A 144179-nucleotide genomic window follows, 5' to 3' on the forward strand; every position below is an offset into this window, starting at 1 on the left:
ATGTACAAAAAAGATTGTCTCCTGAATATAATCATAAATTCAGCAAAATAATGGAATTCACTCTAATGTTAATATACAAGCATCAGGGGGGCTCTAGGAAAAATAAAACAATAAAACCTAGTTCCACATTAATTATGCCATTTGACAAACTGAACACTGAGCTGCTTATGTCCAATAGCCCTTATATAGGCTAGATCACAGACATAGTCTGAGATGTTAAAATGCTGGAAACCCGTCTTCCTAGGAGGATTTTTGCCAATTAGTTTGGGACTAAAAAATCCTGCCAGGCATGAGGCTGCCCAGCAAGGTAGAGGATCAGAGACAGGAAAAAAAAAGAAATATTTTATAAGAGAGAGCCGAAAAATCAGCAACTCAGCTGGCAGCACAAAACTATGCTTGAAAGCAACTTTAGGATTTAGGAGCTTTCATAGTGGATTGCATAATAATTTTAGAGGTCTGTTTGGGGAGATTTGCTATATTTTTGGCATTAGATAATTGTGTAAAGATTATGTGATGTGCTTACTCATTATTATAGCCTACATGTAATGAAGAATTTTATCAATGCTCTGCATGTATTACAGAGCAATTGATGAGACCATGATGGGCCAATTTTATCCCTTAAAATGAAGGAAATATTCCTAGATATTTAAACATCTGTAAAAATTGCTTAGATGAATATTTATTTTCTAAGTACGTACTTGAAGATGAAACATACGAAAAGAGCTTTAATCAGTAAAAATAAACCCCAAATATAATATTTAAGTAACTAAGCAGATCTAACATATGAAAAGAACTAGGCATGAACTTTATCCTAATGGCCTGAGTTAGCCACATGAGTTCTACACTTGATCTGAGCAGAAAGGCCAAGAAGTGATGCTACATGATTCTAAAAGAAAAATAAAAAATAAAAAAGGAAAGAAAATATATTTTCTATTCACTCTTTTTCATCCCTTATTTCTAATTTTTTTATCCATGATTTTATCCCAAAATATCAGAAGCCCATGCTTGTTGGGTAAAGGATGGCATTCTAGCTACTCTTTGAAAGCCTGTAAGAGTTTGCTTGCTTTCTTGCTTTTATTGGGTCTTTTGTGTTATAATTTTTAAAAAGTTATTAAATGACAGGAGGAGTAAATGAATGACAAAGCTAGGAGAATATTTATGGACTCCTTTGTGGAGTCCATAAATTCACTCCACAATCCTAAATAGAGTATCCTGACTTGATCCTCTTTACAAATTACTTACCCAAACTCTATGTTCCTTCAGCTTGTATGATACCACACTCTTCTGTTTTCCCTATGTCTGTAGGGGACAAGGTGCAGATAACATCCTCACTATTCTCCAAAAACATTCATAATACTGCTGAAGACCCTGTGAACATGCAAATAGTTCCTATGGGGCCATTAGCAAACTGTAGAAAGGTGGCCGGTCACTGCAGACAAAACCAACAATGATCAAGCAATGATCAAGAAATTTCTAGGACAGAGATCCAGTTTATGAAATGAAGGCCCAGAATATTTAAGTTTGGGGGTATGTGTCAGTCAGGGAGCAAGCACAGAGACAATCAGTGGGAGATGTATATTAACATATTTATTTCAAAGAATGGCCTCACAGGATTGTGAGGCAATCCTGTGAGGGCTGGGTAAGCGAGTCCCAAACCCACGGGCCAGGCTATTGGGAAGGGCATGGAGCAGCCAGGTGTGGGCTGGGCTGGTGCTGCTGGCCATGGGCAGAATTCTTACTTCATCAGGGAAGCCTCGGCTCTGCTCTTAAGGCATGTCAAGTGACTGAATTGGCCCACACAGTTATCTGAGATAATCGCCCTTACTTAAGGCAACTAATATGGACTTTAATCACAACTGTAAAAATACCTTCACAGCAATACCTAGATTCATGTTAGTTAAACAACTGAGGACTGTAACCTCACCAAGTTAACACATGAAACTGACACACAGGTAGTTTTCAGAGGACTGTCTGGTATAGAAAAAGGATAACTTCAGAGTTAGTACAGTTTGGTCATTAGCTCAGCTTCATCTGTTATTATCTGTGGGATCCTGAGTAATTACAAAACCCTTCTGTGCTTCTTTATTTCTAAAATTTGACCTGTTCTTATAAATGAATTTTATCTTTACCAAAATGGAGGTAGTATTAGTCTGACATACTTCTTGGAATATAGTCAGAACTCGATGAGTATTAGCTCCTTATACCCTTAGAAATCACATCTTATGGTTAGTATAGTATGTTTCTAAACAATAGTGCTTTGTGTATTTTATACAAGTAAAAAACTAGTAGCAAGAGCAATGGTAAAGGTGGTAACATATATTGAAGTTTCTATGAGGTTGTTGTAGTGAGGCCTGGAATTGAGTGTTTTTTTAAATTAGTGAACAGTCTGACACCCTGCTGCATCATTTGTTTCAAACCTCAGCTTACTCATCTATAAAATGGGGAGATAGATATTTGCTCTACTTACTTTGTAGGATAAGTATGAAGAACAAATTAAAAGGTATATGAATGGACTCTGTAAACTACAAAAATATTATTATATTGGTCATTGATTCATATCCTCCCCGTATTGAGTGGCTATGCGAAAACATTTTCATCCTTCCTTAAGAGATTTAAAAGGTCATAGTGTTTTCTTCTTAAGACACAGAAAGTGAGGGGGAGCAAAACCTCTCAGCTCTTTATTATTATAAAAACTAATTTATTTGGGTTGAGAGAGAAAATATGTAATTACTAAGATATGGTGTTTGGCCAGGCTTTACAAAAATAATTTGAAAATAATTTATCTTAGGAGATGGTGCAGCTAAGCAAGTTTAGCATTCTACTATGACGTAGAACTTGGTCTGCACAGGTTATTATATTTTGCAGTTATCAGCAATTTACTTCTATGTTAATATAATTAAAAAACAGTCTCCCTGCACTTTATGAGAAGGAAATTTATACACACACACATGTGACATTTGTGCATGTGTAGATTCTCATTATTGACAGCTGGGTAGTAAATCATCTCAACACGTAGTGATGTCAGAGACAACCAGTTTTGTGCCCTCATGTACTCTGTGGGACAGGGACTCGGACACAGCATAGTGATGATGTCATCTCACTTCTCCATAATATTTGCAGTCTCGGCTGGGAGCTCCCATTGTGATCAATATAAAAGCTGCATCGCCTTTTATGATCTGGTTTCAGAAGTCACAAATTATAACTTGAGCTACATCTGTTCGTCAAAGAAATCACAATCTACTCAGATAGAAGGAAAAGGGATTTAGAATACAAATTGTAATGGGTCGAGTAGTTTTAATTTTTAAATTTAGTATCTAGTTCTATGATATGTTTCAAACCAGTTTTTGTGTGTGGGATGAGATATTGGTTGAGGTTCATTTTTTTTCACACAGGCATCCAATTTTTTCAGCTCCATCTGTTAAATGAATGATCATTTCCCACATTATTAAATATATATGTGTAAGATTTATGTAAGTATATAATACATTTATATTATACATACATACAGCCAATCCATGGGTTCTGTATCAACCATTTCAACCAACCATGGATCAAAAATATACAGAAATTAAATTGTTACTTGTTGGTAACATGTACTATATCTTTAATGGCTGCATCTATACTGAACATGTATAGACTTTTTTCTTGTCATTATTTCTAAACCATATAGTATAAAAACTATTTATGCAGTATTGTATTGTATTAGTATTGTAAATCATTTAGAGAGGATTTAACATATGCAGAGGATATGCATAGGGCACATGCAAATACTATGACATTTTATATAATGGACTTGAGCACTCACAGATTTTGGTATCCTTGGGGATCCTGAAACCACTTCCCCAAATATATCAATGGATGATTGTACATACATGTATACGAAGTTTCCTGCATAAATTAGACAATTGGTAAATATGGGAATATTTAAGATCATTGCTACTCTATATCATATAACCCAGAGAGTGAAAGGGAATAAATCAAACTTAGAGTCAGAATCTGGTATAGTTTCTCTCAGAATATATTCCTGGTGGCCTGGAAAACTAAGCAAATGTGCAAAGCTGTGCACACATTCAGGAGAGATTGGAGAGCATCTCAGTCATCTACTTCTCTCTGGCTGATTGTGCAACTTCGTATGCCCAAAAGTAAAAGCCAAGGCAGGCTGTAAACTGTTTAAGTCGGAAAGCATTTACCAGCTCACACACAAGTCTATTAACCATGGATCAAACTTAACTGCCTCAAGGAGTTTAAGGGCGTCCTCTTAAACCAGTTATTGGCTGACCACTAAGCTATGTTGATCTATGTGTAAAGCCTAAGCAGTCAGGCTTAAAAATAAACACACTAAAACATCACAAATGAGACAGGCTTTACTGTATTAATCCTGGTAAGTAAATAGACAACTAAACATACAACCCCCAAACAAGACAGCAATAGCAGAGGGATCAGACTCTAGAGTGCTACAATATAGTATCTAATAGGTCATTTTCAAAATAATTATGAGACAGGGAAAGAAATAGGAAAGAGTAAGTCATACACAGGAAAAAGGGAGGAAAACATCATTAAATAATTTAAAGAAAGTATGATAATAATGACTCATTGAATAGAAAATATCAATAAAGAGTGTAAATCTATGATAAGAACTAAATGAAAATTCAGAAAGTAGACACAATTATTGAAGTAAAACTCTCGGAAGAGAAGCTGAGAGCAGATTTGATCAGAAAAAAATCTTAAAATATGAAAATAAATCAATCGAAGGAAAGAAAGAAAAAAAGAGTCAATAAGAATGAATAGGCCCTCAGAGACCTGTGGTGTCCCATTAAGAATATCAGTATTTTTGTAAGTTTTCAGGAGGAAATGAGAGAGAGAAAAGTACACAAAAATATTTGAAGATCAAATAGTTGATGCTTCTCAAATTTGAGGAAAATATTAACTTACACATCTAAAAATTTCTGTGTGAGCAATGGGCCTGGGCGCTGGGGAGTCAGCTACAGGAGCCGGGACACTCAGTGGTGGTAGGTGAACAGTGTGGGGACCAGCGTGAGGATCAGCATGGGAGTAGGTGGAGATGGAGAACATCAAGATACCTGAAGGAGTCTGCACCACTGAAATTCACAGGTATTATAACACAGAAGTTCACACCATAAACCCAAGGTGTCAGAACACATCAATTTTAGAAGCTGAGGCGAACAAGAAGAGTCTCAAACAATGGGAAGACAAAGAAACAATCCCCAAATGAAAGAAAAAGCAGAAACTTCAGAAAGAATGTTAGATGAAATAGAGGCTAATCAACTATCAGATAGTGAATTCAAAGCACTGGTTATTACGAAGTTCAAAGAGCTCACAATGAGCTACCAGAAACCACAGGGGAGTTACAATTATCTCACCACAAACTATATCAACATGAAAAAGGAAATAGAAACTATCAGCAAGGGACAAGAGGAAATGAAGAATACAATTTCCGAATTGAAGAACACAGTAGAAAGTTTCAAAAGTAGAATAGATGAGGCAGAGGATCAGATTAGTGAGTTGGAGGACAAGGTAGAAAGCATCTCACAGAAAGAGCAAGAAAATGAAAAGAGGCTCAGAAAGAATGAAGAGGGATTAAGAGAAATGCAAGACAATATGAAACATAATAATATCCGAATAATAGGAATACCAGAAGGAGAAGAAGAAGAACAAGGAATAGAAAATGTATCTGAAAGAGCAATGAGAGAAAATTTCCCTAATTTGACGAGAGAAAAAGTCACACAAATTCAGGAATCACACAGAGTCCCAATCAAGAGGAATCCAAAGAGGCCCACTTCAAGACATATCATCATTAAAATGGAAAAATTCCAAGACAAAGAGAGAATCTTAAAGGCAGCAAGGGAGAAAAAAGAAGTAAAATACAAGGGAGCCCCAATAAGGTTAGCTATTGACTTCTCAATGAAAACACTCCAAGCAAGAAGAGAATGGCAAGAAATATTCCAAGTAATGAGAACCAGAGGCCAGCAACCAAGGCTACTTTACCCAGCAAGGCTCTCAATCAAGATAGAAAGCCAAATAAAGAGCTTCCAAGACAAAAGAAGCCTAAAAGAATACGCTTCTACCAAACCAGCTCTACAAGAAATACTAAAAGGACTGCTTTAAAGAAAGGAAGGGAAAGAGGGAGACAAAGAGGAACACAGGTACAAAAATGGCAATGAATAAGTACCTATCAATAATAACCTTAAACATAAATGGATTAAATGTTCCAATCAAAAGACAAAGAATAGCTCAATGAATAAGAAAGCATGATCCACACCTATGCTACCTACAAGAGACCCACCTCAGGGGGGTGGACAAAAGACCATCACAGACTAAAAGTGAAAGGCTGGAAACAAATTTTCCAAGCAAACAGACAAGAAAAACAAGCTGGGGTAGCAATTCTCATATTGAACAAAATAGACTTCAAAAAAAGGGCCATAAAGAGAGACCCAGAAGGTCACTTCATTATACTCAAGGGAAGAATCCACCAAGAAGAGATTAACATCATAAATAGATATGCACCAAACATAGGGGCACCCAAATATATCAAGAAAATCTTAGAGGATTTCAAGAAAGATATTGATAGCAACACAATTATAGTAGGGAATTTTAACACCCCACTGTCAAAAATGGACAGATCTTCCAAACAAAATATCAACAAAGATATTGAGGAATTAAACAACACCCTAGATGAAATGGACTTAACTGATATATATAGAGCCTTTCATCCCAAAGAAGCTAAATACACATTCTTTTCAAATGCACATGGAACATTTTCAAAGATAGACCACATGATAGGACACAAAATGAGCCTCAAAAAATTCAAGAAAATTGAAATCATACCAAGCATCTTCACTGACCACAAGGGACTGAAATTGGAAACCAACTTCAAAGAAAAAAACCCAAAGCACCCCAAATCATGGAGACTTAATGGTGTGCTATTAAACAATGAATGGGTCAAGAATGAAATTAGGGAAGAAATCAAAACGTTTCTGGAAACAAATGAAAATGATCTCACAACAACCCAAAACTTATGGGACACAGTGAAGGCAGTCCTGAGAGGGAAGTTTATAGCAATACAAGCCTACCTAAAGAAGATAGAAACATTTCAAACAAACAACCTAACCCTACGCCTGCAAGAACTCAAGGAACAACAACAAAGACAGCCCAGAGCAAGCAGAAGGAAGGAAATAACCAAGATTAGACCAGAACTAAATGACATAGAAACTAAAAGCACAATTCTAAGGATCAGTGAATCTGGGAATTGGTTCTTTGAAAAGATAAACAAAATAGACAAGCCTTTAAGTAGGCTCATCAAGAAAAGAAGAGAGAGGACACAAATAAACACAATCAGAAATGAAAGAGGAGAGATTACAACTGATACCACAGAAATAGAAGGGATTGTAAGAAAATACTATGAAGAACTGTATGCCAAGAAATTTGAGAACCTAGGGGAAATGGACACCTTTCTAGAAAAATACAATCTTCCAAAACTTAATGAAAAAGAAGCAGAAAATCTGAACACACCAATAACAGCAAAAGAAATCGGAGCAGTAATCTAAAAACTCCCATCACACAAAAGCCCTGGACCAGATGGTTTCACAGGAGAATTCTTCAAAGCATTTAAGGAAGAGCTAACCTCTATTCTCCACATACTATTCCAAAAAATCCAGAAGGATGGAAAACTCCCAAATTCTTTTTATGAAGCCAGCATCATCCTAATTCCAAAACCAGATAGAGACACAACAAAGAAAGAAAACTTCAGGCCAATATCGCTGATGAACATAGATGCTAAAATCCTCAACAAAATATTGGCAAATCTCATTCAACAATATATCAAAAAGATCATACACCAAGACCAAGTGGGATTCATCCCAGGGATGCAAGGATGGTTCAATATCCACAAATCAGTAAATGTAATACATCACATAAACAAAAGCAAAGACAAAAACCATGATCATATTAATAGATGCAGAAAAAGCTTTTGAGAAGGTACAACACCCATTTATGATAAAAGCACTCAGCAAAGTGGGAATACAGGGAGCATTCCTCAATATAACAAAGGCCATATATGAGAGACCTACAGCCAACATCATACTCAATGGGCAAAAACTAAAATCTTTTCCACTAAGATGAGGAACAAGACAAGGATGTCCACTTTTACCACTTCTATTCAATATAGTATTGGAAGTTTTAGCCACAGCGATCAGGCAAGAAAAGGAAATAAAACTCATCCAAATAGGAAAGGAGGAAGCAAAATTGTCACTGTTTGCAGATGACATGATAGTGTGCATGGAAAATCCTATAGACTCTACCCAAAAACTGCTCGAACCAATTAATGAATTTGGCAAAACAGTGGGTTACAAAGTCAATATCTGGAAATCAAAGGCATTTTTGTATACCAACAATGAATCAGCAGAAGCAGAAATCAAGGAAAAAATCCCATCGATATAGCAAAAACAAAAATAAAATATCTGGGAATAAACCTAACTAAAGAGGTAAAAAACCTGTATGCAGAAAACTACACAGCCCTGAAGAAAGAAATCAAGGGAGACACAAACAAATGGAAACATATACCTTGTTCATCGACTGGAAGAATTAACATCATCAAAATGTCCATACTACCCAAAGCAATTTACAGATTCAATGCAATACCTATTAAAGTACCAATGGCATATTTCACAGACATAGAACAAACACTTCAAAAATTTATATGGAACCATAAATGACCCTGAATAGCAGCTGCAATTTTGAGAAAGAAGAACAAAGTAGGAGGGATCACAATACCTGATATCAAACTGTATTACAAAGCCACTGTAATCAAAACAGCCTGGTACTGGCATAAAAACAGGCACATAGACCAATGGAACAGAACGGAGAGCCCAGAAATCAACCCAACTCTCTACAGTCAATTAACATTCGACAAAGGAGGCAGTAACATAAAATGGAGTAAAGATAGTCTCTTCAACAAATGGTGTTGGGAGAACTGGACAGTTACGTGCAAAAAAATGAAACTTGAGCACAGACTTACACCATACACCAAAATAAATTCAAGGTGGATAAGAGATTTAAATACAAGCCTTGAAACCATTAAAGTCCTGGAGGAGAACATTGGCAAGAAATTCTCAGATATTTCACACAGCAACATTTTTACTGATATGTCCCCTAGAGCAAGGAATATAAAGGAAATAATAAACAAATAGGATCTCATCAAAATAAAAAGTTTCTGCATGGCTAAAGAAAATAGTATTAAATTAAAAAGATAACCAACTGTATGGGAAAACATATTTGCCAGTGACACCTCAAACAAAGGTTTAATCTCCAAAATATACAAAGAACTTACACGACTCCACTCTAAGAAGACAACCAACCCAATTTAAAAAATGGGAAAAGGACTTGAACAGACACTTCCCCAAGGAGGACATACAGAACATCCAGAGACACATGAAGAGCTGCTCAATATCGCTAGCTATCAGAGAGATGCAAATTAAAACTACAATGAGATACCACTTTACACCAGTCAGGATGACTATCATAAACAAAGCAACCAACAACAAATGTTGGAGAGGTTGTGGGGAAAAGGGGACCTTAGTTCACTGTTGGTGGGATTGCAGACTGGTACAACCATTATGGAAAACAGTATGGAATTTTCTCAGAAAAATAAAAATCAACCTGCCTTTTGACCTAGCAATTCCACTGCTAGGATTATATCTTAAGAATCCCAAAACATCAATTTCAAAGAACCTATGCACCACAATGTTCATAGCAGCACAATTTACAATAGCCAAGAGCTGGAAGCAACCTAGGTGCCCATCAGTAAATGAATGGATCAAAAAATTGTGGTACATATACACCATGGAATTCTATGCAGCAGAGAGAAAGAAGGAACTACTACTCTTTGCAACAACATGGATGGAACTGGAAAGTATTATGCTAAGTGAAATAAGCCAGGTGTTGAAAGACAAATGCCATATGATCTCACCTTTAACAGGAAGCTGAACAACAAAACAGACAAGCAAGCAGAATAAAAACAAAGACACTGAAATAGAGAACAAGGGGACAGCGACCAGAGGGGAGAGGGGAGGGAATTTAAGGGGAAAAAGGGGAGAGATTTAGAGGAACAAGTATAAAGGACACAGGTACAATAACTAAGGGGGGTGGAAATGGGAGGGAGGTGGGGAGTACGGTGCAGGGTGGGCTGGGATGGGAGAAATAAACAGAAAACTGTACTTGAAAAATAACTAAATAAAAATTTTAAAAAATTTCTCTGTGATCCAAACAGGAACACACACTAAGATCCACACCTAAACACACCAAAATCCAATGTTGAATACCAAAGACAAGGGAAAAATCTTGAAAGCAAGAAAATCAACTCATCACATATGAAAAAACATTGAGATTGACAGTTAACTTCTCATCAGAAACCAAGGAGGCAGGGAGAAAGTGGTACGCCATATGTAAGGTCCTGGAATTCAGTATTCAGGAAAACTATTGTTCGAAATGCAAGTTAAGAAAAGACATTTCCACATAAACAGCCATAGAGATTCTGTTGCTAGTAGAACTACCTGCAGGAAAAACTCAAGGAAGTCTTTCAGTCTGAAAGAAAATGGTAACAATGTAACTTGAGTTTACAAAAAGTAGCATCGGTAAATGTAATTATGTAGGTAAATATAATATAAACATAATTTACCCCTTTTTAGCTGATTTTTAAAAACAATTGCACAAAACAACATAAAATAATATTGTTAGGTTTATTATACAAAGATATAATAACACAAAGGGAGGAAGCTAGCTATCACAGAGCAAAGTCTCTATGTTTTTAAATTAATATTAATCTGAGGTAGATTTTTCAAATTAATACACATTGTAATCCCTAGAGCAACTACTAAGAACATAACTTTAAAAAGTATAAAACCTGAAAAACCAAAGAGGAATTAAGTTGAACACTAGAGAATATCTATTATACACATATGAGAAGGAAGTAAAAAAGCAAAAGATGAAAAAGAAAACATTAGACATATACCAGAGAGACATAATATTCTCTTCCCCTTTCTTTTCCTATAACCCCTCCTCCCTCTCTCTCTCCCCTCTATCTTCCCTTTGCATCCTCTTTTTTCCATCCTCCCCACTTTCTTTTTGTTACTTAGTGCACTGGATAACATTTCCAGTACAATATTGTGCAGAATTAATATGATAAACTGACAGACATGAGCAGAGTAGGAACTATAAGCCAGGTACAGAAGGTTACCAAAGCAGAAAGCCCTCGGTGCTTAGCAATGGACAATTGTAAAGAAGGACCTTGCCCCAGGGTGACTTTTCCAGCTCTAGCATATCACTGGTCATGTGATTTAGACAACCTGACCTTTCATATCTCTGGTAATGTGGTTCGCACCCTCCCCTGACCTTTTGTCCCCTGGCATGTTACTAGTCATGTGTAGGCTCCGGGGGCCAGAGAAAAGCTTTAGATGACTCTCACAGAAGCCCTTGCATAGCCATTCCCTTAAGCATTAAGCACTCAGGACAGTGAGGTTCTGACCACATGAAAAAATCTTAGGAACAAAACCTTGGGTCTGTTGACCACAGAGGCAGAGTTTTGACCAAACAAGAGATGACATTTAGAGCTCAGTTGTGTTTCAGTTCCAGGCCCAGAAAAGCAACAAAACCAGTAATGTCAGGACCAGGTGCAATGACTAATGACCTCCTACCCTAGTGCCAACCAATCAGTAGAGACCACAACCCTGACCAAGTAGATATGCCTGGAAAGCTGATGAATATTCTGTTGAGATCCTCCCTGAGACCTCCCCTAAAATCCTTTGGAAACAAAATCCTTGAGACAAAGGACCCTATATACTCTGGTGCTCTCTCCCTCTCTCCCTTTTTCTCTCTGATGCCGTCTCCCTCGAGGCTCATATCTTTGCTCTCTTTCTCCTAAGCTCCAAGGGCCCTTCTTTTACCTCTGTGTTTCCTGAACCCACACAGCCCAGCTGGAACTCCCTTCTCCCTCTATGACTTTGTTTTTTCTTTTTTAAATGCATATTTCACTTTCTTTTTTATTGTGGTTCTATTACAGTTGCCCCATATTTTCCCATTGCTCCCCCCTGCCAGGCTCCCCCACCCCCCACTCCCACAGTCAATTCCCACCCTGTTGTTCATGCCCATGGGTCTTCTATACATGTTCCTTTCATTTGGATGAAAGGAATCAACTTTCATTTGAATTTGAGTTCCTTGGCTCTGAATTTTTTTCTTAGCCAAACTCATGTACCAAGCTCTAACATCTGGTGCCATTTGCTGTTAACAGAAGTAGTGAGAGAGAGAAGACATTTTTGTCGTAATTTTTATGTTATCAACAAAGCATTCAGTATTTTACCATGAAGTGTAATTCTAGCTGTGGATTTTTCATAATGGACATTTGTAAATAAGGTTGAAGTTTTATTACATTGCTAATTTTCTAGGAGTTTCTATCATCAACTAGTTTTAAATCTTGTGAAATGTTTTTTTCGTCTATTTTATTTTGCCAGTGTGGTTGTTTATATTGATTGACTTTCAAATGTTCTAAACTTGTCACCTGGGGACACACCTACTGGCTTGTAATACATTATCTTTTTTATAGACATTGTTAATTTTTGTGGATAATTTTTAGATCTGTGGTTAAGAGGGCTATTGGTCTATATTGCTCTTATCTTGTAAACTCTTTTGTCAAGTTTTGGTATCAGTAGTGATAAGAGTTTATGGTCAGAGATACGGAATTTGAGGACAAATGTCATTCTCCCAAATCCATGGAACTGTCCACAGTAGTTTGGGGTATTGGATGCATTTCAATGGACTTTGTTGATTAATTATAATGTATTTTGTTTAAGTAGATATAGTAAGTATTATAGTTTATATTTTGATTTCCTACACAAGCACTTATTTTGGCTCATTTAAGAATTAGTGGTAAAGATTTTATTTATTCATCTTTAGAGGTGAAGGGAAGGAGAGAGGGAGAGGAATATCAATGTATGGTTGCTTCTCATGCGTCCCCTGCTGGGAACTGGCCTGCAACCCAGGCATGTGCCCTGACTGGGAATAGAACTGCAATCTTCTGGTTTGCAGGCCCACACTCAATTCACTGAGCTACACCAGCCAGGTCAGAATCAGTGTTTTTATTTGGAAAGTCATGAGAAAGCACAGCTGTCATTTTCACAAGCTTTTTCATCTTAGGGACTGGGAATTATTCTAAAGTAAATTATTTTACTTACTATTTATTTTTGCCAAGTGATCCTGGTAAATTAAGAACCTGTCAAATATTAATTATAGTTTATTTTTAAAGGCCCTTTATTAGACATAAGTGTAAAAAGTATGGTTTCTGATTTATTTTTCTCATTTCACTGTCACTAATTTTCCTACTGTGTAAGGCATATAAAACTATAACTTAAAAAAATAGGGAGAAGCAATTCATAGAACAGACAGGTCTTAAAGATTATTCTATTAACATTAATTAATTTTGAGATGTCATATAAAACTTTGTTCATTTGACGTAGTTTAATATTAAGTGAAATGAAGTTTTAGTTCTTTAATAGGAAGACATTTCTAAACACCATTCTCACTAATGAGAATGAATCTTTTCAGATTGAAAACATTACTTGTTACACACTAATTTGTCATTCGTTTACAATTTGGGACAACTTCAATTCAGCTGCACCTGTGAGGTTGTCCAGCACACAGGGAATATGTGAGATGTCATCGACCCATACACACGAGCCAGCACACATATTCAGGTTTATTCCTAGTTCCCTTTGTTGCCACTACTTGATATGTGAATTACACCTCAGGGCAAAATAATGGCAGTTGGTATGACAGAAGGCACTTGGGTTACAGCGCACATCCTAGAATTATTTAACTTGCTGGATTGTAGATCAGTAAATTGGACTACTTAATTTCTCAACCAAAGACTAAAATCTAAACAGAAATTCTTGATGTGGTCTAGAGTCAGAGAAGTTCAAAGATGTTTTCAAGAGTTCTACTTCTCTATTGTATTAGTTTACATTGTTTGGGCTATTTTAAAAAATAGTTTCACAGATATCTTTGGGCCAGAGATTTGGTTGAATTACCTTAACCATCTGTTGATATTGTCCTAATATAACTACTTAAAATGTGAATTTTAGAAAATTTCATGTCTAGGAGAGTCAATTTTAAAAAATACTTGGTAATTAACTGGTGAATTGGCTAGACTTTTACAATTCAGGCCACATCAGTCTAGAGTAAGAATTCTTCATTATGATGTACAGATACTTAGATATGTAACAAAACAAGTATAAAAACATTATTTATAGAATCTAGGTGAGAGATATATAAATGTACATGTGCAGTTCTTTTGACTTCTCTGAATATTTAAATTTTTTCATAAAATAGAAAACAATTGGGTCTAATTTCTTGCAAATCCCCAAAATATTACAGCAACAAACTATTTACAAAACTTCATTTCTATGCATTTAATTCCTCTATAAATCTTACTTAAAAAGTAAAAATATATAATTCTCATGTCTAGTTTTTTCATTTTATTCTAATGAGTATATGGTGTCAGAAAATAATTCTTTTTACCATTACAAAAGAAAACATCCTTGTGTACACATTAACCACCATAAATATATAATTATTGGGTTGTTTTGAAAGAGGTATATACTTTGTATTACCAATTGTTACTTTATTAATAAGTAAGAAACACTCTGTATTACTCATAAATTAGTGATGTAAATGGTTCTCCCCCTTCTTTCTGTTTAGTTGTATATAGGATGACATTTTCGTTGAATCCTATATTTACATCCTTTTTTTAAATTTTCATTTTTTACCATATAGTATTTTAAGTTTAATCAAAAGTCAACTTAGAAAGGCCATTCTGCCTAAGAGATATTTTTCCATTAAGTATTATGACATATTGGTGGCCTCGAGGGATTCTTGGTTTTTGAAGGAATATTAACAGCTGGAAATTTGCATTTTAATGCAGTTCTCCTCAGCCACTCAAGCAATTTTATTTTTAAGACCTGTGACAGGTTTCAAAGTGATAGTTCTAAAGCAATATAGTAAGTAGAGATAACATAATTTTATTTCAAATAACTAAGTTTCTAATAGTTTTCTCTCTTTTTTTTTCTCCTTAAATTTTAGTTTAAGATGTCAGGAAAATCAACACCCAAATTTTATGTCTGCACTAAAACCAGACTTGATAATTGGAAAAGTGAAGAATTCTTTTTAAGCCTCTGCTTTCAGAAATTGAGGAAAAGGAAAATAGCACATCTAATTAGATTTCTCTGATTAGAAGTTAAAAACGAAGCTGATGAAGAGCAGCCCTTCATGACAGCAGTTTCAGTCTGTGGAGGGGGTTGTCTCCGGGGGAAGTGATTGCTGGGATGGGGTGGATGACACTGGGAAATGGGGACAGAGACCATCCTGCTCGATCCTGGCATTAAATACACACTCAGAATTGCTATTGAAATTAATTGAAGTCTTTGAGTCAGAATGAAGGGACTTATCGCTTAAAATGGTTGCCTTCGCAATTATGGATGGGTCTTTCTTCTAAAAATGACGAAGTGGCTACATACTTTAGGATGGTTGTAAGAGGACACACCAACTTCCATTTTTCATTTTCAGTCTCAAATTAAAATGTAATTTTTTCATCAAATCTGTACATCTGAAATGACAGGACAACTGTTCATTTGCTAATGACCTAATTCAGTCATCGTGAATCTATTTCCTGAACACATGGTAGTATATGCAAAGGCGTTCAGGGAGAATGGAAGACTAAAGAAGGAACACTAAGAAAAGGGCACTGAATTTCTAGCAAATGAATGTGTGCAATTCTTACAATATTAAGTTAGCATTATCACTATTTTTTTCTTAAAATTTATTTATCTTTAGAGGGGAAGGGAAGGAGAGAGGGAGAGAAATATCAATGTATGGTTGCCTCTTGTGCGTCCCCTGCTGGAAACTGGCCTGCAACCCAGGCATGTGCCCTGACTGGGAATCGAACCACGATCCTTTGGTTCCCAGGCTGCGCTCAATCCACTGAGCTACACCAGCCAGGGCACATTATCACTACTATAAATGTTTTTTTTCCATAAATTCCTACTTAGGAAATGTTGTCACCTTGTAAATCACAAAATTCTGATTCTGCAGTGTTTTTTAGGCTCGCCCATATTTAGACATTTTCTTTAGTGTTTAACTCAATTTCAAGACAGAAAAAATATATATAAACGAAGTTAGTCCTGGTAAACTAAGAGGTTTTCTTCTTCTGGTAACTTTGGTTTCTCTTAACTTTCATGAATGTTTTGTTTGCATTTCAACTGAAACCATATAATGTGGGTAGGAATAGATTTTATCCATGTTTTGAGTGGCTCCTACAGTATTGCTTTTGCAAGGTGATTTTTTAAAAAAGTACCAAAGAGCTAGAATTCTATTAAAAACACAAGATAACTGAAGTAGACTATTGTCTTCTGGATATAGAGTAATAATTACTTCCCAACATACTTCTAGTCAGAGTGAGTTTTGGGTTTAATTATATGACCATCTGGCTCTATCATCTGTATTTATTATTTACAGGATCTGGCAGTGATGACTATTGAAGATATAATTTTCATTAACACTGTTGAATATAAAATCCAAAACTTATGTATGTGTGACAAAATTTTTATTTGCTTATGGGATATTCATTTCCAATACTTGAGTTTTAGACCACCGCATAACCTATGGTGTTATGCATTGGACTGTGACTCAGTACCTTAACAGAATTTTGGTCGATTAGAAAAAGCATGTGTCTTATAATTATATATAACTAGGTTTATAATGTGTTTATATTCTTATAACACTCCATGATTATGGATAAGTAATTTCTGAACCTCAGTTTATTCATCTCTAAAACAGTAATTCTTCCTGCTCTTAAGAGGAAAATCAAGACAGAGGATTGAATAAGATAAAGAAAACATAACACTTTTTAATTTGGCAGAGAAAATGTGCTTAGTGCCCTGGCTGGTGTGGCTCAGTGGATTGAGTACTGGCCTGAGAACCAAAGGATCACTGGTTTGGTTCCCAGTCAGGGCACATTCCTGGGATGCAAGCCAGAGCCCCAGTAGGGGTGCGCAAAAGGCAACTGCATATTGATGTTTCTCTTCCTCTCTTTCTCTCTCCCTTCCCCTCTCTCTAAAACTAAATAAATAAAAATTTTAAGGAGAGATGTGCTTAGTAAATACTAGTTGTTCCTCTGCATCCAGGAAATATATCTTTATTTTTTCACAGTCCTTCAAAGACAAAGGACATTTGTATAGTACTGATTTACTTGTAAAAACACTTGGGTGAAAGGTCTGCATGTTTGGCCAGGAGGAGACAAACACTGTTAATTTCAAAGAAATTGAAGGGATAAGAAAAACCAGAACTCATAGCAGTGCTTTTCAATTTAAACTCCAGCAACTGCCCTGGCTTCCTCCTACCCCAAGTCAAAGCAAAATCTGCCCCATCAACCCATGGTTTTTGAGTGTCTTGATTTCACATTTCCCTTGTTTCTTTCCTTTCTGGTTGATCTTGGAGGGAACGGAGCCGGAAGTCTTGATAGTTCTGGTTCAGCCTGTAGTAAGGAAAGAAACTAGAATCAAACCATGGGGGCCACTTGTGTCAGGTGTTGGGATAGGTGCTGGACAAAATTAGTAAATGAAACAGACTCTAATGTTTTACATTTTACGGTTTTATTCTGTGAGAAGATATATTTTAAACAAATAAACATTTTTTTTCAGAGAAGTGGCATTAAATTGAGAATTGAGAGGTACATGAGTGCTAGTCAGGTAAAAAGGAATTTGGGTGGGGTTTGAGCAGGTGGTATGGCAGGACATTGTAGGTGAAGAGCAAATGTAGGCATGAAGACAGTGGAGGGGAAGACCATGGCTTAGTCTAGAATTAGAACGAGAGCCACTTTTGTTATAACACGAAAAATACACATAGCCAAAGAGACGTGAACATCACTAGCTTTTTCACTATTGTACTCACCAGTGCCTAGACTAGCACCTGATCCCAGAAGTATTTATTGAACAAATGAATTCATAGTTAGTGGCCTTCTAACAGATGGCAGACTCTTTAGCAAGCTTCTGTTTCAGGTTTTACTATTTGATTCCAAGGTCTACATTCTTGAAGTATTTAAAGATAGTCTTTGAGTTATGTTTAAGCAGATATTTTGCTTGGTATTCATTTCTCTTTGGGTATATGGATGTGCGTATGTGTGTATATACTTCTTCTGAAAACCTGGAGAATTTTGTCCCTTAGTATTAGTGTTAGGACAAGCATATAATTCATCTGATTATGTTTATAAGTTCCAATATATTTCAGAGTCCCATATAGCTTTTAAAAAACATGTTTAAGTCCTAGGTCTGATATATACAATAGACAAAAAGATGACTTTCTCCCCTTGGGTAGTAGTGAGGAGAACGTTAAGTAGGTATCAGGTAGAGCCAAGTCTGGTCTTTACTTTGCCCGTGATAGTTATGTAAGCCTTGGAAAATTAATTAACCATTTCTATGGTTCAGCTTTCTTACCTATGAAATAAGTCTAAACACAATAAATATTCATGAAAGTTTGAATGAATTTAATTTGAGACATGTCAAAAATTGCCAGTTAAGAAGGCCACTGAGAAGTCATAGCAAGGCAGGTGTGTAGGAAGTGACTACACAGTCCTCTTCCAATCCAGAGGGCACCCGTGTGGTTTCCATGTACATACTAAACTAGATATTAATAACACATGTTGCTATAGGTACAAGTAATGTGACAATAGAGATAGGAGAAAAATGACAAGGCCTCAGAAAATAAAATAGTCTGGGGATGCATGAAGTAGAAAGGGAAAATATCTTAGGTTTCTCCATAGGCTCCAAGGACAGCTGTGTATAATAATTAATTACATTTAACAAACACTCTACCTATTCAATGAGAGTTTTAAAAATCTAAAAATATAAAATCTTTGTGCCTGACAGAAGTTCTCAGCTTAGTGGGAGAAAGAAATATTGAAGGAATCTTATTAAAAAAATAAGAAATTTTCTTAGGATGTTAAGAGATTTTTAGGTTCATACCAAACAAGGAAAAGAATAAAATGCTTCATCTTACTTAGAGAGGTCTGAGAAGGCTTTTGGAGCAGGTGACATTTGTGCCAGATTAGATGTGTCCTATTTTGAGAGACTGCTGAGAGATCATCTGTGATATATCTGACAAACTACTTCTCCATTGTGATTGGTTTATCCAGCTAAGCTACTTAGGTATGGCCCAAGTTTTTCCTCAGTCTTCACATATCCTTTTGAATCCTTTCAATCTATAAAATCTTATGGGGGTAATAAAGCATTTACAAAACAGGATTGGAATCTTTGGACTAAAATGCATTTATAAGAGCAAAATATGCCATAACAATCTTATTTTTTTGTTTCTTATATTCTCATTACTTTCTTTTCAATGACCTCAACCAACTTATTATTGAGAAATAATTTGCTGTCAATGTGAAGATCAAAAAGAAATCTCTGTCATAATATTCTAGTTTTTTTCTCTAAATTTTTAGGTTAAAAAGTAAGATGAAATAGAGTTGGCATCAAAGAACTAGCCCATTTGCAAATTGATATAAAAGCACTAGACCTGATTGCAGAAGCAATGTCATTTTAAGTGTCAAAACCCTTTCTATGAAATGAGCCTTTGTAACAAATGAACACTGGTTCATTATTTAACAGCAGTACCAAGTTAGCAGATTAATAGAAAGGAATGGAGGAGAACTTGAGACATTGGATAGTGTAAGTCACGCTGGAAGTAAAAGGGAAAAAATACCCTGAAATTTATAACATTGTACCTTGTGAGCCAAGAACTATCAAACCCACATCCTAGGTATGTGCCCTAACCAGGAATCAAACCCACAACCTTTTAGTTACAGGACCAACTGAGCCACAGTGGCCAGGGCTCAGAGGTATTATTAACCAGATAGTTTCATACTGGTTCTAGGTACCACTTAGTGAAAATAAGGATCGTTGAAGTTCCACTTTATATATACCTATGGAATCGATGCGCATTTACAGTTTAAATTTATACGTTAAGGATTTTTCTATGTATAAAATGCTTTTACACCTTTGATTTCCATTTTAACTTCCAACAATCTTGTAGCATAATACCTAGACTGACTTTTTAGACAAGGACCCTGACTCTTAGAAAGAGCAAAATACTTCCATGTAATACCGTGCCAAAGGTATGTGTCAGACATACATATATGTAGGGAGTGGCTGTCATAACCACAGTGGTGAAAATAGACAATGTCCATGTTCTTATGGAGTTTATATTTGAATGTGTTTTTATGGTGCAGAAAGAAAAGAACTCAACTGAGTAAACAGGTAATTCGCTGTAGTGGTAAATGCTATGGGAGGGAGGTGGTGTAAGCATAATTAAGTGGTCAGGGAAGTCTTCTCTCAGCAAGTGACATTTGAACCTGGAAATGTACAATGAAAAAGAGAGCCAAGATCAGAACAGAAATGTTCCAGGTGGAAGTTTGTATGGGGAGACACAGCAGCATTCTTTTCATGCCAAGTAGATTGTGACATAGAGAAAAGGCTTTGTTTGAGTTCCCCATAACGCATAGCTATTTTCGAATGTTTGGGGTAAGCACCGCCTTTTAAAAATATGTTTGTCCAGTTATTTCCTATACACATGCTGTTTAGTATTCAAGAATGTCCTTGCAACTGTGACAAAAATTCTAATGGTAAGTTTAGGTCCAGGCTGTGCTTTCTTTCTTTAAAAAAAATCTTATATTCTCTGGCAGCTGTAATATACCATGAATATTAAATTAAAATCAATTGCACACTTACTTATCCTACTCTAGGGATAAAAAGCGTAAGCTAACCGAGAATTAACTTCCACTTTAAAAACATGACTTCATTTCAAAAGCTTAGGGTACTGTCTGAGAAAGTTTGATGTTCTCCTGTCTCTTCATTAGAATTCTTATGTGACTGGTTTGGGTAGAAACAGGTGGGAACAGTATTGAAATGTACATCAAACAATATGAGATCAACTCAGATTTTTTCCCTGGGAACCTTAGTACCTCCAGATTATATCATAGATAGGAATCAGATCTTCTCCAGACATCTGTGTCCCCTCCCACTGAGTAAGAAACCATGTTCTTAACTAGGGAGAATCTTAATACTCTGCTAGTAATACTCTTCAAGGGCTGACTGCTACAAAGAGGGAAGGTACACTTACGGAGTTCCAGAGGAACCACAACTATAAGCAAGTACGATCCAAGCTATGGCTATTGTTGGGGCCCAGGAGCTTGGGCTGACCACGGGGAGCCTTCCCTTGGTCATTTAAAGACAGAGGAATGCATCCCAGGATATTTACAATACTGATAAAATATTACTTATAATGATATATCCGTGATTGTGTGGAAGGTTGGGAAGAAAGGGAAACTATAATATATGCCTTAGGCAAAGACCAACTGAAAAACAAGAACATCTTATCAAGACTAAAGAATATGGGGCAGAGTTAATTCACAACACAAAGTGACTGGCTATACATGATTTTGTAGGTCAGACTGGATATTTATGGATCTTTGAGATCAAGATATAAATTATTACCAAAGGTATGATACTCAAGTCTGTAGGATGATTGGTATTATTTAGAAAGAACATATGAAAATAGGAAGGAATTGATAAACTATGTGCTGACTAGTTCTAACATTTAAAGACAAGGTAAAGGAGATGAATCTGAGTGTAAAGGGTGAAAAAAATCAGATGTAAAAAAAGACTAGGATATTTTTCTGTTATGGAAGCCAAGGGGAACTGTGTTTCAAAGAGTTATGAGGTCAATTATGTTTCATCATGCTGAGAGATAAGAAGAATGAGAACAGAAAAGCCTCATTTAGGTTTAGCATCCAATAGGTTTAGCTAAATAGAACTTATTGGTGATCTTGCCTAAAACAGTTCAGGTATATCAGCTATGAGAAAGAAACTGTATTGGAGTAGGTTTACGTGACAGGCTATATATTCCAGGATCTTCTTTAGGTAGTTGAAATGTGAACCTGAAATGGATATGTATTGACAGCAGTTGGCCTGGAAACACAGGAGTTGATGAATGTTTTGTTTGAAAGACAGTACGGATTTCAGAATGGGTCAAATCCATTACAGAAAGAAAAATGTAGGAGACAGGAGCGAGAGTCCAGGTGGAAGACTCCCCTTTAATTTGAGGAGAAGCACGTGCACCTAACTGGACTAAAGGAAAATATGGATAGAGAAGCTAGAAGAGAAATGGCAGGGAGTTGATAAGTTTCCATTCTCTGAAATAGTTAAGAGAGAGGTAGAAAGCTGTTAACTACAGGGAGATGTTTCAGATGCAGCACTAAAACCATCAGAATTCTATTCCATTGGCTTCTTCCTATGGCTTCTTCTGAGTCTTATGCCACACCCCCATTCACTGACTGTATTTAGAGAATGTAGTGATTCCAAGAGGGCTACTCTAAACTAGAGTCCCTTTTTTTCCCCTACTCATTTCTATGGAATGTAAAGGCTCTCGAGGCATCATAAATTTAGCCAGTTATAAAAATGGGATGGAAAGAGCCCTACCACATATTGAATACCATGTGTAGGTTGGCCATTTCCACTTGAGTCCTCTAACTTTCTGGGAAGGAAGGCTTTTAATTTAGCAATTTGAGACATTAAGAAACTAAAAGTCATACAGTCAGGAGAAGAAAGTTACTCCTCTTTTCCTTTAGGAGAAGGGTGATGATGTGAATCAACCCAAAATGGTTTATTCTGCTAAGTTTCAGCAAATTGCATAATATTTCATAGCTCTGGAAACTTGAAGTGTCTCTGTTAGATTTGTTTAAAACATTTTTGTTGCCAAATAATTTAAACATGCCTCCATGCAGAGGATTGTGCTCACATCTAGAATTTTCTATTGTTATACATGTCTCTTCGTTACAAAATAAATTCAGTTAAGGTACATTTAAACATCTAAGCACTAACAAGCATAAATGAATAGTAGGTGGATTGACAGATGAGTCATGTTGCTGTATCAATATTCAGAGACTAATATTTAAAATCAATCATTTCCCAAATTATTAAGAAAAAAATGACCAAATCTCTGCTCTTTCCCTAAATACTTATAACTATATTTCAATACCCCCTTTAAATGATTGAACAGTCTATAGAAATAATTATTTTGAATAGTATTTTTATACATGGAGCCTAATTGTGTTGCCTAGTATTTAATAAACAAGAATTTAATATTGGTTGGTTGAATAAGTGAACAAATGGAAAGAAATGCAGTGCCACAGTACCTATTATTACTAAATAATACCCCTGACCTCTCTGGAAGTGATGCTCAGTTAGTGAGAAGTGTAATTTTAAAGATTAGTTTCATCCATCCTGACTCAGTCTTTGATTATGACTCCATAATTTATTCAATTTTTGTAGCACTTAAGAACAAAATAAAGTTACTGTGGTTACATCTTAGTCCAAATTGATAAAGAGGCTTCCACAATAATCACAGGGATGTTTATAAATGAGCCTACCATTTTTAATCTTTTACTTCAAGTCAAGGCTAAATGACTCATAGCACTTTCGAGTATGTGAAATTTTCACTATAACACATTTATTTAACAATCAGTATTATACCCATTCCTCTCAAGAAAAGAATATTTTACACTGACCATTCTTGTGAATGGAGTCATCAGCATCATTCAATCCACCTGGAAGCCTGAACAGCCGTCCCATTAAGCTGATGGGTTTGCTATTGGCAGGTACATAGGACAGGTTCTCCCAGGGCTCTGGTGACTCTTCCATGCATTCCGTTGAACTCCTTTGTGCTGGTAATAGGATAGAGGACTCAAAATGGATTTCTTGTTGCTTCTCATTTATTTCTTTTAGGTTCTGGAGTGCTGATAAATTCAATGACAGTGCCACTCCTTACTGTTTTTTAGGTTAATTTATTTTCTGCTATTTTATTATAAATGCATGACAAGAAATATAGTAATCACTGCTAGTAAATTAACAACTGGATGAATAGACTAACCACATTTGTTATTTTCTGTTAATGTTGGTTGTTTCTTGTTTGTCAAAGTACATTAAAAACATTATATTATGTGAATGCTAAAATTAACATATTTTAATACACATACCTATTTTTGTCTTCCATCCCAGATTGAAATCCATTACTAAGATTAATATTTTATTCCTTTTGTGCTTGTAATTGAATTCTTCATCAGCATAGATACTAACTACATATCTGAGAAAATTAAAATTCCACCAAACAGAAGAGGGTTTCTTCTCCTCTTCATTAAGTTACTTGTCACGCTCAAATACTATATTTTGCTTTGGTGTTATTTTCAATTGTTTTTAACACAGGAACACTTACCATGCTATTGAATTATTATAACTGAATTAAAAGTGAAACCCTAAGATTTCTTTACTTTGGTAACTTCTTGCCAGGAACTACTTTTTTCATTGCCATATTTTCAGCCTTGCTACCTTCTCTGGTAACAGGTAACCTGGCAGAGGATTCTGTCACCAAGGAGTATTTTTTCCTTAATATCCCTTGAAGCTCACATCAGATTTCTATTTAGGAATTACCAGGACAACATGTATTCTAATTATGCTCTATCAGCTGAAGTAAAACTTACTATATTTCTACATATTTTCAGGGAATGCTGGTATATCCTTTCCTTGTGTGAAGAGATCGGACCGAATGAAAATCAGGTAGCAACACTAGACTAAACATTAGTTTCTTTTCTAAGATGCTTACAAAACCTAAATTGTTCCAAGAGATTTTTTTAAAGGCAGTTCTATTTCTTCATCAGAGAAGAATAACATTTTGCTTTTATTCTGTAATTTATTATAAGTTTACACACACAAATAAAGTAGGACAGTAAATTTCTGTGCACACCATTTTCAGAAATTCAATGAATGTCCTGACATCGTAGAAATGGTTAACCTAAGTGAATTAATGACTGGGTTCATGAAGAACTAGAAAGTTACCTGATGGTCCTTATGCCTGAAAAAGCCCTTGGTGTTTTGCCAGCCTTTTTCCTCTTCTCAACTGGCATAACACCTGGTGAGGAAGTCTGAGAGTTAAGCAGTATCACATTTATACATACTTTGTGCCTACCCTAAAAAACCTTGCCCATTTTTTAGAGAAGAGAATGGAAAGATATTATATTAGTATTAGCCCAAGCTAGACTCCAGTTACTATCTATAAATAGAGAAGAGCTATCAACATATTAATTAGAATCATATTTGCGTTTCTTTTGTCATAAAAAATCTGTGTTCTAATGCATATCTCCCTGTTATATTACTCTCTTTACTGCCTCTGAGTGAAGAATAGTTGGCTTGAAATTGACATGAGTGTGTGAATAATACTGGCTTACATTAGGTGGAAGGGACCGATTTTGGTCAATATTTTATAGCATGACAATTCTCCAACATGATAGGGTTGCAGTCCAATTATTAGAGAGTTATGCTTTACAATATAGCCATTAATAAAAGAAACAGCAATGATAAAATTACCTTATAGCTTTTTCATGTATTTGGACATTAACATGTTTGTTCTTTATCCCAGAAAATGACATGCAGATACATCGATGTATAAAATACATGTGTGTACCCACAAAGAGAAAAGTCTTACAAATGTACAGGTCAGTGCTTGACTGTGCTGAGAATATCTTACAACATAAGTAAATTTTATAATAAAAAAATAAGGCATAGAACGAGCAGAGCTGGTAATTGGAAAGGTGATGTAAGCCCACCATTGGTGGGGGGCAACAGGAACAAGTGCTCAGGAATGGAAGAGTAATGAAGACGGCAAAGAGGCTGGGAACTGAAACATCCTGAGATGTTTTTTTGAATGGTTATATCCAGACAGCACTAAAAATCTAGAACTAGACTTTCGTAGTTTTTAATGATGAAACTTTTGGAAAACTTTTGAAATACTATTGTAGATAAAAGTCCTCAGACATCAGTAAAAATAATGAGTAATGGGTTGTAGTACAATGGCTAATCTCTCTCATGCTATATGTAGCTGAACATGCCTGTCTATGCTGAGCTTGTTGGAAATAAAACACTAGCATAGATGGGCCATGCTTTTATCTGGTCTGTATGTATTTAATAATTACACACTCATAATTTTCCAATAAAAATATGTCCTTTCACAGCAATTATTTAACAATTACAAATTTGGGCCATTTGATCATGAATTAAGGAAACATGGCTGAGTTACTTTATAATATTAAAAGAAAGAATGTCACTGGTCTGATTTTTTAATCCTCTAAGGGAGGAGGAAACCCTTGAGTTTAGCATAACATCCAGCACATAAATACTTGTTGAACTGAAATATTCAGCAGAAAAGCAAGGCTGATTTGATGGTGAAACTTAGCTCCCAGCTGGGATCAGAATCCATCATTTTGAGGAAAATCCTTTCTGTTATAACAAATGTTAAGATGGGTTTGCTTATTCAGCAGAGTACACAGTGTTAACTGTTTTGCTTCAATACACTTACTCTTATTAAAGCTCCAATTATTGTGGAGAGCCCTTTTTTGATTAATGTTGCTATTTCTATTTGATGGGTTTTCCTCAAGGTTATTACTGTTTTGTGGAACATAATGCAGTTTAAGCTTGTTAGATCAATCAATTCCCATATCAGATAGTCATAAACATTTACAAATATCTTTTAATCTAAAAGTTAAATGATAATGTATTTCAGAGGTCTTTAGTATAACTCATACTAACCAGCCATCCATATATCTGAAATGGTTTATTTTTTATAAAAACATTTGAATATGAAAAGTGATATAGCAGCTTATAGGAGGTTAAAAAATTACTTGGTGGATGGATTAGTATATTATTGAATTATATTATGTGAGGCCTTTCATGATTTGGGGGGAAATAAAAGGTACTGAGTAGGAAACATCCTCAAAACATTATTATTTTGTGGTACGATAAATATAATACATGACTTTAGTGTTCAGAAATAAGTAGGAACACAATCAAACACAGACAACTGAAGGTCATTAGCAATCTGTACTTATTTGTGCAGCTAGTGCTTCTTGGAACCTGAAGAGGGACTGATATTTGGTGAGGTACATTTTGGGGTCCAAGCAGCTATATTTTTCAGATGGATGATTTTATTTCGCTCATGGCTGAGGAAGATGTCAGAAATCCAAAGGGGAGCTGTGAGCACTATCAATACTGGCTTGTACAAATCAGTATAAATACTCTGTAATTAATGCAGAAATTGACTGATAGAAACAAAAATGTAGCCAGATATGAATGATCAACTACCCCTGCATAGAAACTTTGTCAGTATATGTAGTACTTCTTGTATCATATTAATCAAATGAGTCAGATTGTCAATAAATAAAGCATTACCATATTTCACAAAGGAGATAAAAGATGGATCTAAGATTTTACATCCTCCAGAAAGGAAAAACAAGACAAAAGTTTAATATGCTTTCTGGGTGCAGCACCCTCTGTTGACTTGGGAAAATCAGTGTCATTATCACTTTCTGTCAGTGTCCCATGGTTTAATTGGTAGTATATGTTAGATAGCAAAGAAAAAGAGTCTCTTCTGGAAGAGCCACATGAATTGATAGAACAATGTTCATGTTGATTTTAAGTATGACTGGCTATTTCCTCACACAATGGTGATTTTGAAAATATCAAGGCTGAACAATACAGATGAACTCAGTGGGGGTTCAATAGTGATTGTAGTAGGATCAATCAGAACTCCATGATTTTTTGTTCATAATACACAAAATAATACTCTTCAAAGAACTGGATATACAATTCTATATAGCTGGACTGGGGTGAGGAGAATCCTGGAGCTGCATAGCTGATAATTAAGCCTTTGTGTGCAATGAAAGGAAGTGCCATCGTCTGAACAAAATTAACTCTTTATTCTCATATTGTCAACTGATAGAAAATATAGCAAAGCAGTAGCATATTAAAGTAACTTTCTTCTTTTTTCTTAAATATTTTCTAGTTTGTGCTATTGCTGTTGTTCCGGTTTTCCCCCTGTGCCCCCCCACCTGGCCTGCCTCCCTCTCCCACAGTCGGTCCCCTCCCCATTGTCACTGTCCATGGGCCCTTCACACTTCTCCTTCGACTGAAGTCCCCACCTTCTAGTTTCTTAAATTCTTATACCACTTGAAATATTTATAGCACTCACCTTGAGATAATTTACATGAAATAAGGATAATGTAATGAAATATAAGGAGATGTAGGCCACATGAAATGTAGGTATTATTAGTTTATTACTAATTAATCGTATATGTATATAGGGATGCACATACCGGTATTATACATACTGCTTTTTACATTTGTGAATATATATGTATGTATATACATAAGTATATATAGACAACATCTAAAGCAGTTATAAGTGATTAGAAATTGTTTTGAAATAATTTTGTACTTATAATTATTTCTAACATAAAGTGCTGTTTTAAATAGAAACTTACAATTTAATATATATGACACACATATATCACATATATTTGAATTTGATCACTTTCACACATCAGAATGTCTGATTCATCCCAGGTATTCTTGTAGCAGTCAGGGCTTGGGCCTGAATCTAGGCCAAAGTACCATTAATCTAAATGCACCATTAGCTTGTTGGACTGTGATTACAAATGATTTTAAATCTTTTTTCAAATTATTTGGGGAAACAATCATTCTTGCATCTCTCTCCTGCATCATTAATTTTTTTCAAAGTGATTATTCACATTAGTAATGAAATATGATATCTCCTGCTATAAACAATAACAACCACAGCAAACATCTTTAGATTGTACGTTTTTCTTTTACTTGCTATTCCAATACAGTACTTCCTGTTTTTTTCAAAAGTTCTCTAATAATTTATCTATATTGGTGATCTTCAGTTCTTTTCTGCCTATCTTAAATCGGAAGGTACAGAAAATAAGTAGCATAGACGGTAGATAGAAAATAGATGGGGGGGAGGGTAAGAATAGTAGGGGAAATATAGAATCTAAAGAACTTGAGACACGACACGTGGTCATAAACTAAAGGGGGAAATGGTGGGGGAGGGGTGTGCATGGTGGAGGGGAGTGAAGGGGGAAATAGAACAACTGTAATAGCATAATCAATAAAATATATTTAAAAAACTCTGTACATATCTTCCCTTCTCTCAAAACCATTATGGAAATTACTACTGCCAAGGCCACAGGGACTCACACTGTGAAGTGGGATGGCTTATTCTCAGCTCGTACCTTGCTTGACCTATCAGTTTCTTCGCTTGGATTTTCATGCGCTTTCTGTCCTCCTGTCTTGTTGTCACCTTTTTTTCAGACTCCATTGCTAAAGTCTTCCTTTCTGTTCAATCCCTAAATGTTGGAGGACCCAGAACTCAATCATGGCACCTCTTTTCTTACAACCACCCTCTACTTCTTTTAGATTTGTGTCTTTAAATACCATTGTATCACTAAAAATGAAATTAGGATACAGAACCATATAGTAATTTGAAGAGTGAAAGTTTAATATAAATGAGTATGTAGAACAGAGGATTGCCTACTGAGGGGAAAGGAAAATTCTAGACAATACAGGAATGCAAACGTGAGCAGTAAACACTATCCCCAGGGCTAAGACAGAAACTAATATGGAAAATAATTTCTTTCCCCCAAGGATGAGGTCCCAATATTCTTGCAGAGGTTATATATTGCTTCTTGGCCTTTTGGCTAAGACCAAGTGTTGTTGAAGAGGGCGTGGGCACGCCACCGGGGTGGTGGAAAAGCCACTGAGATACTTCGCCAGGGAACTCTCTGGGAAGCTGTCTGTGGGGACAGTGTTCTGGAAAGCTAACTTCTGGGGTCCCAGAGAAAGCTGCCCATGGGAAGGTGTTGCATATTCCCGATTGTCTCACTGCAGAAGCCTGCCAAGAGCAGCACATTTCCAGGAAATAGAATTCCTTCTCCTTTATTGTCCCTCCAGAATCTGCTACTTAGTAAGTGTTTCCTGATTCTAGCTGGCAAGGGGCAAGTATGCTAGTGTCACAAGCAGAATACATAGATATAGCTGTGAAGGGCAGGAGGTAATAGAGAATGCACTTTTTTTGGATGCCGTGTATTGTACTGTGTGTTTCTGGCCAGGCTCCATGTCAAATAAACCATACTCATAAATAAACTGGTGTTTTAAGTGGAGAAACAACTATTTAGTGCATCTTTTAAAATTTTAATTTACTTTTATTTCTCTAACTCTGACACTGACCCTAATGTATCTTTAATAATGAAAAAATAGGACTCTATTATAGGTATAAATCTACCATGCTCATTATACTGATTATAAAAAGTGATTAAATACTATTGTTACAAAGTATACATAAAGAACATAAAGTTAATATTGTTTCACATATAATGATTTAATTTAAGGCTTATTATAATTTTGTTCACCTTTATTTAGAATAACTTTCTATAGCCTAGTTTAGATGCCATAGATCTTTTTTTAAAGTCACGACAATTAAAATCATTATCCCTTTTCCTTCCTGATATGTTTCTTCAGAGGAAGCCAAGGGATTCCACCCACCCCACTGACCACAACACAAAAATTCATTGTAGCACACACAAAAATTGTAGTCAGTGCTGATGATGTTTCTGCCACTATGAGTAATTTAAGAAAATAAGATCTAAAGTATCACTTAGCTATATTATCTTCTACCTCCTGTAGGTGTGTCTATTCATGAGCAATGCTGCAAAAACCCCAGAATTTGGTTAAATTGCTCCTAGTTTTGACTGAGTCAGTACAATGGGAGCGTTTCACACACCATTGGAAAGCCAGGGAAAGTATTTTCAGATCATTATTGCAAACTGAAGGACGGCTCCCAGGATTGCTTGCTTGGCATTAATATTATCTTCTCTGAGAAGGCTCCAGTGACCAGCTTATTATCAACCTTCCCAGAGAACACGTGGTCAACCACCCTTCTGTGTTAACACAACACTGTGTGTAGTCCTCTGTAGACACTTTCCATCTTATATAATAATTGTAGCACGGTCTCTGGCTTATAGCTACATAAAATTTTTCATTGAATATGTGAATGTGAATCTATCTATGAATCAATGGGCATGTTAGCATAGAAACCAATTTTCTTTCTATATTTTTAAATGTCTTACTAGTACACCTTAAAGTGTTCAGATTTAAGTAACTTTCAGTATTATGAAATAAAATTAACTAGGCAGTTTTGATTTTTTAGTCTATCCTTTATGTCAAACAAAACACAAAATCTAAATAATGACTAAAGATTTTGTGTATTTTTGCTATTCATGCTTAATAAAGATGAGTGCTTGCAGTTTGAAGAATATAAGTCCATTGTTCAGCCAGTGTTCTGAGAAAAAATGCTGACCCCAGAGTGAGTTCTCGATGACCAACCTTCACATGTGCCGCACTGGTCACAAGTGTGTGTCTTGTGCAGCCTTGTGTGTGTTTCCATGTGTGTCACCCAACAACCCATCATGTCCAGTCCATCTCTACCCCTCTATGGCCTGTCATGCTGACTGATACAGGAGAAATGGTTAAACACCGATTTAACTCATTCAAAACATGGTTTATTTGGAGTTTTTGTTCTAGATGTAGAAAAGTAGCTTTTTAAAAAAAGATTTTATTTATTCATTTTTAGAGAAAAAGAAAAGGAGGGAGAAAGAGAGAAACATCCAATGTGTAAGAGATACATCAATTGTTTGCCTCTCACATGCCTCCAACTGGGAGTTTGGCCCTCAACCCAGGCATCTGCCCTGACTGGGAATCAAACAGGTGACCTTTTGGTTTGCAGGCCGGCATTCAATCCATTGAGCCACACCAACCAGGGCAACAAGTAGCTTTTAATCAGGCTATTTCATCTAAAGGTAATAATTATAATCTCTGGTAAAAATATTAAAATAACAATGTGAAGACATTAAAAAGTAACTAAAGCAAGCAGAAACTAGAGCATATACAACCTTTGGAGTAAGGAAAGGCCATTGGGTGAGATGCATGCTGATGTGGCTTTCTGTCAGAGACATTTCTAGTGTTATGCACGTGGAAAGCTAGAACTTAAGGAAAAAACTGGATATAGCAGAGTACGAAATTCAGGGATGCAAAGGAACCTATCAATTAAGAGAGAAACTTAGGAAAAGAAAGAATTCACAGAAGGGGATGCCCAATAGCTGTAATATCCTCTTCTCAAATCCTACACACATCCAGTGGGGACATCAAAACTCCAAGGAAAAACAAGAGCTGAACTCTTAAAAGTTGAACAAGAATTTGACTATCTTCCCATTGCAAGGTAGACAGAATCTGCAGTTTGAATTCTCCTATGTATGAGGTATTTGGTAATAAATACTGTGGGTTTTGCATTGAAACCCAAGAATACCCACACTTTAAGATTAGTGATTAAATTTTATGACTAAAAAGATTGCTCCAGAATAAGACAAAAACTAAAACAGATGTCTTCTATAAAATTATAAAGACAAGATGCATCATTAATTGCACTGGTTGCCAGAAGGAAAATCTATACACTTCAGGGAAAGAGAAGAACCCCAAGCCCCTATAATATTTGATTTACAATCTAGTACCCAATATACAACTTGAAACAAACAAATGTTCCATGCGAAGACATAGGAAAGAACGACTCATGGTTTAGGGAACAAGTAGACAAAGAGTCAGATTAAAAGGTGACCCAAATGTTGGAATTAGTATGCAGAACTTTTGAAACACTATTGTATTCATTAACTAACATATCACTTATGGCTTTTTTTGTGCTCTATCATCTATCTATGTGATAAGGACTTAATGAAAGGATAGTTATAATGAGTAAATATATGGGTCATGTGAGAAGAATAGAAACTATAAACATGGATACTTTAAAATTAAAAACTGCAATTTTTGAAATAGAGAATGTAATAGTTAGACCTAGTAGTGAATTTAAGATTACAAAGAATGGGTCAGTGAATATAAAGACAGATTGATATATATTATCCAATATGGAGACAAATGAATGAAATTAAAAATAATAACAGTATCCCAGTGACCTATGTGATGGTACCAAGATATTTAAAATATGTTTAATTGGACTCCCAGGGAGATATAGGGGAGGAAATTAGACGCAGAAGTTGTAGAAGAATTAGTGTTTAAAATTTTCTAAATTTTGATGAAAATCATTAAAATATAGATCCAAGTCTATTAGCAAAGAGCAAGCATGATAAATACAAAGAATAATGCACCTAGTTTATGATTATATATATATATTCAGCAAAAATGATCTTCAAAACAAAAGGTAAAATAATTATTTCAGATAGAAAAAAAGCTAAGACAACATTTTATCAGCAGATGTACAATGTGTGAAATGCTGAAAGAAGTTCTTTAGGCTAAAGGGAAATGAGTGCAGATAAAAATTTCAATTTACCAAAAGGTATGAGGGCACCATAATTGGTAAATATATGAATGAAGATGAGATGTTTTCTTTTTTTACCTTTGCTTGACCACTTTAAAAGACAACAGATTATTTAACAAAAAATGATGACTTTTTATGTTTAAAATATGTGCATAGTTAAACTATATCACTCAGTATCACAAAGAATGGATTTAAGTTGCATAAATAAAATTGCATTGCTTCAAAGTTCTTATATTTTGTGTGAAATGATACAATAATAACTCTCAGTAGCTATGATAATTTGAAAATGTACACTTAACTCTTAGCTCTAAATAATACAAAGAGGTATGAAGTAAAAACTAATAGAGCATATGCTGCCTAAGACACCCATCTCAGAACAAAAGACCTACACAGACTGAAAGTAAGGGCTGGAAAAAATATTCCAAGCAAATGGACAGGAAAACAAAGCCGGGGTAGTAGTACTCATACTGGACAAAATACACTTCAAAACAAAGGCCATAAAGAGAGACACAGAAGGACACTTCATAGTACTCAAGGGAAGACTCCATCAAGAAGACATAAACATTATAAACATACGTGCACCCAACATAGGAGCACCTAAATATATAAGGAAAATCTTGGAGGACTTCAAGAAAGATACAGACAGTAACACACTTATACTAGGGATTTTAACACCCCACTGTCAAAAGTGAACAGATCTTCCAAACAAAATATCAACAAGGATATTGTGGCATTGAACAGTACCCTAGATCAAATGAACTTAACTTATATATCTAGAACCTTTTATCCCCAAAAAGCAAAATACACATTCTTTTCTAATAGAGCAATTTAAATAGAGTATTAAAAGGTTCTCAATTAACCCAAAGGGAAGCAAGATAAGAGAAAGAAAAAAAAAGATGGTATAAGTAGTAGAAAAATAACAAAATGGTGAACTGAGCATCGCAACATTCATAACTGCATGAAATGTCAATGGACTGAATAATTAGAGATTGTAAGGCCAGATTTGAAGTTAGCAAACTATAGTCTATGGGCCAGCCACCCATTTTGATAAATCAAGCTTTATTGCAATACTATTATGACTGTCAACTTACATATTGTCAATGGCTGTTTATGTTTCATAATAGCAGAATTGAGTTTTTGTAACACATGACTTAAAAAATTTAAGTATTAGGTAGGTGGCCTTTTAAGAATATGTTTGCCAACCATGGACTAGATAAAATACTGTTTGACTATTTTTTTTATAAATTTGGACATATACCTACCTCATGTATTTGAGTTATATACTCAAGAGCAGTAAAAACGTATATTCAGAAGTATTACTTAATGGTAGCCTTAAACTGCAAACACATCATATATCTACCAACTAGACAATGGAGAGGCAAACTTATTATATTCATAGAGTGAAATGCTACTCACTGATGCAAAGAGTGAGGCAACCACATGGGTGAATCTAAGAAACTTTGTGTTGAGTATAAAACCAGAGAGGGGAAAAGTACGTACATACTGAATAAGTCCATCTATATGAAGTTTAACAGGATGCAAAATTAATTTCTGTTTAATGAAATTAGAATAGTGGTCATCTACTTTTTTGGCAATTTGGACAACTCTCTGCTGTTTATGGAAATACTTAGGTATTTTGATTGTGTGGTTGTATAGTGTATATTATACACATATCAAAACTCAGACAGTTCTGTAATTATGATCTATGTACTGAGCACAATTATATAAAAGAACCATTAAATATACTTTTTGTCTGTAAATTGCAAAAAACTCTCACAAAGACAAAAAGCCAGTGGGGAAATATTTTATCCCTGAAATTTGAAATCCATACTACTTTTGACCATGTACTTTTTTGGGTTCAGTGCAATGTTAATTTTTTTTGAGTACTGGTATAAAAGGAGTTGATAAATTTCCCTTTAGCCAATTACCTAAATGATGGTTTTTATTTAATTTTAGAAAGTATTTTTCTGTTAATAGTTTCATTTACTGACTTCAAAATAATATAAATTAAATGAGAAAGGATAGCATATCCTACTTATCTGCTGGCCAGTTGCACTGAATCCAGCTTTTGTTGTTTTGACATTCAATCCATACAAACTGCTAAGCCTTTAGAAGAGCCTTTTAGGATATACATTGATTTCATTACCAAGCATGTATTTGATCTTTGTTTCTGAATTTTCTCAACAGCCTTGCAAAGTGTTATTTAAATTTTAAACATTTGTGAGTAAATTGTAGGATGCTATGAACTTTATAGAATTTAATTACATCTATCATAAAGAGCTGCTAATAAAGCTTATAACATAAAATTATAATAATGTTATACTATGAAAAAATAATAATTACTCTTGGAGAGTTGGGGATGATTTGAAACAAAACACTGAGTAGAGTGAAAAATCTCTAACAGTACCCATGACTGAGAAAGAGAAAAAGAGATCATTTATTTGAATGTAAGGACTTAAGGTAACTTCTTTGTATTAAGGACTACCCAAAAGCTAGAATAGAAGAAAAAACCTGCCATATAAAATAAATGACAATGCCTTGAAAGTGGTACTTGTACAACTTCTGGATTGTGTTTAAAAAGACTTGTATCCAATTTAAACTATACTTCCATTTCTACCAGAGCTAGTGATTTTGAGTAACCACGGACCACTTGTACAAAAGTGGGAATACGCCAATGTTTATTTCCCTACTTCACCTTAGCATTGCACTGCTGATCATATACTCTAGCCCCAGTTCTAAGACAAACACATCGGGAAAGAAGCAGGGCTGGCAGGTGGGGAAATGTGGACCTGGCATGTTTCTTGCATCACTGGCTCCATGTATACATTTGCTGTTCTCCCTTAAGATCACATGCAGCTCTACACTATAAAAAGAAAAGCAACCTACTGTTTAAAATGCATTTAGAGACTACCAAGATCACAGCTGAAGTGTGAATTTATTTTAGTTGGTTTGAGTTTCAATCTAAATGCTTTTACTTTACTGTGTAAAATCTCTCTCTTGCTGTTTTGAAAATTGCACCTGTACAGAGAAAGGTCTCATTTAATTCAATATTACTTTACTTTTATATATAGTGTTTCTTTAAAATCATGTTCCACAGGCTAAGTTAAAATAATACTGCTTCAAAGTGAAAATTAAAAAAGATAAAGTCAGGGAGAAGAAAAGCTGGTGTCCAGCAAAATGGTGAAACATGAAGATTAATAATTTTATTATCCTTGTCCACATGATCATATACTTGGAGGAATTTTTCTTATTGTTGTACCAGTACAGGAAGAGCCATAACTAAAGACATATCTGCAGTGTCGGTACAGAATGTTTCCTCTGTTCTTTCCCCTAAAGTTTCAGGCCCCTTTTCTGGAGTTGCCATATTTAGCAAAAAAATATATATATATACATAATATCAAGTAAAATTTGAATTTCAGATATGCACTGGATGCTTTGTTTATATAAATAATTCCCATGCAACATCTAAGACATAGTCATCCTTAAAAGCATATTTATTTATTTTAACCTGATGTCCTATGTTTTATGGCATCCTACCTTTTTCACACACTCAAGAGAAAACCATGGGAGCTATTTTTGCAGATGAAGGGCTAGAAGAGACACTAATGTAAAGCTTTGCTTAAGACCCTGATCTTTAAATATAATTCATGGAATCATTATGATTTTATAAAGGGGCAATAAATACACATTAGAGAGCAATGGTGGCTTTACATTCTAGAACTTTTTCTGCATGACAAATTCTTTAGAGGGAGGTTGCAATAACATCCATGTATGTGCATATTTGCCTTTGTCTCCCAAGATTCTAGGTACTTCCAGGATACAGAGCTCTCTGGTGTGGGCTGCAGTCTCATTGTGCCGATAGTGCTTTCATTCTGCGGCTCCAAAACTCCTCATCCAACCACACACTCCAGTCCCCAGAACCTTTATAACCATAGAACTCCAACTATTTGCCTGTTCATGAAACACAGTTATATCACTGACAACAATATTGTTTTCGTCTTATAAATATACTTGTTCAGATATTTTTAATAAAAGAAGTACCATTGCCAATACATTTCACTGGATAAAAAAAAAAAAAACCTCTTCTCTTTAGCCACTCATCAGACTAAAATTGATGATAAGGTATCATAGTTTTTCAGGCTGATGATAGTTTCAGCTTTCATATGGGGTGATTAATTCAATAAAGAATGTACTTCCCTAACAAGTAGGCTTATCATCCAGGACAGATTTACCCATCCTATTAAGGGATTAATGGTACTGTGAATATATCAGGAACTCAAAATGCAGACCTTTCTGTAGAATATTTTATCTACTCTTGATAAATCCTACTTAATTCTACCATATACCATACACTTTATTTACCTTACAACAGGATTTTCTCCCTAAATATATTACATTTCATCTTGTGAATTTATTTACCATTGAGAAAGATCAAAATGATGTGTATGGTAATGACATTTAGAAAAACTGACATTTTCGGAAACCTGGTGTCAGTTCACAGATAGCTGTGGGAAAGAAAAGCTCTGAACCCCGCTGAATACAATTAATACAATGAGAAGCTTATAATTAAGAATAAGAGAGTGAATACATGTGTAATCATCCTTAATATGGGTGTGTGGCAAGCAGGCTTTTCAGGATTCATTAAAGAATTTCACTGATACTCTGTAATAGGATGTGAATAATAGGATTAATATAGCTATGGGCAGTGTTAGGCCAGCTGGCAATAGATCAATCCAGAGAGCAGAGCATATTAAAAGGATTATAGATTAGCAATTAGATCGCTTCACAAAAAAGAATAGTTCCTTGAGCATCTCTAAAGGTTAACAGAGATAGAATGTCAATTTCTTCAGTTTATAATCCAGTAGTGCCTGAAGATGAGAAAAGAGATGGGACTTAGGCTATGATCCGGACTGACATAATCAAACAAAATGATCTTTTAGCATCAACATCTGGATTTCAAAGGGAAGAGATTTTAGTATAAGGTGAAAGGAACCCTTGTGATATATTAATGAGGTAGTCTGAAGGATGAAGGTCTAGGTGTTAGAATCTGAGAGACACATCATGGTCAGTTATTCAGATCTTATATTCAGCATTAAGCTTCCAAGCATTTGTGAGATCCCGTGATATATGTAAGATAATTCTCAATATATGTGGATAAAAATCAACACTGCATTATGACTACCACATTCTATTGGAATTTCAGCTTGACACATACTTTGAATTTATCAATAGCATATAGCTATCTGAGTTTCTCTCTGTTTTATTGTCTACTACTGATATATTTCCAAGTGGCAGTATTATATTGCTTTTGATTATGCCATTAAAAAGTCTGGGTAAGAACCTGTTCATCTTTAAGATTTGATTTTTGATGATTTCCAAGTTCATGACTAAGGAATTTGCACCAGTGAGCTACTGTAACTAAACTGTTTCCAGGAAACAATTTTTTGAATACTTTCATAAAATGCTATAGAAGCACTACTATCCAGGATTATAGAGTGTATGCCACTTTTATCTGGCTTAAAAATCAGTGTGAAAACCTGGTAAATATGCTGCTGTGTTGCATTAAACAAGAGTGTGTGGAATGGATCTCATGTCTCTGGCATGAACATGACCCCACTGTTCTGACTTCCAGTTCCTCTGAAGTCTTTGACCTTCTTGATTAGATAATTTGCTGCTGTAAAGAGAAAGGTTTAGTGTTTAAGAGCCAAGTTTATGTGGTGGTGCTTTCTTCATATGTAAGTTTCTCTATGGCCTTCAGGGTTCTACTCATTGATTTCAACTGGAATTGAGCTTGTGAATTTCCATGCACAGTTGACTCACATATTTAGGTGCATAGTCATCATGTCTGATTTACTACATGTAATTGATAAAGGAATACAGCCTATAGGTAAGTGAGACAGGGCAATATAAACACTTGTAGTCTTAGAGTCCTAGTTCAAGTTCATTGACCAATTAAATATATATATATATAATTTATATATATATTTAAGTTACTGATGTATATATATATTGAGTCAACCTTTGTCTAAATTGGCATATTTTGTTTTGATGTTCAGTGATGCTAACCACAAATCTTATGTTAGGCAATTATCTGAGAATCTGAAATTATTCAAGAATTATCTGCTTATTTTGAAAGGCTAGATTTTCAGACTTCTGTGGAATCTTGGTAAAAGGACTTTTACCAAAAATATGCTTGGCTTTCCCAAAAAAGAAGAGGGACTGTGGGCTTGTTTGACATAAAAGGTTCAGAACTCATTCCCATGTGCATGCTGTTAGCTACCTTCCACCCAGGAAGTTTTCTGACAGCTTATTTTTTTATAAACATTAAAATGGGGCTCTATAATGCTACAAAACAGTAAGTAAATGAATGAATAAAGAGAACAAATATCAATATAGGGAGGGGCAAAAGTAGGTTTACAGTTGTTCATATAGGAAATAATACAATAATTAATAAATAGTATTGCAAGAATAAATTCTGTTTTGCATACTCAAAAGTAAACCTACTTTTGTTCCACCCTGTAAATTTGTAACCATTTATTGTATCACTCAAATGGTTGGGTATTTTAGAGTTTGGAAACTGTCATAGAAATGGTGTGGCTTAAATAATAGTCATCTTTGCAGATGTGGAATTTACATTTCGGAGCCCAGAAGATACCTAAAGACTCAGCTGGTCATGTTCCAGGGTGGCTGGGAGTGAGGGAGGAGGCTGCTGACGTGACAGTGAGGAGAGCAAGGCCCCATATGCACTGGTGCAAACTTTGAAAGTCAGAGGATCAAATGGCAATCATGGGTTTGCTGTTAAGCTGTTATTTTCAGCTGGACAAAGGTTTTTTTGTGTGTGTGTAAAACCATAAGACGGGGTAATCTGGTCTGTATTTATGCTACAGAACAGGGCTTGTCATGTATGATCTTACTGTTTTTAGGAAGGGTTTATAAAATAAAAAAATCTCATTTTCCTTATTTCCTTTTTTAATTACTAGAAACTTTTAGGATAATTTTCTCACTTTGTATTTTCTTATCTTTTTTAGGTGTACTTTTCCTTGGTTAATTTTCTAGTAGGTTTTTATATGAATAACATTGATTTCATAGAGATTTTCAGGTTTAGTTAGAGTGTAACTACACTTAATATTCTTTGGTTGTTTTTTAATAATTCGCTTTACTGTTTTTTTTTTATAATTTCTTATTTGACAAATTTATAACTTACCTGGTTTCATTTTAGCTTCAATTTTTTGACATTAAATTTATGATTGATTTCTTGTAATGAATGCACTTAAAATTTTTGGTTATGATTACTTCAAATATAGTTGAACATTTTAATTATTATATTTCTTTGTAATTTTATGTTTTATTCTAGATTTTATCTTTAAATTATTTTTATTTAGAGTAGCCTTTAAAATATCAGTAGTTGTTTTTTTGTTCATATTCTGAAGTTTAGTGTGTTGTTTTATTGTATTATGATAGGAGAATATAGACTACATAATTATATTAATTTGACTTCTAGGTTTTTCTTTAATAAGTTTATGGATTGTTAACAATAAGAGCTTAATTATTTTTACCTTTCACACTTGACTATCAGTTTTGTTATCAGCTTAAAAATGCCAGTTAAAAGGTAGTTTTTATCTTATGTCAATGAGCATAATAGAAAAGAAGTTCCAGGGAAATGACTTAAAAATCACCAAAATTTCTGCTTATCTACTCTTACTGGAGCATCATGTTTCTCAAGGAGAAGCTTCATAATTCAGATGTATAGTGAACTGCTTTAGTTAGCATCAGAAGCAAGGAGAGGGAAGTCCTGGCCATGGGAGAGCACACAAAGGCACTGTGGATGGAGAGCCCCTAGGAAAGGAAGGGTCTAATAAAACCCCAGGGTTCTGGCCTGGGTGACTCTGTGAATGTTGGTGCTCCTTACCAAGGTGCAAATATAGACACAATGGGAGAATGAAGACATCGGGTCCACAATTAGCCACACAAACATGCAATCATACCATTATTTGTACTTTTCAAAGGAAGTTTAGTATAACATCCAATTTTCTCCTCATAGCAAAATAGAGCAAGAAATAAGGCAGTTGATATGTCCATTTTACAGATGGGGAGACTGATTAAATTCAGTGTTTTGCTGAAGGTCACAGAGTAACTTAGAAGTTGATCCAGGAATCAAATTCTGGCCCTTAATTTACAAGATCAATGGTTTTTCTGCTATGCTGCTAGAAATCCACATTTTAACTTTTTAACATTCCCTTATGCAAATGAATTGTATACATTATTTTGAAATGAATTAGATGCTTATTCATAGCTTTTAACATGTATTCACATCTCTTTCTATCTAAAAAGGGTTGAGTTACTGATGTAATATTAATTACATAACTTCTTTTTATAGATCCCTAATGTGTTAAAAATTCCTCATTTTCAACTCCAGGAAATACTATAAATGATGGCACAAAGCAAAAAAAAATTTGAAGTTTTTACATCATGAGAGTGATGGAGAAAAGTTATTTCTAAAGGCAAGAATTTATCTTAACTGGTGAAATGAAATCCATTCCTTTCATTACAAATAGCTTATATCTGTGGTCTCCTAACTCCCCCTAGCCATGAACTTCAAAGCCCTCCCAGAGTGGTCCTGAAACAGGTTTCTTATTTTTCATTTGAACTTCTTAATTGATCTTTTCCAGTAGGTACTATTCATGCTTTGGAACCAGAAGGAAATGCAAATCTGAATTTTAGCTGAATTAGACAAACAAAAGCCAGGAGCTGGAGTGAGATTTGCCATTCAGTCTAGCCGTTCTCTAACTAACCCTGGAAAACTTTCTGTGCTCCATCTTCTTTACAATAAACCAGTTTGGGTTAGTCTCTTGTGCTTGCTGAGAAGTTTAAACTTTAAAAAATGGATGTATTTGTGAAAAATACAGTAGCAATTTAATCTGGAACATTAAAAAATAGGTAGTGGGCTGCCATACAGGACACATAAATTTCATTCTATCTAGTCCATCTATACGTATGATTTCAAGAAAATACATACTTGTGATAGAGCCCAATTTATAATAGCAGTTTATGTTTACTTTTATTTACCCGAGGAACAATACACAAGAGCTAGGATTGTGAAGAGGGCAGAAAGTGGCACAGGGTAAAATTAGTCACTAATCTGAGATACGAGGATGAATGTGTTTTTAAAAAATGGCTACAGTAAACATTCCTGGTCCTCCATATTCTCCCAGGACCTTGTCAAACCACAAAAGGAATGGAGTCCATTTTCCCTCCTTTCGGGACTAGGTGGGGCTGTGTGACTGCCTTGATGAACAGAATGTCGTGAAAGTAATTCTACATAGAACATTTGAAGGTTATGTCATACAAGCAGGACTGAGCTTTCTGGCTTTCTCAGGAATTAAGGCTGTCTGCAAAAATCAGTATTCCCGAAGCTGAATGCTAGAAAGACCATGCAGAGATAAAGTGAAATGCCTGAAGACCTGCAGCTGTTCAAGCCCCCACCTATCTGAGTCTTCCCACATCACCTGCCAGGTGTATAAGTGAGCAGCCTCCATATGATTCCACCCTTGGTTTTCAAGCTGTTCCGGCTGGCACCGAGTAGAACACAGACAAGCTGTCCCTGCTAAGCTCTGCTCAAACCACAGAGTTGCGTGGAAGCCAGATATTCTTACCATTTAAGCCGCTACATTTTGGAATGGTTTGTTACTCAGAATTTGATAACAAAAAAAGATGTTATGTACACTTTGATACCATGTTAAGTTACATGGTATCAATATTTTCCATCCTTGATTATTTAGGAAATAACATCAGCTTATGTATTTTTTACACACTTTTATTCTTCATATGCCTTCTTTAGCTCCTCTGTTGAATATCGCATCCCTATTAATGCTATACTGGGAACGTGAAAAATAACAGTACCACCAGGTGGTTTTGGAGTTTTTAAAAAAGCAATAGTTGGGAAGCAGATGTGGGAAAAACTTTTTGCAATAGTAGGATAAAGTAAGTTATAGGAAGGACTTTACTGTGATTTTCCATGGGAGTCAGTATTACTTCAGGCAACAGACAGTAGCTACATTAGAATCTTCCCAGAATCTTCTGAGGTTCGTTAAATTTATTGTGCCGACATTTGTCAATAAAATTACATAGGGTTCAAGTTACAATTCTTTAATACGTCATTGTGAGTTCACCGCATTAAGTAAAGTCTTTTGTCGCCTATCTGACCCCCTTTACCCTTCTCATTCTCTCTCCCCCTGGTAACCCGCATGCTGTGGTCTGCGTCCGTGAGTTTCGGTTTGTTTTGTTCACTTGTTTTTTTTTTTAGTTATAGATCACACATATGAATGAAACCACATGGTTGTTGACTTTTTCCATCTGACTTATTTTGCTTAGCATGATATTCTCAAGATGCATCCATGTTTTTTGCAAATGGCAGTATTTCGTCTTGTCTTATGGCTGAGTAGTATGCCATTGTGTATATGTATCACATTTTCTTTACCTAATCATCTATCAAAAGGACACTTTGGTTGTTCCCATGTCTTGGCCACCATGAATAATGCTGCAGTGACCATAGGGATACATATATCATTACAAATAAATTTTTTAAAAATGAGGCAATATTCAGAAGAGGGATTGCTGGGTCATATGGTAACTCTGTTTGTCATTTTTTGAGGAACCTCCATGCTATTTTCCAGAGTGGCTCTACCAGTTTACATTCCCACCAGCAGTGAATGAGGGTTCCTTTATTTCCAGTGTCTCCTCACTTGGACCACAATGTGTCATTTTACTTAATTAAATTGGAGACATAATTCAACTGAACAATTCTCCATGTCTCGAAGAAGTCTTAAACACAAGCCCATGCAATGAGAGGATGGGATTATACTATAACAATAACGTGCAACCAGTGAATCAGGCTTGATACCCAGCCTGGACACCACTAAAGCCCACTAAGCCAGAGTAATGCTTTTTGATGCTGGATCTAATGGGACAAAGGCTCTGCATTTTTCAGCTTTCTCCTTCCAAGATGTAGCAGTTTTTAAGGGGATGAAGGCAGCTGCCTTCAGACTTCAATAGCTCTTTCCATATCTTGGCTAGTGATAAAGGATTGGGCTTCAGAACACAGGTTCATTGCTTTAAAATCAAAGCCCTGATTTTATCCCTGTTAGGGAAATTTGATTGTTTTATAATTATAGTTATCAGGTACTTCCACCAACTTTGTTGTACATTTCTGGGTTGTCTCTGTGGTTTTTCTCTGTTTCTCTCTCTCTGTGTCTCTGTCTCTTTCTGACACACACACACACACACACACACACACACACACCTATTTCTTGATGCCTTGGATAAGGCATAGGTATTGGTAATATTTATAGTAATATACAACTACTCCAGAGCAAGAGTATAAGGAAAAAGGTTGGTTGAGAACGGAGATAAAATTCAATGCCCTCAAGTAAGATTGTAGCCTGAAAGGAAAAAAAATATCTATGATATTATATAATTAAGTACTAGTTTTTTATTCTACAGAACCACTAAGTCACTAAGAAATGCCTTGTTTAGAGATAACATAATATTGACATTTTATTTCTAAGGCCTAAATGATGCCTAGTGCAAATTTCCTAGAAAAAAATACAAATGGCCATTAAATATATGAAAAAACCACTCAATCTTATTAAAAAGAAGAATAGAAAAGATACTACAAGTTATGATTTTTCTACTTCTCAAATTGGCTGATGTAAAAACCTGGTAAGCAAGTGGAGAAAGGGGCGCGCTCATGCCTGGTGCTGGTGAGCATATAAACTGATATATTCATGAAGAGCCCATTCGTTTTCTGCAACTGCTATAACAAAGCAGTGAACGCCTGGGGCCTTTGAACAACAGAAATTCATATCTTGCAATTCTGGGTGCCCGAAGTCCAAAGTCAAGGTTTTGGCAGGACCATGCTCTTTCCTGCTTCTGGCAGTTCCTTGGCATGACCAGACAACTGCAGTAGCACCACTCCAGTCTTCCCATGGCTGTGTGTGTGTGTGTGTGTGTGTATGTCTGTTTCCAAGTTTTTCCCTCTTTTAAAAAAGACACTTTAGACTGGGAACCCAATCTATCCCGGCATGACGTCATCTGAATTCAATAAAACCATGGTGAACCTATTATCAAAAAGGTCACATCCTGAGGTACTGGGGGTACTGAATGTGGGGGAGAGGATAACAATTTAACCCGCACCAGAAATCGATTTACAAATATTGTTAATATTTAAATTTTACATGGCCAGTAAATCAGTGCTGGGAATTTATTCTATAGATATGTTCAGATGTGTGGAAATGCAATAAACATGACTGGAGAGTAAAGAAGAGCTATTCATAGAAATATTGCCAACTTATATATTATGTATAAAAGGCAAGATGTTCCATAGTTGTAGGGCATTTTACTATTTGTGTGAGTATGCATTGTGTGTATACACATACATACACCTATGAAAGTATGTCCACATTTTACAGCTTCTCCTATGAAAAGTGTGGCTATTCACCATTCCTTCAACCTGAGCTGCCTTTGTGACACACTTTGATTAATAGCATGCAGCTGAATTGACTTTGTAAGAACTCCAGGTATAGGGTTCAAAGACTGTATCTTCTGCTCTTGCCCTGTGGCTGTCCCGAGACTACCATATAAAGAAGCCAGGCTTGGATCTTCTGGGGTGAGAGACCATAGAGACAAAGTCCAGCTGCACAGCCAGCACCAACTGTCAGAAGTGGAGCGAGGTCATAGTGGACTTTTCAGCCTCATTTGAGCTCCCGATGACTGCAGTATATGAGTGATCCCCAAAGACAGCAGCCCACATTACCAAAATGCAGAGTCACGATTAAAGAAGAGGGTTGTTATTTCAAGCTACTAACTTTTGGATGTTGCATACCACGGTAATAGGTAACCGATGCACACAAATATATGAGTAGATATGCATGAATGCATCTGTGCATATGCACAACCATACATATACACACACTCCCACTATATGTTTGTAAATAAGTATACTATTCTGGATGCAGGTGCAGGACATACATAACAGGGGCTGCCCCCAGAAAAGGAAAAAGCTGTCCAGGGGACAGGGGGAAGAGTGAGGCCACCTACCATATTTTGTCATATATAACGTGCACCCTTGTTTCTTGTGTGCCTTTTACACAGGATTATTATACCCATGGTATGTTATCATTATACATGTATAATGCTCATCCTCATTTCTCTCTCAAATATTTGGGCAAGAAGTGCACATTATACATGGTGAAACACAGTATGTTATTTGTTTTAACATGTACAATTTTTAACTCTTAAATCTTGTGTCATGTGGGTATATTATCTATTGAAAAATAAAATAAAATTAAAAACTCAGTACTACATTAATATCAAGCAATAGCATATATTGGCAGGCTATTCGTTGATTCTGGTACAATACGTACCTCTTATAAGAAAAAGGGAGCTTGCAGAGGCAGTATTGGAGAGTGAGTACTGTGGAATGGCTCTGCGGTAGAGATAGTAGGATTAGTTTCTGAAGTCTTTTAATCCCCCAAATTCACACAATATTATCAGAGAGTAAGTCAGAAGTGTGGCTCATTAATTAGGACCCAAGCAGTTTCTACAGAACTCATTGATATTTTGAGCATGAACTGATAATCAAAGTGGATGGAAAAAATGTGAAAACATCTTCTACAGTCATTTAGCAGTCCTCTTCAAAAAAAAAAGGCAACCCAAAATAAAAGCCACAAATTCAAAACAATAAAAGCCAAACTTTTAGTTTGTTACTTTTCTATATTGTTTATTAGATTAATACACATGTACATTTTGGCACAGAATGAACAATTTCACACAAAAAGCACAAAGTGTGAGCTTGAGTATGTGTGTTTCTCTCAGACTGTTCTAGTTATAAAATTATTAATTAAAAATGTATCAAAGACTTTCTTTGTGAGATACTGCCTGATAAGGGCTGGAAAAAATAGAAAGTACCACCTTTGGAAAAATTCGAATTACTAGCAATTAATGGAAGAGTAATGGAGAATAATTCCAAGTGCAGCAAGTGAAATATATCTGTATAAGTCAGTTAATTAGGTAAGTTCTATTTGGAATGACACAAGTGAATATTTAAAATTCTCTAAAATCTTCTTTATGGAGGAAAACTTAACAACACACACATAGAGACACAAGCACACAGCACCTTAGTTTTGTTATAAAAATAGTGAATTGTTACCTAAGAGCATGTTTTTTCCAGGTAGGCATGCTTCATTTGAAATTCTGTGCTTAATAGTCATAGATCTATAAATAGTGCCAGTCAATGAGAAACATAATTTTAACAAATCACAGGAATTTTATTGCTATATTTTTTGTGTTACAAACCTCACACAATTGAAATTATAATTATAAAAAGGAACATAGTAAAGTAAAAAATAATGAAACTGTAAAACTAATGGCTTAAGTACCTACTATGTTCCTACATATTTTGTATTCATTATCTTTCAACCTCAAGCCTACCATCCCTCCAATTGCTTTGATCCTTGCCTTTACTGACTTCAGTAATTACTGATATTTCTCCTGCAAGAATATACCACAAATTAATTTCTTCCTTTCCATTTCTATTGCTTCCACCCCCGTCTGGGTCAATGAGTCTACCATAGCTTCTAACTCCTTGTTTCTCTGTGTCTTCCCTGCCATTGATTCTCCATATAGCTGCAAGCTGATTAATTATAAATAATTAAAATGCTTTAATGACTAATCATAATCCTTAGAATAATATACAAGCTCCTCATACAGTTCTGCATGATCTGATTCTTCTCCTTGCACGTCATCTGAACCCACTCTCTCTCAGTGCCTGAACTACATATACCCCTGTATTTTTGTATTTTCCTAAAGTGTCTTCTCCAAACATAAAGCCTGTGTTAGTGCTCTTTGCTTGGCTTACAAAGACACATCCATTATTCTTTGGGTTTCAGTTCCTGAACTCTGCTTGAAAGACCCCATAATGGATGGTTCTTCATCAAGCACAAAATGTAAATATTCAACAAATAGTACCCCACCTCTGTATTATTCTCTCTCAGTTACCAGTGGGCAATCTCCACAGCACTGCTTATAATTGCACTTATTTTTCCATTTGTTTATTGTTTATATTTTTCTTTTTTGTTTCTTGTTATTCATAGGATTTTTTAATAGTAAGATAGGGCCTAAGAGTCTCTCACCTAAAAATCCCAAAAGGCGTTTCTTAATTAAATTTATTGGGGTGACATTGGTTAAGCAGGTTTCAAGTATACAAGTCTATGATACATGATCTGCATTGTGCATTGTGGGCTCACCACCCACAGTCAGATTTTCCCAGGTCACCCTGTATTTGACCCTCTTTACTGTTTCCTACATCCCCACCCCCTTTCTTTTGGTAACTACCATACTGTTGTCTGTATCTATGAGTTTTTGTTTGTTTTCTTGTTTGTTTATTTGCTGCTTACAGTTTTATATCCCATATATGAGTGAAATAATATGGTTCTTAACTTTTTCTGTCTGGCTTATTTTGCTCCTGAAGAAATACTAAAAGTATATACCAAAAAAAAGAAGTATTAAGGTAATAAAACCAGAATACAGAGTGATATCAAAATTAAATTAAATGAAAGTACTATATTCATGTAGTAGTAATCTATTACACTTAAAGTATTTAACTTAGAAGGGTACAGATTGTAATCTGTAAGATGAATGATCTGAGGATCTTATGTGCAACATGATGACTATAGTTGATAACACTGTCTTGTATAACTGAAATTTGTGAAGACAACTTATTAAATGTTCTCATACATAAAAAGCATATGTGAAGTAATGGTTGTGTTAACTACATGGAGGAATCTTTTTATAATGTATACATATATCAAATTACTACAATGTACATTTTGAACATTTTTTAGCTTTGTCAATTAATTATACCTGAAGTTGAAATTTTAAAAAAGGGGAAAGGTAATGATTTCTTTGAAAACCCAGATTGAATGGACAATTTCCCCGGGAAAAAAAGCTTCCTTTTCATAACATTAAACCAAATAAAATGGAAGAGTATGCTTTTAATTGGTAAAATGTATTTAATCATAGCCAGTTAATCACAACTTTTAGAGGCATTTCAAAAAAATAAGAAACAAGACAAAGGTGCCTGTTTTCACTCTTTTCATTCAGTGTTGTAACAAAGGTCCTGGTCAAAGCAGTTACAGAAAGATGAGAGAGTGGTGAGTAGGGAGATGGAGAAGGAGAGGAAGAGAAGGGGCAAGACAGTTGATTCTTGTGGACATGATAATGTGTACGTAGAAAATTAATAAGAATCTACACATACAATTAGAATAAGATAATTAAGAAATTGTGAAGTGCAATAGGAATAACACAAAATATTTCATCACTAGCACTTTTAACAAGAAAGCACAGAAAAATATATTCAAGTAATCATAAAACTAATATGATTTATAAAAATAATTTTTCATGATGTGCAAAACATCAGTGAAAGAAGGTTAAAATCCTACTGAAGGATTTGTAAGACAATATAAATCAAAACTCAGTAATGGGAAGGCTCAGTTTTACAAAGAGGTCATTTTTCCCAACTTATACTAAATTTTCACTACAATTCCACCAAAACCCAATATGATTTTGGTATAAAACTTGATTACTTGAAATTAAAGTTTATATAGAATAGTAAATATCTAAGAAGAATTAAGATCGTAACCAAAATAAGGAATGAGAAAGGGAAAGAGGTGTTGTGTGTTGCACCCATTTAGTTATCAAGACATACACTCTAGTGGATAATACAGTACATACTGATGAAGGAATGAAGAAATAGACCTTTGGAAAAGAAAAGATATTCCCAAGGGAGACCCGATTCTGGATGCATCTTAGAATACAATGAGAGAAACCCAGGTCAGTAGAAAAGCAATTACCTGTTCAACAAATAGTGTCAGGATAATTGGCTTTTCACCATAATGTAATATAAAGTACACTTTTTTGGCATTTAAACATCTTTGAAACCACAGTGTGTCCCAAAGGCAATGGTACCTTATAATTGTCACCTATCAGTTGTCACCTAAGATGACAGTTGTCATCTAAACACAGGAATGTGCTTTTTAAAATTTCTACTCATGTTTCCACCAATCCTCAAGTAATGCAAATCAAGGCAGGAAAAATTGGCTTATCCCTTGGAGTAGATGAAAATGTAACGAGTGTCTAGAATGACTAGTTTGAATAGAACTATTATTAAAACATCAGACGTTACCAGCCATTTCTTCTTTTCTTTGAAGAGAAGCTGCTTAACTTCTAGCAAGGTGTGATTCAGTCAAAGGAAGAAACAAAACCGAGGGTCTAGTCAAAAAGTAAAATGAATTGAAATTTGTAGAAAAGGCTTCAGCTGATTGAAAGGAAATCCCAGATATGATGTGTCACACACTTTTAAGGAAAGATGTAACACAATGCTAAGTGTTGGCAAGAAGCCAGGGAGGGGGTAAAATGCTCTTAAACAACTGTTAGTAATAAAAATAGTTCAAATTCTTTAGAGGACGTATGAGGAATATTTGATAAAAGCGTAAATGCACACATGCAGTAACTAAAAGTCCTTTTTCCTTTTTCTAGTTACATGCTTCACTTGTAACTTAAAGTGAGGTCCTTGGACCAGCAGCAGCATCACCTGGGGGTTTGTTAGAAATGCAGCCTCTCAGACTCACCCCTGAACTTGAATCAGAACCTGAAGTGTAGCAAGATCCCCTGGTAACTCCTATTAAGATTAACATTTATGATGCATTGCTCTAGAGCAGGGGTGTTAAACTCATTTTCACCGAGGCCCCATCAGCCTTGCAGTTGCCTTCAAAGGGACGAACATAATTTCAGGACTCTGGATAAAGGTAACTGCTCCCAAACAGTTAAGTGATAGCTCAGCGCTGCTGCCAGGTAGAAACGAGGTGCCAGGCCGGATAAAACAAGGTGAAGGGCGGGATTCAGCCCGTGGGCCTTGTGTTTGCCACCTGTGATTTAGAGAATCTCTCACATACCTTTCAAGGACATAATGTATTTAAAATGTTCATTATCCTTTTTTTTAATTATTTAATCATTGTTCAAGTACAGTTTTCTGTTTTTTACTCCCATCCCAGCCCACTCCCCCAGTGCTCCCCACCTCCCTCCCATTTCCACCCCCCTTAGTTGTTGTCCATGTGTCCTTTATACTAGTTCCTGTAAAATGTTCATTTATTCTTAAAGAGACAAATAGAAAAACAACACAATTGTCATTTTGTCAGAAAACAGAGGAATGAAATGAGGTGTGTGATGAAATTTATAGCAGTTAAGTACGTCAACTACATCTGTTGTTGCAGCATAAATGGATTATAATATTGAATGAAGCATGAAGTTAGAAGACAATAAGTATTGTAAAACAATATTTATATAAATTAATACAATAAAGCACTGTGTATACCATATATAGGTAGAAGTATATAGATAGAAAATATACATTCAAATATGTGTCCATGAATTTATGTCTGGGACAGAAACCTGAATGAGAAACTGAGGAACTTCAGTGATATCACTGATGTGTTTATTTCTTAATTATAAGTAAATATTGAGAGATGTCACCATTATTTTCATTTGTTTATTACTAGGAATAGTATTGTTATGTTTTTCATTTTCCTAAATATACTTTTAGCTAAAAAATAAAATAAAAATTAGAAAAGGAACATAAGAGAACTCACATAAAAAGAAATATGAAAACTTCTAAGCATATTTTAAAAAGTACTGTCTTCTTAGTTAAATAGATATTTAATAATGAAATAGTTTTTCAAAAAATATTGTTAACTCTTTCAGCAAAAAAGAACACTGTTGATAGTTTCTAGTACATAAAAAGACTCTTACATGCTGTTTGTGGCAATGTAAAGTTAAATGTTAAGTTTAGTTTATATATATCAAGATTTTGTGATGTGCAAACCTCATAGACTTAGCAACCACTTCCAGGGATTCAGTGTTGGGAAGCCAACACTTGTGCATAAAGATTGTGTTCACTAATGTTGATTACAACATTGTTAATAATAAGAAAAACTAGAATAAAAGTGATTGGTATACATCATAGGGGATTCTTTAAAATATGGTAGGTATACCCATTCTATGAAAGGTAAAAAGTGGTAAAAAATATTGGAGACTTTAATTTTTACTTTATGAGATTGTTTTGTTCAATGAGAATAGTTTTATTGCTTTTGTGGTTAGAAAAATTTCCATTTGTTAAATATTAAAGTTCTTTTCATTCATTTCTGCTCATGTAATATAAAGAATATTTTCATAATACACTACTTTAAGTCAGTGCCTCATTCCCTCATTTCTTCTCAGGTGAGTGATCACAGAATAGCTCACTGTTGTTGTCACAGAAAAGCACCATGAAAAAAGAAAGATGTTTTATTTAATGTTTATTCGATTCTGAGAATGTAGTTAATTAACAATCCTACTATTTGTAATTCTTCTCCACTCAATATAAAATGTGTAACAGTATTATGGATCCTGCTAGTTCTTCATTGTTGACAGCGAGGGAAATAAGACCTTGGCCAAGGCACAGAGTTTCAAGTGGGTCATGCACTTTGGTATTGTTTTATGAGAAATACAGTCGTCGTCTTAAGGAATTCAACAGATTAATCATTTTTAGCCATTAACATGAAATTTTATGATTTATTTAACTTTTGAATACTCATTAATGGTTAGGCATTATGATTTATTTAAATTGATAAAATTTCATTAGATTTTAAAATTTAACATTAATCAAATTAAATCTAAGTCATCAAATCTAGTGTTATCAGAGAAGGATCTTACAGTGTAAGGAAGATGAGGAATGAGTACTTTCCAGAATATATTTACATATATTTTACAAAAAGAGTACCAACTATAATCATTAATTCTTTCATGCAAGGGTACTTGAAATGATCAATTTCTAGAATACAGAAGCTGGGTTTTCAGTTTTTAAGTTTATCTGCCACTGTCCTAAAATTTTGTAGTCAAGCACTTAATTATCTTACTGATGGCTGCTAAATTTAGGTAAGGTGTAATATACATATCTCCACATGTACATTGGGATACAAAATTGCCTTTTAAAAAGTATGGTGTTATGATATGATCATATTTATCTATGTTGTGTGTGGTCACTGCATTATTTTGTGCTCCTTAAATACAGCATACCTGCAGGTTGTTTATGGACTGGATTCTTTTCTTTTACAGGGTAGAGAACAAAATGAAATAGTATGATTTCTTTCCCATGTTATTCTAGTTTCCTGACAAGTTTCAGGCTCTTAGCAATGACGATTCCATGTAATAAATATAATTTTAGTGAGTTTATCTCTTTTATTCTGTAGTCACTGACCTGGCCACAAAAACACAATTTCATAGAGCATTTTCTTAGACAGTACTTCAAGAAATGTCATTACAGCACTAGAGAATTGGCATTTTCTGTGCTGAGATGTCATTCCTAATAATATTGTGTCTGAGGAAGTGAAGCTGGGAGAAATAGCTAGTGGGGTGGTGAAGGACAGGTTTGCCTCATGTGTAAATAACAGTGTTTTATGGGGTGATAATCTCACCAGCAGGACTTCTCTCCTCTTCATTAGGATATTCCACAGGGCAGGGTGAGGCTGTCAAGGACCCCAATGGGACCTAATGATCAAAAACTTCCTGTTCTGTCCCCCACTTTAAAGTCATTCATGAGTGTACTCTTGCACTCTCCATTGCTGAGATGGGGTTGTGATGGAACACCTCACCTCTGTCCTTGCTGCTAAGTACTGTGATTTGTGCTTCTGTAATTCAACAGAAGACTATTTAAGGGGCTATGGTTAAGATTTTAAGGGGGTTGGTAATGGTGGAAGTGTCAGGGCCTATAACTCAGGGGGAGATTCAGTAACTTATATTATGGTTACAACTGCCAAGTGCTCTGGAAACAGAAAAGAATTAATGAGTTTAAGATTTCTCTAGGTAGAATTGTCAAAAGGACAGCATCTATACCCCTTTGGAATCACATTGCATAGAACCCGCAATAGCACCACATGGGTAATCCCCTAACAATTTCTGAAGAGAAGGAACGGCATATTGAGAATTTATTATAAAATATAGCAGCACAATTTACAATAGCCAAGTGCTGGAAGCAACCTAAGTGCCTATCAGTAAAGGAATGGATCAAAAAACTACGGTACATTTACACAATGGCACACTACAGAGCAGAGAGAAAGAAGGAGCTCCTACCCTTTGGGACAGCATGGATAGAACTGGAGAGCATTGTGCTAAGTGAAATAAGCCAGGCAGTGAAGGACAGATACCATATGATCTCACCTTTAACTGAAACCTACTCAGCAAAACAAACAAACAAGCAAAATATAACCAGAGACATTGAAATTAAGAACAAACTGGCAGTAACCAGAGGACAGGTAGAAAGGGATAATGGTGGGGAGTGGGGAAGGGTTTTCAGGAACTACTATACAGTACACATGAACAAAAGCAAGGGGGTGGTGAAAGCAGGGGAGGGAGGTGGGATGCTTGGGGTGGGGTGTAGTGGTGGAGGGTAAATGCAGACAACTGTACTTGAACAACAATAAAATAGTTTTTAAAAAAGAGAATATACCATAAAAGAATGATTCACTCTAGACCAAAAGGCAGGGACCTGCATCAAGAAAGGCAGCTTTCACAAAGTGACCAAAATGTGTAATTTCAGTGAACTTAGGGGTAGATAGCAAAATATGCCCACTACATAGTTATTTCTATAGTTCTCATTAGAAATAATGTCAGAGTTATATAAAAGGTTTTTGCTAAGGTAAAGGAGACTCCCCCCAAAAAACACTTTTATGTCTCTTTCCACCTCTTATAATTCAGATTTTTTAATCTCCTCCTTAGATAAGTAAAGTTACTTCATATCTTTTATTTGGAAACAAGCATGATCATTCCAAAAGCCCTCCCTGCCTTTTTTTCAGATAAAGAAATTAAGAAGGCTAGTTAAATTTGTTTTTTAAGTAGCAGATTGTGGACATAATTCACTTTCATTTTCTGTTCTTTGTTAACACTGTTATGTGGCCCCTCATTTTTTCTATTATAACTACCTAGAAATCAAATTAAACTTAAACAAGGCTTGTTTTCTAGTTTAAAATAGCTGAAAACTCCAGAGGCAGTATGCTAGGCAGTTAGAAATTACTACTAGGGTAATATTCAATTCTGCTTTCCTGCCACCCACATCCCCTGCCCCATTGTTTCTGGCTGTGTTCGAAACCTACCTACAGAGACCATAGGTTGTGCTCTACCTGGAAGTCCCACTACACAAGAGTCCTAAATGCTCTGTAATTGGATTGGCCTTAATGGGCCTGAACTATTTACCTTTTCTGCTTAAACAGCAGAGTAGGTGTTGGTCCAGGAGCACACACCCTGTGTCCGTGTATCTTTACTTAAAAACATCCTGGCATTGCTCTGTACTTAATTCTACTACTCCTTAGTATCTGCTTCAAGATTAACTTTTCCATCAAAGCTTTTTGCTTACCCTTAGTCCATTTAAATGAATTCTTATAGATTTATGGGTTATATGTTACTTAATCTCGAAGTCATACCAGAGCTTAGACCACATTAAATGGGTGGCAATTGTCCTGTCTCACCGAACTCTTCTACGAATTTATCAGTGATGACGATGATGCTAGCTAACATTTATTGAGCAATATCTGACAGCCAGTTTAAATTTTTTGCATGTATGAACATATTTAATTCACATAAAAATTTTATGAGATGTCAAAAATCAGTATTTTACAAATGAAGAAATTGAAGCAGTAAGGGGTGAGCTACTTCCAAAGTTCATGAAGTTAGTGCCAGAGCCAAATTTTCATAACCATCATATTGTATTTACTGAAAGATATGGTTCTTTAGTACGGCTGCCGTCCAATGGTTGCTTACCCAACAGGTGAAACTCAGGAAAGAAAAATAACTTAAAATAACTTTAGAGCCATTTTAGAATGAAGTGGGACAAGAAGACATAGGACAAAGACGATAAGGAGGAAGCGTAGACAAGACAATAAGGAGGAAGCGTAGGGTTGATATGTTTCCTGTCTTCAAGTATTATCCAAGCTTCCAAATAAGACAGGAATAAACTTATCTTGAATAGCTCCCCCAAGACTAGAATTAAAAGCATTATTCATATCCACCTAAATTTGAAAAAGCTATTTCTACCTGTCAGACCAGTCTAAAAATAATTTCCAAGAACCTTTTATGAGAGAGCACATTTCTCATACCTGAAAGTTTCTCCATGATAGTTTGGTTGACATCTTCCGGTAAAAATTTGTTGAGGGGATTCAGGTATCAAAAACTAGTTAAAAGACACATGTTTTAAGGGCCTAACTATTCCATGAACTCTCAGAAGAGTGTTCCTGCTGAGAGTGTCGGGACTAGGAGGTAATAAAATGCCACTGATATATAGGGATGGAAAGCAGAGAAATGAAATAGGAAAATAGAAAGTAAGAAGGGAAATGGGGGTGGGCGGCAATGCCTAGGAGATGAGTGCACATGTAAAGCCTGTCCCTTAGGTCTGTGCCCAGTGAGGCCCCACTGGGCAGAGGAGCCCAGGCAGAGAGCTGAGTCACCAGATGGCCTTTCCTCTGACCTTTCAAATGTTCACACGTCTCATGGTGGTTTAGGGCTGGCTTTAGCTTGGTTGGTATTTTTTTTCCTCTGAGACAGCTTTTTTCCTTTTTAGTTAGGAAATAAGAACTCTGTTGTGGAGAAAAAGCTATTAAAATAAGTGTTGTATATAAAATGGAGACACTTTTTAAATCATATTTCAAAGGATTTTAAGAAAAAGACAAGAAAATCAATAAATACATAGATTCCTTTACACTTTAAAAAAGACAATTCTTTCCTTTCTAAAGTCTGGTTCTGGCTGTTCCTGCTGTGAAATTGGTCCATAACACCCAGATTTAATGGAAATTTACTTGGCAAAAAATAAAATAGTAAACAGAATAGTGAAGAGTTCATCTGTTTCTTCCCCTTTCATACCTTTGACAAGTGATAATACTTGCAATGTAAACCATGCAATATTTATTTATTTGTTATTTCTTTTGTGAGAGGAAGCATAGAGTCAAGTCCTCTTCATTTATCATAATACCCAATAATATTTTGCAGATTTTTGTCTATGACAAAACAATTGTCTATGACACTGGAACTTCTTTCTCAATGTTTCTCTGACTAACAAACCATAAAATAAAGGCTGTAACATGAAATATTTTGTCAAAGAGAAGATCACAATGATAATAAAATTCCAGGCAATTAGTGAGGATAGAACTCCATTTTAGATGCTTCGATGGGTTACTCTCAAAAGAAATCCACTTTGAATATAAAGAATATTCTTTGCTTGAGGGAATTTTCTCCAAACCAAATCTCTTTCGAATCTACTCTCTTCACTAAATATAAAAGAGATAACTCTGCCTCTTGTAATTACTCTCTGAAACAAACTTTTGTCTTCATTTATCCACATCTTCATTTTTTGGTTCTTGCTGGGAATATTAGGACCTGTTATCCCTCCCCTTCCCTAAGACTTATAGCCAGATTTAATTACATGTTTTTATTTTGAGATATAGTGGCTTTACATTTATTGGTAAGACATAAGGTAGAGAGATCCCATGTATGGTTTACTCTGTTTGCTCCAATAGCAGCATTTTGCAAAACTCTAATATAATAACCAATTCATGTATTGACATGAATGGAATGGAGGTACAAAAGCTTTTCCTTACCACAGCAGTCCCTTGTGGTGTCATTTCTGGCCCCATCCCCTTTATCTTGCCCCAGCCCATTCCTTAATCAATTCTCCATTTCCATAATTTTGTCATTTCAAGAATCTTCAATAAATGGAGTCATATAGCATTTTAGCCTCTCATGTTTCCATAACAAAATATAATAGATTGGGTAGATCAAACAACACAAATTTATTTTCTCACCATTCTGGAAACTGGGAAGCCCAGTAACAAGGTGTTGGACAGGTCGGTTCCTGGTGAGAGTCTCTTCTTGGAGGAGAAGACACCTTCTGTGTCCTCATGCTATGGAGAGAGAGTGAAAGCAAGGTCTCTGGTGTCTCTTAAAAGGTCACTATTCCTATTACGAAATCTCCAACATCATGACCTCATTTAACTCTAATCGCCTCTAAAGCACCCTATGCAAACATCATTCAGTAGGAATTGTGAGCTTCAACACATGGATTTTGGATGGACATTAACATTCAGTCTATAATATATAATATAAAAGTTTAGGGATATTCTGTATTCATTTGTCATAATTTTCTGATTCATTCACATGTGTATCAACAGTTTGTGCATTTTTCTTGCTGAGTAGTATTCTTTGGGATGAATGTACCACAGTTTAATCATTTGCCTGTGTGTTAATATTTTATTTGTTTATATGAATGTAACTTTTATTTCCTCTGGAATAAATGCCCAGGAGTGCAATTGCTGGGTAATATGGAATGCATGTTTAGTTTCTAAAGAAACTGTCAAATTGTCTTCCAGAGTAGCTCTACCTTTTCAGATTCACACAGTGATTTTTCCATTCTGTAACTGGAGTTTTTTAAATTGTTGAATTATGGGATTTATATATTCCCTATCCTCATCTTTGTTGAATATGTAAGCTACAAATATTGTCTACCAGTTTGTAGCTTGTATGTCTTTATTTTCTTTTTTTGTTTCTTTTTAAAAAATTTTATTTAGTTATTTTTCAAGTAGAGTTTTTTTAAAATTTTATTTAGTTATTTTTCAAGTACAGTTTTTTTGTCTATTTCTCCCATCCCAGCCTCCCCCACCCCTTGCTCCCCACCTGGGAAAACATATTTGCCAATGATACCTCAAAGGTTTAATCTCCAAAATATACAAAGAACTTACACGACTCCACTCTAAGAAGACACCCAACCCAATTAAAAAATGGGAAAAGGACTTGAACAGACACTTCTCCAAGGAGGACATACAGAACATCCAGAGACACATGAAGAGATGCTCAATATTGTTAGCTATCAGAGAGATGCAAATTAAAACCACAATGAGATACCACTTTACACCGGTCAGGATGGCTATCATAAACAAAGCAACAAACAACATATGTCTTTATCTTCTTAACAGGAACTTTTATCTTTATCTTTTTAACAGGAACTTAGCAAAGAAAAGGTTGATAATATTTTCTTTTTAAATTTACATCTTTGTCATATTTTTCCCACACGAATTAGTCCCCTTACATCCCTGCCCCTCCTTTCAGCAATCACCACAGTGTTAAAACAACTATGGGCATTATACAATGAAATTCTATTCGACTGAAAAAAGAAAAAAATTTTACCCTTTGCAACAGTATGGATGGACCTAGAGAACATTATACTACTTGAAATAAGCCAATCAGAGAAAGACAAATACCATATGATCTTCACTCATATGTGGAATCTAACAAACAAAGAGAACAGAGACATACCCACAGAGCACAGATTACAGCTAGTAGGGAAGGTAAGGGGATGGTGGGACTGAACAAGAAGGAGAAAGAACTTGTGGACTTGGAAAAAGGCTGATAATATTACTGATGTCTGATTTATCAAATATTTGTTTTATTGATCATGCCCTTAGTGTTAGAGCTAAGAATTCTTTGCCTAGCTCTAAATCCCCAAGATTTTTCTGTATGTTTTTTTCTTAAAGTTTTATAGTTCACATTTTACATCTGGACCTGTGATCCATTTTGAGTTATATTTGTATAATATGGGTCTTAAATTGAGATTTGTTTGTTTATTTGTTTACTTATTGTCTAGGGATACCCCACTGCTCCATCACCTTTTGTTGAAAAGGCCCTTCCATTTAATTGTGTAGCCTATTTTTTTCCAATCAGAAAGAGAATTCCAAATTAAGCACAGAATTTAGTTTCCCATCCCAAACTTATTTTATGTTTTTTGGGGGTCTTTTTGGTCAAATCCTCCCAAACTCTATATGCCATCATATGCCTTTATAATAAGACAGACGTACATACAAATTGTTGACAATTCTTTTATTTTTCTAATAAGTTACCTAAGTTATCACTTGTATTATTAACAGGGGCATAACAACTTTCCCCTTTATACTTGCATGTCTTTCATATTCTAAAAGAACCATAATCATTTACGCAGCTCAAATGGGGTCATCTGGGCTCTTTTAAGCCAATTGGCAAATGATTAGTTTATTAATAGTATTTTATTTTACTGCCAAACAATGGCATTGGCCTGACCTATGAAGCCTATGCCCTGTTACATAGACTTTTTGCAAGTTTCGATCCTTGTTGGATCCATAGTGGTTTTTACAAGACGGTGGCCTTCTTCAGTGGTCACTTAGTTAACAGAGCTCCATGAAGACATCCCGAGACTGAAGGCCCGACCTTAAACTCTTCCAGTTAATATACAAATCACCTAAGTATGTTCAAGGTAAACAGGAGAGTAATAAATCAGCCCTGGTTAGGGCACCTGCTACTGAGAGTTCTCAGAGACACTTTCTCCCCTACCCACTCAACTGTATCCTAATCTGAATTTACCCAAACAGTTGGTGAATTATCTTTTAAATTCCCAAAACACAAAGGTTAAAGGGACTTATCTAAGAAAAAGAAGTTAAAGAAACATGAACAGTGAAAGGACAACAAGCTCACAGTTATTAACAACCACACCTAAAACGAAAGCAAACTAAAAGGACAGCTAGATCAGGAGTGGAAACATAGAAATGAAGATCTCAAGGAGGGTTAGCAACAGGGGAGTGGGAGGAGGAGATGGGGGGAGAAGGTACAGAAAATAAGTAGCATAGACAGTAGATAGAAAATAGATGGGGGGCAAGAATAGCATGGGAAATATAGAACCTAAAGGACTTGAGACACATGGACATAAACTAAAGGGGGGTAATGGTGGGGATGGGGGGGCAGGGTGGAGGGGAATGAAGGGGGGGAATAGAACAACTGTAACAGCATAATCAATTTTAAAAAATAAATAAATAAATAATAATTAAAAAAAAACAAAAAAAACCACAAAGGTCTTCTGAACTCCTTTTCTAGAGAATTGAGCTTCTTACTCTCAATCTGATCTTCCAAGAAAGGTTACTCTCACGGATACCAACATGATTTACTTCAAATCCACCAAGTGAAATTCATGGCCCTGCTCTCATCAAATAAAAAGGGAACGAGGAGGATGGGGAGACTGGAAGAGATAAGCAAAAGGACATATCTACACACATGCATGGCTCATGCCGCGGGGGGTGGAGGAGAGGCTTCGTGGAAGGGTGGTGAAGGGGGAATATAGGAGACGTTTATAATAGTGCCCACAATAAAAGTTAAATTAAAAAGAGAAAAATGAATCTTTGACAAATCCATCAAATGAAAGCCATTTCAGTCTCTGAGAAAGGGTAAAATAAATATGGTTTCCATATTTATTTGACCTTATGATCAGTTTTCAGAATATTTCTTGAGGCTTGTGTATTCTTAATGCCTGTATAATATATATTTTTTTTCTAAAGCTTAAGTTAAAAAAAGAGTGGTGAATGAAAACACAATTTCTAAAGCAAAGAAATGTAGAGTTAGGAAGGTTAAAATGACCCTCTAAGGGTCGTATCAAAAGTTCAGGTCTATTTGCAATTTATCTTTAAATTGTGTTACAAACAGAGACCTGCAAAATAACAACTATATTCTCAGGATTGTTATACCAGTCAAAAGCGTTAAGGAGCTCTGTACATTTATGTTCTCTTATATTTCATGTCCAAAATTTTTTATTTGAAGAATAGTGAAAGAATAAAGAAAATACAAACCTGTGTTTTGTAAATATACAATATATACAGTCTGGTCCCCGAGGTTTGTCTTATCTGCAAGGTCACTTGCTTGCTTTGAGTTATCTAGGCTTCCTTCCTCTTCTCAGTGGCTGAAATGAATGTCCGTGAAGAAACCCAATAATTTTGGTACCGAAAAGAGTAATGTATTGTTCTAAGGATAGAAAAGTTATAAGGATAAAAGGCTTCGTTTTTTTTTTTTTTTATGGCAGATATCTGAGGTGGCCTTTAGTGGAGGCAAAAAAAAAAGCCTTTGCTCCATAGAATGGGAAGTTAATGTCATAATAGTGTTACCAACTTTTTGAGTTGTTCCTTTTTCAAAGTCACATCTTAAAAAAAAAACAACAGAAGGGTAGAGCAAAACTATTTTTGGGGTGAAAATATATTCATTTTCTAGTCTAAATTTCTGGCTGTTATCTGTGTAATTACTGGTTTGACTTAACATCAATATACAGGAAATTCTTTAAAACGTTTTTTTTTAGTTAAATTGTGACAGCTGCTTTGATTTTGACAGACACCCAGTGAAGTGTTTCCGATGCAGTATGACAGTGCCAGCCATGACATTAATTGCATCTTTTGTTGGAAAATGCCACATGTAACATTTCAAACAGAATCTATTTCAAACAGAATCCAAACACCAGGATAAGTATTCATTTATTTCACTTGGCAATAGGACTCGGAAATATTAGCCTTCATTTCGTCTTTTTCAGTTTCATAATTGACTATTTCAACCATATTCACTGATCACAATTGCCAGCACGATCAGTTAACTAGACAGTCTAATCAAGGATGTCTCTTATCAACAGCATATTGTATCCCAGCCACTTAAAAAGATGTTAAAGTTATAAATTGTGTTTTATTTTAAGGGTAAAATTAATTTTACAAATCAGCAAGTCAGTATCATTTTTCCTAGAAAGTTGTAAAATCTGAAACATAACTTCAGGTTTAGAAACATGGATATGAATGTATATGTGAAGGTATAGAAAAGAATGTAAATGAATTGCTTCAATTGAAAGTAGAGTTTCTTGCATTCTCTGTTGCCTCTTATTTTTCGATAAAAATATTTTACTTAGCATGAGATGCAATAGTGCTCTGGCTAAATTATTGCATTGTACACATTCATGTATTTATTCATATGTCAATTTAACAAATACTATGAAATCTGTCCAGTGCCCAGTGGTGAGCAAAAAAATAACTGGTTGCTGCCTTCATGGGGGTTGCATGATATCAACTATTGCTTTAAACTAATATATAGTTAGTATGATCTAGTGCCCCACGTTTTCTTGTATCTGCAATCAGTTTGGACCTTGATCTGGAATCAGAGGTCCAAATTTCACAGTGGAAGCACTGCAGTGATTCTCACCCTAATTCTACTTGTCTGGCTTCAGGTTGCTTTTCTTGTTCACCTATTGCTTGAGAGTTTTGTTTTGCTTAATTTTTTTCAAATGTATATCCATTTATAAGATCACAGTGCCAACCTGTGGAAATTTTTAAAAAAGTTTTAACTATTTAAAATTTAGAAAATTAAAATATTCCCGTCCATTGCATAATTTGTTAATGTCATGCAAAGCACAGAAAACAAATAATGGACATGACATAATTTAGGCTGATAACAAGAAATACTTTCCCGGAATGTACCATTGTTTTTTGGGTTCAGTAGTGATAGTCACTTGCTATTTTATAATAGCTATTTCTACACTGATAACATCAGTGCCTTTATCAGCGTTGTATGTATACTGTTGTGGTTTATAAAAATTTGCTTCCAGCAATGGATGCCATTCAGTGACCTTAGAAGCATTAGCCCAAATAGAAAAGTCCAATCTCCATTATTGATGAGGCCCCTGAAGGAAGAGACACTTAGGAATGATTAAGAATATATTGATTATCAGATGTTATTAAGATATTGAAGACACTAAATGTCCTCAATTTGCTATTTAGAATCTTGAGACACTAATCAGGACTGAATCAAATGATGCATTATTTACTTGATTGCATAAGATGTTATCACCGGCTGTTTAGAAAGCATGCTTTCAGTTTTGACCCATTCCTTAAATATTTAAATGACTTCAAGGTTCTGTCACTAATCCTTTTATGTTTCATTTTCATACTTGCCTTGAGTGAATCTCTGTTCTTAGGATTTCAAGTATTTTAATGACTCTCAACTGTAGACAACTTTCCTAAAGATACTTTTTAACAGTTTGTTCTGTATTTTTATATTTTGTTTTTCATCATAGAATCTTCAAATTTTAACAGAGTGGGTCTCCCATATTCTGTTTCACATCTTATGTTTCTCACATTGTTCTCTTTCAGTTAGCTGGTTTTAAAGATTAGTAGTGATTGCATTTATCCCCTCATCCTAATGTCTATCTCTAACTTACCAAAATGAGCACGTTTTTCAATCTTCTTTCATACACATGTTCCACATTTCATTCCTACTACCATTTCTCTACCTCAGGCCATATTGATTCCACACGCACGTACACATGTTTACCTATTACAGTAGCTTTGCAACATGTATTTCTCAGAGTTCTCATTAGAAAATACAGAATTGGGCCTATTCATTGACTGCTAACAAATCTTTGTTACCTTTTCACTCTAGGCTCCTAAACCTGATATTCAAGGTCCTTCACACACTAATCTCCTTAATTAGTTTTCCTGCTTCTACTCATCCCACTTCTAAAAGTCTAAAAATGTAAATCACTTAGCATAATATTCTATAGGTCCATCCATGCTATTGCAAAGGGAAGATTTCACTTGTTTTTCATGGCCAAATAGTATTTCATTGTGTATATATACCATTTCTTTTTCACCCACTCATCTCTTGACAATCATGTGGGTTGCTTCTGTATCTTGCCTATTGTAAATAATGCCGCAATGAACATAGGGGGCATATATTGTTTTGGATTAGTATTTAGACTTTTTTCATATATATTCCCACAAGTAGAATCAGTGGGCCATAAGGCAATTCCATTTTTTATTTTTTGAGGAACCTTCGAATCGTTTTCTGTAGCAGTCATACCAATCCGCATTTCCACCAACAGTGCACCAGGGTTCCCCTTTCTGGACTCGCTTTGCCAGCACTTGTTGTTTGTTTATTGATGGTAGCTATTCTGACAGGTGTGAGGTGATATCTCATTGGGGTTTTGATTGCATTCTCTGATGATTAGTGACATTGAAGATCTCTTCATCTGTCTATTGACCATCTATATGTCTTCTTTGGAGAAGTGATTATTCAGGTCTTTTGCCCACTCTTTAATGGGGTTATTTGTATTTTGGTCTTCAGTTGTCTGAGTCATTTATCCATTTGTATATTAAGCCTTATCAGTTGTATCCTTGGTGAGTATCTTCTTCCATTCAGCTGGATATCCTTTCCTTTTGTTTATAGTTTCTCTTTTTTGGTTTAAATTGTTGTTCAATTACAGTTGTCTCCATTTTCCCCTGTCCACTCTCCCCCAGCCTCACCCATCCCCACCTCCCACCATAGATCCTATCCCACTTTGGCTTTGTCCAGTGTCCTTTACACATGTTCCTTGATGATGGTTTCCCTTTTTGTGCAGAAACTTTTTAGCTTAATGTAGTTCCATTTGTTTGCTTATCTGTTTTTTGTTTGTTTCCCTTTCCTGAGAAGGTATGTCAGAAAAAATAGTGCTAAGAGAAATGTATAAGATTTTACTGCCTGTTTTCTTCTAGGAGTTTTCTGGTTTTCAGTATTGCATTTAAGTGTTTGATACATTTGAGCTTATTCTTGTATATGGTATATAAGATGGTAGAAAAGAAAGACAATACCATATGATTTCTCTTATATGTGGAATTTAAAAAACAAAACTAATAAAGTAGAAACAAACTCAGGGATATAGAGAACAGACTGACAGTAGACAGAAAGGAGGGGAGTTGAAGACCAGGCAAAAAAAGTAAAGGGATTAAGAAGCACAAATTGGTAGTTACAGAGTAGTCACAGAGATATCAATTATAGCATAAGGAATATAATTATAATATTATAATTACTATTTATGGAGCCAGGTAGATACTTGAAATATTGGGGAACAATTCTGTAAAGTACACTATTTTCTAACCACTATGCTATACATCTAAAACTAGTACAGGCTATCAAACGTAAATTGTAATTGAAAAATGAAAGTAAAAACAAATCAGAGAAAGCCCCAGTGCTGCCTCTACCAAATGTTATGAGCTTTCCATTGCTCCTAGAACGCAATCCAACCTCCATACCTCAGCCGAAAGGCTGTTTGTGATCTGACCTTGACTACCTACCTTCCCAAATTCAGTTTGTGCCAATTTATCTTTTGCTTGCTATGTTCTGGAAATGTTGTCCTCAATAATCAAGAATGCATGTTTAATAAGGTATTTTTAAGTACTAATCAGGATGGCAGAGAAAATAATGTGGCTTGCCAACTTTGGAAAAAATGGTAGGAGAGAATTACGTGGAGAATAATGGCTGTAGATCACTTCACATTACCACTAATAAAACATTTGAAAATAGTCTTTATCACTAGACATTTTCATTAGCATGCTTTTATTTTATATTAGAAGTCTGAGAATGTTGAGTTGGGATTTTTTTACAGAGTCATGAGTTTGTATGGATGCATTTATATGAATACACAACTTTGCTCACATCACCAGAGTCATCCATAGACATTACAATTATGCAGCTGGTTTTCATACTGAGTGTTATGTTTCTATTAAAAAAGACGGACTTTTCACAATTTCGGCAGATTTTTAAATAGTCATCCCAACTTTTCCACAGTTTTGGTTTTCTTACTCAAGAATAGTTATCCTACTCAAGTCATGCTTAGTAGTTTTTTTGGTACCATTTTTTATCTGTTTCTCCATCAGTGGAGTACCAGTCTCATTAACTTATGTTCACAGACACAACTTCTTGTTTCATAATTTAATATTTATTGAAGACCTGCTGCTATCAGAAGGACTGTGCATTGTGTGCTACAGGAAGAGAAGGAAGGAAAGTTGAGTTGCCTCAGCCAGGTTGGGAGACTCCAAAAACGCTAGTAACCATGTTCTCCTGTATATTCATATTTTCCCCTTAATTCTTATATTTCCTTCTCCTTCCCCAAAGGTAAAACTCTTCGTGAGCTTAAATAGAATCAAAAGACAATAGGTACATTAAACTGGGAGCTTGAAGAGAGAAAATCTTTTGTGGGAAGTAGATCAACTCTTAATAAGTTTTTGTGGCATTATTTTTGTGTGTGTTTGTTTTATTAGCTGTTATAGTACTCTATGTGTTTGAAAAAATATTAAAAGGTTTGTCATTTTTATGCAGGAAAAAGATTGAAATTAAAGGCCTGGCTAGCTATGATGTGATACATTAATGAAGGATACACAGAACAGTGTTCACTTGTCCCCTAAATCCAGGAGTTGTCCTATCATGGTATAATATTTTTAAAAACATATTTTAAAATCAAGTAAACTTATCTTTGGATTACATCAAGAATCAAAATTTACTCAAATTTGTAAACTGAGTTGTCAGATGACAATTTGTGTGACTTATTGGAAAATTGGAAGCTTTGTGTCAAAATTAAATTAGGAACTTGCCAATTGGGAATTATATTTGATTAGAAATATTTTTTAGCATAAATTCATATTTTTGAAGAGCTTACTTCAAGAGAATATATAATCATTCATTTGGTTTTCTAGGATTGACTCTTCTAACTTCCAAAATTCTCTTTCACCTGTTTATTCATTTTTATAATTACAATACTGAATATTTTACAGAGAGCTGTCTGTTTTTACACTGGTGAGCTATGTTTGTGGATGATTTAGAAACAGAGAATTAAATCTGCATGAAATCATCACATTTCCCTAGATGTCACCATGAAATTGGTACTTTTCCCTGAAAATTTCCATGAAATTACAAAAATTATTGCATCTTAGTCTCTGGATAGCTTGCTTGGAAATAAATATAAAGGAGACCAAGTTAATCTTTCTTGTACTTCAGTTTCTGGTACTTATGAATAGATATTTATTATAATTAAGCATTAGGAGTAAAATGTATTTCATTTATATACATTTTTTTAGAATGTGAGTCTTATTAAATGTCTAAATTTACTGATCAGAGGGCCACAATTCCTGTTTTTTTCCAAGGAATGAAGAGTATGGCATACACAGATTGTCCATTTTTGCCCGTTTCACTGTAACCAAATAATTTATTTTATTTTATGCATTATTGGCTAAATTAATAATTTAGCTATAATGAAGGCGACTGTTTTTATTGTCTATGGATATGCTCTTTCAAGTATGATTTGAAATACATACTTGGGATACACACACACACACACATCTTCTTTTGAAGTTGGTATAGGAGATTTTCAAATATAATTATATCTATCTATTTGGGGATTACAACCCTCCACACTTTTAATGTCTTGTTTGGACATGTGACTTGTGTTATACATCTTGAAAAGATGACTATTGCTTTCTTCTCTATTGACACCACACTTGATGTATGATTGGTTAGCCCATAGAACGTGAGTACAGGGGCGTTGTACCCTTGTACATGCACACCTGGATGGTCCTGCCATAGTGTTCTTTGTTCTTTTGTACCACTGGCAGTTGTTTAGATAAGGGCTGCTCCTTTCCAGACTGCCTGGGTCCTGGAATGAAGAGGAAAGAAGCTGAGTCGCAGCCAGCACAAATGAATATGACATGAGTGAGAAACAATTCTTTATTCTTTTAAGGTCAATCCACTGAGAATGTGAATTTGCCTGTTCTTGCAGTACAACCTACCAGGGAATGGACTAATAGAACGAGCAAGTCAAGTTCTTTTAACTTCTTTATCTAGAGGGACATTTATGGATATTTATGTTCTCACTTTTGGAACGAAACTAAAAGACCTGTTACTATAATGATAATAACATAGTATATGATATAATGCCATATCCTGGTGCATATGTGTATATATACATATATTCAAAATTTATGTATTTCCTCATATCATTGCTTTTAATCTATGAGTAGTATGTATTATTTACTATTACCTTTTTCTACAGAAGAGGAAATTATGACTTAGCAAGGTGAGTCAACTTCCCCAACTCGCTACTCATTTAGTGCGCAGTGGATTCAGGATCTGAGCGTAGTACCTACCTTACAAAGCCAGCACTCCACCATTGCATCAAACTGCCTGCTAAATACTGTTGAAAGCAGATTAAGTACATTTAATTGAGGGGACAGACATGTGCAACACAATATAATACCGGGTTGGAGCAAAAGCAGGCTGACAGTTGTTTGTATGAAAAATAATAAAATAATTATTAAAAAATATATAAGAATATATTGTGTTTCACTTACTCATAACTGTAAACCTACTTTTGCCCCACCCTGTATAATTCAATAGACTATTATATAAAAACACTAAATACAAGTTATACTGCAGGATTTTTTACTAATTATGTACTATAGACACTTGAGGTAGTCAGACAACCTTCAAAAAACAATAATATTTTGACCGAAATTTGTTACTGTTTTAAGAAAAAATTTAGTTCAAATGAAATATGATATCTTCTTATATCTCCCTTAGAGTAATACTTCTTAAGCTCTTTTTTCCCCCTTTGGCTCTTATTCTACTTTACCAATTTATTTAGTTAGGAATTAGGGAAATATAAATCATCCTTAAGCATTTGACATGAATCCTGTCTATTTGCATTTATCTGTATGTCTTCAGCTTGTGAAAAATGAGTGCAAATCAGAATGAATCACCACCTCCTTCGGTTGTGAGGAGTGAAGCATCCTGTTGTTTTGTTTGTTTGTTTTTAAATAATATGTTAGACTTCCCATCCTTGACTTAATAGCATTTGGTTTAACAGAGTGGGCTTTTAGAAAAAGATATACTGTTTTTTGGAACAAACTATGGAATTTGATGCCACTGGTGTGTACTTTATATTTTCAAGATTTAAGATAAACTAGTGAGATCACAGAATCTTGTATGCTTATCTGTGAAATAACTAATGTTAAAGCAGTTTCTCAAATAATTATTTTGGGGGGTAAAACTTACAATCTTCATAATGAAATTAAATTTACTGAGTTTAATTTTAAAAACACATTATCATTTCTTTCATTCAATTTTTAATTTTTTTTATAGCCACTAATGTTCATGCTGCCTAATCCACACCTTCCCACCTCTTCCACTAACTTGGAATTAAACTATAAAATAACATTTAAACATTTTAATTAAGGGAATGGTCAAATGCTAAAATGAAACAATGCCTCACAAACATATTCTTTTGGGGCAGATACACTATTTCTGTGTTTAAGTGTTCTGGTATAGAGCGAAACATTTATACAGGTTTTGTGGGTTGTCAAATTATTGAAATGTAAGGTCTAAAATTTCCCTAGGGTTTTGTACTGCTCCCCATTCTCATTATAACTGTCTAGCCATTGCATGTCTCATTTTAATGTTAATTCCTCATCCCTGCACTTAATTTTTAGTATGCTAATGAAGAAAAGGTCATCAAAAGGTCATTGGAGAAGAGGTTTCAAGAGCTATCTTGGATTTTTCTGGCATACACCTGTTCCTTAGTGGTGGTTCTTGGGTTCCTTGCTGGATTCCTGAATGCAGGTGTAGCCAGCCTTGAATTTCCACCTTCTCTGTTAGAGTTCTGAGTTCATCCTGCATCTCTTAGCATATGTGTTGGAGATAATAGAAGAATGTTAGTGGTTTAAAGATTAACTGAAGTGGTCTAGCCCAAGGACAGAACCTCTTTTCCAGTTGAGAACAATTCTCCATCTTCTTTAAGTTGATATAGACAATCTCCTTCATTCTCCTCTTGATTGAATTTGAGATGTCCCCAGGACACCACTTTTCCTGAGGGTCTCTTAAGTAGTCTTTTTACATGTCTATATGGCAGGTGTCCCCAAAGGTCAGAAATGAACTCATTTACACTTTTCTTGACATTAAGAATGACTCATTTGAAAGATGATGGGTAAAAAGAATTTAATGTTAATATTCATGCATTTTGTACTCATTCCTTCTTCCCTTCCCCGTTCCATCAATGAAAAATATACATTCTGCATTTTCTACACGTGAGGTACCTAAATTCTGTTTCAAGTACACCAGACTCCCTCTTCTAATGAATTTTACATTTGTAGCAGTTTTCTATTGCTGTGCAACAATTTATAGGCTTAGTACAACACATGTTCACCATCTCGTAAATTCTGTGGTCTAGGAACCTGGGTGTAGTTTCAGCCCTGCTCATGCTCAAGAGAAGGGAATTACAAAAAAAGCAAGAGTACTGTAAAGTGAGGATAAGTGAGCGGCATCTTTGCAATCTGTCTACAACAACCTTTCTGCACGGAACCTCACACTGGAACTTCTCTTTATGTACCACCTCCTCTGTGCCTCTGCAGTTTCCCATGGCTTTTCCCTCTGCATGAAATGCGCTTCTGCAGCTGCCTCTTCAAGATACAGACCAGAGTCCTCTCTCCGGTAATGCTATTCTTTACTTGTACCTAAAATTTCATCACCAAATAACAAGGTACCGAAGATAACTTAAAAATATTTTATGATCATAAAATGCTGAAACTCAGAAACTTAAAGAAATATCTACCTGCTTTTTAGGGTCACCAAGTAGATAAATTTAGTTTCCCTGAGTTATATAATAATCAAAACAAGTCTCTTTGTCCTGAAATCTTCCTGCAGATCTTACTGCTTCTCTAAAGCTATGTGATATTCTACTCATGATTACTAAATTCAAATGACTGTTTTAATTTACACTAATGGCTTTGTTTTTCCTTGAATGGTAGCCATATCTGTATAATTATCACTAGATATTTCAGCTTGAAGTTATATTACCATAGAGACAGGTGGATAATCAAAGCCTTTTTCCCATAGATGACCTAGAATATTTTCTAGGGTAGAAATAATTTTATAAAGGGGAAATTGACTATTTTAGGTTATTCATTATATAAAATGTGCTAAATTTCCCCGGCTGGTATAGCTCTGTGGATTGAGAGTGGGCCTGAGAACCAAAGGATCGAGGTTCGATTCCCAGTCAGGGCACATGCCTGGGTTGCAGGCCAGTTCCCAGCAGGGGACCCATGACAGGCAACCATACATTGATATTTCTCTCTTTCTCTCCTTCCCTTCCCCTCTAAAGATAAATATAATAATTTTTTAAAATGTGCTAAGTTTACAGACTTAACTGTGAGATATGAAATAAGTTTAAAAGCCTTACAAGTAATGCACTGAATAAAGAGACCAATTTTAATTCAGAGTAGGTTTGTGTTATCCAATATTGGTTAATGTAAAATATACTGGTTTCTTTAAGATACACATTGTTTTGGAGAGTTCATGCAAGTGTGTGTGTACATACTCATATATATGATGTTTATGAAAACCCACACATGGCATTTAAAAGGACATTTAGAAAATAATTGAAGACAGTGAACTAAGCCTTTTATCCAATAACCAATTAGTAATTGAAACAGAAAAGGAACGCTTGAGAAAATAAGAATACAGAGCTTCCAGAGTTTGAAGGTGCAAGCTACATAATCAGGTGGTACAGAAGGATGCTGAAATCTGCATCTACAAATACAATGACAAACAGCAGTTGCTCTGCTTGATTTGTGGTAATAAAATGAACACAGGGACATGAATGCTGGCCTTTTTCTGAAACAACTGTAATTATGGCACCTTATTTTCTTTTTCAAGCATGATTTATAATGTGAGCACATTCATGCAATCCAAATATACATGACCACAAAAAAGTGTTCTTTTTATTTCTTGAATTGCCATAAAGATTAATTAGTAGGAAATGAGATTATTTCAAAACTAATCTTTGACTTCCTCCAACAGATTAATTTTTGAACTATCTTCTTGCATTGAATATCTTTTTGTTTTAAGCTTTTATTTATTTGCTTTTAGAGAGAGTGGAAAGGGCCGATGCAGAGTGGGAGAGAAACAGCAATGTGTGGTTGCCTCTCATGTCCCCACCTGGGGACCTGGCCTGCAACCCAGGCATGTGCTCTGACTGGGAATCAAACCTGTGACCCTTTGGTTCAAAGACCGATGCTCTATCCACTGAGCCACACCAGCCAGGGCTGCATTGAATTTCTTTTTCACTAAAATTGGGAGCAATGTGTGCTAACACTTGGCAATTTAGGTGGGTAGAGGGAACTTCTGTGGCTCTGCAAGCCAGGGCATGAATGCCATGAAGCGCAGCCTGTTTTCTATTGTGTCAGCCATTGTTGTGACTGTGCTTAAACTGGAAGCAGAATGATTTGAATTATGATGAAAAGATGTCATGGCTCATGGGAGATGGAGGATAATGATAATGAGCCAAGGTTCATAGGCGCTCTGTGCTGGCTGCCTGATTTGTCCTGATAGGCTTGCTCTTCTGTGCCTGGAGGGTTAGCATTAGTATTTGACAGCATCCCCATTAAACCTCACTTTGTGAAGAGCTGGGGCCTGGAAAACCATCTCTTGTGCTTGTGTGATACGTGAGAGTAAGGGACTCCCATCATCTTTAGGACTCCACTTAAAACTTGTGCTCCTGAAAGCACTCAAACCAGAAGGCACAAACAACTCCACTTGAAAATAGGATTTTTTTAAAAAAGTGCCATTATTAAACTCAGCATGGGAGAGAATCTGAACCAGGATCTTCATCAATCAGATTAACTACTTTTCGAGATGGAAACAGACGAGGCACAGTGTGAGGCTGAGCAGATATTTATCAAAAGCCATATTAATAACCACATTCAGCTTTTTCCTGACAGTTTCATCTGAGGTTCCATGTTTAACATTTGAGTATCATATGTTTTTGTCAGGATGAGGCTGCTAAGAGCATCAATTAATTAATTCCTTTGAAGTACAGTTCAGAAAGGTAATAAAATAACTGTCCCTAAGGCCACAACCAGTAATGGTAAGCAACATTCTGGAGCTAGATAATTTGTTACTTTGGAGAGAAATTAAAAGCAAAATGTCTTCTTGGGCCCACCTAAGAATAAATGTAGGTATATATTTTGCAAAGTGGCAACAAGGTTTATATGCATTTACCTATGCATAGACACAGATACATAGTCAGTATTCCTAATTGCCCACCTAGCTGAGATGTTCCTCATTTGCATGCTAGTGTACAGTCTAGCAAACAACACAAACAAAAGAATGGCCTCTTTAATTTGCTTTATCCACATGTGCTGTAAGTAGGCCAAAACTAAACTTGGAAAAATAATGAAGAGTTTTATATTAAGATTATCAACTGCACTTTAGTGTTTGAGAAAATTAATTTGGTGGGTTTAAAAAAATCTCAGTTCATGACAATTAACTGAGCAAACTTCAACCAATGCAACTCAGAATGTAGAAGGAATTTGTACCTTGTCTCAGCTACATGTAGGGTGTATGTACTCAGGGACATATCCTGCCATCTCTACTCTATGCAGGGCCCATCAAATACATGGCTAATGTAGATTCCATCTCAATGATGTAATAGCAATTGGCAATCCACCAAACCCCAGTAATCTCAGAGAGACTTTGTGTATGTAAAGTGTCAAGCCAAAGTGGGAAATAAAAATAGGACAGGTGTATGCTGATGTGGGTTGATCACACATGGCATACTGTTTCAGTCTAGAGGCATATTTCCTATGAATAATTTAGAATGAGTTCACTCACTGTTACTTGAAGATCCCCATTACCCTGTCTGCTTATGTGATCCAACCTTATGACAAAAAATTGTTTTGTAATATACTGGATGAGATGAAGCCCTTCGTAAAACACTCAGCCTGACAAACGCAGAGACTAATGGGAAGCGGCATGACATAGGGGTGTGGACGTGAGTCTGGCAGTTGGAAGGCTGGCTTACACAGTGTAAGTAAATGCCTTCTCCTGATCACCTTTTCCTGACCACTCTCACTTACTGTGCTCCTGCAGCGGAGGCTTGGATTATAAACTTCTTGCTGTTGTGATGTGGGTCTATGTTTTGCTTTCTTTCTCTTTTTTTCCCATTCCTATTTCTATTCTAAGGTAATTAGTTTTTTCTTCTAATTGACTGGACAAAAGCATAGGAGACATTGATACTTGATCAATTTACTGTCTAGAAGGTATCTGGCCATGTAATATGAAAAATAGGGACTTTTTAAAGAAGATACAAGATTACAAAAACATTGTACATAAGACAATGTTGCCTCAGTCCCTTTCAAAGTAGGTACGTTGAAATCTCACGCAGTTCTCCCAGTCGCCGTCAGCTGTCCTGCTGTATCTTCCTGAATCTCATCAAGCGTCTTAAATCTCTTCCCTTTGAAAGGTGATTTTAGTTTTGGGAAAAGGCAGAAGTTGCAGGGTGCGAAATCTGGGTTGTATGGGAACTGAGTCACCTGGGTGATTTGGTGTTTTGCCAAAAAAAAAAAAAATTCTTCACTGGACATGATGCATGAGCAAGTGCATTGTTGTGATGAAGCTGCCAATCACCAGTTGCCAATAGCTGTGGGCTTTCTGAATCATCTGAATAGTTTCTTCAGAGGATGATCAAACTTAGTGCAAAATGTGATGCAGATTCATCACTCTACTCACTCAGTCGTTTTGAATGCGACGGCCACACAGTGCACATGCTCACTCAATGGCACCTGCCACCCCACTGACTGGTACAGTGAAGTCATCATTGTTCACACATGTACATTCCAGTTCACTCTCCTTGGCTGCCAGGTTACAATGATATCACACAAACTATTCTCATTATATTAAAAACGATTGGACATTTTCTGGACAGACCTCATATACTCAATCTTTAGGATAGGAATATTAGCAGTTTTGTGGTCTCATTATTCTTTTTTTGTCAGCTGGGATCCATCATAGGTCCTTGAACTTGCTGCTCACTTTATGGAAGGCTGGCATCAAAGTTCTCCAGGTACATGCAAGGGGAGTGATGATAATACATTGCTGGGAACAAATGATGAGGTTAAACATCAGCGGTAGTCATACGAGTTTGAGTCATAAACAGGCTTTCAAACCTCAGTGGTCAGATGTTTTCAGAATCACTCTTTCAAAACAGATATTTATAAAGTTAACATACCCAATTGCTTTGTACTTTTAAAGTGGATTCACAAGTGGTTTATTACTTCCTTCTCACAATAAACCAAGACAAGACAATTTTTGAACCAATGAAAGAGGAGCTTGTCAAAGTGGAAGGGGAGCCTGGAGAAAGGCTGTCTGTACCACCCACGAGTGACACAGTTGGCTCTATTTTAGTTATACAGCTGTTGCACCTGTGATAACAATAGGCACTGAAAAGAGAATACATCATGGAGAAAGGTGAGTGAGTGACGGGGAAGGAGGTGACATTCTCCATCTAAGAGTGGGACCTACCAAAACAAAAGACTTTAAAATATGAAACTGCCTCATTCTAATGATATGCGTGATTGGTGCCCATTAATTCTTCCTTTCCCCAGACCATGTGGGGCCTCTGTCATCAGGATGCAGGTTGTGGTGACTGGGAGTGGTTGCGCCACTCCAGTGCCTGGATTTGTGCTTTTTCTTTAGAGTTCCTTTTAAATCCAGTCTTGTCATTTGGTTTATGCATTCACTTCCTTTAAAATTACTTTTGTTTTAATCTTATTTATTCTCATGATTTGTTCTATTTTCTTAACTTCTGAAACATTAATATGACTGAAATTTATCATCCATTATTATGAAAGTAAGAATAATTTATTTCAGACTTATTCATTGAACACATCATATACTAGACATTATCTATGAATAATATGTAAACTAGGTTCAGTTTAGGACCATTGGTAAGACACTGTACAGGTCTGTTATTCTAGTGTGAGACTGAATATTGTTTCTGTTGGTTTTTACCATTTGCATTAGTTTACTAGATTTTCTGTTTATGTCTGATAACTTTTCCTTGAGGTATTTGTTTTTTGATATTATTTTTAAAAGAACCCCGTAAATCAAGTAAATTAGTACTAATATTTGATCTTCGCTTTACAAATCAATATTTACTCATTCACATTATGTGCTACTCATTATACTTTTAAATATATAATCCTTTATAAATTTCTTTTTTTAAATTTTTATTTTATCGATTATGCCATTACAGTTGTTCTATTCCCCCCTTCACTCCCCTCCATCCCACACCCCCCCACCCCTACCATTCCCCCCCTTTAGTTTATGACCACGAGTCTCAAGTTCTTTAGATTCTATATTTCCCATACTATTCTTACCCTCCCCCCTATTTTCTACCTACCATCTATGCTACTTATTCTCTGTACCTTCTCCCCCCTTCTCCTTCTCCCACTCCCCTGTTGCTAACCCTCCATGTGATCCTCATTTCTATGGTTCTGCTCCTGATCTAGCTGTCCTCTTAGTTTGCTTTTGTTTTAGGTATGGTTGTTAATAACTGTGTTTGCTGTCCTTTCACTGTTCATCTTTTTTATTTTCTTTTTCCAACATCCTAATTGTAAATTTCTTGATAACCCTGTTTAATAGTATTACAGCCCCCATTTTATCTATTTGTCTTTTTGTGCCTTTTTTTAGTTTTTAAAATTATTTATTTTAGAGAGAATGAAAGGGAAAGAGGAGAGAGAGAGAAACATTGATTTGTTGTTCCTTTTATTGGTGCATTTATCGGTTGATTCTTGTATGTGCCCTAAGGATCAAACAAGCACCCCTGTTGTGCTGGGATGATGCTCTAACCAACTGAGCCATCCAGCCATGCCCACTATAATCCCAATTTTAAAGCTGAAGAACGAATGAGGGAAATTTACACGTTCTGTAGACGGTCACATAACTAGTAATAGATAGGCTAGTATTAAAGATCTGTGTATATAAAATTTCAAACCCATGTGTTTAACTCCATTTTATGCTTCCTTCCTATCTATGCTGTAATTATTCCCCCAGGCTTTTACTTTAAACTTTGTTAACAGTTCTTTCTCAAAAAAATATTTAATATTTATGTAGTCAAATCCATCCATGTTTTCCTTTAGGGTATGTGCTTTTGGTTTTGCTCTTAAGCTTTAGGGAGTCTTTACCTGCTTCGGTATTATATAAATATTATTTATATGTTCTCCTACCTTAATGTTCTAAGCTTTAAAATAATTTCAGTGACAGATCCTTTCATAAAGCTTTTGAAATATAAAGCCTCTCACTCAGAAATATGCATAAGTGGCCATATGTAGAAAATTTTGCCTGTTATTTCAGGGAGTTCACAGAATCTGTGAAACCTGTGCATTGAGGTAAAAAGGTCATGTTTTTGTTCCTTTTTTTAAAAAAGAAATATTTTTTAAATGCATTTTTACAAGTTTTATGGGCTAAATTGTATCCCCTACCACCACCAAAATTCTACATTGAAATCCTAACCCCAGTACCTCAGCAGGTGGCTGCATTTGGAGCCAGGGCCTTAATGAAAGGTAGTTAGGGTAAAAAGAGGACACATAGGTGGGCCCTATTCTAATTACCCGGTGTTCTTATAAGAAGAGATTAGGACACAGACACACACAGCGGGAAGAGCATGTGAAGACATGGAATAACATGGTCATCTACAAACCAAGGAAAGAGACCTCTGAAGGAACCGGCACTGCCAATGCCCTGATCTCACTTCTAGCCCCCAGAATAGCGGGTGTTTAATCTGGCCAGTCTGTGCTGCTTTGCTGCAAAAGCTCTAGCAAACTGATACAATCAGATAAGGATCTAATTTTTTGCTTTGTTTTGCTTTGTTTTTTTATGAATATGTTTATTATCTCAACACTATTTATTTAATAATACATACTGGAAAAGTCACTTGAATTATATTCTAAATCCTTACTATGTTTATATTGACCCATAGTGTGTGTGTGTGTGTGTGTATGCATGTGAAGGTTTTTTTCTATTTCTATTCATAAGCTAAAATCACATACCTTTCATTAAGCTTGTTTTTAAATATTAAAATTTAAAAAAGACAAGTCCTCCCACATATTTTAGTTATTTAGTTTTTCTTTCTGCACATGTCAAAGGAAATGTAGAATTGTTTTTCATAGAGAAATTCAGGGTTTAGTTAGAGGTGAATTGGATTAAGTTTACTGTTTCATTTGAAGAGAATCAACACTCTTTGCAATACTTAGTTTTAAACTGAGGGTAATATATATGTCTCTCTATTTGTTGTGCTATTTTTTTGTTTCTCAGTGTGTCTTTCTAGTCTTCTTCCCAGGCTTTTGTGTATTTTATCTTTTGTTCATTCCTAAATGTTTCATGTTTTTAGTGTTATTATGAATAGAATTTTCTTCAAATTTTGTTTCCTCCCAGTTTTTGGGTTAGTGTCAGACAAGCCAGTGATGCTGATGACCATGATGGTGACTAAGCATGTGGTGAAGTCCCAGTTCGGTCATCATTGCTCCTTATTTTGTTTTCCTTGTTCTTTTTCCTTGCCTCTTCCTTATGATACTTATTTTGAGATTTAAATATACTAGAGAGTTACTAACACATTCAGAGAGGTGGTCCCAAATGGTTTCACTCTTAGAGTATTGGAAGAACACTGCTTTGGGATTTTTAAAGATCTTTGGAGGACCCCTTCCTTTATGGCATCTTTGTGTCTGTGTTGAGAGCCAGAGATATCTCTGTTTTACACTTTCACAGGTGCCTTCAGGTGCCCCCACCAGACCCTGGCACTCAGCCTTTTCCTCTTTTAAGCCCAATAACTAGAAGAAGCAAAGAATGGCAAATTTCTTGTCTGCCTCTGACCCTTATCATTACCTGTAGGTCCAATGCATTGCCTTGGTCTATTTTATTGCATGAGGGGGACCTCCAGAAAACTGGAATTGTCTTCTGGAGGTTGGGTCCCTTGTAGCACACATTTCCCATGCATGTGAGTGTTCTAGGAACCCTTTGGCTTCAGAGAATGTTTTTGTAGACTCTTTCAACACATTTGCCCATTTCATGATGGGTGATTTACAAGCACATCTGCCCACACTGTGCTGATTGTTCCTAAAAATTTTGACCAAAAATGGCATGAACCCCATGCCTCACTCTCCCTACTCACTGGATCTTGCCAAGAGTGACTTTATTTTTTCATCAGTGTTTCCCTGATGAAAAAAGTCCTCAGAGGGAAACATTTTGCGCATGTGGAAGAGGTGAAACAAAAAATGTCACAAACACTAAAATTTTAGCATCAAAATTGACAAGTTCCAAACTGTTTTGTGGAAAAATGTCTTGGTAGGTATATTGCATTGAATGGAGAGTACTTTGAATGGGACTAAAGTTTAAACATGTAAGAATAAATACACAATTTTTTAATAAATAAATTCAATTTTTTGTGGGATCCCCCCTTATATTTAAATAATTTTTAAAACCTCACTCAAGGACAGATTTTTCCATTGCTCTTAGAGAGAGAGGAAGGGAGAGGAAGGAGAACTGTTGAAGTGAGAGAGAAACATCAATCCGTTGGGTTGCTTCCATATACACCCTAACTAGGGATCAAACCCTCAACCTAGGCAAGTGCCTTAGATTGGGAATCAAACCCACAACCTTTTGCTCTTGTAGACCGAAAAAAAATGTTCTATGGAAGTTAACCTAACAGGGTGATCTGGTTATAAATTTCTAACTGGGCAGGTCGTGGTGGGTAGTCATGGCCCAGGCACATGACATTACCAGGAGGGTTCCCTTTGCCTGAAGCAAACCCTGTTCATTGTTTCTGGGCATCGTGGTTAATACATCTTTGAAATGCCCAATTTTCACCTTTCCTTCTTATTATGAGCACCCTTTCAGACCCCTCCTTCTAAAGTGTGAGAGCACATAATCTTAATGAATTTCTAATCCAATCTTGGCCTTGCTTTCTCCACCTTTATGTAATTTTCCCTTGTTCTCTCCTTAATCTCAAATGCATAAGAGAAACTGCAAAACTTTTATTCTCTGGAGCATTTGAGATCTTGCTCCCAGCTCATGTCATCATTTTTAGCTCAAATACTCATACAAATTGTCTACATGTTTAAATGATTTTTACATAGACACCATTCTATCCTTCCTCCCTCTTCTGTCTTCACCACATAGATATTTAAGCTAAAAATAAAAGGCCAAAGTGCAAAGCAACAAGCATTTAGTTGGGATCAAAAAGAATAGCTGTTTGGAAGCACTGATTCAGGCAGAAGTCCAAATAGTGTTCTGGATTAGGAAGTGAAAGCAAGTGGTATTGAGGAGAAAAGGAATGGTTACATGACTACAAGGAATGTCTGTGATTATTAATAAGCTAAGGAAGTAATTTATATAAGTGCCGATAAACTAACATGGATGATGTTATTTGAAAGAACGTCTTTAATTTTCAGTCCATAATCAGAATGTCTGCCTTCCTGTTGGCTTTGCTAACAGTTGTTTGGAATGCAATGCTGCTTTAGGCTCAACCCAAAGCTGTGTTACCAGTTTTAACACTCCACACGTTTGAGGCAGAAGAATTCCAGGCAGTCCCCTGGGAGGGCCGCTCTAACTCCAGATTGCAGCGGGTCCCTTTAGATTATTTTCCACCATATGCACTCACAAAATTTCACACATTTTTTAAACTATAGCTATCATTCCAAAATTTAACTTTTTACAAGCTATTTTTCCCTACTTAATGAAAAGTGTACGTTTGCATTCTGTCTACCGGACTCTTCTATGTGAGATCAGGTGAGAGACCTAGTTGGGGAAACTGTGGAGCCAGGGGTCTTGGTTAACTAGACAAGAATGGGAAACAAAACAAGCTGACTATTTACCTGGGCAGGAACATGAAGAGGGTCTGGAAATCAGCTTGTTTCATGCTGATACTGAATTTTGTGGGAGCCTTCAGAGAGTGGGTATTGGACATGAAAAGTAAAGCTTAGGAAAAAGATTTTCTGATGGGTAGTACTGGGAAGTCATTTCCATTTTCATGGCTTCCCTCATTTTCTTACATGCCACATAGAGTCACAAAATATACCTTTGTACTGTTTGCATAGTTTTAAAAATGTACACCCCATTTTTATTGCCTTGTGACAATTGGTTTAAAAAACACAGCAACATCGCAACTATTTTCAAACTCGTCTTCCTTTCTGCTGTCTCTCAGGCCTTCTCCACACTTGGATCGATATATTCACTTGTCAAAAAATCTTGCTATAAATTGTCTGCAGAATAAAGCCTATGCCTTTTAGCAAGACATAGGAGCTTGCTGAATTCTTTCCTTTCTGTGCACGTTAACTGGGCTCCTATGATGTATCAAGTGATTCTGGGCTTGCAGTTTTGAATGAGACAGGGTCTTCCCTTCACATCACACATGGTGTAATGGAGATGTCAGGCTCACAAAGCTACTTTTGTAGTCAGATAAGCTATGGCACCTTAGTTTGAACCTTGCACAGCAGACACACTCTATCCACAGCCGTTGTTCTTTCCAGAGCACATATGTCCTTGTCTTTGCAAATGGTCTTCTTTGACTATAATGTCCTGCTTTCTCCTTGTTATAAAGTGTCACATTGTGCTGGTAAATGTCTATTAACACAAATGTTATTGAAACTTATAGTGGGCTTTCAACTGATTTTCTTTAAAGACTGTTTAGCCCACAAGTCCTATTTGTAAGCTAAACGAAGACTTCCTTCCCTTCATATCTTCCCAGAAGTGCTTATCTTCTGCACTCCCATGCCATGCAGAGTTCTTCCACTTACTAATTGCAACCTAAAGCAAGGTGCTACCTCTAAAATGATTTGTTTCCAGTGGGTTGAGGCAAGCTCCCATCATCACACAGGTTTTGTTTACAAATAAGGAATGTTTTTATTTTCCTAGCAAAGAGTATATACAAATCTATTTATAAGAAAAGAAAATATTACATCAAACATGTACTTAGAACTGGTATATAGTTTCAAAGAAAGACTTCTGGGGTTCATTTTGACTTATTGATAACAATGAAACAGATTTTTCTTAATGTTATTATTTGCATTTGCTTTTCTCTTATAATTTGTATTTTTCTTTTAATCTCAGAATTATTCTACTTTCATCAATACTGCCTGATTTCTGAAAGTTCCTTTTTTTATTTTAAATCTGATTGCGTTACTTTACTTCTCTGTTATATAATTCTAGTGATAAAATAACCTCAAATGCATTAGTTCTGATACATTTTAAATAAATTGAGACTACCATGGTAAAAAGTTGTGGTCAGTATATAAAAGGTAGGCTTTAAACAGCATGCACAAAATAGATTATAATATAAGCAGATAGAGTCTATCAAATGACATATCTATTCATTTTAATTAACAGGACAATTTATTTAATTATTGTCCTATTCATTGCATATATATAGGTTCAACTTGTGACCAAACATTAAACTCATAGTTTGGCTAACAAACACCAGATCCAACAAATGTTTTATTTCTAATATTCATGAAAATGTTTTACTGCTAATATTTATGAAAATATTTTATTTCTAGTATTTATGAAAATGCTTTTTAAAAAAAATTTCTACTCTTTAGTTCTACTTGAAGCAAGAAAATGCTTATAGATGTGGATGCAGAATGCATAGAAACAGTGAAAATCAGACAATGTTTATTGCCCATTTCTCATGCGCGCACAGTCTTTGTTGTGAGATATAAAGGTCAATATGCAAGTTCATGTTTGTGAGTGAGCAGGGGAAAATTTGAAAAAGACATCTCTTGCTCTCTTTATTTGTCAAGAAACTATAATAACACAGTATGACAAGAGGCAATGAAAAGAAACAGTATTTAATGAAAAAACTTGCTGTGGTGAAAGAATTGTAAAATGACTCAAATACACACAAACGCTCTCAGCATGGCTTCAGCAGCTCTGTGTGGCTCGTTCCTGCATTCTGACTGGGAGACCTCGGTCAGCCTCTTACTCTTTTCACACATCAGTTTCTCATTTGTAAAATGGACTTAATAGTAAGGCCTGCACATAGAATCGTTAGGAAGAAGGGAGATACTGCATACAAAACATTCAGACCCTAGCATCTTTATTTTTTCCTTTTTAAATTTAAATTGATCGGCATGACACTGGTTAAGAAATGTCTATAAGTTTCAAGTGTACATTTCTGTGATACATGTTCTATATATTGTCCTCTGTGCCCAACACCCAAAGTAGAAGCCATAGTATCTTTCAAAGTCAGCCCTGTTGCTGTTTTTGTTCCCGATGGGAATCACAGTAATAGGCTTCAGATCCACCAGCTTCACCGCGGTGCAGCTATTTTGAGTTGCAGTGAGCATTAGTGCTGGAGAGAAGCAGTGTGGTGAGTGGGAGGGAGGACCACTGGGTTTGGAGGAAGCAGATCAGTTTTAATTTGGGTTTCCCCACATATAAACATGTGATCTTGGACATTTTTCTTAACTTTTTAAGTGTGAATTCCTCAAGAGTAAAATGGGGACAAAAATAAGTTCCTTTCAGGGTTGGGTGAGAAATAAATTATAAAATAAAGTGCTCAGTGACATCATAAACCTAAGTCTCAAATATTAGGGCTTCCTTTTCCTTTAAATCACACGAAGTCATTTAGGTCAATCACCTGGGTTTGAGTCTTTGTTTCTATTGATGTGAATTTATGCTATTTAGTTAGGACAACTTGAAACCACGCACTAAGCAGTGGGTTGAACTACTGCTCAGCTATTGCATATCAGTTAGAAAGGCCACAGTCACCAGCTGGTCACCCATGGGGTGTCCTGGTAGACCAGAAACACCATATGATAACGTATTGGTTTTTGTACAGTTGGTGACTTATGATGGGAATTCTCTGGTAACATTTCTATGGGGTGAGTAGAGAGAACAAAATAAGAAAAATACTGAAGTAAATGGCTTTACTTACGCTGGTACCTTAGCACGCATTTGAACTTCCATAGCTTTGGCTTAGAGAGCTCATTTCTGACTATGAGATGCAGTGTCATCAAGGGGAAATGGAAAAATTTAGAACGTCCATAGCAAACAGTGTCGGTCCTCACTACCATCTCTGTGGTCCGGAGTCATCTGCAGGCCATCCGCTACTGGACCTGCATTTTCCTGGAAAAGTTAATCAAGTTAAAACTATTTCTCTTTGGCCTTTGACTCAAGTATAGTTAGGAAAGTATGTTAAGGCAGTGTGTCTTCACCTGGAAGGTAGGACTTCCATCAATATAAAGATTTCATAGGAACCATAGGAGTAACTCGGAAGATTTCAGAGTTTTGTGGAGGAGGCAGATCCAGTGCCAATGTGTGCAGAAGAAAGGTGCTGTTCGCGGCTCATTCTCTTGACAGTCGGAATTGAAAACTAGCAGACCAGATGGAGGCTTGTTGGGGTGGGGGCAGTACCTATCACACAAATAATTATTTTGTCTTTTATCATTTCCATTTATTTTTTATTTTTTATTTTATGGATAGTACTAATAGTCACAGTAGTAATAATAGTAGTATTTTCAACAGTATTTTCTTGGTCTTCTATATTAAAAGAGCTTTTTAGAACAACTTTTTAATCAAAGTCCAAATTATTCCTGCAAGAACATTTTCTGAGTTTATGAATGTGGGAATAGCATCACTTATATAGGTTAAATCTGCTCATGTAGGGAGTGTCCCGGGGAAGAAGGGGGTGGAGCTGCTGCAGCAGAGCAGGAGGGGTCAGATGATACATATTGTTCCCTCTCTTCAGGGTGCAGGATGTAACCCCTGAGCCTTCTAGCCTGAGGCAAGCGCAGCACTGATGGATCATTGCAAGCTTCACTGGCATTGATGCAATCTAGACAGCAGAACATATTGTTGCACTTTCCTAAGCAAGTAACGTAATTAGATTGTTTTGTTTCTCTTTTTATAATTGTGCCACATTCCATTAGGCCTCAGGGCATATATTTGAACATGTGAATCATTAAGTATTTTAAATCACTTAAAAATCAGCAAAATCAAATTCACATGCTTTTTACTAATATACTATCAACAATTTCAATTTAGATTATTTTTGAAGAAGTGAGTGAGGATGGTCACATTTACAGAAAAATGTAATTGTGTCAACTTGAGGAACTGTGTTCTGGATAGCTTGATCTGCAGGTTAGGCAAGCACAAGCTAAAATACGTAGCCGATTCTTAGTAGAGGACTCACGGCCAGGCCTGTGAAAGTTCAGTATTTCTTACTGGTTTCAATTCTTTCCCCTTAAGCTAGAGAATTTGAAGTCAGATTTTTAGTTCATTATTTTCAGAATTTCCTCTGACAGTAAGACCAAGGAAAATCGGAAAAACCCATGTCTTGTGTTATCTTCTAAAACCTAAAGATCTCTTCATACTTAAAACATATTCCTTTAAATTTAATATTTAAAAAGTTCATATTTCAGGATTTCCATTTTTGTACATATATTAAATATTATGTTATTTATATCTTTGTCATTTGGATGATATTTCATTGCTAGGAGTTTCTATAGTTAATATAACATTTTCTAATACTGGAAATATAGATGGTGTTTGCTATTATAAAAAATTCTGAAACTTTTTTCACTGAATATATGCATTTCTGATGATTTGATTAGAAATATTAATGTAAAATATCAGAATTTTTGTTGCTGAATAATAAAATACACTTTTTAATTGCATAAATACTCACTGGACAAAGCGATATAAGGTTGAGACATAAATAAAAGATTTTTTAAAAGTTCTTGTGATATTGTTTAGATTAAAAAAAGTTCTTGTGAGACACAAATAACTAAAGTCAGAGATCAAAGTGGGACATTACTAATGACCTGCCAAAATAGGACTATAAGCAAGTTCCATAAAGATTATATGTAAACAAATTATATGACCCAAGTGAAATGGACAGATTCTTAGAAACAAATAAATTAAACTGGCAAATGAAATCTAAACTGACTCAGAATCAAAAAGAAAATCTCAATGGTACTATAACAAGAAGTTGAGTTAGTAATAGAATGCCCCCTGATAAATAAAAGTCCAGGATCAGATAGTTTCCTTCATGAATTCTACAAATTATTTATATTTTAGTATTATATTTAAAAGAAGAGGGGATACTTCCCAATTCTTTGTACAAGATCAGTATTTCCCTGACATCAAGCCAGTTAAAGACATCATAAGAAAGAAAATTATAGACCAATATCTCTTATAAATATAGATTTAGAAGTCCTTAAGGAAATGCTAGTGAACCAAATCTAACAACATATTGAAGAACTATAAACTATGATGAAATGGATTTTCCCCAGGAATCCAAGATTGGTTCAACATAAGAAAATCAGCCAGTGTAATACTACCTGTTACTCACATGAAGTAATAAACATGTGATCATTTCAATTAATGTATAAATGGAACTTAAGATAGTCCCACGCTCTCTCATGATAAAAAAAAAACATTCAATTAACTAGGAATAAAAGGAATTCTCTCAACATATAAAGATACAGCTAATATGACACAAAATTATGAAAGACTGAAAATGTTCATCAATGATGAGACATGAACTTCTTTTTGTATAAGTGGTAAAGCTGATTTTCAAACTCACATGGAATTGTAAGAATACCCAAATAACCAAAACACTAGTTTGAAAAGAGCAAAGTTGGAAGATTCATGCATACTTCCCAATTTCAAAATTAACGACAAAGCTGCAGTAACCACAATAGTGTGGTATGGGCATACATCTACTATTTGTGTCTAGAAAGCCCAGAAATAAACCCATACATCTGTGGCCAATTGTGGATTTTTTTGACATGGTACCATGTACATTGAATAAGAGGAAAAAAAATCTCATCAACACATGTTTCTTGGACTGCTAGATTTTTGAAAGCAAAAAAAAAAAGAAGGAATTGATTCAAACCTACACTGTATACAATAATGAACCCAAAATGGGTAAATGACTTACATATAACAGCTAAACACTTAGAAGAACATACAGGGTTAATCTTCATGACCTTGAATTTGGCAGTGGATACTTGGATATGACCCCAAGCAAGCATGAGCAACAATAACAACAAAAAATAGACAAATTGAAATGCATTAAAGGATATTATTAACAAAGTAAAAAGCTGTAGAATGAGAGAAAATATTTTCTAATCATATATCTGATAAGGGTTTAATATCTAGAAAATATAAATACATATATTTAAAAGAATTCCTACAACTCAAAAATAATTTTTTAAATGGGCAAAGGTCTTGAATAGACAGTTCTCCAAAGATGAGCAAATGACCAATAAGCACATGAAGAGAGGCTCCACATCACCAGTCATTAGGTAAATGCAAATCAGACCCACAGTGAAATAGTACTTCATACCTACTAGGATGGCTGTAATAAAGAAAACCTGAAAAACAGCAAGTGTTGGCAAAGATGTGGAGAACTGGAACCCTTGAACCTTGCTGGTGGGAATGTAAAATGGTGCTACTACTTTATGAAAGAATTTGTGATTGCTCGAAAGGCTGAACATAGTATTATCATATGACCTAGCAATTCCACTCCTAAGTATATACCCTAAGTATATATACTGGGAAGAGATTGAAACAGGTATGTGTATCCCAGTGTTTACAATAGGCAGAGGTGAAAACAACCCTTCACTAAGGCTTCACCAACAGATTAATTAATACATGAAATGTGCCACATACATAAAATGGACTATTATTCAGACATCATAAGTAATAGAGTCCTGATACATGCCACAACATAGATGGACCTTGAAGACGTTAGGCTAGGTGAAATAAGCCAGACACAGAAAGACAATTATAAAATTTTACTTATATGAAATATTTAGAATAGGTAAAATTGCAGAGAATGAGAGTAGAATAGATGGTACCAGGCCTGGGGAAAGAGGGTGATGGAAAGTTAATGTTTAATGGTTACAGAGTTCTGTCCGGGGTGATGTGAAAGTTTAGAAAACCGTCATGTCTCTGGTACAACATTGTGAATGTCATTAAGACCAGAACTCTACACTTAAAAGTGGTCACAATAGCAAATTGTATGTTATACATATTTCACCATGATAAAAATGTTTTTAAAACAGTTCTTACCAGTATTCAGAAGACAATCTATAGTTAGATCCATCAGTAGCTAACCTTTATCTAGAGCTAAATTTGTTTCATGGCCAGTTCTGAATGCTTAAAACAACTAATGCATTGTACACTTAAGAGAAACCGTAAGAGGAAGATACCCTTGCTATACCCATTTTATAGATGTGGAAAGTCAGACTAAAAATTCTTGAGCAATTTTCCCAAGATCAGGTAGTAACTAGTGGCAAATGCATGACTCAAACCCAGGCGATTTGTTTCCAGTGGCCACACTGACCCATGACACTGTGCTGCTTGTATTCCATCACCTGTTCTCCAGTCCTTGACAGAATGCTTTGTAATATTCCAAATACTTTACATAGAATCATGCATCATAAACCTGGTGTTATTAGATAGTATATGGGGTTAAGTACTGTAACCCCAAAATTCATATTCCTGCAAACCCATGAATGTGGCCTTATTCTTTGTGAATAGTGACAACATTGGGAAGGGGGAGGGGAGGACCCTCCCTAAGGACCTTGAGAGGGAGCATGGCTTTGTTGACACCTTGATTTCTGACTTCTAGCCTCCAGAATTGTGAGAGAATAGGTGTCTCTTAAGTCATTTAAGATTGCGATGATTTGTTAGAGCAGCCCAAGGTAACTAATACAGATAGCATGCAACTATTGTTTTGTTCAATTTTGCAGATATGATTCTGCTAGATATCTGTAGCTATGTTTTATTAAGATTCAAGATCCTCTTGACTGATCTTTCATTGTAGTATATTTGTAACTATTTATAAGGAAAGAAAATTTGCTTGTGGCTTTAAATAAACACCTCTGTGTCATAAAATTTGTAAAATTCTAGTAGTATTACACCACTGGCATTATATTTGATGATAATAAGCTTTGTGTTCTATAGCTTTGTCCTAGCAGGTGGTGGAGAGCATAAAGAATAATCTGATAAAAGAGATCTATTATTAAAATTCATTTGAATAAGAAAGGTCAGCCATGGAGAATTTGTGATTGTATATTGAAAATGAAAGAAGTAAATAAATTGCACAGTAATCTTTCCAAAGTATCAATGTTGAACACATTTAATAATCATCTGCTCTTGTTTCTGCCCCCACTCCCATTGGCATAATAAGTTCAGGCCCAGTTTATTTGAAATAAACTCTGAAAAGGATATCTCATGCAGTGTGGCTCTTATTTCCATTGCTAGAATTTACAACAAAAGAAAATTCAAACCCAACATGCACATAATTAAAAAACTTGAATAAATATTTGAAAACAAAAATAATTGTTATTTATGTAAGTGGGATTTACACAAACATTGAGGCATAAATGTAATCAATGGATCTATTTTGACAGAGCAAAGTATTGAAACAATGAAAAATAATGCCAGAGCTTGCACACTATTTTACTGACATTTCAAAACACATAAAAACATATATCATATTTCTTTTTAAAATAGAATTTATTTCTGAATAATGAACTCCTGGAGTATTTTTAAAAGCTTATTTGTGACTATTAATCTTGAGATTGCTCTTCCCCACTGAAAATGAGACTCAGACCAGTTGTTTTGGTCAGAAAATCTAATCAAGGCTTGATGTTCTGTTTTAGGTTCTGGTCTCTATGTTGAACATTGAGATAACTCATTACCAAAAAAATCTGAGAGGCAGTTTACTATCACCATTACTTGAAATGTTCAGTGCAGAATTTGAAGTGGAATTTCCCAGGTATTTTAATTTCACTGGAAATTTATTCAACCTTTGACTCTCTGTGACCCTCTGCTGGGACCAAGGGAGAGCAGGAAACAAGGTAGATATGATTTCTACCTACATGGAGTTCATAGCCTAGCAAGGGTGACAATCACCAATCAAATAATTATAAACAATAATTTTATTGATAACTAATATATGATGAAATAATTACTTAGTTACGATTATAAGAAATATAATGAAAAATAGTGTGCTATATTAGATTCTTGGTTGTAAGCCATAGAAACCCAACTGGAACCATTTTTAACAGTGCCAACTCGCTGGCTTGTCTACTTGAGGAGTCCAGAGGTATTTCAACTTCAGTCATCGCTGGATTTAGGTGTTTCATCCAGCTTATTTAAAATCATTTTCTCTCCATGATTCGACTTTGTTTTCTGTACAAACTAAAGACAAAGTCTTTCATTCCAGGCAGAAGAAGTGGCTGGGTTCACAACCAGCAATTCTAGGCTTATATTCTTCTTGTTGAATAACACAGAGTGCAGCTTACCTGGTGGCCTTTAAATATTGTGCTTCTTGAGATGAAAGTGACATCATTACATCTTAATATTCTGAAAAGATTATGTGAATATTTTTAGAGCTATTCTATGCTGCATGCTACATGACAGAAAAGATTCAATAGCAACATATGTTTCCCTTCCACTTCTGTTTCTAAGCCACATCTCTAATTCATAGCTGCAACCTAGTGTGATGACATTTTTGTATGTTTTATATAGATATATGTGCATATATATTTTTAAGATATAAATGATGTTGTGTTCCAGGGCATGGACATGTGTATTGGTAAGTCTTAGAATAGCCAGTAAAGGGGACAGTTTCCATCAAGAATGGACTAAGTTACTTCAGATAATGGAGATCATTGTGTACTAGATGACAGTGTAGGGAATTCATTCTCAGAGAAATGATTTTTGAACAGAAAATTAAGAAGTGATCTGCAGTTAATAAGTCAACAATGTATAAAGTGGAATGAAGAAGAGATTTGAAGTTGGTGGGACCTGTAAAATATATAGAAATGGAAGTATGTGAAGTAGAATGGGGGTATAGAAATGAAGAGTTTAAGATGAATGAGAGATGTTTTAGATATGAACATCAAAAAGACTTGCTGACTAATGTGACAGAAGCAGCGAGAGAAAGGAGACAAAAGATGTCTGAGGTTTTGACTATATTACCTGTGGGGTGAGTGGTACTATCCATGAAAACGAGAAGAATGGCCAAATTTTGGCTAGGCATAAATCCTCCAAGAAAACTCCATATGGAAAACAATCAGAGATGAGAGAAGTATGAGCCAAGGGAACCTATTAATAGCTACAGAGAACACCAAGAAAAAATGGTTGGTTTTGGAGATAGACTGTCATTAAGAGCCCGTCATAAACTCCTCTGGGGGTTGCAGTGAAGATGGAAGCTGCACATAGGAGGATCTGTGGTGTTTTTGTTTTACTGTTGGGTGTCAGTGTTCATTTGTCCTTGCTAGCCTTAATCCTTGGTATTATGCTCAATACCTTTTCACCCCTTTTCACATTCAATTCACAAACACTTTCTTTTGACTTTTCTCACTAAGTGTCTCTCAGATCTGTCCACTCCATTCTTTTCCATGCTCATATTATTTTTTTTCTCCAGTCAGGTTCACCAGTGTCTTTCTATCTAACCAATGCAATAAACTCACTCACTTGGTCTATTTTCTGCATAGCAACTAAAGTGATCCTTCAAAATGTATTTGATTTTGGTACTATGCAGTTGAATATTTTTTAATATAATTTTATTACCCTTTACATAAACACCAAACTCTTCAGTATTGCTCCCTTAGCTGTGAATGATTTGATGTGACATATCCCTCCAGCCTCATTTAGCATTATTTTTTTCCAAGCATTTTAATCTAGTTATACTGGCTTCCTTTGAGTTTTTTCAAATTTGTTAGTTTCCATTACCAAATGGATTGAAATATCTGCTGGGCAGGAAGATCTATCATTTCTCCATTATTTTTTTGCCTCCCTCAACACATGAGGCATAATGAAGTAGTTGGCTTTTTTTTTAAATATTAAATTTTATTTAGTTACTTTTCAAGTACATTTTTTTCTCTCCCCCCCCCGCCCGGTCTCCCCCCTCCCTCCCATTCCCCCCCCCCCCAGTCCTCATCTCTGTGTCTTTCATACTTGTTCCTCAAAATCCCTCCCCCTTTTTCCCCTTAAGTTCCCTTCCCTCTCCCCTCTGGTCGCTGCCCACTTGTTCTCTATTTCAGCGTCTTTGTTTTTATTCTGTTTGCTTGTTTGTTTTATTCTTTAGCTTCCTGTCAAAGGTGAGATCATATGGTATTTGTCCTTCAATGCCTGGCCTATTTCACTTGGCATAATGCTTTCCAGTTCCATCCATGTTGTTGCAAAAGGTAGTAGCTCCTTCTTTCTCTCTGCTGCATAGAATTCCATGGTGTATATGTACCACAATTTTTGGATCCATTCATTTACTGATGGGCACCTAGGTTGCTTCCAACTCTTGGCTATTGTAAATTGTGCTGCTATGAATATTGTGGTGCATAGGTTCTTTGAAATTAATGTTTTAGGATTCTTGGGGTATAATCCTAGCAGTGGAATTGCTGGGTCAAAAGGCAGGTCGATTTTTATTTTTCTGAGAAAATTCCATACTGTTTTCCAAGTAGTTGGTTTTTAATAAAAATTTTTGGGGAAAATGCATTTGACATGGTATGTTCCTTCTCATGAACATCATAGTGTATAGCATCAGAGTGTGTAGCATCATAGTGTTCAGCATCATAGAATGATAGTGTTCAGTATTGTAGAATGATAGTGTTCAGCATCATAGTGTTCAGCATCAAAGAATGATAATTTGGAAAATATTCAAGGTCAGTAATAACTGCTTTCAGAGTGTCTTTTGTGAGCAGTATGAAATCTTTTAGGGTAATACAAATGAACAGGAAAACTGTTGATTTTAGATATTTAAATTATAGAGCTGCCTATTCAGAGGCATGACTTGAATCATTTTCTGAAGATATTTACTCTCTCATGGATTTAAACTAGTGAAACCACATAGTGTCTTAGGTTTCCTCTTGACCTACAGTGTTTATATTTAAATTTCTGTATTAATTCTGTTTATAATCTCTAAGGCACACACTGGTTGGGTCAATCTGTGTCCACTTTGGTGATATCATGTACACAAATGTACATTGTCATTGGAGTGATTTTTAAATGCTTCTTAACATTTCTACTTCTTTAACAGAACTTTAACGGATATAGGTTTCCAGGGAACACAGTTAAAAATATTGATTGATTTTCTAGTAATCTATGTTAACTGTTTAGTATTTTACAAACTTTTCTTAGAAAGTCACAGAAGTAGAAGTGAGTAGTGGAAGAAATGGGATCAGGAAGGAAGTTACAGAGGCACAAGAAGAGCCCTTGGAATAGGAGAGGGAAGGCAAGGGGAGGGGAAAGACAGGAGCATGCTCCTGGCAGAGTGCTATTTTGTACATAATTTTTTGTAGTAAAAATATTTGCTTTGTTTAGGTTATTTGTTATTTGACTTTCTTTGCCTTTTCTGCGTGTCCATCACCCCTTTTACTATGATTGTGGGTTTCTGGTCCACTACAACATTAGTGGGAGTACAGATTTTACTTTCCTGAAAGGTAGGGGTGAGTGTGTTTCTTTACTATGGCATATACAGTAAATGGCTACTTCACCCTCTTGGTTAGGTGAACCAGGATTTTCCCTTTCCTTGATCTTCACATGACCCCCAACCCCCAAGGGCACCGCGCTGTGGGTCCTGGGTAACATGACTTTCCCTTTTGCTTCTCCTGATCTGGAGGTAGTAAGTTGTTTCCTGAGTTAATAAAACAATGAATGAATGATCTCATTTCCACCATTTTTTCCAGCCCTTCCAATACTTCAATGTTATATTATATCCCCTGGTTGAATGGGTGTAGAAGGATGGACTATGTTGGTTATTCTCCCTCTACCCTCTCTGCCACATTACAGGGAGCTAGAAGTAAGATTAAACAGACTTCTCTGACAGGTTTCTGGTTCATTTCTTCAAATGGAAAGACCAGACATGGTGTTAAACTGGAGAAAGGGAGAAGTACGTTTTATCGGTTCCTGGTAAAGTCTCAGGCAACAGTAGCTGGGAATGGGTAAGTGCAGGCATCTGGCTGTCAGCTTGGGCAGCATGTTTCCAGTAGTGGGAGCGGAGCAGCATCAGTTCACCCGGTGGTCTCACAGCTCAGTGCTCACACTGAGCACACAGCAGCAGTGAGTTCTGCCTCAGTATTAATGCAGAGTGTTTGAGGCTCTGGTTCCAGCAGCAGGTCTCACATTGATGGGCTTCTGCAGGCCTCTGCAGTGCCAGTGGCTGTTGGGTGTTTTGGCTTCCAGTAGAGCATCTACGGTGGTGGTTACCAGAGCGGACTCATCAGCATAGCAGTCCTGGACTCTCAATTATGTTATTTTTCCCTTTTTTTTAATTCTAAAGAATGGTGTCACCTTTCTGCATTGACTATTCTCTGAGTACCCTAGTTTTCCTTTCATTTATTTCTTAGCTTTTCCATAAACTCATGTATTTAATTCTCTGTATTAAAAATACTTTTTATGAAAAACCTTGGAGCATTTCAGTTTTGTTTTGTTTTTTAAACCGGGCACCATTGGGATACTTTTTCACACTTTGAAATTATACTGTATATACTTCTTTATGTCTACCTTTCATTTTTATGATAAAATTAATCATGTTGATGAATGTTAATAAAATAATCTTTATTTTATATTACTGTATAGTAACATTATGTAACAATATATGAATTACATTGTATTGTTTGAATAAATCACAATTTATGTATCCACTCTAGCTTTTAGATTATTTCTAGTTCCTAGATACTGCAATGCTATATTCTTATATATTTCAGTTATATATAAGTACACATATATGCATAATGTGTGTGTATATATATACACACACTATATATAATGTATACATTTCATTTGGATATACAATTATCCAAATTGTATATCCAGTCTGTGGATTTTAGTATTTGCATGTTAGTTTTTGTCACATATGACCACCAGTTTTCTTAGTAGATGTACCAGTTTATATTTTCACTAGAAGTCTTTGAGAGTTCCAGTTCTTTCATATTCTTTCATATTTGTTTCATCTACATTTAGTGTTTTAAAAACAAAACATTGATTTTTCTTAGAAATCAGCAATGTAGAGAAGATGATGTGGAACAAATTGCCTTTGCCCCACTTGGCATTATCTGGGCCAACTTGAAAGCTTATGACTAGAATCACTTGAAGTTTCATTAATGTATATATTCAGTGCCTGATGCTGAGATCCCATTGGATGGATCTCCACTAGGAATATGGCAGAAACACATGTATATATAGGGATGTGTATGTCACCCTGTAGCTTCCCATAGCACAATGCCTGGATTTCTAGGGAAAGTACCCAGAGATAGAGATAGATTATATATATAATTATATACATAATTTTATATAATTAATATATAATTATATATAAATAATATAAAATATATAATCTCTTTCTATATATATACACAAACTATATATAGAGTTTGCCCAGAAAGTATCCAACCATGTAATATGAAATATACAGACATTTATTGATGATACACAATACAAGAAACATTCCCTCAGTCCCCTTCAAAGTAGGCACCTTGGTGCCTCACACAATTTTCCTAATTGCTATCAGCTGTCCCATCATATTTTCCTGAATCTCATCAATGTTCTGAAATCTCTTCTCTTTAAAAGGTGATTTTAGTTTTGGGAAAAGCCAGAAGTCTCAGGGTACCAAATCTGGACTGTAGCAGGGCTGAATCACCTGCGTGACTTGGTGTTTCATTGAAAAATTCTGCACAAGATGTGATGCTTGAGTGGGTATGTTGTTGTGATGAAGCTATCAGTCACCAGTTGCCCATAGCTGCAGCCTTCTGAATCATCTGAATAGTTTCTGTGGAGGAATGTTGAAGCTTAATGCTCTACTCATTCAGTCATTTTGAATGTGAGAGCCACACAGTACACATGCTCACTCAATGGGGTCTGCCACTTCTGCTGACTAGTACAGTGAAATAATCATTGTTCACTCATGCACATTCCAGTCCACTTCCCTTGGCTGTCAGGTAACATCGATGACATGCAATCCATTCTCATTATATTAACAATGGTTGGACTTTTTCCAGACAGACCTCATGTATATAGAGAGAGATAAAGAGACTCCAACAAAAACTGTCAACTATTATGACCAAAGTTCAGATATCCCACAGTGTCATTTTCATTGCATATTACTTGCTATAAATAATTAAATGTAGAGATTACAACATCCATCATTATAAGACTCTATTTTAAATACTTTTACTACTTCTCTGATACTGTAAATATCTCTACAAATTTTTCCTCATTCACCCTTTTCTGCTTTGTTTTTGTTGTTTTCATGTATCACATTCCTCCATATATTTTAAATCATGAGACATCATTATTATTATTTGAAACAGTCAATATTTATTTAGATTTATATGCAGATTTATTCTTATTGGTCATCTTTATTTCTGTATTATAATACCACCATTTGGAATTGTATTTCTTCTACCTGAAGTAATCTTTTGAAGATACCACCAGTCTCCTGTTGACACATTTTCTTATATTTTTAATGAAAAAGTATTTCATTAAAAAATATCTGTAGTCATTTTAAAAGAGCACTTTTACTGAATCCAGATTGTAAATTGACAATTATTTACTTCCCGCCCTTTAAAGCTGTCATTCCATTGTCTTTGGCTTTCAATGTTTTTCTTTAAAAGCCAGATATCAGTCTTTCTGTCAACCCTTTGGAAATAACCCTTCCTCTCCTCATTTTTTATTGCTGTTACTACTATTTTTCTCTTTATTTTTGGTTTACAGCAGTTTTACTACCATGTGCCTGAGTGGATTTTTTTTTGTATTGATCATTTGGAAGTGAAGAGCTTCTAATTTGTATAACAGAATATAATTTATGAATTTGACTAATTCCTACAATTTTGACTAACACCTACTTTAATATTGATTCTGCCTCATATTTTGTCACAGTTTTACACTCCAATTAAAGATATGTTTAAGTTTTTCATTGTCCCATGTGTCTTTTTTACTCCTTAATATTTTTCATTTTTTCTCATATATTTGTTTCTGTCTAGATGTTTTCTACTTGCCACTTGTTCTGTTTTCTAGTTCTCTCTCTTCTGTCTAGTCTGCTCTTAAACATATCAGTTTATCATTATTTATTCATTTTACAATTCCAAAATTTCTATTTAATTGATATCTATAGAGTCTACCCCTCGGTCCCAGTTTATAGCTATTTACTTATAGGGGCATATTAGTAACAATTATTCACCTAAACTGCCAAGTGAAGAGTCATTAAGACACAGTTATAGATATTGGGAGGTGTTATATGTTTTTTTTAAAGTGCTTATTATCTTTATCATAATAAAAGTCAATACTCACAACATAATTCAGACTATCTTTTCCAGTGATCCCAGTATTGGGACCACTGATGATGTCATTCTATCATGTGTTTGTATTTTTTTATTTTGACTTTTAGTGTCTTGGTCTTTTTCCTGCTACAACTTACAGTTTTTCAATAAATGCTTAATATTTAATATAAAATAATGTTAGATGTTCTGAATTGGTATAATAAATTCTCACTATTTTTTGGTAGTTATACAATATAAAGTTACTAAATTAGTGAGTATTGAACTAGTCTTCCTAGGGGAAACATAAGGTTAGATTCCTGAAGGCCTCTGGTCATGATATTCTCATCAATCAGTTACTATGTAAGTTTGTTTTATGTGGGTTTCTCTTTGAAGAAACCTCATTTGATATACACTGTTGATTCATTAACACTGAACTCACAGCCAGCAGGATTGTAGAATAGCTTATCTAATGTGTGTATATTCTCCATAAGGCAAGCATAGCCTTTGTACACTTCAGAACACTAGACGATACTTCAGCATGATGCACCCATCATTTAAAACAATGAAATCACAGAAAGAGAAAAACATTTGGCCCTAAAAGGGTGCTTGTTTTATGGCATGAAGCCTGAAACAAGAAAGCAGAGTGTGACCTCAGCTGAAAATGTGAATGCTGAGCAACTCAAAATTTCCATCCCTCTGTGCATGTCCACAAATAACCATGAAAACACTGAAGTATTGATTTTAAGTCCTCATATGGATAATTTCTACTTATCTATTTATCCCATTCTAAATACACATTTCTATACCTATACTCAGAAAATATATACAATCTATGCACATAAATATGTGCATACACATGTATATACATTTGTATGTGTACATCATGTGAATGTAAGTGTGTAATCACATACAAAAATTTTAATGAATAAGCAAAATTGCAAACATGGTATACTTGAATAATGAGTATTGGCTACAGCTGTCCAGGAGAGAATTTAATTTTCCCCTCACAGGAATGTTATCTTTGCTCATCCAGCGTGCTTGAGATGATGCCAGGATCTTGTTCAAAAGCATTTAGAAATGTTCCTCTTTTGTGGACTTTAAACCTTAATTTTTGTCTTAGTAATAGCATTGTATTTCCAAAATTTTAATTCTAACTTATTATCAGCTGTCTTTTAAATGCTTGTTCAGCACATGCCTGGGTTGCAGGCCAGTTCCCTGCAGGCTATTTCCCAGCAGGGGAAGCTCTAGAGGCAACGGTACATTGATGTTTCTCTCCCTCTCTCCTTCCCCTCTAAAGATAAATAAATAAAATCTTTAAAAATAATAATAAATGCTTGTCCAATGTACACACTGCTTTAGGAATATACAAATGCTTCAGAAGAAACTGTATCAAATATTGAACTCTTATCTTTATTGTCTCTTTATCTCTAGGATGATTTCAGTGCCTACCTTCCTTCGTGCTTCATTGGAGCCTCACACTCCAATTTTTAACTTTCTGATTCAGTAAGACTCTCATGTCCTCTAAGCCACAACTTTCTGTTTGAACTCTATGCCCTGCAATGCAAATTTGCAGGAAGACATGTCATGAGGAATGAAGCAGTGGTGAATATAGAGCTCTCTTCAATCCATTCTTTTTTACTCTTACTTTAGAATCTTTGTCTTCAAATCCTGGTTGCCTTAGTTGATCTACTATGCTTCTAAAGAAATGTTTTTATATTTTTAAGATTTATATTTGCTGTTGGTGGGAAGGTTATTCTAATAAAGCTGTTCGCTCCCTCCTTTTCTGTGTCTGATAGAGCAAGTCTGATATAATATTTATTAGTGAATAGACATCTAGTTCACTTACCAAATGGTTTAATGATTATTAAATAAACACATTTATCACCTACTATGTGCAAAGAATTTGGCATATAACTTCGAGTAAAGTATACATAATGCTTTTCCTCTGTATTCTTAGTGTCTAATGAAGGATAACTTTGTAGTATAAGAGTGATAAGAATAAATTTTCATTGTACTATAGAAATACATATGAGAAGTCCCTAACTTGGACTTGTGAATTCAGGAAATATGTAATAGAAGAAAGGATATTTAAGCATAATCCTGGAGATTGAATAGAATGTAGTCAGGTAGGAAGTAGGGGCATTTGGAAGAAGAGAGAAAGAAGTTTTATCAATTAAAAGAAGTTTATTAAATGCCAGAGAAGAAAAAGCTTGTCTTTTAAAAGAACTAATTCCTGGGGGCCTTTGGTCACAACAGATTAAAGGGAAGAAAAGGTAACAACAGTTTATAACAGGCATAAATCTTGCTAACATTAGTTTTTCCCTAAGATTAAACCAATTTAGGAGCATAGTACAAGCAATAAGTGTAACTTTTGCATTTTAAAATAACCACATAGATTGCATTATTAACAATATATCAGAAAAGATCAGAAGTAGGATACCAGATAGGGAAGAGTAACAGATGCATGAGGATGGTGGACTGAAATATTTATTTTATATAAAACATACAAATAGTTTATTTTTATCATAAAATATTGGACCAAGCCAGGCATGTATGAGTATACAGATTATGTTATGAGTCTTCTTGCTCTCAACTGTACTCCTCAGAGTTAGTTACTGTAACTGCTATCAGCAGCTTGGTGAGTATCATCTAATAATGTTTTAAATATATGTGTATATATACACAAAAGAGTGTGATGCAATTTTATTTTTCCCAGGAAGATAGCCATTTATGAAACATAAATTATTCATATCCATTGAACCTAAAAATGAAAGAATTCAAAGAAAGCAAAATTGCATTAAAAATAATGATTTAAAGACTAATATGAGGACAGGAATAAGGGGCCTTGAAAGGAAAGTGGGGAGGAGGGAAGGAGGCAGGGGGGTGCAGAGAATGAGAGAGAGATTGAAGTTAGGATGAGAAGGGAGATGTAGAATTTCTCAAGAGAACAGAAACATCTTCATGGGTTATTAAAATATTTTTTGATGCTCTATGTAATGTTTTCCTGTCTTCTATTTCCCTGCAAAATTTTGAGTAAAAAGTTACTCAAGCTTTATGGAATGAATTTAATTTGGGGCAAGAGTTAAAACTTTTAGATACTGTCTCATCCTTGACTGAAACAGAAAAGCAGTGTGTAGAAAACAAGTCCTCATATGGATAAGTTCTACTTATCTATTTATCCCATTCTAAACACACCTTTCTATACCTATACTCAGAAAATACATACAGTCTATGTCCATAAACATGTGCAAACACATGTATATACATTTGTGTGTGTACATCATGTGAATATAAGTGTGTAATCACATACAAAAAAGTTGTGTCCCTTGCTTTTTTCACCATATATGGCACCCATCTTTATCTGTATATGTATCAATTCATTGGAGTTTTTGGAAGAGTTGTCATGATTCCATAGTCCTACAACAATTCATTTAGCCAATTTCCTTTTGTCAACTTATTAGTTTTTCTACATATAATAATATCTGATCAACACTCCCAAAGAAAATTCTTTTCTGCATACTTATGTTGTCTCTAAAAATTGATATGGGGTAATAATCATCACATATTGTCTTGCTTATTTGAAGATTTTGTTATGTGCTGTGAATTAGATTTTTAAAATTTTTAAAATTAATTGGTTTTGGAGGAAAAAAGAGAGAGAAACATCAATTTGTTGTTCTACTTATTTATGCATTCGCTGGTTGATTCTTGTTTGTGCCATGACTGGAGATTGAACTTGCAGCCTTGGCCTATTGGGATGACACTTAACCTTAAATCAACTGAGCTTCCTGGCCAGGGGAATTTGATGTTTAGAAAGTCTTTACTTGTGTTCCTACCAAAGGCACTTGAGAGTGCTGAGTCTTCACTAGTCTGATCTTATCCTTTGGGTACAAATGCCAGAGCAGTGAAAACACTTCCTTTTGGAGGCAGTAAATTTGCTTCCCAGGGCACTTTGTACTTCCTGCTTCCCTCTCTAGTAGCTGCATCTGTATTTCAGCTGGAACAGTTTATGAAGACACCCTTTAGCGATCCTATTGTGGCTTCAGTCCTCACCATATTCATCTGGTGTGACAAGACATTCCACTCTTGGCTTTGCATGTTCCTGATTCTCTGTTCACCTAACAGCATTTTAGTTTATATTGGTTTACCCAATTCGAACATTTCTTGGCTAACCAAGGGGAATATCCATTTCCCATAATGACTTAGAGTCACATTTTGACTAAAACAAGTTTTATCATTCTAATAAAATTACTCTCAAGAGTGAACTTATTTCACTGGGGTAATACTTAGCAGAATTAGTCTGTGCATTTTGTATTTACAAGCATACTCAATGATACTCACTCAACACCAAAAAATATAGTAGAGGATTATAATTATAAAAATTAACACCATTTTCCTAAATTGCTAGTAATATAGTAAAGCATTTATGTGCATCATGAATAATATAAAGCTGGAAAATTATTATTATTAAATATTTAATACTTAAACATTGAAAACAATTTTCTTACTATACCTATGAAAGTATGCAAATATTAACTTAAGTAGTCAACTTTTTATCTAAAGAATTAACTTTTGAAGATAATTTAAAATTTGGCCATTATAAATTTGATAATTTATTATTTTAAGGACCAGCAGGTTATAATGTGCTTTTAGTAAAAAAAAATGCATTGCCTCAATTAAAATAATTTATTAATGTAAGAAAAGCCAAGAGATTTGTCAAAAAGTTATCATAAAGTTGTAATAAAAGTATACAATAGTTTCTGTTAGTAAATCATTGGTTCTCAGGCAATGAGGGTCTGTGGACCTTACAATGACTTATTGTTTAGAATGGCCTCATAGCCTTCTGAATGAAAATATCTGAACACAGGAGGATTTAGATCAAAACCTCAATTTGAATCAGCATTAAATGCTAAAAACTTATTGAAGCTTTCAATAACTTATGACTATGATAATATTAGAATTAATTACACAAGGGTGCAAATAAAACTTTAAAGAATTTAAAGTCTTATTTAATCAGTATTGAAAACTATTGAATATGTTACTCATGGCATTAGAAATTTTAAGTTATAATATTTACCATTCAAAATTTTAACTTTTCATGAACACCTTTGAATCTATTGTGTTCACCACTGTGTCTAGCACAATACTTTAGCCATAGCAGATCTTTTATTAAAAATGAGTAAAATGTGGTGTTATAAGAGTGAATCTGTTAGAGAATAAGCTTAGACAACAATCTAGTACCTGCATTTAAAGTAATGATTTTTTTAATCTTCATAATAATACTTCAGTACCCATTCTTATTTTCATTTTCCAGAAGAAAACATATTAATATTAGTATTAATATTAAGTATTTGTTAACATTTGAGCAATATTTTCCCACACTTCTCTTTATAAAACTATAAAGGCAGAGATAGAAGTAATTTTCAAACCTGGGATTATAGTATACATGATTTTAACATAAACCATTAGATAATATCTGTCCTACAAAATGGAAAATTAAGGCCAAACTGAAGGGTACTGCCAAATTTCTGATAAATATTTTTTATAATAACTGACATAAGAATCTAAAGAAATTTCCTAATTTATGAGAGAAATATTATGAAGACCTTTAAGGTAATGAGTTCATTGTATGTACTTCTTTTAATAGTATATTTTTATTCTAATCTGTATTGAATTTTTTTAAATATTATTTTATTTTATTTATTTATCTTTAGAGAGGAAGGGAAGGAGAGGAGGAGAGAAACATTAATGTATGGTTACCTCTTGTGCGTCCCCTGCTGGGAACTGGCTTGCAACCCAGGCATGTGCCCTGACTGGGAATCGAACCTCGATCGTGTGGTTTGCAGTCCCGCGCTCAACCCACTGAGCTACACCAGCCAGGGCAAATCTGTATTGAATTCTTGACAAAGCATCTCAACCACTTCCCTTCTACCTCTATATCATTTAATTATTTTTATATCATGAAGGTACATGCCACTTATTTTCAGTTATGAAACATTTATTCTCTCCTTTGTTTAATATAAGATATATAGTTATGTAGCCCCAAAATCTATTCATCACAATGTCTACAATCTTGGATTATTCATTTTAACTCATTTGATAGTCTAATATAGTTTATCATCAAATATAATGTTCATAAGTGCTATATTCTGAGTGTTCAGGCTTACTGTGTTTTTGAAGGACAAATTGCCTACGCATCAATTTTTAATGCCACCATTCTTTCTGTCAGAAATTTTTAGAAATTATTGTACTGTAACCTGAAGTTGAGTGTTATTATGGAAGAAGCTAAAGAAAATATTTTAAAGCATATGTGTATATGATTTACTTTATATTTCTCTTTCAAATTCAACTCTTTAGTTTCAGAAATTTTCTTTAATTATATTTTAAGTGATTCTGGCCCATTTATTCCATCTTTCTATTTTTCCCTCCAGAGTCACCCATTATGCCCTTGGTCTTTCATATAAAATTTATTCATTGTGATGTCTTTTAGAAAATTGTACTTTTATGTAATATTAAATTATATAAGTAGGATAAAGTTTGTAGATGAACTTGAATAATTGGTTAACTTCAGTGTTGCCACATGAATAGATATTTTTAATTTGGTCAACATCATTTGCTTTATAAAGAAAAATGTATAGGTTCTTAATGGCATAAATCAAGCTAAGAGCAATGTTATTTCTTGTATTTTGTCTTGTTTGCTTTATGGTTTCTTTATTTTTTAGTAAAAAATCATAACTCCTTAAAATGCTGATAGAACTCTAGGTTAGTCCATTTTAACACTAACTTTCCAAAGCTTTATTTCTACTATTATAATTTAAAAATTAGAAAAAGTCCTTAGAACATTAAACCATCTTGGTTAACCGTGCTTATTTTGGTGCTATTTCTATGAAAGAAACCTTTTTTCTTTATCATTCATCTTGTGTTTTCAATAATCTGAACAATGGTTTATTGTATAGCATTTCATTAAGATATGTTTGTTTTCTCATCCTTCTGTCATAAATCTTTGTAATATCTTAATATTATCTAGTCATATCTAGCAAAGTCCAAATTTAGTAGCATTTTGCTCTCTGTACAACTCAATTTCTAAGAAATTAAACTCTTCAGAACTGCCATGATTTGTTTTATTTTTTAGAACTTAATGCTAAACTCTTTCTTCTGTTCTGTGAACTGCACAGTGTCTTCTAAATAGTTTCTTTTCAATTTGTTTCTAGTACTTGCAACCAAGTAAGCAACTAAAAGTCAGAAATTGAAATGCTTCCTTCTCCCTTAAAAAAAAAAAATCTCTGATTTCTGGGGAAAAAAAATCTGGGTGTTTACAAACTCATACTCAGCATGAATTACTTGTTTTGAAACATTTATGATAATTTTATAAGTTTTTCTACATAAAACCTAACTTTGATCTTTACTATTGCTCAACTTGTTCTTGGAATGAGACTTTTTAAAAATAAATGTTTTATGGTAAATATTGTTAATAGGAAAATTATAAAGTAGAGATTTAAATTGAGAGATATTGTAAAACAGCAGAATTGAAGTTCAGTTTGGCAGTGTTGCCTTGGGAAAGGCAAAGGACTCTCTTGTTGTCGACAGAATGGAATCCACACTTGCGTGAAGGGGAGCCCATAAGGACATACAGTGTCAACCCTGTCAATCCTAATGTGCTGTAGGAGGAAGTCACAGTCATAGTGTCGGCTGTAATTAGTATATCCAGATAATTCAAGAAACACTATGAGTCCATATGAAACTCCGCTTATGGCTGTGTTCAGCCAAGATAGCAGAGACATGTTAAAGAGTTTGCCCAAATCTAACATCCCCTCGTGTTTCCTCTAAAGATGGCAACTACTTTAGAAGTTCCTTAAAGCCTACTCTTCACCTATTAGCAAAAGGAATTAGAGAAATTTAGCTTTAAAGGTTCAAAATTATAGAGAATTAAATGAATGTACTATTCAGCATACCAACTTTATATTTAAAAATATGACATAATTTCTTTGAAGTAAAACCTATAGAGAAATACCACCTAAAGATTCAATTACATTTCTATTACAACAGTTCTCATTCCATCCAATCTGGCAGTTTGTTCCAATAAAAATTTCATTGTTTTTAAAGGTTTTATTTATTCATTTATTTATTGGCTTAACACAATAGAAATTTATTCTCTTGATAGTTCTGGAGGCCAGGTGCCCCAAATCAAGGTGTCAGCAGGGCCGGTTCCTTCTTGGAAGTTCAGGGAGAGACTCTGTTCCATAGCTCTCTCTTAGCTCCTGGTGGTGCTATCCTTGACTTGCAGACACATCACCCCAGTCTCTGCCTCTGAAGTCATTTGACCTTTGCCCTATGTTGTATCCAAATTTCCCTCTTCTTTTTTTAAAATATATTTTATTGATTATGCCATTATGGTTGTTCTATTTCCCCCCTCATTCCCTTCCACCCTGCACACCCCCACCCCCACCATTCCCCCCTTTAGTTTATAACCACGTGTCTCAAGTTCTTTACATTTTATATTTCCCCTACTATTCTTGCCCTCCCCCTATCTATTTTCTACCTACCGTCTATGCTACTTATTTTCTGTACCCTTCTCCCCTTCTCCTCCTCCCACTCCCCTGTTGCTAACCTTCCATGTGATCTTCATTTCTATGGTTCTGCTCCTGATCTAGCTGTCCTCTTAGTTTGCTTTTGTTTTAGGTGTGGTTCTTAATAACTGTGAGTTTGTTGTCCTTTCACTGTTCATCTTTTTTATCTTCTTTTTCTTAGGTAAGTCCCTTTAACATTTCATATAATAAGGGCTTGGTGATGATGAACTCCTTGAATCTGATCTTATCTGAGAAGCACTTTATCTGTCCTTCCATTCTAAATAAAAGCTTTGCTGGATAGAGCAATCTTGGATGTAGGTCTTTGGATTTCATGACTTGGAATACTTCTTTCCAGCCCCTTCTTGCCTGTAAGGTCTCTTTTGAGAAATCCACTGGCAGTCTGATGGGAACTCCTTTGTAGGTGACTGTCCCCTTATCTCTTGCTGCTTTTAGGATTCTCTCCTTCATTTTAATCTTGGCTAATGTAATGATGATGTGCCTTGATGTGTTCCATCTTGGGTCCAACTTCTTTGGGACTGTCTGAGCTTCCCGGATTTCCTGGAGGTCTATTTCCTTTGCCAGATTGAGGAAATTCTCCTTTATTATTTGTTCAAATAAGTTTTTCACTCGTGGCTCTTCCTCTTCCCCTTCTGGTACCCCTACAGTTTAGATGTTGGAACATTTAAAAATGTCCTGAAGGTTCCTAAGCCTCTCCTCATTTTTTTGAATTCTTGTTTCTTCATTGCTTTCTGTTTGGTCATTTTTTTCCCCTTTCTGGTCTACTCCTTTGATCTGAGTCCCAGGTTTTTTTCCATTACTGTTGGTTTCCTGTGCATTTCCCTTCATTTCAATTAGTTTAGCCTTCATATGTTCCTCTAATTTGTGACTAAAATCAACCAGTTCTGTGAGCATCCTGATCACCAGTGTTTTGAACTGTGCATCTGATAGGCTGGCAATTTCTTGTTTGCTTAGATTTATCAGCTCTGGGGCTCTGAGTTGTTCTTGAGCCATGTTTTGATCTGTTCATGCCTGTATGTAAGAGAAGTGGAGTCTTAGATGTTCACCAGGACGGGGCCACCCAGGTTGCTGGTTTGTGATGCTGTATGTGGGGGCGGGTCAGTGAGGGACAATAGCAGTTCCCTCTGCCGTTTCCCACCGCTGGGGCCTGCTCCATCCATCTCACTGCTCTCCCCTTCACCAGTTATGTGCATGTGACCGAGGTCAGCTCTCAGTGGGTCTGCCCGCTACTCCACACCTGGGATCCGCCCATGGCTGCCAACGTGCCTGAGTCATGTGTCCGATAGGTCCGGTGGATCTTTCCTGCCTGACCCCCCTATGCTGCTGGCTCTGCCCTTCTTACCAGTTTAGCTGAAGGGTTCGTTGTTGTCAGACTTCCGTATAGTTCAATTTTCTGTGGTTTGACTGCATTTTTGTTGCTAAAACTTTGTTGTTTTTAAACTTGGTTGTGTGAGAAGGTACAATGCTTCCACTTATGCCTCCATCTTGATGGAAGTCTCTACTTATTTATTTTTAGAGAGAAGGGAAGGGAGGAAGAAACATCAATGTGTTGTTCCCTCTAGTGCACTCCCTACTGGGGACCTGGCCTAAAACCCAGGCATGACTCTCACTGGGAATCTAATCTGCAACCCATTGGTTCAAAGGCCAGCACTCAATCCACACCAGCCAGGGCCCAATGAAGATTTTAAAGGAGACTCGGATGCCAAGTTTGTTGTTTTGTTTTATGCTCAGCTATCAACTCCGGTCCAAATCCAAGATTTTTATAAAAATCTTAGTCACAATAAGAATATCATGTGCTTAGTCACAATAAGAATATCCAACAAAAATATCATGTGCTGTCAATAGCCAATGCAAAGAACTACAAGAGAGAAAATGGAATGATAGGTATGTAACAAAACACCAAAGAACTTCCTAATTGACTGTTTCATGAGAGGAAATCAGTTTGGCAGCAGTAAAATCAATGCAGAAACCATAACCTGGACACATGCAGATACATTCCTGTTATGGGCTGAATTATGTCATCCCAAATTAATGTGTTGAAATTCTAACCCTCAGCACCACAGAATAGAACCATATTTGAAGATAGGACATTTTAAGTGGTGGTAGCAAAGGTTAAGTGAGTTTATATGGGTGGCCCTAATCCATGTGTTTGTAGACAGGATTTACAAAAAGGTGGTTAAGTGAAAATGAAGACAGTAGGGCAGGACCCTAATCCAATATGACTGGTGTCCTTAGAAGAAGAGCAAGAGAAGTAGGTATGTTTGCATACGAGGACAAGGCCACATGAGGACATACCAAGAAGACTGCCATCTGCTACCAAGGAAAGAGGCCCCAGGGAAAACCAGATCTGCTGACACCTGAATCATAGACTTTCAGCCTTTGAAACTCTGAGAAATAAACTTCTGTTGTTTAAGCCATACAATGTGAGGCATTTTATTATGGCAGCTTTAGCACACTAATATAATTTCCATCTTTTCTAAGATTTCTTCTTGTGGTAGTGGGCATTTTCTTACCCTCTTAGTATAAATTAGATAATTTTTTTCTTCATGTGGAACAAGCCACAGTACAATCAAACCACTATTTATGGCATAGCTAAGTGTCTGATGAAACACAGGCATCACAAATGCTAAATCCACACAGGGGCGTAACTATTGCTGTGTTCTTTAAGACCCCAATCCTTGATTCTATAGCATATGCTTTGACTTCTGTGGTTTGCTAAAAATTCAAGTGCACCCTGTTGAAACTCTCTCAGCAGAGAATAAATATAGCAAAAGAAAAAATGTTTTACTAAATTAAACTCATGGTGTCTACACAGCCTGGTAACATACTCCCAAAGATTTCAATATGTATCTAACTTTTTTAGTAGGCTACCAAGTTTCCCAGAATGAACCTTTGACTGGATTTTTCTAAAGCCTCTATTGACCAAAAACACAAATTCAATACTATATTCTCCTAGCTCATTTAAGTGAAAAACAGGTGTATGAAATAGAAAGATGGCTGACTTAAGTTTTGGAGGATTGGCTTTTGTTTATCTACATTTACCAGGATTTTAATTGAGACAATAGGTGACCACTGGAAAATTACAAGTAGTTTGCACTTCCAAAGTCTGATATTTTCCTTTGAGAAAGCAACGCTTTTATATGCACAGTCCCTGGTTTCATATGCACAGTCCTTGGTCAGGATATAAGCTCTGGTAATCATTTACTCTTTGCAATTAAAATTCTTAAATTCAAATTTCTGTGGCATTCTTTAGACTGAATCCTAAACATATTTACACACACAGAGCTAGACATAAACAGCAGGTGCTGTCCTCCCGAAGGCCACTAATCTTGTGGCAGTTTTGCCCATTACAGAACTGATCCTCTCTTGATATGTAAATTAGCTTGGACTGAAAGGAGGTTGTCAAATTCTCTAGTTTTACTGTTTTAGGAACATGCACAAGAAGTCCCCAGACCTGCATAAGAAAAAGATGAAGGAAATCAGCAACACTGTTTATTTAACTCCGGTCAGGAGCTTGCTACAAACCCTTCCTAAAGCATCCCATTAATCCTTTCCAGGGATCTCCTAAAGTGGTTGCTTGATTCCCAAATTTAGAAAAGAAAAGGAGGGTAAGATTAGGCTAAAATATGTATCGAAAGGCTATCTAATGCTGTCTGAAATCTATCCCACAGAAACCATCTCAGACAGAGAATCCGTCTGTCTCTTATAAATACACAGCCACCCACTGTGCCTGCATTGTTCTTATGACATTTGAGGTCACTGTGAGCACTGAGATACAGCAGTTCCAACAGCAAGTGGCCATACCAAAGAAGACATTCTTATATAACAAAACATTTGGCCAGAAAAACAGTGTCAGATGGACCATGAGTCAGCACAGTTTCTTTTTTTTCTCCCACTACACAATCTGAATAGACTCATTGGGTTCCTCTGTTAAAGCTGTTTGTGCCCAACTGACATTATTCCACAATTTATAAGTAACCACAGTTACACGTAGAGTTATGTAATGCTTTCTCTGCTGAAGGAGTTAACTGGCCTTTAAAAATTCAACTTTAATAACTTGAGGAGAATGTTTATGTTATGGTTTTTGGTTTATCAAAACAACAATAATATTTATTTAGAAACCCCTGTGTTAGGCACTTGGCTGAATGATTTTATACATGTCAGGGTGGAGAGGCAGAATAGCTGAAGCTATTTGAGAAACAAATCCTGTATGAGTGGATCATCATTAGTATGTAAATTTACTGTATTATTGCCTTCCTGGCACATTTTTTTCCTTATTTGTCCCTTTCACAACTCAAAAGGGAATCATTCAAGTCTCAGTTACTTGTCATTCCTTTTTGACTAGACAAAAAAGCAAAGAAAGAAATGAAGGAAGGCATTTGCTCATGCTAAGAAAGCCTCCTTCTGGAAGCTGAAAAGGGCTGTAATTAGTTCTAAAATACCATCTTACATCCACTGTGCATATATTTTTCACATGCACAAAAATGAACATTGGAGACCAAAGGGGTTGAAATGGAAAACGATGCTGCTAAACTTGATTTGGAGATAGTTGTACTGCAACTCCCAGGTGCCGGATTGATTTGATAGTCTTATCCTGGGAAGAAAGTGAACCCTGCAGGATCACCAGTATTCTCTAACTCCTCTCTGATTACTGTTATAAACTGACAGTGATTGATTTTGAGTAATTACCCTGAAAAAATGAATTAGATTATAAAATAATCTTCCTAATTATAGAGGAGTCTAGTTCATTTTTGTAATTAGTCCTTTTTTTAGAAAGAATGATGATTTGACTAACAAAATGGATTTCTTATATGCTCTACTACTTGACTTTGTTTTGAAAAGAGCTACCTAAGTTAAAGGTCAGATTTTAGTAAAATCCCAATTGTGGGTAAACTCATTCTGAAAGGAAGTGGCTTATAAAGAAAGTAGCCAGGAAACCAGAATTGGAGGGCCTAAGTACATTCTTAGCTTAGCAGTTAGTTTATCTTTGTGAGCCCAGACGACCTCTCTGGGTCTGATTTTCTGCATCTGTAAAATGAAGTTCAAAGAGATGTTCTCCAAGGGCCTTTTCTTTTCTAACATTCTGGGTTTTTATATATTATAGAATTCCATCTTATGTGAAGCAATGTCCATTTTCTAAAGTACCATTGTAGAGCAATTAAAGGAAAGTCTGAAGAAAGACTACCTAATAGGAGAAATGATTGTTTCTTTATGTCTAGTTGCTTACAGGAAGATGCTCTCAAGAGTAGTGCTTCTTCAGCTTTAATTTGTATTCACATCACCCTGGGATCTTGTTAAAATGCAGACTTGGACTCAGTAGGTTTGAGTAGAGAGGCCTGAGAATGAGCATATTCCTGAGTGATATGCTTGCTGCTGGTTCCTGAGCAGTGTCAGCGGCAAACCTCTAACCATAAAACTAAAGAGTACAGAAGGATCTGGGAAACAGGACAATGAAATGCAGATTCCAGGGTTATCTCTAGATTCAGAGATTGTCATGCAGGTACAAACTCTGAAATCTTAACAAACAGCCTGTGCGGTACTGATGTCAGTGTTTCAGGAATCAAAGCTTAAGACATTTTAGAATTACTACCATAGTGTCACGGAAGGGATTTACCTACCACCCCTTCTTTATTCTGACCAGGTTGTTCTCTGTTCAAACCTAGCCACTGACTTATTTATTACTGCCTTTGTTTTCAAAACAACCTTGCAAAACCAATCCTCTGGTTTGCTTGTGGTAGTCTTTTCACCACCTGAATTATCTGTCCCCTTGTTAGAAATGCAGTCCGGTGTGGAAGGGGTCTATTTGTTTGTCTTTGTTTTATGAACTTGAGTCCGGGGGCCTTTCTACTTCTGTAGCAAATATTTGTGAAGTTACCATACGTAAAGGAAGCACGCTGTACTGGATGGAAGACTGTATGTACTAGAAGAGAGACCAAGCCCTGATTCTCACAGCTAACTATTTATTTCTTGCTTTTCTCATACCTGAAGCTGAGAGATTTGGGGCACTGCCAGTTAAATGAATTACCAAATTACTAATATAATTAGTTATACCTTCTCAACAGGTATGACTAATTATACCTGGGGGTCACTAACAACAAATATAATGTTGGGAGTTTGGAGAGATGACTGTTACAATTCACAGAATGCTTTAAGTGGTTACTAAAGTTTTTTTTAATTCTAAGGAAAATATTTGACCTATTTTATTTGTAAGCATAATGGAAACCATGAGATTAATATGTAAAGTGAAAATGGTATACATATGAGTATATATGTATAGTTCTTTTGGGTATAATAATGAAAGCTTGTTAAGTAAATAGTCATTTACATTTTTGTAAAAGACTGTATCAAACGAGATTCTCCAGAGAGACAGAACTGATAGTAGATAAATACAGATTTAGGTATATATGAGGAGATTTATTATAGGAATTGGCTCATGCAGTTGAAGAAGCTAAAAACTCTGGGGATGTGCTGTCTGCAAGCTAAAGAACCAGGAAATCCAGTAGTGGAGTTTAATTTGAGCTTGAAAGCCTGAAAAGCATGAGACAAATGTTGTAAGCCTGGTCTGAGTCCAAAAGTCTGAGAACCAGGAGCTGTTATGTACAAGGGCAATGGAAGAGGGATGTCCCCAGTCAACCAGAGAGCATTTGAACTCACCCTTCCTCTGCCTCTTTGCATAGGCAGGCCCTCCGTGGGTTCACTGATGCCAGCCCACACTGGGGCCGTCTGCTTTACTTAGTTCAACAATTCAAATGCTAACGTCTTCTGGAGACTCCCTCTCAAACACCTCAAACTGTATTTTACCAGCTATCTATGTGCCCTTAGTTCAATCAAAGTGATGTGAAATTAACCCTCATAGGGAGAGGGGAAAACAAGGGCATCAAAACTTCATGTAAAAAATATATAGGTAAAGCTGAACAATTACATTAACTATCTTAAATACTTTCTTTCATGTGATACAGTAATTTATTTTCTGTGAATCTAGACCAGGAACCCTCCCTTGCCCTTCTCATGTTCATCTACAATGTTTCATTCAACTAATATCTACTGGTTCTTAGTAGATAAGAAAGTGTTTTTACAGAAACTGTACTGGTTCTTACAGAAACTGTACTGGTTCTTAGCCATGTACCAGAAACTGTTCTAAACTTTACTGATAAAGTAAGGAACAATAAAAACAAAATTACCTTCAAGTAAGTCGCAATATCCTAATGGAATATATGAGGTCTGTCCAGAAAAATTCCAGCCATTGTTAATATAACAAGAATAGTTTGTGTGACATCAATGTAACCAGGCAGCCAAGAGAAGCGGACTAGAATGTGCATGTGTGAACAATGAGGACTTCACTGTACTAGTCAGTGGGGGTGGTAGACGCCATTGAGTGAGCATGTGTACTGTGTGACCATCTCATTCAAAATGACTGAGTGAATAGAATAACAAATCTGCATCAAATTTTGCATTAAGCTTGAACGTTCCTCCCAGAAACTATTTGGGTGATTCAGAAGGCTGCAACTATGGACAACTGGTGATTGGCAGCTTCATCATGACAATGTGCCTGCTCATGCATCACATCTCATGCAGAGGGTTTTGGTGAAAGATTAAATCACCCCGGTGGCTTAGCCCCGCTGCAACCCCGATTTGGTGCTCTGTGACTTCTTGCTTTTCCCAAAGCTAAAACTACTTCTAAAAGGGAAGAGATTTCAGACTGTCACTGAGATTCAGGAAAACACGACAGGGCAGCTGATGATGATTGGGAGAACTGAGTGGGGTTCCAAGGTGCCTACTTTGAAGGAGACTGGGGCATCATTGTTCTATGTTTAATGTTTCTTATATTTTGTATCTTCTTTAATAAATATCTCTATTTTTCATATTACATGGCTGGGTACCTTCAGACAGACCTCGTATTCCAAGGAAAGTGTAAACAAATAAGGAAATTAATTTTTTTTAGTGTGCCAGCTGCTGGTGGTGAAAATTTTGATGGAAAAAAATAAAACAGGAAAAGGAAGTGGGAACTGTTGAGAGGAAGGCGATTATTATTTCTTAGAAGGGAAAGGCTTCACTGAGTATGTGGCATTTGATCAGGCACCTGAGAAAAGTGGAAAGTGAGCTCCATCTGAGTTCCATCGTTTCTCCAGACAGTGAACAGAAAGGAAAGATGCCTTTATGCCTGTGGCAAGTTCGAACAACTGCAGAAAGACCAGTGTGGCTGGATCAGAGGGAGCAAAACTGGGGGAAAATACTGTGTAGACACTCTGTATGTGGCATCAGGAATCTTGGCTTTTACTGTGAGTGAAGTGGGACATAGAAGCAGTTTTGAGTGGAGGCATCATGTGCTATGGTTTTCATTTCAAAAGGACCACTGTGGCTCTAGAGTTCAGAAGAGATACTAGGAAGACAGGTGAGAGTCAGAAGAATGCACTAGAATAGGTGTTGGCACACTACCACGCAGAGTTTAAATCTGACCAGCTTATTTAGTAAAGTTTTAAAACATATTTTATGTATGTATGTATGTATGTATATATGTATGTATGTATTTATTTTTAGAGAGAGGGGTAGGGAAGGAGAAAGAGTGGGAGAGAAACATCAGTGTGTGGTTGCCTCTCATGTGTCCCCTACTGGGGACCTAGCCCACAACCCAGGCATGTGCCCTGAGAATCGAACCAGTGACCCTTTGCTTCACAGGCCTCTGCTCAATCCATTGAGCTACACCAACCAGGGCTGTTTTAGTAAATAAAGTTTTATTGGAACACAGCTACTCTTGCTCAGTTGCACACTGTAAGGCTGCTTTCACACTGTGGCAGAATTAAGTAGTTGTAACAGGGACCTTATGGCCTGTAGCACCTAAAATGCTTACTATCTGATCCTTCACAGGCAAGAAGTTTGCATGCTCCTGAACTGGAATGCTATTGCAATGATTTGGGTGGATGGTAATGTTTGCTAGTCTCAGAACAGAAGTAGTGAAGATAAAGAGGAATGTTCAGAAGCAAAAGGATGTGCTGAGAGAGGAGAGGTATAAGAGAAAAAGAGTAATCATGAATGACTTCCCCCCCACCCCTGAGCAATGGGAAAGACAGAGTAGCCATTTATCGATTTTAGAAAAACTATGGGAAGGGCAGGTTTGGGGATCATGAGATTAGTCTTTGAGATACCTTAGACATCCCAACTGAGGTGTCTGCTAGGCAATTGCACATCTAAGTTTAAAGTTCAGCAGAGAGATCTGGGCTGGAAGTTTCTAGCATATTAGTAGTATTTAATCCAGTAATGGATGAGATCACAGGGAAGTAATGAAATAGCCGGAAAAAGTTTTAAGATTTGAATTGAGGCTTGGGGATTTTTAATTTTTGGAGGTCAGGTGGATATTGTAAAACCAGCAAAGTAGAATGAGAGGGAGCAGCTAGTAAATAAAATAAGACAGAAAGCAGAGCACAAGAAATCCTTGATGCCAAGTGAAGAGGGTGTATCAAGGAGACCATCATCAGCCATATTAGTCACTGCTGCTCTTTTAGATAAGATGGAGACAGAGAATTTATTATCAGCTTTGAACAATGTGGAGATAGTGATAACCTTGAGCAAAGTTTTTGTGGCATATGGGGTGAAATCCTGACTGGACTGGATTCAAGAGAAAATGAGAAGGAAGAAAGACAGCTTATAAAAAATTGCCTAGAAGTTTTCTTATAAAGAAAAACAGATAAAGATGTTGTGTTGAGGACTTTTTCCTCCATTTTTTTAAAGATGAGAGACAGCAGAATGCTTTTAGGCTTTTAGGATTATTTATTTAGTCAAGAGGGAAAAATAATATCCAAAAGAAAGAGAATTTTGGAGTGATGTATTTGAGCAGGTGTACAAGTGGAAGGGATGTCCTTCAATGAAAGCACAGGCTGTTCATTCAAAGTAACAGAAGGAAAGGCAGAGTGTATAGGCACGGGTACAAGTAGGTGAGTGGATACAATTGTAGCTCTTTCCAACATTTTCTCCCATTTGTTTTTTTTCCAGGACAGGTCAACAGCCTGAGGGTCAAAGTGGAGGAGAAGTCTTGGAAGTAGGACAAGAGACTAGAGGAACAGAGGATAGGCAAACATCTAAGAGACGGATTAAGTGAATAGACTTGGGGTGCTAGAACTTCTACATCACACCTAGATTCACAAGAAGACCTAAATTATAACAGCAATGATGTAAGATGAAAATAAATATACAGTAAGAGGATAATAATAAAATAAATAGTAGTTTAGCACTTTCAATAAATGGACTATTGAAACCATTAGAATAATTTTCTGATATATTTAGTAACTTGGAAAAATCCCCTCCAACAATGTTCTAAACTATTATTATCACAATTTGCATAGCTACTAAGTCTCCAAAGTCACATAGCGGGGATGCGATAGCCAGGTCTATCAGCTTTTAACCGGATTATTACACAGGGTAGATTTGCATTTTATTTAAGTACCTGAATAAAATTACATGGTTAATTGAAAGTCAGTCTTCTTTTAAACCTAAAGTTTAAAAAAAATAAATAGTGTTTCAGAGGTAAGTATCCCTCAACTTCTACTTGAATAGTTGTTTCAACTGCAATACAAAATTTTTCACATAAACTAACTTCATTTCTTTTTAATATTCTAGGTCATGTCACTCTGAACTACTGAGTTTTTTTTTTCTGTCATTTAGTACCTGAGCCATACCTTTGTCAGCACATTCATTACCAGCCAGCTCTTCATCATTCATATATTTAATTTTTTAATGAAGTATGTAAATCACCAATATCTTTACTATGCTAATTTATTCTTCAAAAATAATGTATAAAATGATAGAATTACAAGAGTTTCCTTGAGCAATGTGAGAGGCGATGTGTAACTCAATAGAATAAAGTGTAGGCATAGATAAATTAAAAATTAAAACCCAAATTTGGTGTGCTGTAGTGTGGGCCACTCATCTGTGATGAATTTTTTTAAGTAAAAATGGTGTCAAGTTTTAGCTTTAGCCTCAAAAGATATTTTAGTTCTTCTCCAAACGTGGGACTTCTCCCTGGCCTCTAACAGCTGGCACTTGGATGATCTTCCTTAGATCCATGGCTGTAAATAATAATCACTGATATGCTGATGACTCCCACATCATGTCTTCCTGCCAAATCTCTCTTCCCTGAGCTTCAGTCACATGTGCTCACCTGTCTTTCTGGCATCTCTCCTGGGGTAATTCAAACATAATACATTTGGAACAGGTCATTGGAGCTTTGTGCATATCTACTATGAGAATAAAAACTAGAGAACTTTTTTAGCCATCAGATCACTCATGTTCCAGAAAATGTCAACATTACTCTGGAAGAATGCAGTTACCTTCAAGAAGAGCAGAGGGACTTTGGGAGGGACTTCAGTCATGTCAAGGTAGAATTTAGTCTCCCCGTAATGGAAAGAAGAGGCTTCCTGTTGAAGGAAACCAGTGGGAACACTGGCTACTGTTCCCACACTCTGTAGTCATGTACAGAAGATGATCAAGGGTGTAACACTGGGCTCTTCTTATAAAGTGTGATTTGTGTCGCTTCCCCATCTGCTTTGTAATTGAGAATGGGTCTCCCATTGAAGCTAGACATATCTTGGTGAAAAGTATCCACAGGGTTTGGATGAGGTAAGGCATTACTTGTTCAGTATCTCAAATGACACTGAACTTGTATTGACTCAGCAAACCACAATTGTTAAAAGCAGAAAACTTTAGGATGGTACCTATGTCTCCAGAGGAAATAAGTCTGGCAGGCTTTATGAATAATGTCCAAGAGTCATCTAGCTATGGGACCATCAACATGCCAGATGGATCCTAAGACCTATTTATGATATTTTAAAGATGCAATGAAAGCCCTCTATCAAGAAAACAACACACAACCACCCCCAGCTATTTTCTCTTTCTATAAAGGGATCATCAGTTGCTCACACCAAGATTATCCTTCATTTCTGTCTTTCTCTCTAAACAATATTTTCTCATTGAACAAGTTTGCTAGTTCTGCCTTCAAAATGCATGTCTTTTCCAACTACTCTTTTTCTCCATGCCATTTATAAGTTCCATTTGTTCTTACTACTTGACCTACAAACATCTTTTTGAAAAATCAGTCAGATCACAACAGCTTCTTACATAAAGCCTCTCCATGACTTTCTGTTGTACTCGACTAAAATTGAAACTCCTTTTCCTGATCTATGAGATGCGACATGAATTGGCTCCTGTCTGGACTTCTATCCATCATGCTCTGTCTAGATTTTGCTTTGGTTGCTCTTCTTTGTCCTCTCTTTGGAGACATGGAGATTCTCTAGTCTTAGATCCTTTATACTCATTCTCACCTCTACCTGGACCACTTTTCCATAGTTCTCATTCTTTAGATCTCAGATAAAAATGTCACACATTGAAGAGAAGTTTCCTGGACATTCTTTCTGCAATAGATTTCCCACTCCGAATTTGTTTTCTCTGTGGAAACATCTGCTTACTTCTCCTACAGAACCTATTAGAACCTTTGGGTGTCTTGTTTATCAATGCATTTTATTTCTTCTTTGTGTCTCACCCACTTCTCATAGTGAGTCACTGAAACCCCAATGCCTGCCACATGTCATGTCCTTTATCAATACTTTTTGGATAAATGAATGAATGCATGCATGTACTATTTTTACTCCTTGAAGAAGCTGTAATTCATTTTCATAGTTTATAAACCCATTAGTTTCCACGTGCAGTCAGTTGATATTTAGATTACAGGTGATAATTGGCTTCTCAACACTTCATTATTCCCCACTTTTAGGATAAAAGGATTCTGTTTTAAGCAATTTCTAGAGCTGCTTAGTATATTAAACTTCTAAATCTTTTTGTTCTTTCTCCCTGAATAATTCCAGTGGATATTTATAGGGAAAGCATTTAGCTGGATACCCCCAGCTGTTTCTCATTTTCACTCAGGTTCCTACCTCTGGGTAGTTGCTTTCCCTGTTTTAACCACCTCTGAACAATTTTAACATCACACAAATCAAAATGCAAATTTAAAGAGCAAAGCAGTTTCTTTATACTCCTTCTACCATTTGCATGGGCTGGGCTTCTGCATAAATTTGTGGAAGTTAGTAAAGATAAAACAAAACAGAACTTTGAATGGGGGGGATGGGGAGCTAATCCAATGCACTCATCTCGAGTGACTGAAAGCACAGCGTGAGTCAGTGCATTTATTAAGATGCTGCATAGCCAGCTGAAATAGATCCTATTTTTATGTCACCAACCATGGCTTTGGCAAATAAACATGACTGTAGCCATTCCATTTTAATTTTAGAGATGCCAGTTCCAAACTTGCAGTGATCTTTAACACGAATTCCAGAATCTCACAGAAAGATGTAATTGGAGATCATATCATCTCATATCTCAAATTTGGTGTCTTTAAAACTAAATTGCCTTTGGAGAGTCGTGAATGTATACATAAAATATCTACTGTGTTATCCTGTGTGTCATAAAGAGCATTAGCAATGTTTTCTTTCATATTCTGTGCTAAGGATGCTGGGCCAAGTGGACAGAGTTAAAGGCCATTGTTGCTGATCAATATACTGACCAAATACCCCATCTAATACTTTGCTATAATTAAAAAACATGTTTGCATTCACTATTGCATTTAACCTTCTTTTATTCCATCAATAGGCACTTAAGGACCTATGACTTTGTAGTAGTCAGGGTTCTCTGGAGAAACAGGACCAATCAGATGTAGATATGGGTAGTAATTTGGATCTGTGGACATATAGATGTGTGAATATCTAGATATGTAGAAACATAGACATAAAAATAAATATAGATATTTCAGCCCCAGGAAAAGGAAGAGCAAATTATAAGCTCAAGAAAGTAAAAAGGAATGCAGCCACTCCCATTGCCAGAGAAGAGCTGGCTAGGCAAAGACAGAAAGTGAAGGATAAAACAATACTATTAATCCTCCCCTTCTCCTCAGTCCACAATATTATTCCAGCAACAGAAGCAACCAGATCATTTTTCCAGGATGTATAGTGAGAAACACTATTCTGGCTACATATAAGAAATGGTTCAAGGTTTCCTTAGAGGGAATGCCAGTACAACATGTGGCCACCCTGGTGGTATGAAAGGCAGTAGCATAACCAGCTGAGAAAAGGCAAGGACAGACTGTTTATTTTCTGCAGGACTTTCAGTTTTTCTTTCAGCCTAGAGAAGGAGGCAGCAGATAGCTGGGATGTGGTCTGGCTTGCTACTTTACACCAAAGTCATCCAGTTGGGTGAAGTGGTCCCAGAGAAGAGGAAGAAAAGGGAGCAGTTATGCCTCTGCAGTATCCACAATGCCATGAGGCTGCAGAGAACTTGCCCGGTTAGGAGTCTGAAGAACACTGAATGCACCACATGGCAAAATAGTAGCCCACCTGGGCAGCCTAACTGAGAGCAGCATTGGCCTGACAAATCAGGAAACAAGCCATAGCTTTCACTTGGTATATATATTAGCAACTGATGCCAGCGAGGCCTTAGGCAAGTGATATTGCATTGGCGCCCAGGATATTTCACAAGAAACGGCAGACAAGAAAACTGAAGTCAGACTGGTGGCTACTAATCATCGTGTAGTATGAGAAAAGGGAGGCATAGAAAGAGCCCTGAATTCTGGAGCAAGGGTACCAAAAGAAAAGTGTTCTTAACGAGTGTTCAACTGTATTGACTATTTCAACTAAGGTGGAACATCTCCCTTTGGAATTTGGAAGTTATCAGTCATCCTAATAAGAAGAGATTTTATAAAGAAGAGAAGGATCAAAGACAAAGTGGAGCAAGTAAGCTGCCGAGTGAGAAAGTAAAGAGTGGATGAGGAAATACAGGCAGCAGTGATGGTCCTTTTAGTAAATTTAACAATGAAAAAGAAAGCAGGTAATTCTTGAAGAACAATGGAATAAGACAAAATTGTTTTTTGTTTCTTATAGCATTCATTTATCTTAAGGAAGAATCCTGAGCATATTTTGCTGTTTTGATGAAGGTCCCTGAGCACAGGGAGGGTAGCTGATACTCCCCATAGACTCTGAGGTGATTGGGAAAGACATCATGGCCTCTACTTTGCAAATAAAAAAACCCTGAAACTTCAGATTGACTAGCTTATTGAAGGTCACAGAGATGGATGATTTATTTGGCCAAGAAGCAAGACTTTTTTTTTGTTAATAGTCTTTTACTCTTCTTTCTTTACACTAAGTATCTTCACATGTCAGAATCCTGGCACTTGCTGTGACTGCTTAAATCACCTGTAGTATCCCATTCTATTTACATTGTTTGATAAACCCCTGGAGTTTTTGTGTCCCTTGCATATGAGGGAGTCATGGTTGTACCTCATTTCTGTCTGTGAGCTTTTCAGTGCTGTTTACTCCAAGCACAGAGGACTTTGTCAACAAGCTACATCAATGGAAGATGAGAGGGAGAGAGGAGAGTGATCTGGGCTGTTTGTTTCTCTGGTATTTCTCTTCCTGCTTGTGACCAGTTGACTGTGTCCCTTTTGGTTGTAACTTCCACTGGGAGGCCTTTTCCATGCATCCTTTTTATGCAACCCTTTTTATGTTCCAGTAGATTTCTCCCACTGGCTTTTAGACCTAGAGGGTACCACTAGACCTTCAGTGTATTATACTATCTATTGATAATGTCTTTAAACCTTGGTCCACCCTTGGAAATAATTTCTTATTAAAATTTTTCTCAAATTATCCCATTTGAGTGATTGGTATCTTGGCTAATATGCTATAGTGTAGAAAATAGATTCCCCAAGAGCACTGAGTTTGGGGTAATAGTCTTCAATGCCAACATCTCTTGCCTGCTTTGTTATAGTAACCTCTTATTCGTCTCCCTACTTGTACCCTTGTTCCACTAAATCCTAGCTTCAACATAGCAACCAAAGTGAGCTTTTTAAAATGGAAGAAAGATAAGATTATATCTCTTCTTAAAGCCCTTAGAGCTCTGGCTGTGTGGCTCAGTTGGTTGGAGCAATGTCCAAGTAATAAAAGCTTATAGGTTAAATTTCCAGTCAGGGCAGGTATTGGAGGCGACCAATTGATCTCTCTCTCTCTCTCTCCTCCCCCATTTTTCTTCCCCCTCTCCACCTTCCTGTCTCTATAAAAATCAATAAACATATCCTTGGGTGAGGATTAATAAAAATGTTTTTGGAGGGTTTCAAATCGAAAAGCCCAAGACATCTTTGTTGACCCTAACAAGTTTCCCCAGTCCAGTTCCCCTGCCTCTGCTCTCTGATCTCTACGAGTGTCCCCTTCACATGACCCACTGCTCCACACCTTCTGCTGTATCCCAGGCAATTCCCCTACAGGCGGTCCTCGCACTTGCCATTCCGGCTGCCAGTTATGTTCTTCCTCATGGTCTTTTCACTCACCAATCCAATTTTAGCTCTCAAATTTGGGCTTTAAATGGAACCCTCATAAGCCTTAGGCTTCCTTTCCCAGTGTTTTTTTTTTCTCCTCCAAAGTTCTTATCACATGCTAAAACATGTATTTTGTACCATCTTACCATAAAAAAATTAATTTGTTTGTTTTTGTTTGCTGCTATATTCTGAATGCCTACAAAAGCACCAGACACTTAGTAGGATGAGGGAATGAACACCGATTATTCACTGGAGTTCAGTTAATGCTTTATTAAGGTCACAGTGACTTAAGTTGCAGTATAATATTGATTAAATTAATTGAATCAAACATCTAAGAAATTATTGACACTCTTAGTTTTATGCTGAAATTTTCATTGTTCCCTGATACTCATATCTTTTTCACATGCACCAGTGGGCAAATTAGAAGTCTTAATTTTGCTAAAATCAATGAGTGAGAATAAAGTAAGTAAAGTAAATTAGTAGACCTAGATGTTTGAACTAGCTGTACTACTAACTTTTATTGCATAACCTAAGGCAAAGTTACTTTAATTTCTGCAATCTACTTTTCTTAGCTGTGAAATTAGAGAGAAAATTAGATGATTCCTAAGGATCATTCTTCCTCCAAAATTTCGAGAGGTGGTTGTTATATAAAATACTTTTTGAATATATGATTATATTATTTAAAATGTCAAAAAGAGAAAATGTCTACAGTTATAGTGCTATCAATGCTAAGTATCACTGGTCAGTGATATCTATAGGATGCACAAAGATTATTAATTGTCTTTCATCTCATTTGCTAACAATATATCACGAAGTCTCTTTCTGGAAGATAAGAATGAGTAAAAATAATTGTAAATGGCTCATAGGTTGGGATGAAAGTACAATTTTTAGGTGACTTTTTATCAGTATATTGGGATATATTAAAATAGATATAAAGTATGTAATGACAGATGAAATATGTCAGACTTTTAGATTGTATTGCAATACATATTTTCCCTTTTATTTTTTAGAAATTAATTGAGTAGCACATCACAATGTTCAAATCTAAGCAAAAACTTTAAATGGTCTCAAATGAATTCTTTAAATTGAAGATGAACCTTTCAGAGTTGCCATATTTTTCAACTTTAGGATTCAAAATAGACTCCTGAAAAATTTATGTTAAATTTATAGAGGTCTTCAGATGGTTCTCTTTATCTATTTATGGATCTGAAAATATGGAGCCACAAATTTCTAAATTTCTCCCAGTGCTTAGATTGTGGCAACATAGCAAAAGTCAGATACTATTTATCACTTTTGAATTTTCACCACCAGAAATATCATTAATTTTAATGATAAAACCCTGTTATAATACCTGCATGAACGTGACCTTTTGAGCTCTCAGAATGCACATTATCACCAGAAGATGGTATTGCTGTTATTTGAAAATGAAATAGAATTTCTTATCCTTTCATAACAGCATGACAGACAAAAATGTCTGTATCTCTTACAACTTTTTTGTGCAAAATAGTAAGTGCACTATTCATTTTGAGAATAAGTATTTCCTGTATGTGTATACATACATCTTCTTTGAAATTACTGAAAGTAAAAACAAATAAATATCCACAATTTTTATATGCTTCTAGCAGGTAGCTGGGAATCATGTTTTGTTTTTTTTTTTTTACCTTTATTGTTTTATCTGCCTCAATTGTTTTCAATAAAATCAGAACTCAAATCACTAGTTATTAATATACTATACCTCATAAATGCTTTTCTGCCTACAAAATAATTTTCTTAGCCTTCATCAATACATCTTGATTATGAAATTGAAACAAATTCTCAACTGAGTAAAAAGATTCAGTGTCTGCCAGACATTTGGACAGTGGAAAATTCTTTTGTTTAGAAAACAAAGAACTAACAATTTCTGGCCTGTTATAGCTTGATGATATTTGTTTCCATCATGTCATTTTACTTAGTGTACAATCCATAAGAGAATGCTTTCCACCGGCTTCAAACGTGGTCTCATAACAGGCATCGTTCAAAGGAAAGACTCTCTACATGCATCACAATTTCTTCCTTGCTGCTGCCATTTCGTATGCACTTAGGTGATACATCCATCCTCATTAGGAACCAGTCTTCCTTATGGACAGTCTATTCCAACAAGCAAGCAAGCCAGTTCTTCTCTTGGTTTTAAAATATCCTCACAACATTCATTCTCATTACTTTCTTTTCTGTGGTCTCCAATTAACTACATTTTAAAATAATAATATCTCCTATACTTATTTATGTTCAGATTATGTAACAGACCTTATGTATAGGAGGAAGCATGCAATGAAAAATGTAACATTAAGGGAGGGCATTGCCAAGAACTGCATCTAAAGTAGGTAGAATCCCCAAAGAACAGCTCTGAAAAAGTATGTTTAATTATTGCTGGAAGCTTAGAGCATAACTATGTTATGCTTCTACTCACCTATCATTTAATATTTATAAAGCACATTTCTACATTTCATGAACCTTCCCGATTCTATGATGATTATTTTTATAATTTCACAAGTCACCCTCAGAGAAAGTACACTGTAAGTTGGAAAATTATCTGATATGAAAAAGGGAACACAGACACATATATTTGAGAGATGGTGTGATTTAGTGGGGTACCAACAATTAACTGGGAGATAGGAGATATGGGTTGCCTTTCTGTGTCTGTCATTGTCTTCATTTGTGACAAAAGGAATCCTATGATTCCTATATTATTTAGTTTTCATACCCAGTGATGAAAGAAATGGGTGTCCTGTTCTACTTTTCCTATATTTGAGAGTGTATTGATAATGAATATGAAAGTACTTTAAAAGATAAAATGTTTCCAAATATTTAAACATCACTTAAGACTGTATATTCCTGTCTATATACCAGTACAGAATCAACATTCCTTTTCCTCTACACACACACTCACTCGCACACAATTGCTTCCCCCATAATATGATAAATGGCTACAAACTCCTCTGTGTGGGCCTCCGTGATTCCAGACTCTCTCTTCTCTGAACTATTGATTTTCTGTCAGAGTCCATGCAATTGTCTCATGCCACTTTGTAAAATCCTCACATGATACTGTCATCAATAAATAATAATAACAAAACTACACATGCTTTGCTGTCAGTTTGAAGATGCACTGATTCCACTGTATCTTTAACACAGATAAACCTCCAAACGGTTCCTTTTGAAGCTTGTAATCCACTAGGTTTAAGCTCAATGCTCGTTCCCTATGCAAATATATATACATATATTTTTTGAGTCAAAACACTGATGGAGAGGCCCATTTTTCTATCGTACCAGTGCCTGCTTTCTTGATCATACACTTTAGGTGACATCGTATCTTATTTACCAGACTACAACATACACTACTACTAATAATACTTATTATTACTGTGTCTGATTTTCTCATCTATAATAAAGAGATGGTAATAACAGTACCTAGAATTTCTATTTGGACTAAGTTAGTAAATAAAATATAATGTACATATTAAATCCTTGAAGGAAGTTGCCATGTGGTATTTTATGTCTATTTGTATATTCTTCATAATATTTAACACAAAAGCCCTTTTTTGCCCATGCATATAATAGCTATCTTTTGTCGTAGTGAGTGCCAGGTAGCTGATATATTTAAGTGTGTGTTCATAAATATTATATGTACATGTATAGTATTTATCCATATTTTTTTAATTTCTCATTTTTTAGCAAGTAGTATTGAGTACTGACTAGTACTTAGAAGAACTCTGAGAGGTAGATGTTACTATTCTCATTTCCCAATGAAGAAACTGTTACTCTAAAAAGGTGCAACTTTCTTGGAATTCTTCTCCTAAATAGTGCATGCAGAACAGGATTCGAAGTTGAAGGTTTTTTTTTTTTCTCGCAAGTAAATGCTTCTTATGTTACTTGATCTAATTGCCAGACACTACTTTAATCAAAGATGACAGCATCATAATTTAAAGTGGCCACCTGCCTCCAGTCTCCTCCCCATGCCCAAGTCTGAGGAGACTCTCTTCTTCAACAGGTGGCACAGGACATCATTTTCCCACTTTGGAAACTTGAGCAGAGTACGGCAGTTCCATTCTCCACTCTGAGAACATACATGCGTGACTTCCGCCACATTAAATCCAGTAACCGAATGATTTTGAAACACTCCTCACCCCAAGCATTATTAGCTTTAAGTTTATAAGTTTTCTCCTTCATGAGTTGAATCAAGAATATGCTCCTTAAGAATCCAAGAATCTCTTCATGTAAGTTTAGCTGTGCTTTAACAAAATTAGTAAAATTCTATTATCCTATTGTATTGCAACATAAAACAGGCACAAAGGACCACAAACGAACTGAAAATTTTGATGAGCTGATTGGTTCCCCTGGCCCGTGATACTCTCAGTATTTTAGAAATGATTGTATTTCTCAAGATTATCTATGTATTATTACATCATTGCATTAACATTTTCTTAGATATTTCTGAAATGAAGTACAATGTTCTTGCATTCCTGGCTGCCCATGTCCTGAAACTTAATAGTTATTCACCTTAATTCTCTAAGTTCAATATTCTATAAAGTAAATCTACTTTAAATGAAGAACAGTTTTTTTATAAACATCCATGTGTAGCATTTTTATTCTCTGGTGAGTCTGACTTTATTGCTCTAAGCAAATATTCCTTGATTTCATTTGTAAACTATTTCTGAAGAAACAAAAATGACTTTGAACATATTTTCATTTTTTCCCTTTTACTGAGATTATGATGCCTTTGAACAGTCCTCAGATGAATCTCACCTTGCCTTTCTGTCTGTTTCAAAGAGAGGGAGCCTTTGAAGAGCTTTTTTTCCTTTTTTAAAAATATATCTAAAGCTTCTCTTACACATAAAATAATTTCCATTTAATACTTTGGGTTTTCACTGAGAATAGGCTATGCTTAGTGGAGACAGAGGAAAACAAACCTATTTGTAACTATTCCTAGTCTCCACGGGGACCCACGTCCCGGTCACTTGTCACTCCCGCTGATCTGCACACAACAGGAGCACTGTAAAGCCCCAGTTTACCATGGATATGGAGTCTCTGGGCACACAACATTGGTGCCATTTGTCCTTGATTTGCATGAGTCATGGCTTGTGAAGAAAGTACTATGAGAGGAAAATATGGGGACTGTGAGAATCCAAGTTCTACTTCACCTCTTCTGTGCCCTTTCTAACATACCTGACCAGAAAGACAGAGAGAGTGTTTCCATTCTCACTGTGGTGGATACCAAAAGCCTTAGTCTGCATCCTCACTCTTAATTTTTACAAAAGAAACTGATGTAATATGAGAACTATTTTTCATGAGCTGCCATACTTATGCTATAGCTACCATACCATATACTTTCTGGTAGTAGCTTTCTATTTCTCCTGCCTCATAAAAAAGTGAATTCTTGTTCAGTGGCAATTCTACTTTAGGATGCTTAGGTGCCAGAGAACTATACAAACTACGATTTGATTTTAAAAATTAAAATATGATGGGCTATTGCTTTCTATCTTTTGGGGGAAAACGAAATTACAACTTGCATGGGAGTAGATATTTATAAAAAGAACTCTTGCTGCTAAGTTTCAGGAGACCTATTAATTAATTTAAAACTTCAGTTGAATAATGTCAGTAGTTCACAAAAATGCATGGCAATGTAAAGGTAAGAACTTTTAATTGTCCTTATTTTTAATATTTAAATAACCCCTAACTTAACATTCATAGAACTGAAGTTCAGAAAGTAGCTGCTGCAGATGAGTGGCAATGGCTAAGACAGAAAGACCAGATGACATTCTAAAGTTATGTCCCTGGCAGTGGCTTCTTCCTACTCTCATCCATTCTTTTTGCTTTGAAATAAATAAGAACATTCTAATCGTATATCTTCTTGCCAAGAGAACTTTCTGTATGTCTTCATTTATCCTGAAAATAGAAATAAGCCTCCAAACTTCTTTAATTATTAAAGTTCCTGGATCATTTGTCCTTGATTTACCTTTTTAGTAATTTTGACTTGCTTGTCAAAAAAACCCTTCTTATGCCATCAAATGATTCTATTTGTTATCACTCAGTATTTTCCTCTCATTTCAGCTTCACTTACACCAGAAATACAATGCCTTAGTGCACAGCTCTGTGCTATATACGTACCCTCATCCCATGTCCTCAGTCAAATCCCCACTCTCTCTGTTCAAGTTCAGCCTCAGACATACAGACTTTCCTGATCAACTCGCCCAGGTCATTCTTCTAATCACGTGTTTCGTTCCATTTCTGATACATTTTCTATTCTATTAAATATACTTCAGTTTATATGTTTATTCAACTACACTTTTAATTCCAGGGGAAGGGGCACCGAGGTTTAAAATCTCTGAATTTCCCCAGTAGTTAAAGTAAAGCCCTCTAGAAAATATGTGGATCAAATAAGGAATTGCTCTTGAATGCCTCTGAAGAAAGAACTTGATTCCACTGATTATGAATGAAAGACTTCATTACTTTATAGATTACAACTTGCAATATTTGTATGCTATTAAAATCCATTTAGAAATTTAACCTTTTCTAAAAAATAACTGTTGCTTATTTTTATTGGGTTCTCTCTCTCCCGCATTAGTCTGCATCTTGACTCACATTTCACATCATCTTTAACTGCTTTTAAACCACCTCACTCCATTTATCTATTAACAGATAGCTAATAGATTCTGGTGTTTCCTATACAATGTCCAGTTGCCTCAACCTGCTCTTTAGTTTACCCTTAGCAGCTCTCCTTCTCCCCCAACTCTTACCATTCGGGCCTAGTTTTTTTTTTCACCTTGACAAAATAATTATTTTTATAACATACATATTTCACTTTAAGATGAGGAAAAAGTCAAGATGATCTTTTTTTGAAAAAAATTATTTTAATTGTAATTCAAGTACAGTTTTCTCTTTTACTCCCATCCCAGTCCACACCTCAGTGCTCTCACCTCCCTCCCTTTTCCACTCTGCTTAGTTTTTGTCCATGTGTCCTTGACAGTGACCAGAGGGTAGAGGGGAGGGAATTTCAGGGGGAAAGTAGAAGGGTTTACAAAAATAACTGTAAAGGACAAGGCGTTCTTTACACCCTTGTTACTTAACATTGTTTCGAGTGACTAGCGAATGTAATTAGCAAAGAGAAAGAAAAAGAAGACAGAAATTAGTGAGTCAAATACAAAATAATCATTACCTGAACATAATATAAATGTTTACCTGGAAAAAACAAGAAAATCAACTGAATTTTTATGAAAAACAAAGAAAATTCTATGAGTCACAGAGTAACATATACTGCCTTTATATATTGAAACAAAAAAGTATAAAATGTAACAAAAGAAAAAACTTCTTTATAAAAGCAACAGAAAAATGAAACACCTGATGCTAAATAAAGAATAATCAAACCCTAGATGAAGAAAACTTTAGAACACTATAGAGACTCATGAAAAGATATTTTAACAAATGGAAATCATACCATGTTCTTGTAGAGAAAGACAGAAAGCCATAAAGATATCTATTCACCCTTAATCTATTCATTTAATGTGCTCTCAATAAAAATATGAACAGGATAAATGTATGAAACTAAAAGGACTGGTTTAGGAATGGATGTAGAAAAAGAGATATGCTTCCTGGTGTCGCTGAAGTGCCCTTGCTTGTTTTACAGCCTTGTTCACCCAAGCCAAACTCATCTTTCTGTAGAACCAGGCACAGCCTCACCTGCTTTGGGAAGCTTTATTGGCCTCTTTCTCCTCTCAACTCATAGAACACTTACTGATGTTTTCACTCTTTATTCGAAACTTGACTTCTTGCTATTCTTAAGCATGCCTTCTTGTGACTATATATCAATTCCCCACCTAAATATTGAGTTTGCGTACATTGTCTTATGTGTTTCTGTATGTCTCTAAGTGCCAATCCTGGTATCTGAGTAGGCATTAGTAATTAGGAAAGAGCACTTTTATCCTACATAATTTTGAATTGTTTCCTCAGTTTGTTTTAAGGTCTCACACATGGGCAGAGTGGATCCTAACAAAATTAAGCCATGGGTTTAGATTTTGCCACTCTGTTCCAGGTGTTCTGGAATGTCATGCTGGGTAAAATTGGCCCTAACAAGTTGGGCAGGGGATGTGTGAGTCTGTAGCCTGAACAAACCCCACCGTTCCATGGAAGTGGGTCCTTATTTCAGTTTTGTCCCGTGACCAGATGCAAAGTATAGGCTTTTAAAATAAAGTCAGCCTTGAGTGGCTCCATGTTCACTGGTACAATCTGGAAGCTGGAAGATGAGGAGAGAAGGCAGATGCTGAATGTAATAAATACATAAACTTTGCAACGAAGAGCAGTGAAGACCTAAAAATATGGAAAGGAGAAGCTGAGCAGTATTACTCTAGCCTTGGTGTTGAAGGCAACCCAGTCTCCCATCTGCATTATGAAATGAGAGCACAGAGCAAAGATCAGTTAATGTTATGCTTCCTGGTTAGTCTTTAGTCAAAAGAAGTCCTGGAAATACGCTTTCCTTTGATTAATCTGGAGGGTGTAGAGTAGTGCAGTTTTATACTTTAAATAAAAAAATATTAACGAAAGTGAAGGTATTAATGAATGGTGATTTCAGAAATCTGTGCTTTGTGAAACGAGCAGACTTGAATTCTGGCTTTGCCACTTGCTGTTTGGATGACTGTAGGAAGTTTACTTAACCTCTCCAAGTCTCATTTTTCCATCTAATAAAGAGAAAAAGTCTACCATGCAATAATAATTAAATATTAGAATTTCTTTGTGAAATGTTACTTTGCCTAATTTATTGCATATTCAATAAATATGTTTAAAATGCAACCTTTACTTTTATAAAGTTCAAAAATATTCTTATTTTGTTAAGAAAAAACTGAACTAATCCCTGATGGAAAATTCTAAGAGTGGGCTACTTGCTTTTAAGTGGCCATAGAATGTATCAAAATCTCCTGTCAGTATTTGAAGCATTCCATGTCATAGAAAATTTATTTATGGGTCAAGAGAAATGTTACTATCTCACTATTTATTTAGAGTACCACCAGAATTAAAATTTGTGGGTTATTACAGCTTTTGAGTTAAACTCAGCAGAATTTTAGTTTTATTGCTCTTGTGGCTGTGAAGTGACAAACATGTATTCAGGGTGGTACTTAAAACAGAAACAATCCTGAAAACTGAATCCCTTTCATAATCTTGTATGAATATTATGGGTGCAGAGTATTCTCCCAGCTTCTCAGTTATGGTCTAGACAATCGTATGAATGCAGGGTCTGGGGAATGTCACAGGTGTTTTATGCAACCCATGCTGTTTATCTATAAAAAAGGAATAATTAAAGATGGCTGCCAAATTATGATCGTGATTAATCAGATGTTTATAAAAGTCTTTAAAAATACAAAATACTACAGGCCTAAGTGTTTCTTTGTTAAGTTAAGCATTAACTGAGGAGATTTTTAGGAGTAGTATTTAAACTATTGGAATATTATTGCTCAATTTTAGGAGATAATCAACATATGTGGTGCACTGGCTAGGTGGCTCAGTTGCTTGGAGCATCACCCTGTGCATCAGAAAGTTGTGAGCTCCATCCCTGGTCAGGGCACACACCTACATTATGGGTTGGGGCACTTGTGGGAGGGAAACAATCAATGTTTCTCACATTGATGTTTCTCTCTCTCTTTCTCCTCTTCTTTCTTTTCTCTGTAAAAATGAATAAACATATCCTTGAGTGACAATTAAAAAAATGCAGCATCATTATTATACAATTCCTTGATAAGAATCATAGCTCATTTAACTAGAGGATGAGTTAAATCATAGCTCATTTAACATAGCTTTATTTAACTAGTTAATAAACTTAACTAGATCAAGTTTCCATTGGTCATTAACTATCACATAGCAGAGGTGTTTCTTTATGAAAGTTATTGCAAATGAGGAATGAAGAATCCATGAAAATATATGTATTAGTATCCCCTTTATCTTATCAAAGGAGCTTTGAGTGGATGAAAGAACTGGCCGTTCTTTCTCCCACCTCTAACCTGTGATACCCTATTTCCAACACTGTTCTCCTTGGGACACCTTATTAGTTTTCTTTTAATACACAATTTTTAGAAAATTTAATTATTTTTCCCAGTCCACACAGAAGCTCATGGAGCCAGCACAGTGAGAACAGGAGAAATGTTATTTAATAGTAGAAGGTAGGGTGAGACAGAAATATAGGTTTCAGTCAATGAGGTGATGGTCCTGCTGCCTTGTTCAATGGCCTGTCTCAGGAAGCAGGGACGGTAATGAAAATTTTAGTATGCATATTCATCAATAGTAATTGAGAATAAAACATGTTGGAAAGCTGTAGCATTTGAAGGATTTAGTATCAGACTCTGGAACATTTTGAATAAGCAAGATCTTTCTGTTTTATGATGCTACATACTGTGAGACTCTGTTACACAAAATGTGCTGAAAATAACTCTGTATTTTGTTCTATATGTGCAAAATAGCAAAGTATTTTTAGAACATTGCTGTGGTAGCATAAAGCTGAGCATGGGCAGGGCCCATGAACAGTTCTTCTCCCGCTCTGTGGAGCTAGTGAGTCCCTAGTGAGCAGAGCAGAAATGGGAGGAACAAAGATAATGTGTGTGTCACATATTCAGGTAGTGAGAGAGGTTTTTACGAGGGCATGGCAGAGGGCGTTTTGGGGTTCTTGAAAAGGCCATATTACAAGTGGATATAAGGCCTTTTGAGTTTAAATTCAGGTTGACTTGGCTTTAAATCTCAGATTCATCATTCAGTTGGTAAAGATCTTGGGTAAATAATACTGAAACTCTTTATGTAAAATGGAGGTAACAGGAGTACATATTATATAGGTTGGTTAATAGGAAGCTTTCCATTTATGTTTAAATGATTAACAGAATTTCTAGCAAGCACAGGGTAAAAACTTAATAAATATTGCCTATGATTATTATATCTCTTTGTTAGCACAATTGTTCTAGCAATGACCTTGTGAATGATGAGTTTATATTTGAGTGGTATAGAACAAAAGCTACTCTTCATCTATTCTCTCCATCCTTTCCACACCTATCTCTAACTGGTAAAACCACTGATTTTTATTGTTATTTCAAAGCAAAGCAGCCAATGGGGTAGAACATATCTTCCAGGTATTGGACTCACCTGCTAGTTCTTACAGAAAAGTTTTTCAGGAGGGAGGGTGAGTTACAGAGACCTGTGTAATGTGCAGAAACCTTTTAGAATTTCTGATATTCATTCATTCTTCTTAGAAAGTCTCTAAGCACAATAATGTTGGAGGAGGTCATGAGAATATGACTGCCAGTTGCCCGCAAGCTGCACCTGGACAATCAGAGGCTTGTTACACCTCTTTCACTGTCCTTGGAATATACCTCCCACCACCTTCCCCACACTAGGAGCTTTCAAAGACAGAGCCCCGAGAGAGGAAGGTGATGCTGAGACCATCTGAACTGAGCACATGACCGAACCCGATTAAGGCCTGTGTATAAACTTTTAAGATTTTAGTAGGCAGGTGCAGAGATCTCCTTGTTTTACGTGACCCAAGCCTCATATATAAGTTCCCTAGCTTATTGAAACTACCACCTACCCTACCCATCAGTAACCCACCTTTTACTTTAGCCTTTCCTTGCCCCCTGTGTCTGGGGGCTAGTTTGCAAATCAATAAGTACACAATAAGGACTTTAGGAGAGTAAGAAACAACCTCAGGCTAAACTCAAGGTCAAGTTTTTAGAAGTACTTTGAAAATTCTTTAAAAATTTTGTGGGTTTTTAAAAATTCTGGCATCTTTCTGTTACTTAGATAATCTTACTAAGCATGCAAGAGAGAACCTTTCCAGGAGTACTGACTAAACACAATTTCGGGCCAAGCTCCATTTGCAGGAAGGATTCTACAGGGTCTATAATTGCAGAGTCATGTATGGATTTCCCTATGAGAGAGACCTGCGGTGGCTGGGCCTAGAGCAAGATACCCTTTTCAAAAGACCTTTTATCTCTACTGGATTGGGTTCTTGAGCCAGTTACTTAATCTCTCTGTATCTCAGTTTACTCATTGTAAAACAAAGACAAGAATAAAATTGTGACCTCACAGGATTTGGGAACAAAGACATGAAATAAAAGGTACAAAGAACTTAGAATTGTGGAATGGTTTGAGGCTCATAATAACTGTTCAGAAGTATAAATCATTATTATTATTATTATTATTATTATTATATTGCCCTGTGGCAAGGGTCTACTCAAGTGCTATATTAACAACCATTTAATTGAATAAAGAAACTGCAGATGCTTCCAGATTTCTGATAATTCAACTTACAGTTTTTCAACTTTACCATGTATAAAAGCAGTGTGCATTCAGTAGAAATAATACTTTGACTTTTGATCTTTTCCTAGGCTAATGATATGCAGGTACTCTGTCTCATGATACTGTGCAGCCATGTGATCACGAGTGTAAACAGCCCACACACTGTCGCATGTGCATTGTGGTAGATGATGTTGCTCACTGTAGGCTAATGTTAAGTGTTCTGAGCACGTTGAATGTAGGCGAGGCTAAACTATGATGTTCAGTATGTTAGGTAGATTAACATATGTTAAGTGCATTTCTGAGTTACAATATTTTCAACTTAGGATAGATTTATCAGGATGTAACCCCAACATAGTTGAAGAACATCTGTATATACACTTTAAAGTGATCCTCAATTTCCTTATATCTTGTATGCTATGGATGAAGGGGTAGCCAGAGCAAAACCATTAGTTGTGCAGTTAAGTTTAGAGGAGAAATCAGTAACTTAAAGTAATAGTAATATTTTTCATGTCTTTGGGGCTTTATAGATTATACATTTCTGTGTATCATGCTTGGCAATTTGCACAGAGCTCCATGATTATTGTGTCATTTAGCCTTGGCTATAATTAGCAACTCTGGTTATTATTTTCATTTTTAAAAAATGAGCCCCAAAGTGGTTGTCATGTCACTCCAGGCAAACACTAACTGTGGCCAGTTAGTGTAAGTCTAATAAAACAAACAGAAAGGGTTATAAACCACACACTGTGATGCTGGTTCCTCCTTGTTTTCCCCACCTCCGTTCCTGCCCTCCCCTCCCCCATCCCCTCCCCATCCCCTCCCCAACCCCCTCCCCAACCTTCACTCCCTTCCTCCCTCCCTTTCCTCCGCTGCCTTCCTCTCTGTTCTCGTGTCCTCCCCTCTCACCCCTTCCACCCACTCCCTCCTCTCCCTCCTTTTTCACACGTTTCTTTTCTTACTCCCTTCCAACAGATGGACTAAGCCTGACCACAAGCCATGCCTCATGTGAGACGCTGCTGTGGAGTCAGGAGAAGGAGCCATGATGCCCTCCTGTTCGGAGCTAATATTCAGGTGTCATAGTCCAAAACAAGTGGGCAAGGAAACAGATCTGTCGACCTAATGACTATAGATTTTGATACTAAAAAGAAGCAAATGAGGCAGTGGATAAATGTGGGAGTGGGGACCACTTTAGGCAGGATGGTCAAAACAGACTTCCCTGAGGAGGTGGCAGACGTGAGGGCTGAAGAAAGAGGAGAGAGAGTCTGGCAAGTGAGGCGCCCGGCGAGGGCTAGGTGTGTTGCGGGCAGATGGGCATGAGTGGTTTTAGGCCTCTCATGTCTTTCAGGTTGAAGTAGCAGAGTTGAATCTGTAGTACAAACCCTCCAGGGAGCTGAGCGATGTTGAGTGTTGTGCTTATCAGTCTCACCCTGACTGTCTGCTAGCACTTTATTACCTGATTCGACAAGCGCTACCAGAAACTTTCCACTCTGGGGGCAGCATGGGCCATGACAAGTGGGGCTTCACAGGTGTTAATCCACCCCATCCTCACATGTATCTTTACAGTTGTTTCTTGTAACTGCTATGTTCAAGGAGCATTAAAAATTTTTTTTAATGTTTGTTACAGGGAGATTAAAAACATTTTTTTGCTGATTTTAATTATAGAGCTCTTTGGAAATCACCAGTGAAATTTTAGCTCAGCATTGTCAATGTTGAAATCGAGAATTTTCATTCTGGTCTAGTATAGGAGATATAAATCTTTTTTTTTTTAAAGTAATACTGATCTAGACAGGATTACAAAGAAATCTTATCCCCCAAAGGATGTTGTGTAAATAGAGAAGCACATGGCAAGCTGTCAAAGGAAATCTTTTTGGCTTTATTCTCCCCTCAGGAGTGCAGTGAGCAGGCCCTTTCTGTATATATACCAGGATACTAATAAGCTGCTAAATGAAAACACTTTGAAAATGTCTGTATCTGTCCATAAATCCTCAGGCTTATAAATCCAGTGGACATGACATGCAGCTGTGCTGTGACTTAGACTGAATGTTTATTTTGCATCTCCTAAGTCAAGCTCTTTAGCATCAGGCGCAGAATGCTGTTGTATTACCTTTATGGTTTCCTGTAGCACCTCTGGCATTTCCCATGAGGCATCACCATGCACACAGCTTTGAAGGCAGAGTGATGTAGTAAAGTGGGATGAAATATGGCTGCAAACCACAGTGATGGCACCGCGACAGGCCTCCTTAGCTTTCTCCATATTGAAAATTCAGCAGGACTATTAAAGTGTAATGGCACAGAACATCTTGTTAAAAAAAAAGCCACAGCCCTGTGTGGTATTCTTGTTTATGGATGATATTTATTGCTTTTGTATTCTTATTGTGTGCTTTCAAAGTCAATTGAAATGCAAGGGCTAATGAAACTTCCACCAAACACATTTATTCTTCTCTACCCCAAATGAGTCTACAAGATGTAAATGACTTACATATATCAGCCACTCAGGTTTTATTGTTTTGGGTTAATTTATTCATTGTAATATTCTTAATGAAAGTAATGACTCTTACCCTAGTTTGTATATTTGAATGCTACAGTTTTTATTAAACCATGCAGGGAAAGTTCACAATGAAGGCCGAAAAAAATTCTATTTTTATTTAAATATACAAATGTAGTCCACTTACCAGATACCAACTGTATAGTTTTTATTTGTTATTCTTCTTAATTTCAGTTCATTAAAATTTTAGGTTTAAGGCAGTTCAGGTACTAATATATTAGTCATATATTCCTATTACATTATTTTTAGAAAGTGTATTTGTCAGGATCACCAACTTCTCTTATACGTAGTGTTCATTGTACATATTATTGATTATGAAGACCTAAAACAATCACTTTAAACTATTATCTTCCATGTTTACACTTAGGTGAACATTTGAACTTCAGTCACAAACAAACTTTTTATAGAATTACAGAAATTACAGACTGGGTGAAAACAAAAGTTTTTGATGTATTATTAATTCCAAACTATATGCCAGAAAAGTTACAACAATTAGTAAATGATATTATTGTGCAATATGGCTTAATAAAGTAACCTAAACCATTTTTCTTTATGTTCAATCCTTTTTACATACTGTATTTTGCTGTGTATAACGCACACCCATGGTTTTGGCGCAAACTTTCAGGAAAAAATTCTTTCATTTTAATTTTTAATTCAATTTAAAAAGTTCAACAAAACTGATTATAATAGTCCAGGGTATTATTTTTTACATGAATATCATTATTGCCTTCCAGAATTATACTTTTAATGCATAAGCATTAATAAAAAAATTTAAAAATTTAAAAAATTATATATATACAGAATTAGTATTACCCATGTATAATGCACATCCTTATTTTCCCCTCAATTTTTTGGGCAAAAAAGTGCACATCATATATGACAAAATACGGGAGCCTGGTGCCTGGTACTGGCATGACATCCAGGAGGCTGTCCCAAAATTTTGCTGAAAGAGTGAACTACATACTAATACTTAAACTCTTGTTGCCATCAATCTCAATCTGTCCAAAAGCTGGTCCTGTTATTCCCTCTTTCTTCCCTAATTATTTATAAGAAATTACTTCTCTTGCAGGAACCTAGTCTTATCTACTTCCAATCAGTCCCTATGCAGCAGTCTATTTATCTTCCTAAGCTGTAACTCTGATCATGTAGCGTCACTGCTTCGGAATTCTAAAGGCTCCTTAGAATCCAAATTCCTTAGCCTAGCATGTAAATCTTACGCCAAACTACCTCTTTAGATTTTCTCCACCCCTCCTCATTTACCTGAGGCTGCTACTGGTCTTGAAATCTCAGTATCATCAGACTTCATTACCTGTAATCATTGTCCCAATTTCAATGGCCTTCTTGACCCTTGAAGTCCTGCAGCAGAGACTCCCTTCAAAGATATTTGTTTCTCACAACACTGGCCCCTTCCTCCTGGCAATAATCTGTCTGGATTGCCTTTGGATCTCTTATAGCATTAACAACAAACTGCAAATAATCTCCATACTTTAAAATATTTGCCTTCCACATTAAATCCCCTTAAGGTCAATTTCTTGGTTTTTTGTTTGTTTTCATATTGTTTTTCGGTGCCTCATACAAAGCCATGTACGTGTTCGGTGTTCAACAAATGTTTGTTGAATTAAATTGAATCAACCATAAAATACTTCACACTTTTAAAAATGTCAATTCTCCATCTAATGTCTGCCAAGTAACCCCTAGCTCATTTAATCTCCACTCAAAGCCTTATTTTCTAACGTACAAGTTATTCTAATTGTTCTTTCATAAAGCAGAAGAATAAAGGCAGGGGGAAGATGAAGGAGAGAAATGGAAGACAGAGGTGCTCTGAAGGCACCTAGTAAAGGGAACTTCTGAATGCGATCTGAAGAAAAACAAATCTGAGAGCCGCAGGTCTCAGAGAACTTGTGCATGCTTCCAGAGGTAGAGAGGGGTTTTATCCATTATATGAAAAGCATCTATCACATGGTCAGCCTTTCCATTTTAAAGAAAATATGTTTTCTGAGTTTACAAAGGCACTTTCTTCCTGGGACTGATTTTCCATCCATGTGGCAGCGATTTAAGTTCATCTCTGAGTGACAGCTAATGTTACATCAATGCGAACCAGTGAATGATAGCTTCCTAAGAAACAGCCAAGAAACCCTTCAAGGTATCAAAAAGCTTTTGGTGAATAATCTGTTTTTGATTTAGAACCCTGTACGAAAAGGGCTTTTTAAAGATGTCACGAGTTTCACTGTCCTTTTTCTTCTCCCTCCCCCGATTCAGCCTGGGGTATTTATAGCACAGTAATGGTTGCCTTCTTTGTGCTCAAGGCAGAAGAGCTTCATTTCTTTATAAAATTAATCATTCATTCATAAGACAGAAAGAAGTGTTCTTGTCAGACTTTGCATTTTGATCTGCTACTTAGTTTGATATCAACACTTTTTTGTTTTTATTTCCTAGGTGACAACACTAAGAATTGGTGGGAATCTTTTGTTTTTATTTTTCTTTATTTTTAAAATTTTTTAAAAATGTATTTTAATTGTTGTTCAGATAGAGTTTTCTGTCTGTTTTTATTTTTCTTCTTGGCCAGCTCAATGCCCCCAAGAGAATCTGGAAGGACTGCTGGTTACAGAAATGCAGGTGGGAGGCGATCTTTAAATGTGATGTTATACCCCTTGTTTTCGTTCTGAAGTGTTTGGTTAACCACATGATCTTGAAAGTTTTTCCTTATTTTCTGACTTTTCCAAAAAAACAGTGTCCATTCATTCTTTATATTTGTAAGTTCTGTGGTAAGTAGCTTACATACACTGCTGATAAATATATACTGGTATTTTGATTTTATGGATGACAGTAGCTTAACATTTAGGTTAATTAGGTTGCCTAACATTATATGGAAAGAACCGAAATTGGTATCAAGGTCTATTTGACTATGAAGTCCATGCTTTGAAGCTCTCCATTCTGCTGACTCCCAATACACTTTCAAGTATTTAAAGGAGGATGATGTAAACAACTTTCTCTTCTCGTTCTTTCAGTTTTGCCCATGGGAACATTGCCTGTTATTTGCCTATGTTCTATGGCAGTACTCTTCTTAGAGCAGTGATGCCAACTGCTAGCTATCTTGTGGGTTCTCACTTGATGATGCCGATAGTTAATTGGCCTGACAACATCCATTACAACCACACAGGTTTCACCACAGTGAGGCATTAGTCTGGTGGTTTGCTTGGATTTTATTTTCCTCAAGACTCCTTTCTAATTTTAAATGCATGATTCCAGGGTTGGTTTTTATTTTCAATGCTTTGTTTTGCCCAGATGCCCATTTTGGAAGCAGACTAAGATTGTTCATTTTTAATGAAGTGCTCTGTGACATAAAAACTGAAAGCTAGATGGAAATTTTGCATGATGGCAAGTCTGTTGTTTTCAAAACACTTGAATTTGGCATTATCCCATTTTCTTTTTCTTGGTTAATTAGTCTTACTATCTTGTTAATACTAATATCTAGCTACTTGAAAGAGGGTTTTTCTTCTTCAGCTTCATACTTTTATTACTTTTAGGGGAATCGCTGTGTCAATCTGGAAGTATAATTAAAATCGTGTTAAGGAGTATGCATTTTTTAAATCAGAGTTTATGTGTTACATAATGTCGGCCATCAGGGGCTACTAAGACATAACCTTAGCCTGCATGCTAGGATAGTAGAGAGAAATTTACAGGACTATTATATGAACTGAATGTAGGGCTCTCAAAAAATTCCAAAAATGGGTTATGGAATTTTAGAGAAAAAAATAAATCGATTTTGCCTAATGGATGACAGGAGAATTTCTTGGAATAAGTAGCATGTTATTTGTTTTCTGTTTTCATTTCCTTATGAGACTATGTTAATTTGATAATTAACCTAAATTCTATACTTCAGAATAGATCAGATAGCATTTTGACAAGTGGATGGAAGCACCAAGGTGAAAAGTATATATTCTATATATTTTAAACATAAAACATATACTTTCCCTTGGAAAATAAAACACATGAGCTTTACTACTGATGTTTCTAATACCACGATAATCAAAGAAGAAAGAGAGCAAGGCAGGTAAAGATGAAAGGAGGGAAGAATGAAGAAAACACTTGTTGGAGGAAGGAAGCAAAGCCAAATATTTTAGAAAGTTCTTAATCACAACTAAAAGCTGGCATAAGTAGCTGAAATATAGCAATATCTATGATTTCCCATAATTTCTCAATGTTTTCTCCTCTACTTTAGTTGGTATCTACATATAAAATTCAAATTTATATTTGCAGGCATTTCCAAGCTGGTAATTCTTTTATGTATGTGAATCTGATTCTCCCCTTCAGTAAGGCAGAAAGAGTTGGAGAATTTTCTGTCTAAGAAGTTCTTGGTCATTTAACTCTAAATGTACTCCATTCCAGAGAACAATCCAATCCCTATTTCAGGCAATATTAGCTTGCTCCCAGGTGTCTAACAATTTTCTACGGAGCAATTTTATCATGTCGTAGCACTGTGTTGTACAAGTGATAGTTAGCTTATAAATGACAAGTAGTAACGTGACTGCCTTTAAAGTGCTGTTCGGATTATAAAGTCAGACATCACAGAGCTTGTCTGCTGCTGAAATAGTAAAATAAATATTTTTATTCAAATGTGTTAAGTGGTTGGGGAGTCATAAATTGAAATAAAATAGAAAAGGAGCACTTACTTAGAGATACATTTGACAGGGGAATCTCAGAGCTACTTCCTACATAATCATAGTACAAGAATGAAGGATCCTGTGATGGAATTTATAGCAACAGTTTGACATGGGATGACTGTAATAAAGAAAGTATGGAGGCTGAACATTTTATCAATAATTGAAAGATACTTGATGCTGCTCAGGCTGTCTGGATATAACTCAGCCTCTTCAATTACAAATGTGACCCAACTGAATCCCAGAGACCTGAAACCCAGAGGAGCTTTTCCCTTACTCTGCTGACCCACAGAGTAAAGGGAAAAGCCAGAGTAAAGGGAAGGTGCCAGGTGAAGTACAGATTTACTGTGACGTGTGTGGCAGGTTGTAGTTGTCATTATTTTCATTTGTAAATGTGGTGAAGAAACAGGAAATAAAGAGAAAAGAGCCTTTTGACCCAGCAATTCCACTGCTAGGATTATATCCTAACAACCCTGAAACACCAATCCAAAAGATCCTATGCACCATAATGTTCATAGCAGCACAATTTATAGTAGCCAAGAGTGGGAAGCAACCTAGGTGCCCAGCAGTAAATGAATGGATCCAAAAACTATGGTACATTCACACAATGGAATTCTATGCAGCAGAAAGAAAGAATGAGCTCCTACCCTTTGCCATGGCATGGATGGAACTGGAAAGCATTATGCTGAGTGAAATAGGCCAGGTATTGAAAGACAAATACCATATGATCTCACCCTTAACAGGAGGCTAAACAACAAAACAAACAAGCAAGCAAAATATAACCAAAGACACTGAAATAGAGAACAGACTGACAGGGACCAGAGGGGAGGGAATTTCAGGGGGAAAGGGGAAGGATTTACAGGAACAAGTATAAAGGACACATGTACAAAAACTAAGGGGGGTGGAAATTGGAGGGAGGTGGGGAGCACGGGGGGGTGGTCTGGAATGGGAGTAAAAAACAGAAAACTGTACTTGAACAATAATTAAATTAAACAAAAATTTTAATTTTTTTTAAAAAGAGAAAAAGGCTAAAGTATGAAGTGATTTGTAGACGGTCTTGTGGATTTCCTTTGAAAGGAGAATGGTATTTTCTCTGAAATAAGAAGCAGGGTTGGAATGTGTAATATCTTCCAAACAGGAAACAGTACATGATATGTGGTGATCATTAAAAAATGTGTAATTATCAATAACATCATGATATTTTAATATTATTGGTAGTTTCTGTATTACTGCTGTATTGGATCAGTAATAATAAAAATGCAAGCTTGTTGACCGTTTATCTTGTCCATAAGCAGAGAGTGAAAAGAAATGCAGGTAGATGCTAATATGACAAGTATTTAGCAAAACTAGAAATTTGAATAATTTCCAGTTTTGCTAAAAGCAAAAATATGATACTTTTTTGCAACTTTTATTCAAAGTTTCCAATAAAATGCAAACCTTCAAACCTATTCTATTACTAATTTTTTAGTAAGACTCTAGCATTATTAGCTCATGGAAATA

Source organism: Artibeus jamaicensis, unplaced genomic scaffold (genome assembly GCF_021234435.1).
Source record: "Artibeus jamaicensis isolate MK-2021 breed Jamaican fruit bat unplaced genomic scaffold, CSHL_Jam_final contig_923, whole genome shotgun sequence".
NCBI classification, from domain to species: domain Eukaryota; kingdom Metazoa; phylum Chordata; class Mammalia; order Chiroptera; family Phyllostomidae; genus Artibeus; species Artibeus jamaicensis.